This window comes from Haliotis cracherodii, unplaced genomic scaffold (genome assembly GCF_022045235.1).
Source record: "Haliotis cracherodii isolate W230 unplaced genomic scaffold, xgHalCrac1.p SCAF_5, whole genome shotgun sequence".
Lineage (NCBI taxonomy): Eukaryota > Metazoa > Mollusca > Gastropoda > Lepetellida > Haliotidae > Haliotis > Haliotis cracherodii.
The window spans coordinates 59,262,433-59,406,611 of record NW_027266308.1 but is presented as its reverse complement, the minus strand read 5'-3'; the positions used below and the strand labels follow the sequence as shown (position 1 = coordinate 59,406,611).

The following is a 144,179-nucleotide window of genomic DNA, read 5'->3' as shown; positions in this document are numbered from 1 at the left end:
TAAGAGTTGGTTATACTGTAGGTATATCTGAGGAGATTATGCCTTTTTGCAAGTGAACGTTGGACTTGCCTTTGCATGGCTTTGTGACGGGTGCCACCGGTAGGGCAGGATACGCACACCGTGAACACCTGGTATCATCACTATATAATATTGAATCACAAACATATGTTGATGATGTAGCCCTAATCGTTTGATTATGGAAAGGGTTTTTATTTCGATTTACTCGTAGATCCCATTTAATCACGTTTTTTCAAGCAATCAGATTGCAGCACACACACACACACACACTCACACACACACACACACACACACACACACACACACACACACACACACACACACACACACACACACACACACACACACACACACACACACACACACACACACACACACATCCACTTCTTCACATGTGTACGGACTGGGATACAGGCATGAAAGTCTTCTGAAGTATCGACATGTAAGCTCAAACAGATATTACGACATAAGGCGCTGTCCAATGTGAAATGTCTCCTGCACATATACCAAGTAAATGTGCTTTACTAGTATATAGCGATGCCATGCATCCCACAGTTCTGGAAATGCTATTAAGGGAGGTGTGGTAACGTAGTGGTTAAAGTGTTCTCTCGTCACGCCAAAGGTCCTGGTTCAATTCCCCCATAGGTACAAAGAGTGAAATCCATTTCTATTCCCATCGTGATGTAGCTACATTATTGATAAAAAAGCATAAAACAATACCCACTCACTCACTCTGATAATATTAACACATAGCCTGTATTATTACACATATATGTTTATTACACATTTCCTAAACCTATTTCGACCAGCCGTTTAGGCCTGTGTAAAACAGAATTACCTGCACCATACTTAAATTGTATGTATGCACTGATTCCTCTTTTGATGTGTGCGCATACCCAAATGCTTCTCATCCTATGTTTTAATGAAACAACGCACATCTTAGTGGCAGTTTCATGTTACACGATCGATGTAATCTGTTTAACCATAACTAGACATCTTGAGTCGTTGTCTTTCTAATAAAAGCAGATCTACGTCAACGTATTTCAGCCGAGATATTGATGAGAATGTCCTTCGTCACCTCTGTTACGCTACAATGGAATATGCTGTAAGTCACCAAAGCTATTGGGGTACAAATTGAATGCGTTTGCAATTTTTCAGTAAAGCGTATATAGCACTATGGTCTATAACTTGATTTAATGAATACTGCATATAGAAGGTATTGCAGTACTAAAGAATACCCCCTAGCTCTATTTTGAAACTATTGCAAAGAAATAAAATCGGCCCTACATGTAACTCTATATGCAAATACATACGCCTTAACTCGAAATTGTAGCTATTGCAACGCAAAAGAATACGCACAAACTCCTTATTGAAGATATTGAAGTGCCAAAGTATATATCAATGCTGTATATTGAAGCTATTGGAGTACACATAAGTTAAGATGCCTTTACTCCTTATTGGTGTTTTTACTACAAGGGAAGACCTTTAAGCTATTTTAGTGTAACAAAATCGCTTTAATGCATCACTGACGTCACTGGTGAAAACAGAATAGTCCTCATTACTTCTTTCAGTAAACGTCTGGAGTACCAATGAAGACATTTCAACTCTTAAATAAAGTCAAATTGCAGAATAAAAGATTTTTTGTTTGTTTGTTTGTTGTTTAACGCCGCACTAAGCAATATTCCAGCTATATGACGGCGGTCTGGACCGGAAAATCCAGTGATTGCCATCGTAAGCATCGATCCACGCAATTGGGATACGATGACATGCATCAACCAAGTCAGCGGGCCTTGACCACCCGATCCCGTAAATCGCCTCTTACGACAAGCATAGTCACCTTTTACGGCAAGGATGGGATGCTGAAGACCTATTCCATCTCGGATATTCACGGGTCCCTGGACGCTGTGAGCCAAACCTGTCCTTTTCACATCTTTAATATAACTTTAATCTTTACGTGATTATAATTTCAATTAATTAGCGCATGCCAACCAACTATTGTTTTACGATCTATTGCTTGTTTTTTTCAATGTTGGGCACTCTGGGTGATAACCAACTTATTGAAGCTATATTGCAGAACACAGGATGGAGCATTATCTCTTCACTGAAGCTGATGCAGAATACGATATAATGAGTTATATCTTATTAAGCTATATTGCAAACACGATGTGTATAAAGTGTTAATTCTTCATTGAAGCTATATTAATTGCAGAACAGAGAGAAAGTGTTTCTTTATTAGCTGTATTGCAGAACAAAGCTGATGCTTAAACTCTTCAACTGACTTATAGAATACTTTCTTCATGTCGGGCGGTTGGGTGGCCTAGTGGTTATAGCGTTCGCTCGTCACGCCGAAGATCCGGATTCGATTCCCGACATGGGTACAATGTGTGAAACCCATTTCTGGTGTCCCCCGCCGCGATCTTGGAGGAATATTGCTAAAAGCGGCGTAAAACCAAACTCACTCACTCACTTTCTTCATGTCACAGTACATTTGGAGACATAACAGTTGAACATGTAACGAATTAGACCTCATACTATTAGTATGTTTAGAAACAGTGTACGTATGTACAGAATGTTGCAGGAAACGAAGATTCAAACGAACTGGAGAGTGCCTTCAGTGTCACTTGTTTCAATTCAGAATTCAGTTTTCTATAGAAATGTCTCGAATAGCTTTTGTTCCAAGTGTAATATGATGAAGTACGTGATTGATCGCAATGAACAACCTCCTTTCTCAAGGGATGAGTGCATTGAACGTTGCCTCTGTAGTGGAGTTATTGCATTAGACACTGAAATTGTCTCCTACAAACGACCCATTGCCAAGCCATTAATGACTGGGCTGCTCTGTGTGCATTGTGATGATTAAACAAATTTGTATCCTCCCATCTGAATCAAATTGGAGTGGCAATTAAGCGGGAACACACAAAAAGGTAAATGACTTTCAGCGAAGCTGACTTTATCAAAATGTGATTAGTACGTTTTGAAACAAGCTGCTCGGTGGTCGTGTTCGGCAATTGATATTAATCGCATGAAAGATTTACGTTACTTAATACTCTTACCCTTCCTGATAAATCATCAACATGATAAAAATAATGATATTGTTCATTCTTATTAAAGTTGATGGACTAAAACCATATTCAAATGTTTTGAACAATGAGGCACCATCTATGCTAAACTACCTTTCTTCTTTGATAGGCATTTAGAAATTGGAGTACTAAGTAAGGATAAGAATTTATGGAGAGCGACGTTTCGGTGTAGGTTCTAACTTGCTTGATAACGGTATTAGAACCTACACCGAAACTTCGCTCTTAATTGTAATAAAGAAGTTGTTCATCCATAAATTCTTATCCTTACTTAAACTACCTTTGTTTTTGTTATCTTGAATAACTGACATAATGTTTAAAGAAACGTTGAACTCAATCACTCACTCACTCACTCACTCCAAAATAGCACACTTAAAATAGCATTACACACGCTCAAATTTGGTGTTTATGGCACCCTGAAGTTTTCCATTTCCTGTATTGAAACGGCCGTGTTGGAAACATACGCGATGGCCTCGCGATATACATCCAGTGTTATGACACACTATTTCGAACCCGGCTGAATGAATAACGCAGCCATTGGTTGCTACGTGTTTTCCTGCTGGCTAAGTTACTCATGTGAACGAGACACTCAGCACAGACTATCTTATGGCTGTGTGTGTGCACATGCTTCCTGGCCGGACGGAATTAAACATACTGGGGATCTATCCCTTGACGGTTTGGATGAATATGGTGAGTCCCTTCACATTCCTTATATTATGAAACAAACTTGGGCATCATATTGTGTCATGGCCTAAAACAGTGTATTATATATAGAATACGAAACGAGCTCCCGTGTAATAACAATTTAATGAAACGAGTGAATAGTTCTGGTATCTGACGAGCGAAGGCGATACCAGAACTATTCACGAGTATATCAAAAATTGGTTTTACACGGGAGCATGTTTAGTATTTTATTTATTACTTGCCATTTACAACTTTTTTAAAAAATTATACTGTCGTGCGTGAATAGGCTGACAGCTACACGATCAAAGGCATAATCCAATTGCGGTTAACAGAATAATACTTCAAACACGTCAAAAGTTGAAACGTATTAATTTAATATCATACAACGGTCCACGTTTAGATTTCAGGCGCCCGTTCCACAAAATTATTGTAGCGCTGAGGTTATCGCAACTCACATACTTTAATATAGATTTACGACTATCGTTGCGCTACAATACGATCGCCACGGGGAACGGAGCCCTGCACCTCAAAGTTTACAATCACGTCACAATACCTGATGACGTAATTTGTGGAACTTTGTTGCATGATCCATCTGCGAAACAATGTCATGTGACGTCAGCCTAGCAACAGGGTTGCTGGGGTCATCGGCATGCATAAGCTCCTTTCAGGGATCTATCATCCCGAAACGTAATGTCGTTGAGTAAGCCAAGGGATATTGAGAGCTTTCAATATTTGTTCGTGAAACTTGTTCCGACAGTACATAAGCATGTGGTATTACACAACATGTACTGCAGCTGTATGTTTATTAAACGGGTGATCTCTTCATGGGCAAGTAATAAAAATATATATTATACGGACATGCTGTATCTGTAGTAGCATGACTTGAAGGATAAAGAATGCTCAGTTTATACGATTTCTTGATTATCTATACATATGTCAAATACCTGACCTATTTGTGCAAACATATAGCGTATTAACCTGAAAAAGTTCATCATAGTTTATTGCATTTTGCCATATACAATAATCATTTTAAGACTTATTAATTTGACATCCTAATATTGAAACACAACAACCGAAATCTCGTGATTGTTCCATAGCCGGAGTTATTTGTTTACACTTTCTATTTCTTCCTCTGCTTCATCTGACATCACAAGAAATCAATATCATATGAACATTACACCAAAATTACATTCAGAATATACGAATGTAAAGAAAGAGTATAGATTTTTTCCATGTGTATATGTAAATAAAATAATTTGGTCTAATAATTAAAAGTTACTTATAGTAATGTAACTTTATGTATAATTACTGTATTTATTATTCGTCAATCTTTGTTAAATACATAGTTGCCTAGCAACTGTAACACGAACAATCACATCATTCGTCATGATCACTACGTTGCTTAGCTATTGCACTTGTTGTTCGACAGTCCACCTCTCCACCTGACAAGGCGATTATTTGGCGTCTGACACGTATGCGCGGGAGGTGTTTATAAGGTGTACACGGTGCCCCCTCTGGCAATCACTGCAGTCATTAATTGTCACTGAGTGGTTTATTCATCTGTCACATAACGAACTGTGTGTCGATTACGTAATAATATAGGAGCCTGTCGTGAGGGAAGGATTAACGTTCAGTGACCGCTGTATGGGGTCGTGCAATAGTTACACGGACTAACGCTCTGGTTATACATTGAAAACACTTAATCAGATACATCAAGCTTTGTGAACGTTCAAGGTTGACCATTTCTAATCTTATATATATATATATCGAGTTTAATGAAATTGGTTTAACACGGGAGCGAGTTTAGTATTTTATTTATTACTTGCCACTTATAACGCTTTTTAGAATTCAACTATTGAGTGTGAATAGGCTAACACCTACACGATCCACGTCATAATCCAATTGAGTTTAACAATATTTCAATATTTGTTCGTGAAACTTGTTCCGAGAGTATATAAGCACGCGTTTTGGTATTACACAATGTGTCATACAGCTGTATGTTTATTAAATGGGTGATCTCTTCACGGGCAAGTAATAAAATCTTTTAGATGCTTATTCATTACATACGTACACAATCATACGTCAAGATATATTTGTCACATATAATCTACATTAATGCTTAAGGCATGACATTATGGAGCGTATATTACGATATTTTGAATTTTCTGAAAAGAGAGATGCGCTAAATCCAGGAATAAAAGGTCGAAGATAGGACAAAATTGCACCCCCCCCCCCCACCCCCAACTGTGAAGACTTGGAGGAGGAAAATGTCAGAAATATTTGTATTTCCGGTTGTATGGACTAGTATGTTGCTTTTCAAGAATGTTCCCCATGGACTATACACAATGACTATTTCATCGTTGTTGAAATAAGCAGTCGTGTCTCCCATATTTGTTCTTAATTCAAGAAGTCAAAAGTTACGCCCCTTATGTGTACCAGAATCCTATGATCGTGGGCTCACATCCAACATTATGATTCTGTTGTTTGTCAGCATAATACTGATGGGTGTCACTTAACGTGTTGTTAATCACAAAACACATTTTGAATGTAGTGTTTCGAATATGCAGGCAAAAGTTACTCTGGGAGTCGGGATCCCATCCATGGCGCGTGGTGACTGAGATACCCACACCGACGAGTAAGTAAAGGTTAAAGTGACCTCTATCTCTGCTATCGCTCTCGTCTATTTCCTCTTTATAGGACTTCTGTCATGAGAGAATAGTTTCGCCTTGTTCGCCCACCAACGCCGACGAGAGATTGCTGCTATTATTGGAGACATATTTCCAATACGAAAATTGGGTTATTTCAAGTCGTTTTATTTATTTGCTGATATTACGGAAAGAGTCTATTTGTGGACAGACATTCCGAATCAGAAATGTAGGCTATTTCACTTCTTGTACATGCATGGTGTGTTTTGCGCTTTTTTGTTTGATGATGTCATGTGGAATGGGAAGAGACATTAATGGAGATACATTTCGAATAGGAAAAATGGATTATTGCACGCTTTGCGCATTCATATATGAATAAAAGGGATAAAACCATGTCTATGCTCACAAGAAATCTCCAAGTCGTATGATTCCCACTATGACACATATCCACGTGTTAATGAATGACTGTTAATTAATGATGATACCAGGTGCTCGCGAAAAGGTGAATTATTCTGCCTTACCGGTGGCACCCGTCACAAACACATGCAAAGGCTGTCGATACCCTAATTAGCCCCGCATTTGTCACCATTCGCCACTTTCCATACCCTGCAAGAAGACTCGTGCCCCCATCGATGAATGCTATGGTCGAAAATAGACAAACCAAACAGAAAGCACTTATGACTTCAAGTACTTCGGTCTAAGAAACACTCAGGATTTTTTTTATTATTATACGTGAATCATTACGCAACGAGTTAACAATTAGTTTAGCTATTCCCATTCAGACGGAGCCCAGTCGCACAAAATGGCTATGAGAGGGACACGAGTTGGCCCCAGACCACAACAGTGACATGACAACCCACCATAATTAATATCGGTTGTAGACTGTTCTGTTGCCACTTGTCACGTAAACCGCAAAGTATTGGCCTGGATCCACCATCTACATTTCGCAATAACCACTGTCAACAATGGCCACCGGAAGTTATGAGCCGAAACACACACAACGGCCTTGAACTTGGGGTCAAATCATGAGATGCTGGAGTCAATACCGTGTACAGATTGTGGATAAAACACATTTGGCAACAAAACACAATTTCTAATCTTTCATTTTAGCTATCACAAAAATTGGCACAGACTGAACAGTCCATTTTAAAAGGGTTCTATATTCTCCTTCTGTAACTGTGGTCTGAGGCCTGTTGCTATCAGGACTGTCCCGAAATAACACAAATTGGACAGAATGCTAACCTTGGTGAATTAACTTATGAATTGGTTGGTTGGTCTGTTGTTTTATGCCGCACTCAGCAATATTCCAGCTATATGACGGCGGTCGGTAAATAATCGAGTCTGGACCAGGCAATCCAGTGATTGTCATCGCTTGCTCTCCAGAGGGCTTTGATGACAGCATATGGATCCGTTAGAACAATGTAAACAAAAGATAGCTACGCAAATGGAAATAGATTATCACGTTTAAGGATACCTTCTCATGAAGGTTAACAATCCTATGATATTTATTCATCAAACTGCAAACTCGTCAAAAATAAAACGGATGTAAAACATATGCAATATTTTGAATGGACTGTGTCAGAAGAGGCAAATCGTCACATGGCGCTGGCCTCTAGGAGAGGTACCATGCTGGCTGCCGACAAGGGCAAGGGTAGGAGAGTGGCAATGTGGAAGAAGCGTGAGAATAAGTTGTCTTCATCGATGAAATTTATGGCAATAAATGCGACGATAGTAGTTATTTATCACAATACAGGCACGACATTATGATATTTGTATTCAAATACGTGGACGTTATCAATTATCATGCATGTCGTAATAATTTTGTCACCGACTCCTAGACAAAAATGAGAAGTCATGTGATAGGTGTGATGTTATCTGTGGTGTATTCCTGTGAAACACTAGAAGCGTTTCCGATTAATTATTTCAGACGAAACAGGGGGCACGAGTGGCCCAGTCTTCTAAGGCGCCGTTATCTGCAGTGCAGAGTTGCGTCATTTGGACACGCCTGAAACCTATGATGGAACCAATGTGGTAAACGTCTGAGACTTGCATCACTTCGGGCTTTCCTCCCTCATTAAGCTGATACGCCGTGATATAACTGGAATACTGTTAAAAGCGGCGTTAAACTCCAATTCACTCACTCACTCACTCAGACGGAGCAGCGTCAAATACTGACTTGGTCACCTTGGCTGTGTGGTCATCATTTTATGTTTTTGTGAAAATTATATTGACATTTTTTACATATTGTCGTGTTTGATAGACATGTCACATATTTCAGCATTTTACAATTTCCAGTTTTGATTTTACGTTATGTCATGTTTATGATTGTTTGTTGTTTAACGCTGCACTCAGGACTATTTCATCTATATGACGGTGGTCTGTAAAAATATAAATAATCGAGTCTGGTCCGGACGATTCAGTGATTGACATCATGAGCAGCGATCTTCGCAACTTGGATACGATGGCATGCGTCAATTAAAAGAATATTTTAAGCCGAAAATATTCACTATAGACTTTAGGGAATTCATAGTCATTCATAGAAATGTCTGCATAAAGCAGAGCCGACTATATCATGAGTTTGTGTTTATGAATCACTATCAAATAGTAATGATACCAGGTGTTCGCGAAAAGGTGAGCGTATCCTTACCCACCGGTGGCACCCTTCACAAACACATGCAAAGGCAAGTCAATTGTTCACCTAAAACACGGAAACATATGGCACAAGTCATTTTTGTCACTGTTGCCTCAAGTTTGGAAATGTCAACACGTCTACCATAACATATTTTGAAAACATGTTTTTTTATATAGTCTGCATGGAACAATAGATTCTTTCAGTCAGCAGAAACTTCTTTCAGACAAGGGTTTTGTAGCTTTTATTTACTAGCCTAATATAGCCACCCTCTTGTTTACAAAGAGAGTAACTGCATTGGGTGAAACTCCTTGTGCACCAACATAGAAATAATACAGATTTTCGTACAAGCGCAAACAAACCTGTTAAAGGGAAACAACTCCTGTTACCCTAACCGAGAATGACCACGTATAATGGCTCAGGCCTCATAGGTAACCGTTGTGACAGGGGAATGGCTGTGGGGTGTGAGTTCATGGCTTGTTGCAGGGCATAGTGAAACTTGGTATCTCTGTGGGCTGGCCTATCGGAAGCAGATTTATATCCGTTACAGGCGAAGGCACAAATGCGTATAAAATATGAACAGTGCATGTTTGTCCATGGGATTGCGGACCAAAATTTGTTGACACGAAATATACCGCCCACGGATAAATGCATAGACGGGGCCCATAAAGAGGAAACCCCACTTTATAAAACAAGGTTATAAAGTCAGATTTAGCGTAATGAGAAACTGGTTGGTCGAAATGGATAAACATTTCCAGGAACACTATGGTGAACTGCATTGCGTGCAATTGTATCAAATTGCTTTGTTTTTTTGCGGGACTCTTTTAGATGCGTTTCCGTCGACTCCTTTTTTGGATCCTGTTACTTGTAATAGATACCATTTCAAGTGTTTGTCATGTATGGCATCGACGCCGATCTATCGATCGTTCCTTTTCCACGCAACTCCGTTAGTCAAATAAGAGCAGGGTGTAGAATGTATTGTTTACAACCTGAATATATCATTGTAACGTCTTAATGGTAGTTTTGATCGCAAATGTATATTAGCTGATTGCGAGCTGTTATCTTTGCATAGTTGTCTGTCTTCGGGTATCCAAACTCTGAATCGAAATCTTATAATATCGAACAGTTTGAAATATGAAATTCAAATATTTTTTCTTGATGTTCGCTTTTTTGGCGTCCTTGCTGTTAACGTCTCTCATGAGATGGTGTACACACCATGACACATTGCAAGTATTATTGTGTTGAGTTACACTTAAGTTGTTTTTTATTTTCCCGAGTGTGATGACGGGAATATGTTAATCTAAACTGGTTTATTTCATATCATATCTTTCCAATGCAACGGCGCTGAAACGAAATCGCTTATCCAGCCCGGTTGTACTGTTATAAATGATGCTGGATGGATAACGCACCAACAACACCATCTTGTCGAAGAGAACACGTTGAATTATACATAATAAAATTCTATTCTCGTCGCAGGAACCAGGGCACATCGATTTTGTGAAATGATATTCTAAATAGGATCGCTGACATTCGCTCCCTGTATAAAGGGATAGCTCGGCCAGGTTTAAGAGATGTTACTGCAGATTATCGGAACAGGTCAACCGAAATAAAACCCTTCCAAGTGTGAAAGTCATTCTAATAAAATCAAATGACAACTTTGATGCGTTCACGTGTTGGATGTGTGCTGATGAAGATGGTTATGGTTTGTATTAAATATATGATAAAGCGAAAAAGGTATACAGTTGCAAAATAGTTATAGCCTTGAATATTTTCACCCTTTCTCACTTAGTGAACAAAGTGCATTGCCGGTTTCTGAAGTGTTCACGCAGCTAGTTATACCATTTGTAAAGTTTATAACATTTCGTTATAAATTATCTGTTGAGAAAGGTTGATGGATTAGATATATCCATGCTAAGTATATAGTAAGATCTAATGTCAGTTTGTTAAATATTACCCCGAGCACTAGTATTGTATTAGAATTACGATGTTTTGGTCATTATTTTGAAAACCACGAAGTAATATCATTGTTTAACAACAGATGCTGTTGATTGCTAGACTCTTAGGTACACACCACCATCCGTAAGGTCCATCCTCAATTTAAATTTGTATTTGTGTCACGCTTCATATATCATTGTGTGATATGAAGCAGTAATAAAATGATTTTGAGTTGAAATGGTTCATGATCAAGTACCGATAAACGAAGAACTTCTTAAGAGGTACAGGTGCATGTACCTTCGATACTGAATGTCTTTGGTTCCTTCATAACCCATAGCTACATAGATCCAGAAATATGTTCATTTTCTTTCATTTGATCACATCATTCAATATATATTACTTTGTGCAGTAGCATGATAACGTGTTCAGTAATTAGTTCCAATTGGGACGTTAGACATGTCCCAGTAACAGACTTTCGTGTTTCTAGGATACAAGAGCTATGAAATCACTACATCCTCATAATTCCCCTTATTTGTACTTGTAGTTAGGGCACGTCCCGCGTCGTATAGCTCATGACGAACAGATATCAGAAGCTGCGTGATTTATGGACGAGTAGTAGAATAAATAGTAGTAAAGAGAGTCGCGGTTATTAGGCTGGGGATTCAAAACGCTAGGTGTTCTTGTGTGGAGCTGTGAAATCAATGAAGCAATCAGTCGGCCACACAATGTCGACTTCATTCAAAAGACACACGACCTGAGAGCTGACTTTGTTCATTGTACAAGACCTTTGGGTACAGTCAGTACTTGGAATCAGAATGGTTGGTGGGCGTTGACTGTGATCAAGGAACGTCATCTGTCAACGTTAACATATGATAGGTTGCTGTAATGTTACATATATTATCTGTCTGCTTGCAGACATGTCATATAGGTTTAGCTGATCATATGCATATATACATGAGACACAAAGATAATTAGCGTTATCACAAGTTGCTGATAACAGTCACCAGGCAACGGCATGTATACAAAGTGCCTGCATGCGAGAAATGGATAGATAAAATATGTATGTATTCCGCTAAAACTGGTTATGCCTCTGGATGTAGACATTTCATATGTCAGGGTCATAGAATTCCTCTTGAAGCATCGAATGATTGATGGAAGGAAGATACTCATATTTTTTCAGCAGCATGAGTTTCAAATCATAAATGTAAAGTCTTTTCACTGAAGTGCGTAGTTGACCACGATGGATGTGGTGCATCAATGCCTTTTTTTGAATCGCAATTACCCGTGGGTCGACACCAGGGTAAGATTTTATTCCTATTGATAAGCCGGAACAGTGTTCGCACTTCGAACATATCATCAGTTAGTTAGAATCCGAGTCCTAAGACAAATACAAGGTTAACTGTGAGTGTCTGAGACATCTTTGCGTCTTGGGTTTGACCTGTGGGAACAGTGACGCCTCTACAAGGAAAGCAAAATAGTTCTGTGGTACCAATGTCCAAGCCTGTTAATAAATATGGCAATAAGGTCATTGAAAGAGGATGATACAGTGTGGTCTGGTCTAAGGGAGGTCATAGACACTAGCAGCTCGACAGCTGACACGTCATCGTCTCCCACATCCCTCGCTCATCACAATTGTAACAGAGCCAATATATTTACATGACATACATAATGTCACACACAGTAAACAGAGCCAATTTACGTCCTCCCCTAGAACGCTGTCGGTACATAAATGTAATATCATGTATTGATTTCTGTCAATCCTATAACCTCCATTGACGGATGAATGTAAAGCATGCTATGTGTCGCTGTATCCATTGCTATCTGATATCTGTATTTGCATGTATTGGTTCGATGTGATCGACACACTTTAGGCAAAGGTCAAAGTCTTGTTGTCTGGTTGTCAGGTGAGACAATATGTCAAGCAATGCATTATGGGATATATTTTCATTTGTGATATGAATACCATATAATATGTATCCTGTGCTGTGTAATTGGACGTCAATAACGAGGCAGGTTGACGTGCCATTGATCTGTACTATTTCTGTAAATATTATCAGCATTAGGTTGACCCTAATTGTTAATCCTCCTAAATTGTGTACTAACATTGATGTAGCAGACGCAGCAGCATGACAGCGAAGCATCTTAATCAGAGGTTACTGAATAATTCACTGTTAATCAGTATTTATTGAAATATTCGGACGTCATCCCATCAACGTTCACCCTGAGAGAGAAGGCAGAGTGTTCATCTTCGAGGCAATAGTTGTTTGATGTATGAACGTGGCCGGGGTGTTTGCCCTGGGCTGTGATGATGTATTCCAATAAAAACCGCATCAGTGCATTAACAGCGCATAAAAAGCGTTGATCATAAACCCACTAATCCGGTTATTGTTCCCATTTAAGCAAAACATATGGTATTTATATGGTAATTAATGTTTATTAATGGCGGAAATAGGGAAGCTCGCATTGGTCAATTAGTGATTTGTACTGAAAGGTTGTTGTTCTTTCTGTTTGGCTAAACGTCAAAGACACAAGAATTGTGTGGCGATATTTATATATATGTATTCTATGAGTGAGTGAGTTGTGTTTAACTGTCATTCTTTACTAAGGATTGACAGATATAATTTTTCTTGATGTGTTCCAAATTGAATTGAATTACCAAACAGACGCCACTATTTCCCCTATCCTGGTTCGACCCTATAATGTTTCTGGTTTTGTCAGCATCATGTCCGTGCTGATGGGTTTCACCGAAGTGGTAAACATCTGAGACCTGCATCACTTCGGGCTTTCCTCCCACATCAAACCGACATGTAACTTAAATACTGTTCACAGCGATGTTAACCCAAACTCTCTCATTCACTCATTCTATCTACGAGCAAATCTCTAACCCAAGATATTTTCTTTACCAAATACGCCTGTAGTACCTTTACCGCCATCTCCTGTTGCGCCCTGTAGGCATGCCAGAGAATTAATAATGATCCTGTGTACCAATTCCAGGTTCGTCCTGATTATGTTTGATGGTACACCTGTACAGGTGGCATGAAAGTGGTTAACGTCTAAGACCTTTATCACTTCACGTTTTCCTCCCACATGTTGCTGACATAAAAATAAAATGCTTTTAGAAGAAGCATTAAAACCAAACTCCCCCACCTTCATCGCCTATGAAACCTGGCCTGGATCAAAGGCTTGCTCGTGATGAAATATTAGAAAAACGCTTCCTGAAAACCTCTTAACTCAGAAACATTTTAGCTTAGCGATATTTTATGTCAGCTGTTACAAATCCCAAACACACAGTGTTGAAAAGAACGCTTCTTATTTATATAAACACATCTGAAAACTTTCATGTCAATATTTTAAGATTGCTGATTGCTTAAATCATGCCAATATAGTGGATTAAAAAGTGCCCTTATCATACACCATCCTTCACTCGAGGCAGGTATTATCCATACGTCATCGCAGCTCGTAAGTTATACGAAATGGACTATAGATTGTTTCACAAGATCAGGTCAACGTGTACAATATGAACCAGCCACTCTCATGACATTCAACAATGGAATGTATCAAACAGTGTATTCGAGCTACTCAAACACCAGCGTTCCGGCAACAACAGCCAGATGGAGTTGAGGCCTTTGCCAGATACTCCGGCGCAGACAAAGATAAAAGTAATTACAAGTATTACAAATTGAACACTGGTCTCCCCGAAGGCACTTGTCTTGTTTCAAGCATCTCATTATAAAAACTCTCCTGGCATAATCGTTACAACCCCTTTTATCTTATCGCTGGAAACAGGCGTCATGTGATAAAATAACTGAAATGGTTGAAATGTTATTGTTGCTAAAACAAACTAATATGGTTGGTTAAAGATAGGGTTTTTCCATGTTGCTGTCAGTGTTCATTTAATCATGGGATGCATCAATGATAAGAAGTGAAGATGAGGTGAAGCAGGGTTTATTGCTTTTATATAGCGACATGCATGCACGTGTGGATGTGTGTGCGGCTCCTTGTGCTTGTCTTGACTGATATCAGTATATGCGAGACTTGAGGATAAGTCATGCAGGCAGTAAGTGGGCATCCCCATGGGCACTAATTGTGCTCCCGTTCTTGCTGATCTGTTTCTTTATGCATATGAATCGGAATGTCTGTTCAGATGGCAAAATCAAAACAAGGGTCTCTGGCCAAGAAGTTTAACTTAAGCATCAGGTATATCGATGATCTGAAACGATCAATATTCCAGCAGCTCCAGCTTTTAGTGTCTACATATCCCAACTTTTCTTTAGCAATCGAGCTTTCTCTTTCTACGAAGACTGCAAAGAGCGTCATATAATAGTGTTGCTCAAAAGTTGTTTAATCAAGGTTACAACATTCAAGGTCTAAGTAAACCTCAGGAAATGTTTAATGGTGGACATGTGGAGGACATTTCCCGTGTTGTTTCGGGATGAACAATTGACTTTGCATGCTTTTGTGACGGGCTGAGCAATGAATACCCCATTCAGACACAGAATACTGACCTCGAGCCGACCAGTCCTTGGTTTATCCCTCATTATGGCAAGCAGGGTAACAACATGTACAATCTTTTTTGCGTCGTTTGGTATGACGTAGCCGGGAAACAAATCACCGACCATCCGCTCTTCGGGCAGACGGAGTAGTTTTTTAAGTAACACAGACAATTCACAACGTGTACAATCAGGTATACTGTACCGGGCGGTGCCGCACCTTGTTACATCTTCCAGAGTAACGAATTTACTGATGAATGATTCAGTCTTTATTACTGTGATGGACATTGACTACACCGTCATGTCGAATTGTGATGTGATAAACATACGGTTGTCTCGAACATCACATAACTCGAAGTATTAACGTAGATCCTTTAAACTTCGACATAACGGTGTTTGATTTCATATGTTTGAATTGAAGCTTCTGGACAAAAGGTTTCCGGACCAACGGCTCTCCAAAGAATTATACATTGGGCACTAATGTTACGAATATTTTTCGAATAGATTCTTACGACAGCTTGTCGATAACGATAACAGTGCAAAAACGAACATACTGACAGATAGAAACTTTAAAAACTGTAAAGAGAATGGTGGCGATGCATTTTCGTTGATGGAAAACCATTACAATAAATTGGAACTGAAAGCGTGCTGCATAATAGATACAATGTTTGTTTTATTCATGTGGAAAGCCAATTTTGGATATAAGGAATTCGATTTATATCCTGCTGCTATAAAAACATTGGAATACTCAGTCTGGCTTTTAAAATAATTACTTTATTGTTTAATTTTGGAACATACATTTTAATTATTACATTCCCTTAATGGGAAATTTAATGGTCAATGAAACAGGTATCTGCCTGTATCGGGTATAGTCATTAATATCTCAAACCAATCAGAACCAACTAATTCAAGATTTTGCACTCACAACCCACTGTAAAGTTTCTGTGAGGACACATGTGCAAAACGTGTTCCACATCGAACCATCCATCTGCCTTGTATCTGCTTCTTAATTCAATTTCTCAATTTCACCAAAATAGTAAACGTCCACGACCCGCGTCAGTTTGCGCCTTCCTCCCACATTGAGCTGATACGCCGTCAGATAAGTGTACCGCTGCTCCGAACAGTCGAGACCCCACTCTGAACGGTGTCGTGATACAACTGATGAAGTGGTTTAGATGTCGATTTAGGAACATTTCGTATACAGTTGTTTAAAGCCTAATTGGAAATTCATGAAGGCGTCCAATCAGAAATAAAGCATTGGAGACAGTTGCTTCGTATAATCTGGTTGGTCTTCGTTATTTATATTCGACTCGCCAGTGCAGGGACGTTAATCACCAGATGATCAGAAAGCGCACGGATAACTTTAAATTTCCAACAGTTATGCATGGCGGCGTTAATGTTATTGTGGGTACTGCGGATGTTGTACTGATTTCTGTTGTTGTTTGACCAGTTGTTAAGTTGACAAGGTCAACATTTACCGTAAATCCTTCATAAGCACCTGATGTTGCAACTGGCATTTTTACCAAGGCAGGCTCTTATTCAAGGCAGGCGTTTAAACGTGTGTGCTTATTCAATGCACACGTTTATTAAAGGATTGTGCTTGTGATTATACAAGGCGTGTGCCATTCAATGCATGCGTTTATTCAAGGCAGGCGTTTATAAATGTGCAGGGTGTTTGTTTACTTAATGTATTCGTTTATTCAAGGCAGGTGCTTATTCAAGGCAGGCGTTTCAACACGTGCAAGATGTGCTTATTCATGAGCAATGCATGCGTTTATTCAATGCTAGTGATTATGCAAGGCAGTCGTTAATACATGGCGTTTTTGTTCTTATTAAAGGCATGCGTTTATTCAGTTAGCAAGTTCTTGGCTTCAAGTTGAAAACCAGGAGGGACTTTGAATATACATAGGAAGGTTATACTTCCAAGTACGACCAGCTTTGAGGTTTCTCTGCTCTAAAGTAAAACATGCTTTGAGGTTTTACTTCTTACAGGTAAGACCTAAGATTTTACGTTGAATCATAAGTAATGCGTGGCGGCGTTAATGTTATTGTGGGTACTGCGGATGTTGTACTGATTTCTGTTGTTGTTTGACCAGTTGTTAAGTTGTCAAGGTCAACATTTACCCTAAATCCTTCATAAGCACATGATGTTGCAACTAGCGTTATTACCAAGGCATACACTTATGCAAGGCATGCGTTTAACCATGTGCAAGTTGTGTGCTTATTCAAGGCAGTCTTTTATACAAGGCGTGTGTAATATTCAAGGCATGCGTTTATTCAAAACATGTGTTTATACATGTGCAAGGTGTTTGCTTATTCAATGCATGCGTTTATTCAAGGCAGGTGCTTTTGCCAGGCAGTCGTTTGTACAAGGCGTGTAGTTAGGCACGCCACAAACCTGTGGTTGTGGGTTCGAATGGCGGTTCGACCCGACTGTGTCGGGTCATGGGATTGCTCATAGAATATAAAGGGGGCACGGGTGACCTAAGGCGCCGCGATTCGCTGTGCAGAGTTGCGTCCCTTGGGCACACCAGAAACCTATAATTGTGGGTTCGAATCCCGGTTTGCCCTAGGTTTGTCAGCACCATATCCGTTCTCGTGGGTTTCACCAAAGTGGTAAAAGTGGTACTGTCACTTTCCTCCCACAGTAAGGTGACACGTCGTGATATAGCTGGAATTCTGTTACAAACGGCGTAAAACCCAACTCACTCACTTGCACGTGACAGTGTGCATCATCAACCGGATAATGCACGTACAATGCACACGATGTCATTGCTGCACGTGCAATAAATTGTATAAGCGTTAGGAGAGTTCATTTTAAAACTTGGATTAGGCTATCAAATAAATACAACATATTTGTTTAATGCATGTACCAGTCAAAGCAGATATAGGTCTATACGTCGGTGCAAGACCTCGCATTTGGCCTTGGTAAAAGTTGTGGGGTTATTCTCCCTTTACCCCTTAACCAAACCTCAATTAACTCGATGTTTTATTGGAAAATCTTATTGGTTCCAGAAGAATCCACATTAGTACTTTGGCCCAATATTATCTCGAACTATAGGTCGATGAAGTCGAATAATAGAAGTGTAACAATTTCGAAATTTACAAGTGCATGTATTGTCATCCCCGACGAAATGCAAGAATTTAGACACGAGAATGTTTTTTATGTCACTCTGATGCGAATAAGGAAACACATAAGGCGTTGTGACGCAGAGGTAGCCCCGTGGGTAAAGCTTTAGTTCGTCACACCTTAAAACCGGGTTCGATTCCCCACATGGGTACAATATGTGAAGGTAATTTCTGGTGTTCCCCGCCGTGATATTTTAGGGCATATTCTCAGAAGCGGCGTTAAACTCACTCACTCACTCACTCACTCACTCAGGCGTTTTTTATTTTCATTTCACTCGACCAAAGGCACAAAATCCTGCGAAATCCACCAAATGTAATCCAATTGATAGAAATGGCAAGTATGTGGCATTTGTATAAGGTAGTTGTACCGGCTGAAGCACTTGGAGACGTACAAGATATTGTATTCACTATCTGATCATAAGTGACTATCTTTCATTAAATATATATGTTCTTGGCCTCCTATGTGTATCCTAATGGTGTTCTAGCTAGGCCTATGACCTTCCACTGACATTTTGTCGGAAAAGATATTGAATGCATTCAATCCGACACGCTTTTTGGTGTACAGAGAAAAGAAAACACGTTAAAAAGTATTTTTCCCTTTAAAGTTGTACGTGTATGTTCTTCATAATAAATGTTTTCTTATAATAGACAAGACAAAAAATAATGCTTCCAAACATTTCCCAGAAGACACTTACGAGTTCCTGGTGTCATTACGTCTGGGGTGACGGCCTTCCAGAGAACATACAGTTCTCTCCCCTTAATGACTTAATGTGAGCATACCAACAGTAGCCCGGAGGTTAATGCTTTCGCTCATACACCACCTGGTTCGATTCCTGACACGAGCACTCTATCTATCCTTCTTGGTGTAGCCTCTTTGAAATAACATCGGCGAAAACATTCCTTCAGCCATAGTGCGTACTATATGCATTAGAAATGCTCGTATTTGATCATGTAATGAATGCTTGAAGCGAGCGATTCATCAGTTCATTCATCAAGTGTTAAAGGAGTCATTGCGAACTTAACAAGCCTACCCTCGCCATCTAGAGGTCATGCTGGAGGTGAACGTGAGGTAATATCGCCCTTGGCCTCACACGCACCTGACATAAGCTTTCGCTCTCTCTGTATCAAACGGCAGTCCGCCTTTGTCGTGTAATGTGAAATTATCGATTCCGACCTTTATCATAATTATACTTGAGAGCTCGAGACACGACAAGCAGAATGGGCAAATACTTCAAGAGGATGCCTTCCATTTTCCACTAACTCTGCATGGGAGGCCTTGTAAATGTGTGTGTCATCGCATCCTTTAGTTTAAAACAGAACTGTCTTACAGAAGACTTATCGACCAGCCACAGGCTTTTGTAACGAAGTATTGCGTTAAAGTGTGAGCATATTGTTGTGCAATAAATTATCATTAAGATAATTGTGTGATGGGGAGACTGGGTTAGCAGGGGAGGCATGGCAAAGACATGTCTAAGATGGAAAGATAATGCCCAGTCGGAATCATTAGAGTGTGCTTGTAGTTTAACCCCGCACTCAGCAATGTACCAGCTTCGTGATGACAACCTGTAAATAACAGAGTATGGACCAGTGTTCACTGGAAGGAATAGGTGCCATTTTCTCCCCATGACACAAACTTTCATAACCTGAATTGAAGAAGGCTTATTTCTGTTCAAGCACATGTCCACGGTTGTTGGAACAGTTTCTTTTGAGAAATAACTTGTCGGATGAATGTAAGACTACAATATTTATTTGTAATGTCTCTTAAGCAAGCTTCTCCTACACCTGTATACAAATAACTGGTATGTGACCATACGAAATAGAAGTGAAAGGCGCGTGAAAGACTATTTTCGTGTTCAACAAGACATTATCGTAATTTCTGAAGCGGACATTCCTCTTTAGGTGTGTCTTGTTGGTCATTCAGAAAGTGGGGAGAGCAATCGATAAGCAGGGAAGTAGACTCGTAAAGGGAAAGGAGGTATTGATAAACCGTCACAGTCCCCAGCAGTGTGGACATCTAGCCTCGTAAACTGCTCAAGTAGCACCAGCTTTGCCGAGGCCGCAGTTGGTGAACAACTGGAACACTGAAACACTATTACTGTAACTGTACCATCGGTGTACCCAGCCTTGTAACACGAACAAGGAGAACATACTTCATGAGGCCGAGTTGGTGAACGGCAGACGTAAATGTAGCACTATAGAATTGTAACACTGTAGCACTGTAGCACTCCAGGATTGTAACTGTAACACTGACAATGTACACAAACTGGAACCATCCAACAAGAAACTGTCCGTGACAGCACATTAACGCTGATTCTCCACACCGCGTACCACGATAGTTAATACACATTGATCACATCAGCCATGTCGTACCTGTATACACCGACATTATTAGCAGTACGTTCAGACACTGTACCCTTACCATTGCCTTCATACGCTCACACAAACTAAATCACTCCACTGCTTAGATACATTGCATCGCTACCATCTATCATACACATTGCCTTTGAATTCCTCACATTAAGGATACCCACTGTATCCTTTCCAGTGACACATAGCATACACACATTGCATCCCCGGCAGTCACTACACACATTGCATCCCCGGCAGTCACTACACACATTGCATCCCCAGCAGTCACTACACACATTGCATCCCCAGCAGTCACTACACACATTGCATCCCCGGCAGACCCAACACACATTGCATCCCCAGCAGTCACTACACACATTGTATCCCTGGCAGTCACTACACACATTGTATCCCTGGCAGTCACTACACACATTGCATCCCTGGCAGTCACTACACACATTGTATCCCTGGCAGTCACTATACACATTGCATCCCCGGCAGTCACTACACACAATGCATTCCCATTAGTCACTACACACATTGCATCCCCAGCAGTCACTACACACATTGCATCCCCGGCAGTCACTACACACATTGTATCCCCAGCAGTCACTACACACATTGCATCCCCATCAGTCACTACACACATTGCATCCCCGGCAGTCACTACACCCAATGCATCCCCATTAGTCACTACACACATTGCATCCCCGGCAGTCACTACACACAATGCATCCCCATTAGTCACTACACACATTGCATCCCCATTAGTCACTACACACAATGCATCCCCATTAGTCACTACACACACTGAATCCCGGCAGTCACTACACACATCTCTAGCAGTCACTACACACATTGCATCCCCATCAGTCACTACACACACTGAATCCCGGCAGTCACTACACACATCTCTAGCAGTCATTACACACATTGCATCCCGATCAGTCACTACACACATTGCATCCCAAGAACAGGAATAAGCAAAAGTTTGCCAATGTTGGACCGATGCCATCAGGTGATCGAAAAACGGATAATCGCGTGATACGACAATATTAGTAAAAGTAACTTAAGGTGGCTGTCCTGTTTCAATTTAACTAACTCAGTTAGAGAATGATGAATAAAATCGATACGACTACATGTACATGTATATTGTATGTCCTCATTTGGTCTTGCATGGATCATTTTCGTGATCCCTGATAATCTCAGGTTGCAGACAAGGAGACTGCAATCTTAGAGTATATATATCAGGTCTTATGTAAGTTGTTCGTTTCCTAGCTCGCTGTAAATATGAAGCTTCCTGTACGCCAATCTTATACTCGTCTAGACACGAGAGAATAAGACACATAATGCCAGTGATATTCTCGCCAGGTCACGTCGACTTGGAATCTATCATTCTATATATTAGAATAGAGAAGCATTGTTGCACTGTAATGAAAATGAAATATTTACACATTCCCATCAATCAATGCTGTCATAAAAGAAATGCTGTGCAATGGATGATGTATATACTGACGCTAATAAATAAGGGAACGGTTACTTGGTGTGAGTGACGAAACCTATTCGAGTTTTTTCACCAATGTAAAAAACACTTCAAATGTTTTCTTTACAAAACGTGCTTTAGTTTGTGAATATGAATGATATCTTTTATTGAACAAATCATGAAACGTTTTCCCGCAACAAATTTTTAAAATAAGGATAATGCTCATAAATAATACACATCAAGTCCGATATGTCTCTTAAACCCAAATCAATTTTTGTACAGTTCAAAATGACACTGTAGAAGCGTTTAGTAATCTTACTTCCATTCGTCATCTTTTCTATCAATAATCCGAATGCTATTTCCCATCGCCAGCTACTTACTTTGGGAGATAGAACACTACGCTATATTGATATGTTCAGACAGTGATGTGATGTTTGCTCACCGTCCTTGTTTAGGCATACACACAGTCGTTAAGACATTCCCTCCTCGACCCGTATGCCTGTAACGTGTAGAATATGTTCGATCCCGTCCTTCTGCGTCGTCGACGCTCAATGCATTTCTCACTTAGTGCATCAATGCTAGTGTTCAGATGCTAGCAGTCTTAACATCGAGGTAGTAAATTGATTAATATCCCACTTAAGTGCGTTTTTGTTTAGACAAGCGTTCCATAACCTCAACATAAGCTGTTTAAGTTTTTTTTTGGTAGCGGCCTGCACGTTAATGCTAGAGTATCAAATGGCATATTACATCTACCGTCACGTGGATATCCATGTCAAGAACATCCGGTTCGCATCCGTAGCTTTGTCACCATTAAGAGGTAACGAGAAGGGTAACGAGCAAGACAGGGAGGGGGGCAGAGAAAGAGAGAAGAAATGAGAGAGGGAAAGACGATTCCAAAGTTCAAACAGAACAAATGTCTTTTCTTGTTCAAACCTTACGAAAATGAACAAGCGGAAGCAATAATGCAAAGAACCTGCACGCATGAAGTATATAAAAAGATACAGGTAGCACACAAAAAGGTCGAACATTACGTCTTTCCAGTCTCATCCGACGTGAGTGAAGGTCAAGGTCACAACAGTGTTGTCTTTTCTGTCGTTTTCCCAGCTGTATATATATATATATATATCAGAAATAAACGACGAATAGAATCCGACCTCGGAAATGTCGGACAAGTCCATTTTAAGTACAGGTAGGTTAAGTTTGGTATTTCCCGCATATTCGCACAATCCTCACGTCGATTACCTGTACCATTCCTGCTTATAGAGATTGCGATATCTCTCACAGTCCTGGATGCGATCATTCGGCCACTGCGTTTATCTGCGTAGCCCAGCTCAACTATGGGGAACAACTTACAATATTGTTTTAAGGTCCAGTTAATGGCGTCTGGGGAACGTGTTGGGTGGGACATAATGTTTAAGGTCCGCTTTGAGGCATCTTGGACATGTGTTGGGTAGGATATAATGTTTCGGTCCCAGCTTGAGGCATCTGGGACCATGTATTGGGTGGGATATAATGTTTCAGTTCCAGTTTGAGGCATCTGGGACATGTGTTTGGTAGGATATAATGTTTCAGGCCCAATTTGAGGCGTATAATGTTTCAGGCCTAGTTAGAGACATGTGAGGCACGTATTGGGTGGGATATAATGTTTCAGTCCAGTTTGTGACATATAATGTTTAAGTCCTATTAGAGACATCGGGGGCACGTGTCGTGTAGGATATAATGTTTCAGGCCCAATTAGAGACATCTGGGGCACGTATATATTGGGTGGGATATAATGTTTCAGGCCCAACTGGAGACATCTGGGGCACGTGTTGGGTGGGATATCATGTTTCAGACCCAGTTTCAGGCATCTGGGGCACGTGGCCCTGCTATCTCCGGAGGGAAACTTCATATTGACATGTCTCAAGTATCAGTGTCTGGATCAATGAGGCGTGGTGAACGTGCCCTAGAAATACAGCGTTTCTCTTAGCGCCCCACGCCATAGAGGTCGAAACGGCTGTTTTCATCTCTAACAGACAAATTTGTGGAGGAGTCGAGCTTATATTGATCAGCGCGTGTTCCACTAAGAAGGTGTTCGCATACAAATCCAGTCTGAACCTTGATACAGTTTATATCTGATTCGCTGCGAAAGGTTCTTGATGTTTTGCTATGGCTGCGTGTTTTTTCGCCGCACCAAAGAAATAATGACAAAGAGTGAACGTCAACAGTCTTTCGCGGTGCCTTTCATTTATTGTCTTTGAGTCTTCCTATCAATAGTATGCAAGAAAATGGGAGACGTGACGACGCTTACGTGATAAACTTTATCAATAAATGTACCATCAGCCCACACAGGCTACCAACGGTGTGACTAAGAATGTCTTCAGAGCTGTATTACGATACTGTATTTGTTGAATGAGTAAAGCGAAGCGACAGTGGGCGTTATGTAACATCCCCAACAATGTGGATTTTGTTTGTGGGGCATTTTTCTTTTTTATCTCAATGTTGGAAATACGTGATAGTCAGTATTTGTATGTAAATAATGTTGGATGAGGAGAGAGAGAGAGAGAGAGAGAGTGAGAGAGAGAGAGAGCGAGAGAGACAGAAAGACAGAGAGACAGAGACTCGCTTTGTGACTAATATATCATATGCTGGATTAAACATAAAAGTGACCGACAAAGACGTATAACGCAACTTAAAAAGCCTTAAAAATGATAGGTGAAAGCCTTGAATTTTAGTGATCCATATTTGTATAAACCTTGTCCAAGTTCCATTATCTCGGCAATATTCTTGCACATGATATGGTAAAACTAGAGTTCAACCATCTAGTTCCGTGTGTTCCGGACATTCATTCATTCATTCATTCAATCATTCATTCAATCATTACGGGGTGTGTGTGTGTGTGTGGGGGGGGGGGGGGAAATTTGAACACGAAAAATATTTGCAAATAATGATTCAACAAATAGGCTACACAAGACAACCCCGGCCCCACAAAAACCTACTTATTGCCCTGTGATGATGATATGGATAGATACGCTTTTTCCATCCTCGGTATATCATGTGTACATTGACATTTGCACTGTGATGCCTCTGTACTTCCAGGCACTATTATTCACGAGCAGTGTACATGTAACACAGCAAGAACTGGATTGAATCAGGCAAAAGTGCTCCAGCAGAACTTCCGTTATGCTTCAATCTCAGAAGGTGCATGCATTGTGATAAATGCATCCTTGCCATAAACATACCTTTACCTTATACCAAGGAATGATAGCTAATGATCAGATACGTATGGATAATAGCGGACATGGGACGTTCGTGCAATGGTTGTGTGGTTCCCATTAGTTCCTCCGCCTACGTACACGAATGTTCTCTAATGGTGTTTTCCGTCCGTCACGCATGTTAACATTTAACATACTGAGTGACTCGAGTGCATCAATATTTTTTAAAACTTTAACTAATCAATAAGTTAAAGAATCGAGTTAAGAACGCTGTTGTGAATGTTTTGAATGAACAATGAATAGCTTGTTGTTAATCAACGGTTTAAGGGATGTATTAAATAAACTGTTTGTGAATCTGATGAAACAGCACTTTAGAGAAATATTTTGGATCAAATATTTAATGAATTCATTTAGTGAATCAACGCCTCAGTGAATTACGTAAATAAACACTCCAGTAAATATAGTTTATATTTTGTGGGTAGTGAGACAGCGATTGAGGTTTTGGTAATCAACAGTTGAGTGAATCTATTGATTGAAGCATTAAGTGAATAGCATTAATCAACAGGTTAATGAATAAAGTGCATCGGCAGTTGTGTTAACCGGTACATGTATAAAATGGCATCGAGTTCATTCATGTTCGAGCAGAAAAATGTATGTGTTATATAGTAATAACAGCAGATATGATATAATTGTCCTAGCTTGGCTGTTCGTGAATAACAATCACCAAAAATGAAGTGTGTTTGAGTTTTGGTATTAATTGGTTTATTTGTTTACTATGGCAGTAGAAGAAACTAGAACTAGCACTAGCATGAATGTACAAATGTATGTACATAAACTATAAGACAATGTATGAACGTATTAGTAAAATCTTATCTGACATCATTTGAAACAAAGTCAAACACAAATGTAAGTTACAATGTGTTCCTTTTTACTAAAACCTATTGAATTAGGTGCACTGGGCATAATCCAAATCAGATACTTAACTGTGAGATAATGATATTCAATTCGAATTAATCTAAGCAAGACATGACCCCGTAACCGCTGCCCCGGTAGTGATGTATGGTGATGGGAGAGGCACACCGAACGGAGGCCGCTCAAGTCTCCTCACGGCTTGAGGCACTTCGCATTGATTTTCCAACCGAAGAAACAGTTCATTTCTTTCTTGAAAATCGAAAAGTTGGATAAGCTGCAGTCGTGGCTGTTGCCGACGACAATCGCCTAGTTTGCAATGAGTGAAGAGCCAGTAGGAGAGGCTCATTCATTTTATGCTTACTCTCATTCAGAAGGTGGTCCTCATTCAACATTCATTCAGCAAGTAGCTGCAGTCGTAGTTCACTGTGTTCGTTTTCTCAAATAGCAATTATCATTCAGCCTATTCTGATTCTCCATCAACAAGTAGTCGTCAATCAGCTTGTTATTATTTTCATTATCATACCCTCAACCGACGTCCCTATTCTCATTTGACAAGTGGTCATCATTCAACATGTTCTTTCTCTCATTCAGCAAGTGGTCATCATTCAACTTGTTCTTATATTTATTCGACAATGGCCATCCTTCAATATGTTCTTACTTTCATTCAGCAAGTGGTCATCAGTGAACATGTCTTATTTTTAATTCCAAAAGTGGTCATCATTCAATATGTTCCTACTTTCATTCAGCAAGTGACCATCATTCAACAGGTCTTATTTTCATTCAGCAAGTGGCAATCATTCTACATGCTCTTACTCTCATTCGAGAAGCGACAATCATTCTTCATGCTCTTACTCTCATTCGACAAGTGGTCATCATTCAATATACTCTTACTCTCATTCGACGAGTGGTCATCATTCTACATGCTCTTACACTTACTCGAGAAGTGGTCATCATTCTACATGCTCTTACTCTCATTCGACAAGTGGTCATCATTCATTCTACATGCTCTTACTCTCATTCGACAAGTGGTCATCATTCAACATGCTCTTACTCTCATTCGACGAGTGGTCATCATTCTACATGCTCTTACTCATTCGAGAAGTGGTCCTCAATCTACATGCTCTTACTCTCATTCGAGAAGTGGCAATTACTCTACATGATCTTACTCTCATTCGACAAGTGGTCATCATTCTACATGCTCTTACTCTCATTCGAGAAGTGGCAATTACTCTACATGCTCTTACTCTCATTCGACAAGTGGTCATCATTCTACATGCTCTTACTCTCATTCGACAAGTGGTCGTCATTCTACATGCCCTTACTCTCATTCGACGAGTGGTCATCATTCTACATGCTCTTACTCTCATTCGAGAAGTGGTCCTCAATCTACATGCTCTTACTCTCATTCGAGAAGCGGCAATTACTCTACATGCTCTTACTCTCATTCGACAAGTGGTCATCATTCTACATGCTCTTACTCTCATTGGACAAGTGGTCATCATTCTACATGCTCTTACTCTCATTCGACAAGTGGTCATCATTCATTCTATATGCTCTTACTCTTATTCGACAAGTGGTCATCTTTCAACATTATTTTACTCGAGTGGTCGAATCTTTCTATATGCTCATATTTTCATTTGACAAGTAGCCATCATTCAACATATTTTACTCTCATTCAGCATTCTCTCATTCAATACATACTCTTCTCGTTCTTCAAGTGGTCATCATTCAACAATGAATATGTTTGGTACTTCATAGAAGTAATAAATTGTATAACAACAAATCAATGATTTTACTGTGAATAGAATTTTTACTGCTCTTGTTGATACACGTCGCCCGATGATTATAATACGCCATAGAGATGCCGCGTTTGTATTTACACTGAAAACGTCCATGAACATTAAGAGCCGTGGTTTGGCAGAGCTTTCAAGTATATCATAATAAATGCTTTAAGAATCAACTCGTTTTCATATCTCCATATCTAAGAAACTAAGCTTTTTATCCAATATCGAACTGCTTTTGCATTCCCCAAAAGGAAACTAAAGTTTTTTAGTCGATTATGTACCAAATTAAACAAATGTTTTCCGATTATGTTGGTATCCTATTTTGACTTGTACCATATGTTCCCATGTTTTTTTCAGTTGAAGAATTGACTTGCCTTTGCATGTGTTTATGACAGGTGCCACCGTCGGGACAGGATACGCTCACTAGTATCATGATAGTGATTCATAAACACATGCTCATGATATAGTCGGAATTGTACAATCGACTCTGCTTTATGCAGAGATTTCTATTTGATATGGAAAGCATTACGGCTACAGAATGTCACAGTATGTTATTCGCTATGAACCTGCAATTGGTTGTAATATAGTGGCATGTATTATTCTAGCGCAAACACACGCGCTGTCATAATACTTTGACCATCATTGTTGTCCCAATATCCTGTTATTGATCCAATTGACAAAATGAAACAATAAATCACAAACATACCGTTATTTCAAATATCGTAATGTTTGCATTCTCTTTCAGGGTTCTCAGACATTAGGCCTTTCTAACAGCATATTATTACGAGTTTCAACCCTATTGAATATAAACATATGAGCACTATGTATTACTCTAAAAGCATTACGTAAACATCATGGCCTTCCGTCAACGTCTTAATTATTGGCTTTTGGTAGAGGATGGACCACAATTCAGAAATAAGTTTCAAAAATACAATCATTAATTTATATCAGTAAATTGTCAACGACTAGTAACTGTATGTGTATTTCGGAAATAAAACATGTCTCCCTTATATTCCAGGTATACTAAAACGGATTTACCTAAAAAGGACATTCATATCGGATTTAAATGCACATCTGAGCGACAAAACCATGTGGCACTTTGTAGCCTTGTTAAAGCAACATTTATCTGTCATGATGTCGACAGAAAGGTGTGTGGCATAGCGCGACATTGAGCGGGTGTACAGCGTGCTTTGTGTATGTGTGTGTGCTACTGGATCAATACCACAGTGATGGGCTGCCTCCAGTCACGCAGTGGCCCTCAGATCCAAAGAGAGGTTGCGTCGGCTCCAGACATGGCGGACGGCTTCTGCGATCCGGCTCCGCCTGCGCCTACGGATCCTAGGCTGCCGTTAAGCGCCCTCCAAGTCTTCAAGTTAAAGAAATCGTGGAAAGGCATCAAACGGTGTATGGAAGCCACAGGGGTTGAGATGTTCATAAGGTAGGTGTCTGTGCTAAATGTGTTGATGTTGTTGACTGCAATATGCTGTCACTATGCCAAAGTCTCTCTCATCGGGAGGCGCTTTAGACCGCACCTCATCAGCGCAAAGTCTTGCTTAATCCATCGTTAGACTTCTTACACTACTGTCTATCATTATTGTGCTGGGTATATATCCGCCACGGAATTATTTAGAAACATTGAACTGTGTGTATCTGTCTGACACGATACAGATGCTATCCTCCCCATTCTCAATGTTTTGATCCCCTGTGAGATATGGCAGTGAGATTGCTGTTTTAAATAAACCCCGGAATGATAGACTATGAGAAAGTTCAGCCAGCGATGAAGTGTTATAAATAACCTCTCTCTCTCTTCAATAGCTATGCTGGCCCCAGGTGTCGACCATATACAACCACCCACACTCCACGTAATTTGGTTTGATTCACATTATTAATGGACGCTGTGGCACTGTTAGTCTCCAGACATTAACCATTCTCTTTATGCGAAGTTCAAATCTCAAGTTGTGTCTGTGAATGCTGATGCGCTTGTATTTGCCGTGTGGCAATCGGTGTGTGGGATGTCAGTGGCTAGCATGAAGTCCACATTCCTATATCACAATAACAGACAGCTGGGATAACACCGGAGAGCCGCGTGGATTTAGACGTGGCCTCAACGTAAGGCGGCTCTGATGTGTCTTTGATCCACTCCGTCGCTGGTGTCCTCGTGGTTACAGCTTCTACAATCAGATAATTAATGCTTGCTTTTCATATCCGATACGAACAGAAATCAACACAGTAGGGTTGCTGCTCGCAAAACAGATGTTAATCGTGAGATTTCAACAGTCTGTAATTATCATCGTTTATATGCCTGTTCTTTCTGATAGGCTTCTCCTGAAATCAATCAATAATACCAACAGATGTCACCAGCGAAAACACAGAATTTCTAGCGTTGTAGACGGGCACCAGTGGTTATACCTATAGCAAAATGGCCACTGTTTATTGCAGGTCATGCTGTGGAAATCACATGTTGCTTCTGTGCTAAATTGAGTATTTAGCGCAACGTAGCTCCCACTGTTTGACATCGACTGGACGCTAAGATTACATTGTGGAAGGTGACATCTCCTGGATGACGTCATCAAATTAGTATTACATAATAGCCTATGTGATGACAATGTGTCTTCATTAGAGTGACGTAATAGTATGCTGGGCAAAAATTAGACGGTTGTTATACTCCAATATGGACGACGTACTTATAAATGTGAGGACTAGATTCATGGGATAATATTGATAGTTATCTGCTAAATCAATTATTTCAACCTTTCAATGAGAACATCCTTTGTGCTCAAAATGAAGTCAAACTGAATAAAATCATTGACATTTAAAAAATTCAAGAGTCCCCTAGATTAATCGGGCTTCTTTTCAATGTCAGGATCAATTTGAAATCCCTTCCAATTTCATGAGGTTATTATTGGCTGATTGAGTATTAGATTGGCCCATTGGTTCACGGGAAGGGTGATAACGCCTACAGCCCATGGGTTAGGATTGTTAATATTATGACAGCACTGAATATCACGGTAAATGTAATAGTAATAGTTTATAACTCCGGCCTTGATATTTATTGCTCTAACGCCTCGTCTCTGGGGCCGTACGTGCGATTAAGTAGGTTTATGCTTAACTCTACGAATGTAGCTAAAAAGACAGGTTTACTTATCTATTACGTAACATCCTCATAGAGGATGTACAAGAAGATGCATAGCCTACATATTCACATACGGAGAGTAAATATTTAGTTTACAGGTTAGTTTATGAAGTCGTCTAGAAGTTAACGTACACACACAACTGGGTGTGATTGCTAACACCTGATTTTTATAATCTATCAAAGCTTGAATTGTGAGTGTTTGGTTTTAAGAGTACTGAGACGTGCTTGGATCACAGAAATTTCGAATGACCGAACCAATTGGATTATGATTTTTTTGTGGAATTTCAGGGTCAAAATATTGTAGGTCACCAGTACCCCATTATTTAAAATTTGTATCTGACTATCGGACTGTGTTTAAAATGTCGAGACACAGATATCATAAACATGCATATGTACAATTCTACACAAATATGTGTCAACAGCGGCGAAAACTACTACTACTACTACTACTGCTACTGCTGCTACTACCACCACCACCACTACTACAACTACTACTGCTACTACTACTACCACCACTACTACTACCACCACCACCACCACCACCACGACTACTACTACCACCACCACTACTACTACTACTACTACTACTACTACCACCACCACTACTACTACTACTACTACCACCACCACTACTACTACTACCACCACCACTACTACTACTACCATCCCCCCACCACCACCACCACTACTACTACTACTACTACTACTACTACTACTACTACCACCACCACCACTACTACTACTACTACTACTACTCCATGGTACAGAGGTAGAGCGCCCGCAGAGCGGAAGATCCGCGATTCGACCCCCCTTCACGTCATAACAAAAGATTACAAACGAAAGTGTACTTTGAAAATCAAATGATCAGTAGTTAACACCTATACAGTGAAGTTAATTATCTGACGTCAAAATGTTATGTTTGATGTGTTAGCAAAACAATATGTTGATACAGTTATCTTCATTTCTCAATCAAAAGTGAAATTGTTCCACACCCTGGTCAGAATTACTTGATAACACACTTTCTGGTCCCGTTACTGAAACGGGTACACTAGATATATACAAATAGTTCCTGGCTATCATATTACATCTGATAATATCTGGCGCTTAATGTCAAGGAGCAGATACAGTGTAGTTTGCAAAGTTCAAACATCAAATATTCATTTACATCGTTACTCTTCCATTATTATCTTCAAAATACGTATGTACATTGTACATAACTTGGATTCTCAAGGTTTACGAGTACCCCAAGCTCGGACGAGACTAGTAGCATGCCATTTGGTTGGCGAAAAAGGTATTATCTGGCCTATTATTATTAGAGGCCTCAGTAAAGCTTTCAAAACGTTTTATGGTAGACATGTGGAGGACATTTCCCAATTTGACGCATCAGTGACAAAAATTATGTCCGGTGCAATTCTCTATTTTGACTTGTACCATATGTTCCCATGTTTCTTCAGGTGAACAATTTCCTTGCCTTTGCATGTGTTTGTGACTGGTGCCACCGTTTGGGCATGATACGCTCAGCTTTTCGCGTTACTATTTGATACCGATTCATAAACACATGCTCATAATATAGTCGGAATTGTACAATCGAATCTGTTTTATGCAGAGATTTCTATTGGGTATGGAAACGGTTTTGTCGCTATATTTATAAAATATTATACAATCAGAACAAACCTATCTCCCAGTCATTATCTGTGATTTTAGTGATTCGTACCCGAACAGTAGGAATCGTTCATTACTCTTCTGATCATTGGTTTCTTGGGTCCAGACTCGCTTCTAAATAGCCGCATGGATGTGATACAGCTTGGGGCTTCCTTAACAGATCTACACTTTCAATGGCAACTATTTCAGTCAGTCATAAACTAAACTACAAACTAAGAGACAGATAGTGCCCAAGGCATCTTGATTCAAATAAAACGCAATAGGCTCCTTGAGATTCTACAAGGCGTTATTATGAAACTGAATACGTAAGTAGTCTTAAAATAATCTGCTAGACAGTCGGGTAGGTGGAGGAAAATTTCATGCAGCCCGAAAAAAATGACCAGCCACAGGCAGCCGGGCAGGCTGTTATTTCGGACACTGATCACATCACAAGCCTGTCCGCACTTGGCTCATTATAGTAATTGCAATTTTTTTGAAACATACTGGAAACATGTTAAGAAATCAACGCAGAAGTTAGACTCTGAAATTCCTGTCCGTTTTGATCTGATTTATTATTACGCATAGTGTAGCCTAGAAGGGACGCTACCCTGTATTCCGATTTACGAGACAGAACTTCATGCATAGGGTACATACGCTGAAACGTAATGGCGTAAGTTACTGGTGATTAGTTACAATATAAGAAGCTGATTAGTGTCCTTGGCACATTCATGAGGTACAAGAAGACATTACTCTTTCTCACTCTGGGTAGAAAAGAGTTCATATGATTAAAACTATTTTCATGAAATCTAAGCTTGTTGGACACAGATGAGTAAGAGAAGGGGTAGGTAACATGGTGCCTGGGTGATTGTGTGTCATCTTGCCCGATTGGCTTGATCGTCGCGCATGCTTTCACAGCAAAGATATGATCATGGATAGGCAATTGCGATATCGCGGGAACAATAGGACATTCAACAACACTCACTCTCTCATGAAAGGAGTCCCCCACCACCCACCCCTCCACCACACCCCACTCCCCACACCCCGACACGTGCTCCCACAACAAGGTTTGACTGTAATTGGTTTTATTGGTGGTCTGTTTCTATCAATGTCAAGGGCGGTTTACAACTCCAGGCTGCTAGATTGTCAATGAATCGTAATATGATGGAACCACAGATGAGCTTCATAAAGTCGACTCTGCATGAGTCACCGCGGAAACAATCGTTAACCGCTGTCCATTTCACGAACCCCAGGACGAGATAATTCTATTAGAAGCTTTATGTCACTGTTAAACGGATAAAGGTAGGAATTGTTGTACGTGAAGTGATGTGTCCTTAAAAGTTTGTTTCATTTCTCATATATAAAAAAAGTGACCTACTTAAAAACAGTATTCAAACTAATTAAATATGCATAAACAATACATATATGTAAAATCATAATGTTCCTTTGTCTTTGTCTTACTTATACACATAAATGCAATCCTGGCAACAAGTTCATGTTGAGTGGAATTATTCCAAACACCATCGAGAGTCTGTCAAAGTGGCGCTTATACCCTAATAATAATGCTCCTGTTGCAGTCATGTTGCAGTGCCACGTCGTGATGGTATGCTTGTTCGTGACATCATGAACGTGGTTCATCAGAGTGTTTTACACTTCACGACTATAATCCGTTGCCTTTCAGTACCAGACACTAACTCATGAAGTTCAATTTCATCAAACTGGTGAATATCGACCATCTGAACCACGTCGGGCATTCCTCAAACAGAAAATTGTCCCTCGTAAAAAGTGGCGTAAAACCCCACTCCATCACTCAGGTGCATCAAGAAATCATAATCGTGAAACACGAAGTGTTGGAATGTAGTGTTCCTGTTTTTGTATTATACAAGAAGGGGACAAATGTTTGCTCTGAATATTTCGTGTGAAATGAATCAATACCCGATGGGCATTATATCCAAATGATTTCAAGTAATTTGTGGATTTCGATATTCTGATTCGACAGTTGCATACTTGGGCCTTTATGAATGTACATTACTCCAAAAGAAACCGGTTGGGTTTAAATGTCATTGGCACACACCATGAGGAGTTTCTTAATGGATTGTAATGTTGTACAAGGGGACTATTAGCGTTCGCTAATAAATGATATTCGACATATGCAACTTAGCTGTGTCAAACACCTGTTGCTCGTGTTATTAGGGTAATGTATTCAGGTTAACGCACTAAGTTAAATAGTATCATCGATTTAATATGGCAAAAAAGCTCTGATGAAATAGATTTTGCCAGGGCACATACAGAGAATTTACAGTCATGCAGAGGATTTTAAGTGTGATGGGTGTTTCAGTTTCACACTCTCACCCATGAGTGAGTGAGTATGTTTTTACGCCGCTTTTAGCAATATTCCAGCAATATCACGGCGGGGGACACCAGAAATGGGCTTCATACATTGTGCCCATGTCGGGAATCGAACCCGGGTCTTCGGCGTGACGAGCGAACGCTTTAACCACTAGGCTACCCGACAGCCCCCTCACCCATGAACAAGGGGTAAAATGGTTAAAGTGTAGCAACAATTATTAACGAGCCCATCCCCACCGCAACAAACCGACATACACGCATACCCACAAGCCTGTTCCCCTTCTAAACCGCCATCAACAAAATGATTATCGAGAAGTTGCTATTCTCACACATTTCTACATTGTATTCATTTTAGTCATTAAAACTACGCTGAATCACATCAGCAGGTCACCAGCCATGGCCATTGACGCAAATCGTGTCCTCAACACAAATCGACACTCTAATGCAACTATAATGCATTGTGTGAATGTTTTCTGTTACTAAAACTACTGTAATGAAAGAGTAATTGTCCTGCGTGAAAGACGATATGAACCTGATATCATTTATATGAAGGTGCTGTTGGTGGATAGTGTTATAGAATAGCATTTAGAGACTTGATACGCCATGTTACACTGTTGGACTACGGTTGTATTGAGTAACAATGAGGTCACCTTGTGACTTCACAATAGTCCTAATATCCGAAATTAATTTCACATCTGAAACACCTTACCGCGTCGTAAGATCCCCTCAGCTCACGTATTGACATATTGCATGCAATAACATTTTGCAGTGTCATTGTTTAAGGGGAATGGAAGATTCTCATTGAAGGTTTCATTTAGCTCGAGAAATTTCAAGGCCATCTAATTAAATTATGTATACATTTGTTGAATGAACCTTACAAATGTGAACGCTTTTGTTACTTTGTTCATAATTATCCCTTTGGCGAACATTTGAAACAATGACATCCATTCACTGATGCTACATTAGTAATTGTGTTAAGAGCTGACATTTTCGATGTTTTGTCAACTCAAAGCTGTCAACTATCTCGAGCAAAATATCTTTAAAATGCGAAGTGTTAGCAAGTGCAGCACTGCTGATGAATTCAGCGGCACCTGTAAGGCTTATAGAACTGGAGCTGTGTATTTGTTGATTATGCCGTGTAAATCTTTGCCATCACATCTTACAATATTCTTCTGGGTCAATTGGGCTCTAATCTTCACAGCTTAACTGGTTTGTGTACTAACTGTTGCACGCCGACATCAACCGCCATAATTAACTGCAGCCTGAGCAACAGCAGCAGCATACGTCAGTTCACTCGCTATAAATTAACCGTTCCGATAAGGTTGCTGTCCGTGATGTAGGTATATGCCGGGGGTGGACATCACTGTCACAGAGGAGTTGGAGAACTGCAGCTGTTTCCAAGGTGATCAATTAAGTTGCTTGCCGAGCTTACTTGTAGGGAAGACGATCTGAGTCCTCCATTCCACCTTCACATCTCTGGGACTCGATCAATACAATAAATTCTTGTTTCTAACGCATCGACGACCCTGCCTGCCCGTCTTATATGTACCGACGAGTCGGCAGATCCTGGTCCGACTCGGGATCAATATGGACGTGGTGGTCGAAGCTCTCCCGTTCTGCCTTGACATGCTGCAACAGTACAAGGCGCACATTGAAATTCATCCGGTTCACCTGCTGTCCTTTTTTCCTATTACACACTTCTATATTTGCTTATTAGATTGGAGCAACTCAATAACAAGAATTGGAAGTCATTCACGTATGTTACAGACCGTGTTTGATAGGCACTGAGTTATTTGGCTGAGTGACAGGCCGTGCCTCCGTCATTGTTCCATTTCAATCTCCTTCTCTCCTCGATTGCCATACATTGTGCCTGTTATCGATTAAGAACAGAACTTGGCCTCAACACATTGTCCTCACTTTGAGCGCTGGCAGATAGACGAAATGCAATATTTCCAAACAACAGGCGTTTTATTATGAAGATTATGTTGCACCAGCAGCCTTCCACTTGGCCCCTATTTGTATAATAAGTCTGCTGATTCAGCCATCGATAAGTTAATTCAGTACTCGCGTGGCCTATTTAAATCCACCAGAGCTAGGTCAGCTACAAAACAGATTTCCAAATTTATGCCTTGCATAATAATTTGATAAATTACACCGAAAATGGCTCCTGGTTCGAGGAAACTGGGCACGCGAACGCGAATGTCAAATTCACGGGTGAATTTCCCCATGAGCACATCCTTGAGGGACCGACATTCCTATGTTGCTTTGTTTCGTCTCATTTCGTTATTCATACCGATGTCTCGCATCATACGTACGGGGCTAATATCCTGGCAATGCATCGAATTATGTACTGAAGGTGTGTCAGCATCATGACAGACTGTCATGAATAACGTCAAATTGTTCTGTGGCAACGAATCAGATATGACAGTCAGCTTTAAGGACACGCCACACAAGACTGTCAATGAGTCACTCAGTTGCGAAGGTTCAAGATGGTAAGTCAAACGGATACACCACTTCAGGCTATCACGAGGTTCGCATCTGTCAGCGTCAGTCTGATAGTACATCAGTCACGTGTGTCTGAGTGAGTGAGCTTTACGCCGCTTTTAGCAATATACTCCGGAGGGACTCCGGAAATGGGCTTCACACATTGTACCCATGTAGGTAATCGAACCCTGGCCTTCGGCGTGACAAGCAAAGGCTTTAACTACTAGGCCACCTAACGTATCCTATAGTAAGTCAGTCACAACAATGCCTCACGTTATTATTATAATAAGGCAGTCACAAAAAGTGAGTCGCGTTATTCTGACAGTACATCAGTCACAACAATGCAAGACTCAGTGACATGAGTTATAAGCAGGAGATATCGGAATGCAAATAAATGTCCGTCAGTGATGTGACTTATGAGGCGTAAGCACAAGAATGCAAAAGTGTTTCCATCAGTGATATGGGTTATGAGGAGCAGGTATGAAATGCAACAATATCCATCGGTGACATGAGTTATAAGGCGCAGGTGTAGGAATGCAACACTGTGTCCTTCAGTGATATGTGGGTTATAAGCAGCAGATGTAGGAATGCAACACTGTGTCCATCTGTTATATATGGGTTATAAGCAGCAGATGTAGGAATGCAACACGGTGTCCTTCAGTGATATATGGGCTATAAGCAGCAGATGTAGGAATGCAACACGGTGTTCATTAGTGATATGTGGGTTATAAGCAGCAGATGTCGGAATGCAACACTGTGTCCTTCAGTGATATATGGGTTATAAGCAGCAGATGTCGGAATGCAACACCGTGTCCTTCAGTGATATATGGGCTATAAGTAGCAGATGTAGGAATGCAACACGGTGTCCTTCAGTGATATATGGGCTATAAGTAGCAGATGTAGGAATGCAACACGGTGTCCATTAGTGATATATGGGTAATAAGCAGCAGATGTCGGAATGCAACACTGTGTCCTTCAGTGATATATGGGTTATAAGCAGCAGATGTAGGAATGCAACACTGTGGCCTTCAGTGATATATTGGCTATAAGTAGCAGATGTAGGAATGCAACACGGTGTCCTTCAGTGATATATGGGCTATAAGTAGCAGATGTAGGAATGCAACACGGTGTCCATCAGTGATATATGGGCTATAAGCAGCAGATGTAGGAATGCAACACTGTGTCCATCAGTGATGTGAGTTATAAGGCGCAAGCACAAGAAAGCAACAGTGCATCCATCAGTGGTATGAGTTATAAGCAGCCGGTGTCGGAATGCAAAAAATATATTCATCAGTGATGTGAATTATGAGGAGCAGGTGTAGGAATGCAAGAGCATATGAGCAGATGTAGGAATGCAACAGTGTATCCATGCGTGATCTTGGTTATAAGGAGCAGATATAGGAATGCAGCAGTGTATTCATCAGTGGTATGTATCATAATAAACAACTGTAGGAATGCAACAGTGTATCCATGTGTGACCTGGGTTATAAGGAGCAGATGTAGGAATGCAACAGTGTATCCATGCGTGATCTGGGTTATAAAGATCTGAGTTATAAGGAGCAGATATTGGAATGTGTATTCATCAGTGGTACGTGTCATAATAAACAGCTGTAGGAATGCAACAGTGTATCCATGCGTGATCTGGGTTACAAGGAGCAGCTGTGGGAATACAACAGTGTGTTCAACACTGTGTTCAACAGTGTATTCATCAGTGGCATTTGTCATAATGAGCTGATGTATGAATGCAACAGTGTATCCATGCGTGATCTGGGTTATAAGGAACAGGTGGAGGAATGCAACAGTCTGTTCATGATGCTATAAAAGTGAAACAGCTGTGTCCAAAACACAGCATGATGGTGACACAGGCTGAGACTGTGAAGATGACTCTAAAACACCGCGTCGGACCATATCATCAAAATTAAAATGGAGCAGAAAGAAAATTCCGCTTGACAACAGCCATTGTAGGATGCAGCAGAATAGGTGTATACAGATAAAATTACGAAACGTGCAGCTCAGGTTGAATCACGGACTTGTATATAGGTCCGTGGTTGAATATGCTCGGCTTAGCACTATCACGTGTGTTGCCAGTGCGGCAGATGCCCTCCCAGCTGCTGTACGTGAAGCGCTGTGGATGAATGATCCTAATTGATTAACTCCCGAGGTAAAGGTCAGATCTTAACAGAGAAGCATCTTTACTCACTGGGGCAAGAAATCTGCACACTCGATACAGCCATTTATTAATCATAGAAGGACAAGAGTTAATTGGTGTGTTAAACCAAATCCATTAGTGAATCTTGCACGAGTTAGCAGTCACTTGAAACTCTTAGCACTAAGATGACGTCCATTCTCCTTGCACGTTACTTACATATCGTGCTTAGTAAAATGTATGATAGGTAGATAGTACACAGTACAGTTTGTGTTGAACTTTGATGTGTCGGAATTACGACTGTCTCGAAGTAAAAACTTGGTACCTACGTATTCATTCGTTATTCAGCATTGTGTAACCTCTGATGTGTCGAATTGGATGTGTCGAAGTTACGGTTGTCTCGAAGTCATTTTCCCAAATAATGTTGGAGTCATTAATTAATTTTCCCGTTGTTTGTTGCATTTGTTTCGTATTATTCATTCTTAATGCCAGTCGGTAATCGTATACCAGGTTAAATGTTCGGTTGTGTCGAACCTAGGATATCTTGGAGTATTTACGTAGCCCCTTGAACTTTGACACAACTGTGTTTGACTGTAATATAGCCTTTTCGCAAACTAAAGTATTGTCGCTACCGTGTTTGAAGTCATGATCACCATTTATGTGTGGGAAACCGTATATTGTGTGGCGTTTCAACTTGCATTTGCCTTTAGAATAATATGGTTATTCTGGAGGGCTATTGGCACATGTTTAAAAGCATTTCCGTGCAGCATTAGATCACACCCTGCTTTTATCACAAGTTATTAAGTTGGTAATGTCCTTAAAAAGGCATCGAGTTACTTTGCTATATTCCAGTACCGGATGAAACTCATTTCAAGTTGGAACCAAACGACGTGAGGGAATATCGATACGATGAATCCCTCTTGGTTAGACATGTAAAATGTGTTTTGTTTGTTAACTACATTTACCGGGTTTCATATTATACTACTCAACATTTAAAACGGATATTCTGAGTGTGGGACTTGGGTGTGTGTTACGCTGCTTGGAGGGGAGCGTTGAAATCTGTGTATCAATCTGTATAGTGTTAGCTATGCAAATGGGCCATATGTTTAATTTCATTTGAAGTTAACAAACATAAGTACACCAGTTACTCTCCTCGAGTAAGGTAACAGCACAGTTTCCCTCTTAAATGATGTGTAGTTCCCTGATTCCCTTTTCCTGTTTCATAATGCTAAAACTTACGTCTAGTACATCTCCTACGCGTAAATTATACAATCCATAGTCTATCCACACTCCACACTTATATCTTTGCTACATACCATTCCTTGTCAAATGGGGTCAGTCGGGTACAATGTGTGAAGCCCATTTTCCGGTGTCCCTGCGATGATATTGATGAAATATTGCTAAAAGCGGCGTAAAACCACACTCACGCACTCACTCTTTGTAAAATGTTTTAAGGGGGAAGCTCATATGCAGTAGATCTTTGAGGATATATAGATAGCTAGGCAATAAATCGAAAAGCAAATAAAGAACGTGTTTTATTACACGATAAAACATTGTTCTACCATTACGTCATTTCTGAAGATTCGAACATGCACTCGCATCTTGGACGACGTTATTTTTGGGAAGGAAGTGTCTAGTGAGTTCTTCCCCACAGATGTAGGTTGGGTTCGCAGGTTAACACAAAGGCCGACTAATCGCATTCCAAATTTGTTTGGATATGGAATCTGTACTGGGACAAAAGGTACAGATAATCGACTTGAAAATTGTGAGAATATCTGTGAAATACCAAACTTTACCCCACTGTTTATTAAATGGACTTATCCGACATTGCCAGCGAATATATATCGTTTTGTCGAGGTACATAAAACATTGTTAACTCGACGGTGTCCAGGACTCGAGTTACACAGGTTTCACTGTATAAGGAGGTACTGTTATAATGGACTACTTATAACGGCACCCCAAGTTCATTATGTCCCTAATGTTCTGTATTTGCAAGTATATAATATCTAACATATTGTAATAGCTATATAAACAGCTTAAACAATAATTAATTATGTTATTGCGATTTGTTATGCTTGTATAATATATAATGAAACATACGTATCACGCATTAGAAAAATTCATTTATAAAACGATCCACAAAATCAGATATTCCCTTTTGACATTATATGGAACCTCTCGGTTCAGCGGTAGTGAAACCCCTTAACTTAACACTGAAGTGTTGCTACGACAATAACAAATGCTGACTTCCGTCAAAAAGTAGGCTAATAGCTGGAATAGTTTGCAGTGCTCTAAAATGACTCCACAGATCAATCTGTTTACATGTGACAAACTTGCTTGTGTTGCACAATAGGAGCTACACACATGGTAGAGTTTCTCTCGTACCTTATCTGATTGACCCTTCCCAGTGATTTATTATCTGTCTACAGTTTTATGTACTAGATTTATCATGTGTTATGTTTTGCATGCAATACGTTGAGATTGCATTTGCCGTTAAGCAGACAGGGACGTCGATTTCTGAGAACTAGGCACATGGGACTCACCGATTACGTTTTATGGCACTGGGCACTGTGCAAACATTGGAATTGGAACACTCATTAACAACATAGAGCATGAGTTGATAAGGACACGCATAAATGGAAGTCCAATGCACAAGGCACGCAATCAGCCTTATTGCTTTGCGTTGCTATTACTTTGTCTGATCACATGCCCATAACTTATAAATTTCTACTAAATGATTTTTCGGAATCAAATATGCCCCCAAAGGTATAATTTGATATGACATTTTTCCTTATGTGTTCTCACATTCAAGAAACTTTTTACGTTTTCATATGTGCGAAGTAGTTCTCTCACAGGAATCATAATATTTATGTCATATATGCAGATTTGGGTTCGACGTGTGTTGAGTCCATCAATCTCCATCACTCCCTTGTATCAATTTGATTTCCCAAAATACTCGCAGACCCACGTCCCGACATTCACAAGCTGTTACTTGCACTCACAACATCCCCTTCACCTGAAACTCTACACCAGTAACTGCCCTCTCTATTGATCATCATGCCCACCACCCTCTCCTCTGGTGGTGCCCTGAAGCTGCGATTCTAACCTTATCTGAAGGCCAGGTCTTTCAGCTCTTTCTCTACTCCATTTATATGCCGTTGTTCTAATGGTGTGTGTGTTTCGCTTGGGGATAATGTGATTTCACACTTCATAGTCGTTATCAGATGAATCGGGGTCTTAAATCCTTGGTTTAATTCAGTTTCCATATCGCCATTGTGGACACGGAAGCTAGAAAATGCACACTGCCAATACTGATTTGAGTGTTCCAGTCAGTCAGTCAACAGGCATCAACTAATGCAATGAATATTCTTCAATGCATATCAAAAAGCGAAATATAATGAGTTGCTTCTCCACACTCAACACAGTCGAAATGAAATATGAAGGTTTTGTAGAAAAGACAATAACGATTTACACGTCACCCGAATCGCAGACAACAAGGAGTAGTTCAAATAGAGCAGCACACTGAGGTTTCTGGTTTCTGGGACAAGATGTCGATTGCGAGGAGCTTGCAGAATATGGGTTAATTCGCTTCATTTAGAGCCAACCCAATTTATCCAAAGTCTCGGTCTCCCAGAATCGAGTTCGATTTGCAAATCGCTCAAACTTTTAATGCTCTCGAATTGACGGGTCTATTTGATCGATAACTGACAAATACTGTACCAGGTTAAACCATGCAGTGTTTGCGTCAGGAAATGACTTGTCTGAAACAACACATTTGGGCCTAATTTAAAGGGTCAGCTAGGCACTTCTTGAAAGTTGAGTACGACGAACCTAGGATGTGTTCTATAGCAACTGGTAATCTCCCTGTAATGACATGGCTCTCGGGGGTCAAATTAAGCTAATCAACTCACTGAGCGTAAAGTCCAATCACTCATGGGCGTAGGCAAGTGTTTTACTGTTGGATTCACCATTCGCGTTCTTACTGGCATTCACTGTTTGTGTGTCGAAATGTCAATTTTCCTGTTATCTTCTCGTGATTTCTTTATGCGATGAGGCAGATACTGGCGCTCGTGTTATGTTGTGGTGATTATACGGTTATTCTACCCATACAGGTAAATGGTTCATCGTACTGGACACCGGCAGTGTGAGTTGCTTGACTATAATATGACATAAAACAGCAGAGCCCTCAGTCGTCTCATATTATGTCAATGACCCTGTGATATTTGTTCAGTAGTACTCACCTATTGGCTAATATACAACACGTGAGACTTTCTCCTGCAAACTGTAGGATGTCTGTGTGTACCCACAGTTTCAACTTTGAAGGACTAAGACCTGTGTGTCTGTGTGTGTGTCTCTGTGTGTGTGTGTGTGTGTGTGTGTGTGTCTGTGTGTGTGTGTGTGTGTGTGTGTCTGTCTGTCTGTGTGTGTGTCTTTGTGTGTGTCTGTGTGTCTGTGTGTGTGTGTGTGTCTGTGTGTGTGTGTCTCTGTGTGTGTTTGTGTGTGTGCGTGTGTCTCTGTGTGTGTGTGTGTCTGTCTGTGTGTGTCTGTCTGTGTGTGTGTCTGTGTGTGTCTGTGTGTGTGTGTCTGTGTGTCTGTGTGTGTCTGTCTGTGTGTGTGTCTGTGTGTGTGTCTCTGTGTGTGTGTGTGTCTGTGTGTGTGTTTGTGTCTGTGTGTGTGTGTTTGTGTGTGTGTGTGTCTCCCTCTGTGTGTGTGTGTGTGTTTGTGTGTGTGTGTGTGTGTGTGTGTGTGGCTGCTTATACTAGTCCGGACTGATGCCATTGATAGTGCTGGCCCACCATGCCGCAATTTAACATGAATACCCCACTCAGACACTGTATACAATGAACAGTTTCCAATGCCTTTGTACAACGACATCATGTCGAGCTCCAAAAAATCATTTTTGTATCTATGATATTAAATAAATATATCGACTTTATTAGGTACATTAAAGTTACTAAAATCTACCTGTGCGTTTCCCTTTTTGAAGAGTGTATAAATACAACTATCGCCGGCAGCGAGCATCGAGTATTTACATCCCTTAACATGTACTGGTAATCCAGGATAAGGTGAACCAACTCACAAAACGCGTTTGAGATGGTAGGCGGTGCACAGAATTTGTGCAAACATTTTTGGTTTGTTCCAGGTAGAGGGGGTGTATGCATGTTGTCCACGTGTAGGTCATGACGATGAAATTAACTACGCTCCCCCAGACACACGTGTTGCTCATAAGACTATTAAGAGGTCGGTGTGACAAGTCGATACCAGAATTCTTAGCCGAGACACGCATATGTCCATCGTTCTCCTTGTCGCGGACTTATCGCTATCCCTATCTCTTTGCAATGGTACGCGACAGTGGGGGGACCTCATACATAGTCATACGAGGTTAATTGTCAGGTTACATCTCAACTTATCCAGACTTACCAAATAGATCTCCGTACCCATGTCATGTCACGAAACGTTCTGTGCAGTGTAACTGCTTTATATTTAAGGAACAGGTTGTGAAAGCCTGATAGATAAACGGTCGTAGCTTGCCATGGGTGCTGAATGGGATATGTTGTCGTACATAATTGAAATGCGCCCTTTAATGGAAAATGTCAGCTGCAAGATCTATTCCACCACGGAACATCAATTATTTAAATGGTCTATTAAAACATAGATAGTCGCTCTCTCTCATAACATATTGAAGCATTTCTACAATATTCATATGGGTTGAACAAGAAAAGACATTTGGTCTAGTATAATTGATAATCGATATAACACAATTTATCTCGCATAATGTTTTTGTCTATAGTCTCTGGTTTCCGGTTTCCGGTTTCCGGTTTCTGGTCTCTCTCTCTCTCTCTCTCTCTCTCTCTCTCTCTCTCTCTCTCTCTCTCTCTCTCTCTCCCTCTCTCTCTCTCTCTCTCAAGTCTTCATGTCCTGCAGGGGAAGCAGTGTTTAATATTATGAAGAACAAAAAATCAATATTGATATCTAAATTAATGTAATACATGAGATATCCCCTGCCTTTACAGGTTGTTCAAGGCCAACGGTGACCTGAAACAGTTGTTCAGCAGTTTCCGTGATCTGACCAATGACGATGACCTTCGTGTTAATGAGAATCTAGAAAAACACGCAACGCTGGTGATGGGCATCTTTGACGAGGCCATCTCCAACGTGGACAACGTCGACTACACGTTAGATGTGCTACAGCGAGCAGGGAGAACACACACCAGGTTCCCGGGATTTCAGCCAGATCTATTCGTGGTACGTATACGTCATCTCTTGAATGATTGACATACATATATAACCTTTGTGGTTGGTTCTAACTACATAATCTGAGATGTATCAATAATAGATTGTTTGCCTCCCGCCTGATATGCCACGGAACACATATCATGTAGACCGGGGTCATGGGTGCCCTGTAATCTAAGGGGACATAATAATTGAATTATTCATTGAGCATCCCTTCGGCATGCCCGACACCTATGATCGAGGGTTCGCCTTGCTTCTGTTTCCCCATTTCTCCGAACCATACTCGTGCTCAATGGTTCCATCAAAATGGTATAATCCTAAGACCTACATCACGATTGACTTCCCTCCCACATCAAAATAACGCGCTGAGATATAATGTTCAAAGCAGCGTTAACCAAACCTACTTACTATCATGTAACAGGTAAAATTAAATAAAATATTTTCGAGAGAGATGATTTTCGGAAAACATCTTTTCCAAAATTGAATTGATAAAAATTTACGAAATGTCAGCATGCATTAAGAAGCCACTCGGGAATTGTCGTTTGATAATATTCTCACGATCATGTAAATTTAAGGAGTAGTCGTCAAGCGCGAAGGTTTTTCCTTTAACGCGTGTACACATTTAGGGTTTATATATCGCATAAATATACCACTATATACCTCTACCATTGCATCAGATACTGTTGATCTGTCCACAGAGTTAAGTGAGTCAGTGGTTGAGTGAGTTGGGTTTAAGGCCGCTTTGAACATTTTTCCAGTCATATCGCGGCGTGTCAGCTTAATGTGGGAGGAAAGCCCGAAGTGATGCAGGTTTCAGACGTTTACCACTTCGGTGAAACCCACGAGCACGACAGAGTTAAGAAAAGCTTTACTGTGGCCGTTCGAAGTACATGTATCTGTGCCCTCATATTCACATGCACTGGCTTAAAACGTCAATTTCCTATCTTGTCACAAAATATATGGACGCTACAAATCGCATAAGAAACACACTTTCGAGTCCTTTTGCTGTAATTAACGCAATTAGAAAAGCTTTCTTATTAATCAAACTTAAAAACAAAATGTTAATAGAGATAATATATGGAAATTCTGCTTTGTATATTTTTACACTAAATTTCTCATTTGTTCTACGCGTTCTGGCGCAACGTGTTTGACTCCTGTACTAACGCTCCAATAACGTGATAACTGTATGCAATATAGAATAACATTCTTGATGCATGTATATTATCTCTCATTTATATTGCTTTTAGTGGGTTTCAGTTTTTGTCGACATTATGCAGGATGATATTCATCGTTTAACCTTCATTAAAATTTTATGCTCTAAACCTTGAAACTAGGGGTAGTCAGATAGCCAGCGTCAGATTATGGGTGCAATAAAACAGCCACAGTAGCCGAAGTGTCATCCAAAAGGAATGCAAGAAGTGCTTCCAAGTATGGTGTTATGTGCCAAGTCCATTTAACAAGTTGTCACCTAAACCTTGTAAATTGATAAGTCGTTACTTCGGGGACAGCACCGAGACGCTAAACAGATTGTGTGCTTTTATCACTGTACGCTACACGTGGCAACCATTGGACTCTTAGGGTATCAGAGACATCAAGCCTTGTTGCACTGAAGGTCTTGTTTCAATGAAATTTGCCAGAAGTGTGAGCTCTACAAAACTCGCTGTTGCGTCGCACTGTTTTGTTACCATGACACAACCAAAATTATAAGGTGAGGTGAAATTGGGTTTAATGTGCCGTCCAAGATTATTGCACTTATATAGCGACGTGCATGCACGTGTATGTGTGTGTGGCTGCTTGTACTAGTCCGGACTGATGCCGATTTATAGTGCTAGCACACTGAGACACCATGCCGCAGTTTAACATGAATACCCCACTCAGACACAGTATACTGACTCCGAACCGACCAGTCCTCGTTTTCGCCCCTTAATGCCGAGCGCCAGACAGAGTAACAACAAGTACCACCTTTTAACGTCTTTTGGTATGACGCGGTCGGGGATCGAACCCCGGACCTTCCGCCCTCCGGGCGGACGCTCTACCATTAGACCACGGGGACGGTCCCAAAATTATAATATAACCATTAACTAATACTTATGCATATACCATGAGGATTCTAGAGTTCGTAACAATCAGGGTCGCACGGGTGACTCAATCAGCTAAGGTGCCTCGTTTCGCTATGAAGAGTTGCGTTCCTTGGGCACGCCAGAAATCTATGATTATGGGTTCGAATCCCGGTTTGCCCTGGTTATGTTTCTTGGTTTCTCAGCAACATACCGATGCACGTGGTAAACGCATGAGGCCTGCATCACTTCAGGTTGTCCTCCTACATCAAGCTGACAAGCCATGTTATAACTGAGATATTTTTCAAAGCGGCGTTAAACCCAACTCACTCATTCACACACTCAAAACCATTATTTTAAATATTATTTTTTGATTATTTTTAACTGATATATTATATACTTTAACTATCGTGTCGCCTTGTTTTGTTGTCATTGCATACAAACTCTACAAAACCTGTAACATGAACTAATACTTAAATAAATCGGTAGAATTCTGACACAGTACGATTTTGACTTATCACATGCATGTGTTTCTGGACCAGTATCAAATGGCGATGATACCAGGTGTTCGCGAAAAGGCGAGCTTACCCATCCCCTACGGTGGCACCTGTCGCACACGCATACCTAATTCAGAAGCTTGTCATACATCGGTGGTCATTTACCTCTTTGAACAAAGAGCAAACATGTCAATACACTGAGCAATCACTTGAACTCTTTCGACCTCAGGTGGCATGACCTTTGACCTATCAATAGGGCCTCGTTAAATGCGAGCCGTCAGTGGTAGTAGTGGATGATAACACAATTTGTGAGACCCCAGGATTGGGAGTATTTCAGCTAATGACCTTCTTGGTAAGTGCAGAAGAGCAAATCGTTAATATCCCCTGATGAACGTATACAACATACTTTACGTCTTAACCACAAGGTCAAGTGCCTAATGAACTAACAGCAGTTATTTATATCAGCAGTCACTGTTTCTGAAATATATGTATGCGCTTCTGATTTACAATTAGATATAATGCGTGGCTCAATTGCAATGCCATTCGAACAAAACCCAGTCTTCGGATGACTCAGTTAAAATGTTTCTTTACTAAGCTTTCAACATTTTATTCATTCGGCATATTCATAATACGCATGACGTTTGCACAGTGATCGCAAACACATTCAGTCTATAAAAGAATAGGTTTTTCCTTTCTTAAAGCTGTAAAACTGCGATATGTATGTACTATGTATCTTTAACTTTGATTTTGTTACGACAAAAAAAATTAAAAAAATTATCCCATGTTTTCCTCAGGCGAACAATTGACTTCCTTTGCACCGTTGGGGCAGGATACGCTCTACCCTTTTGCTAACACCTGGTATAATTTCTATTTGATCGTGATTCGTAAACACATGCTCATGATATCGTCGGAATCGTACAATCGACTCTGCTTTATGCAGAAATTTCTATTGAATACGGAAAGGGTTTTGTCGCTTTATTTACTGTTAGTTTTGAAACTTCCGCATTTCTGACTTTGCTGAAAAAGGTTATTGTCTTAGTCATGAACCGACCACCACGAACTGATTATGAACTAATCTCCAATTTCTATTTTCCAGTGGATGGAGCAACCGTTCTTGGAGGCAGTGAAACAGACTTTAGGGGACCGCTATACGGACAACATGGACGTTATTTACAAAATAACTATCAAGTTTATTTTAGACAATATGGTGAAAGGCAACAAGAATGCATTGTCTTGATGTGTGAGACATGTGTGTGAACGCGAGTCACCTCTCTGTTATCACCATACGTCCAATGCGTGGATGCATGCTCGGATACCTGAGATTGAGTGTACTCTTCATCCATTCTACATGAACTGAGGCCCTCAACCAAAGCCCTTTCTACCACAAAGGCCGGACCATATCTCAGTGGAGGAACGTTTATCTACTGTGGCATTCACACACAGTTCATTGAAATAGAAGTATGTGTGTATTTTCTAGCAACGCTTGCCCAGTTTACAAGAAGGACGGAAGGATATCAAATGCGCCACATCTTCCCTTGACCTGTATGGCGTCTTTCCAAAACACATTTGTTTCAAAATACAAAAGTCCTTTTGTGGGGAGATGACAAATGAGTGACTGCGTTGTTTAAACTCTGCTGTTTTGTGTGTAATTTATGTTGTTAATGTGCGCTGTAATGCCGATCACACGTGTAGGCAGTTTCCTCTGGATGAGTATCTCTACAGCTCTGCCTACTGGTTTCGTAACCTGGGGCTATCCCCGTCTTAGATCCAGGCACTGAAAAGTAAATACACTGGGAATGTGAATTGATCACCAACAACAATCACACCCTCTGCACGCCTTTATCGTAGGAAATATTCCACGTCAGTTGTCTAATGGAATCAATATCCAAGTGTATCCGGAGAACAGGAACATGTACAGAAACCTGTATTCCTGATAGGAATCTCAGAATGTTTATGTTGTTGGTATTACCGTATTGCAGAAGCGAACTGCTGACTGAAAGGGTATACAGTGTATTTATTACATGTTTGTACTGTAGTCATCTTATATATTTGGGTAAACATTCTTAGCATTTGATTAACGTCTCAAAAGGTAGTTGGAATCGAATACCGTTCTCACAGAAGAATATTGATAATGTCACAAGGGTTGCTACTGTTAGGCTTGTCTCTAATTGGAAACAGGAACAATGTTTGAAGATACTGCAAAACATTAACACTTTTTATCGTGGTTGATTGAAACACCAAACTCCACCAAATTGTGATAAAAGGGAAAGAAATCACCTCCAAACAAAACTGCATTTTAAATCCTCATAATCGTTAAACAAGAAAAAAGTCATTTTCATTTTCATTAACAATTTTTCAAATAAATAACTTTCCAATTTGGTTTGAAACTGATTAACTACTTGAAGATGTTTCCTTCTTATTTACATCGTAAACCAATAATATATTAAAAGTGTGGCATGTCAGTCAAGTGTAGGTACAGCTGGTGCAAGACATTTATTGTTTCCGGTTATTTAGATTCAAGTTTCCCTTTTATCTTTCCACGAAGCCTGTTTAAAATAACCATGAAACGATGTCATCTTACTGGGAAATACATCATACATTTCTTTGCAAGTCGTGTTATATAAGTGGGACATTCTTGAAGATATGATATAACCTCAGCGTATTTTATATGTTTCGGAAATAGCGAAACAGGGTTTGCTCTATATTTACACACATTCAAAATAACACGTGCACCTTAGAGTACGATGCGAAAAATTAACAGATTCTTTACAGTTTTACAGCAAGATTTGCAATTGCTACTAATCACACGGGGCAGATTCATATTTTCAAACAACATTCAACTAACACATTGAACTTAATCTACTCAACTGGTTTGACATCAAAAGAGCAAATACACCGCTTGGAGTCCACCGACTGGTAACCCCTGTCGCATACCATTTAACGTTTTGGTTTCCAAATTCAGATTGATTTTGACAAAGTGTTGTTGGAAAAAATCAGGCCACACCCGAGAGCTTGATAACTTCATCAATAAGAATCAAAGGCCATTCGGCCAATTGGTGTTTGTCTCGGCTAAATTTAGTTAATATGCATGAACCATTTCTGAGCGCAGGTCAACAAATATACCAGCCAAGATAAAGGAGGCCACAGAGCAGGCGAAAATTGGTTATGAAGCTAGTTTCCAGGAAACTTCATCAAACATATTAACCAAATTCTAGTCGGATTGTATACAACGAGAGGCTCTCCAAATTGATAAATTATAACTGGGTCTTAGGTCAGATATCGATGACTTCTTAACGTTAGGCATGCACTCGAAAGGATGTCTTGTTTGTGTAACAAATGTCTACCATGGTCAAAGGTCACATTATTGATGATTAGTGTCAGACATGGATTTTTCACTGAGCTAATTTTGACTTTACAGGCCCGATTTGGCTCGGACATATTTATCAATCTTGACTTGAAATTAGCTGTTCTCAAGGTTATGTATAGTGTAATACCGTAAAAGTCCTAAATGAAAACAGTTAATCCTCATAAGAAACTATCCATTAATATAACAGTATAAGCTGACGATTGTTTCAAACGTCGTTTCCAAATGACATTGTCATCACAGAATGGTAGTGCCTAGGTTAGACCTAGGATTTCTTAGTTCTAATGAGTCCATTAGTTGTGTAGCAATAGCACATCTACGATCGCTTTCTTGATTACGGCAGTTACCTGTTAATATATAATGCTTCAATGCTTCAATTCGACACATGTAAACATACTCATACAATAATACAGTAACATCGACCATAATATAACAAGAAACGCCATGATTGTGGTACTGAGTTTGGTAATGTGATCTATGGATTCTATAATTATTAACAAACAAATCTTCCTTAAAGGCATAAAAATGAGTGGAAAGAATTATTCGTTTTTCAGCATGAAAGATGCTAAGCTATTGAATGATGAATAGCCGCCATAGAATATCCTTTAATGTATGAATAGATAATGATAAATCACAATGTGTTATATATTAAGGACTTTTACACGATAGCGTCGACATTGTCATATTAAACTGAATATAGTTAATTAACGAAACAAAGATATATATATATATATATATATGTAACACAACACAATACAACACAATATATTACACCAACCGACAAATTAACGTTCATTGCATAAGACAAATTCAGAAAATATATCTTTTGCCAAAAGCCAGCATGCCAGATAGTTACCACGGTTCACGTGATTCGTTAATATTTATATCTGCCAATCACCAATTGATTACACTGAAAACACGGAGACTCAGTAATTGGTATATCAATGTCTCTTGATGACCTCTTGGCACCATCGGTCCACAGACATCATTAAACTCATGAAGGGGTCGCATCGCTAGACGATCGTAACTCCCATATTTTAACGTAGACTTTCGACAGTCGTAGCGATACGATCGTTTTGTGGAACGGGGCACTGTACCATAGGAATAAGGAATAACTGACCAACCATTGTTGGTTGTTAAAGTGTTCCTTCTCTATCTTTCTAGCAGCACATTGTATCATTTATTCCGAAAGTGGTCGAGTCCTCTTCTGCGCCTTACGCTGAGGATGAAGCTGAAAGTGTGTCCACTTGTTTAATCCTAAGATTCCGAGGGAGCTCACTGAATAGATTCATGTTGTCACCCTTTCAGCAAAATTGCAGTGTGAATACCAGTGAGTTTTCTAAACACTGAGATTCAATGAGTGTTAAAATGACTAGCATAGCTTCGTGTTGTCATCTGTTTTACATACTTATTTTTTATTTTCATAAGTTGCTGACGTAGACTTACTGGTACAGATGCTATTATAGAGTGATTTCTCTCATGTTTCATATGATAGTTTGTAAATTAACAGAAGCAGTACACCGTTACTCCTTGAGTGAGTTTCTACAATCTTCAACGCCAATATTATATTACATGTACATAACTTCAAGGAAAAATGAAAAGAGGTAGGTTTTTCAGATTGTCGTATTTGCTGTGCTGAATAAAAAGGTATTTCATGGAAAGACATCGCGGAACAAAGAAACTGACGCCATAGTTGTAAGGTATTACGTTATCAAAGGATGCTCGACCTGTCTCGTTCATAAGTTGCAGCATGTAGTTTCAGAATATGTATGCATAGAGCTATGTTAACATGTATTCCGTATTACATTGATAATTCCAGATATTGGAAATATAGATTTATGAATATTTCCATTTCAGTATCAAACTGCTGCCATCCATTCTCATATTGTATTGGCAAATCATATGTTGATATATATGTTAGATAGACATTTTGTAAACAATAATAATCAGTTGACACGTTGAGATTATGAATCAAAGACTTCAAATATATGGAGAAATGTAGCACCACTTTATTCAGTTTTTTTTGTCAATTTAACTAAGAGAATGCTTTCATAGACCAGATAATTGCGTTTTATCCCAGTGGCATTATATCAGATGATTAATCTTTTCAAAGGCGTTTAAGTTAATGACAACAAATAATTGTAGCATAACAACATGTTTATTGATAACTAATATATATATATATATATATATTTATATATATATGAGTAATAGTAATGGCGAGAGAACCCGCCGGTCGTGTATTTATAGAACAGTGGGAATAACAAATGCAAGGTGACAATATAGGATACATGGCTGTAGAGAAGGGATGACGTCATCAATGACGTAATCACTCGCTTCCAGCACCAAGTGTTGTACATATGACATGTACATGCGTCACTGTGACTGTACATAGCTCTTTATGACGTATGAATAAATCGATACAGTTGTTACAGCAATGTCTCATTGTACTTTGTCAAAGATTAGAAATAGATATCTTCAGAGTATCGAGATACAAATAAAGGCACAAACCACAAAAAACAGCTTGCTATATTTGGTTTCGCTGCCCTGTACACGTCCTTCCATCTGTTGTGCCAATGAAAACGATTCCCCATTCGAATGTATTGATTATTGAAATAACTTGGAACTTATTCCCATGAACACATGAAAACAGGTGTTATTAATTATTATATTACATATTGAAATCGTCCCCCATTTCATTTGAGCTACGACATACGCACTGAAACAAATATTGTACATGTATGCGACAAGACCTTTTTAAAATACATTTACCATTAAGGGAAACTTTGAAATATTGTCATGATTATACTGTGTTTATGTGAATAACAAGTTTTTCCTGACGTGCAAGGTTTGGTCTAATGACATGTTTAAGAACAGAAGTATGTCTCAAATGGAATATGCCGATTTTTCGAAATTTGGGGGAAGATGAGCAAGTTTGTGACCAAAGTGGGAGTCGAAAACGTTTTTATATAATTTCTTTTTTTCTACATGTCCGAGAATCTCAACTTGGGTCAAAGACTCCGAAAACCGTAATACCTCTACCTTTTTGTCACAGCTAGGTATTGTATCTATATTTAGCGATGTTTTAAGTAAAAAGCAACAACTTGTTCTTATTCATATGAACACATTCAATAATGATGCAATGGTCAAATTATGATTGTTCAGATTATTCAATAACGTTTTACACCTGCAAGGGTTGATAGTATACAATCGGCCCTCTTATACGAAGACAGAAACTGTTGGTGTGAAATCAACAGGTTTCCATTTCCATTCAAACCTTAAAAAACACATCCTTTTAACGACCTACAGTGAAGACATTCCTTGTCAGTGAAGAATCCACCTCAATAGTTGAAGGCAAGCTGAAACGTATCTTTGGATAAAGAACACTTGTTGCAATATCAGGTCTTAGTTCCGCTCTAGTTCTTGGCTACAAATGACCATACTAAACAGTTTTATAAGGGTAATCATACATGTTAGAAATTATAATGTGTTATATCTGTAGAACATATGACTCACTAGTTAGTTATTGAGAGTTTTAAATAGTCACATGTTCATAATGACAACAAGACGTCTTACACATTCAAACTGGCAATGAAGAGTCATTCATTTACTTCAACCTTCCCTAATTTCTCTGACATGCACAGTTATATCAAAATGCACATTATGGTATACATCATATTATTTTACAATGCACATATCTCGAACAGCTCTATCGGACAGCACAAGTAAGTTAATAGAAATCATAGAGACAATATGCATAGAATCTAAATATCCCTGAAGTTGCACAATTACAAAGTCGAGCAATTTACACCACGGACACCTACAACATATAAGTAGATGCCTATGGAATTACCAAACCAATGTTTCAACGCGTCGATAAAAGGTCTAATGTGATAACGTACAGGATGAACTAACAATTGCTTGTAATTCCAGCCACGTGATCAGAGGAGTGTAAATGAAAATGTCCCCCATCAATTGATATATGCCTTATCATTGGCAACTACATCCAGAGCATGCATATCAAGACACATTTCAGTAGTGGGTGCGTTGTGTTTAACGCCGCTTTTAACAGTATTCCAGTTATATCACCGAGTGACAGCTTAATGTTGGAGGAGATGCAGGTCTTAGACTTTTACCACTTCGGTGAAACCCATGGGCACGGGTATGGTGCTGACAAACCTAGAAACATAATCGGATCGAACAGGGATTCCAACCCACAATCATAGGTTTCTGGCGTGCCCAAGGGACGCAACTCTGCACAGCGAATCGCGGCGCCTTAGACGACTGGGCCACCCGTGCCCCCAATATTACAGTAATTACGGATTTCAGTTGGTACATATTCTGACAAACGTTCTGCATGAATGAAAATATTGCAGAGAGTGTTTTGTAGAATTGGCATGATTCCGACTAGGAGTCACCAAAGAGGGCATCTAGTATCACAATTAACATACATGTATAGTTCACTTGCTCTGTTTGAGTCTTTTAAGAAGTACTCAATTAATACATATCTGAAGCCCTAAAAAATTTGTAACTGAAGCTGTATGAGCATTTAAGTAGTTATCTTCATTGATCATGTCTGATTTTTTTTCTGGTCGCCAATTATGTCAAGTTTCAGAAAGGAGATAAACGAAACATCGTTGTATCTAGTTCCCCTGGAAACTGAATGTTAAGCGAGATACGCCTTTCTCTTTCACTAACTGCAGGAAAACAGTATAAAGGTTTAGGTAATTCTCATCATATATCATATATATAATGTGGCATTTAAAATGTTGAGAACATAAGAAACATTGAATTCAATCGTTAAACAATCTCTGCATGAAATGATGGATACCTGAAATTTTGTATTATTATTATTTGTGTTAATTTAGAATCTAGAATGTTGAAAGAAAGTTTACACCCTACCACAACGTGTTTTACTTATAAACATACACGCAGTAAATGGTGATGCTTATATCCTCACCATGTCTTTTACTAGTTATTAGCTCGTATTTCCATGGTTCATTGCTGTAAGTATACTCGACTTGCACACGTGTTCGTTTCCGTGTTTCCAAACATCATCTTCACTTTGGGATGTAGTGTTAAACTCTCGTGTCCTGGTAGATGCATATTGCTTTACTGTATCCTGTCGATAACCTCGAGATTTCAAATGACAAATCCCTTATGCAGGATAGGTTATCAACGTCCGTTAAGCACATAGTACAGGCATATTCGGTCCATTACTCCTGGCCTTCGGTTGCATACCATAATATGACAATGTCACAGCTTGCGGAATACTTTGGAGCGTTGTCGTTAACAACTCCGCGTGAGCCGAGGGTAGGTAGCGGATGATTTCTGGAACTACGGAAAATCTGTGGAAGTCACCGACACTCTTCAAACATATTTTGCCTTGCATCGTAATTGAGTTGGTCTGTAATTAGAAGAATTATCTGAGAACATCTTGTCACGGTTCTGACTCCACTAAAACAGGTGGCACACTGTTGTTGTCTTTATGTTCCTCTGTGAAACCGTCAGTAAGTGCCTGTAGAATGAACGTGATGGCAATTTTGTATATAGTCTCCATGTTGTCTGTATAGCGATCCCCAAGGGTTATCTTCACTGCTTCCAAGAATGGTGACCTCATAGTCTGAAAAAGAATAACACATAGTGTAAAAGCGCGAATGATATTGAAGGATAGGGGCAATCGTTTTGTGTACCTGCAGCAAGCTAGCCAGACATCAAATTGACATATAATAATATCAAAATAAATGATTATGTCGTTTTTGCGAGGCAAGGCAAGTATACGCAAGTCAAAACCCAGACACACGGCTGATCAAACGCTCATGATATTGATTTGCAAAACAAACGTCCGTTGCAAGATCACCGGCCACAGAAATCAGTTGTATTATTCATTATAAACATTGGTGTTTGTTAATAATTAAGTAAATGTGTTTTGCCGTGTTGAACCTGACTTCCGATCCATTGAGTTTCCTCTTACGACCAAATAAATAACTTGGAACCAATTCTGTCTTGGAATACCCAATAGAAAGGCGAAAGACAGAGATTCGCCATATGTGAGACACGTTCCGGAATTACATACCCCGAGGGGATTCCGGGCTAGAATCGGTCCCCACTTTCCAATGCTGGTCGTATGAGGCGACTTAATGGACCTAGTGATCAGGCTCGGTTGGTTGATAACGCCCCAACGTAAGCCGATGGCACGGGTGCGTGCCCATTATATCAATCACTTGGTTGCCTGATCCAGACCTATAACAGGCCGCCATCCTATAGCTAGAACATTGTAGTGCGGCATTCGACAACAAATTATGCCAGAAAAACACACTATTTTCAGGTGACATAAACATTGCAGTAGTACTGTAAGTATCCCTGGGAATCAATACACATTTATGTATTATAATAACCAAAATGAGTTCAAATACAACGATCAACATCCATTGGAAAAAGAAATGTATTGCGATCACAGAAAAGTGTATTGAGTGAAGCCAGTGTTCATTTGTTCAACCTAGACAATCACGTTTTGAACTATAGACGAGGCGTTCCCTGTTAGACCTTACAAAACAGTGCATGACGCAACCCTCCCGAAGAAAGAGCTTAAGAAGAATCAGACAATTACAGTCGCTACGCAATGACAGACACATATGGTGCAGGGATGTAAAGTATCACCACGCTATTTTTTCTATGTAATAATTGTATCGTGGCCTGCAATGCAATTGTCCTCATGACGTATCAGATCAATTCATCGCAGGTGATAAATTAGATGGCACATCTTCAGAGTGAACTCTATTGTTGTCATATAAGATGCTGAAAACGTGTATCACTTCTAAGATATGTATCATATCAACAGAGTTTCAGAATACGCAATATATTATAATCCCTGCACAGCAGGATCATATGGTGTTATGATGAAGCATGTGTCTCGGCTGTGCAATCGATCGTGGGCAGTTCGGAGGAGAAGCTTCATGACACATGCCTGTAGAGTCGAATGATGTGGCGGTATGGCTTTGAATCAATATGGGAATGCATCGTTGTAAAGAATGAATGCTTACAATCCCAATATTAAAATAACCACATCAAAGACAAATACTTTTGACTTTCTATGGAACGGAGGAAAATTAATAGCTCAAAGAGAGACTCCCACCAGATTGTCATCAATGCCACACTATTACGTCAATACCTATTACCATAATGTGCGGTGGGCCATCGTCCCGTGGAGCAGAATAAGAGGTGTTTCTTAGTGTAAAGAGAAAAAAACCTTCAGGCTTTCTTAAGCGAAGATCAGATGATTGGAAATACATTTGATTCTAGTATTTGAAGAGCCATATTCGAAATTATTCGTCATCAACAATAGAGAAAAAACGCAAGGTACGAAATTAACCTTTCTTGGCACCTGGATTGTGCATCTATTGAAAATGATAATACAGAGACAAAAATCGGAATGCTTTTCTAAAATATTAGCAGTATCTGATCAAAGATCAAAGCAACATTTCGACAAAATACATTGCCATTGTATAGATACAAGACTGTGCAGGACCCACATGAGAGGACACAATTATTATTATCGGGGATTAAGAGCTGGCATTTGAAGCAGATGGCGCAAATGGCCACGGGAGACATGTTTGGTGCTAGCTGGTGTCATCACAGAAATCCATGTGAGACGCTGATGATCACTATTTTGCTATGCAGTTTTGTTCGTGGAAGTAATTATACCCCACGCAGGCGTGGGAGTTACAGGAAAACCGACGGCAACAGCACTGGTGTGAAAGCTTCACTGTTGTCATTGGGTTCCTAATGCTGCAGGGGCTGTGTGGTAGTCTCGTGGGTTCGATTCCGTGTTGGGGTGACACCGGGATATTGCCAAAAACATCGAAAACCAATAAAGCTGCACCGACACTGTTCTACCAGTTTCGTATTTGATTCCGTAAGAAAAGCTCGACCTGGACACGGTAAGCAAAACACCAATGTCCAGATGTTATCTGTCTGTCTGTCTGTCTGTCTGTCTGTACTCCAGATCACTCGAAGTAATTCAATATACTCCAGATCACACATGCTGATTCAATATAGCTGTTGCAGGACTTCGACACCGCCACTGTACTGATTGAGGTCGACACTGTATGTTTTTTCATTGGTTCTTTTCGTTTGAATGACAACCACTCGTCTCAGCCGCCTTATTATTTGCCTTATTAGTCTGCATTTAGACACGGCAACGAATAGGCCAAATACATACCTATGCTTGAGGTTAGCTATTGCTATGAAGAATATGAAGAATCAGACCAACATCGATTAAGTATCCCACCATAGCATTGCGCGACTGTAGGTACATAGACTTAGATACAACATGGATAAAAGGAATGTAAGTCAGTCAGACGAGTAACATGGGGACTGTAGATTAGGTGAGGATTATTTAAGGTCCCGATATCCATTATATCACGGTTTATGAGTGAGTGAGTGAGTTGGGTTTAATGCCGCTTTGAACAGTATTCCAGTTATATCGCGGCGTGTCAGCTTAATGTGGGAGGAAAGCCCGAAGTCGTACAGGTCTCAGACGTTTACCACATAGGTGAAACACCCGTGCAAGGTTAAGGTGATGACAAACCTAGAAACAAAATCGGGACGAACCCGAAGTCCATAACCAAACAACAATCAAAGGCTTCTGGCGTGTCCAAGGGCGCAGCTGCTGGGATACAGAGGTATCAATATATACATATATATATATATATATATATATATATATATATATATATATATATATATATATATATATATATATATATATATATATATATACATACATACATATATACATACATATATATATATATATATATATATATATATATATATATATATATATATATATATATATATATATATATATATGATTAAAAAGGGTGAAATACACATGCACACATACTTTGGTTGTGTACAAGCATCAATGTAAACGTCGGTGTTCTCATAAATAAGTGTTTTTGTCTTTGCAGAACAAAACGCATTGCACATCAACCAACCACTGCAAACATGAATCACAGAAACTGATTATGACAGAGGGTGTTTGAGAACTGGAGCATCATTCTTAACACATCATCCTGAAAATATCGAAATAACAGTGGTCAAGTTTTCAGGTCAGATGAAAGCAAACACAACGTAACTTTGATCCGTTATTCTGATTGCCTTTATAGCTTGCTGGAGCTATCGCGGACCGAGACAAGAGGTCGTCATCTTCGGGGAGACCAATTACCGAATGGTGTGGATCAGGTGCAGGAAGACATGCTAGTGATAATCATGTTGCATTAGTAATGAGATGTCATAAGGGTGTCAGCTGATCCTGTTCCACATTGTCACTTGATTGGTACCATTTGTGATTACTCGCATTGACATCTGCATGCTCTGTGGACGTGATGCATACAAATCAGTATCGCTATATTCGCAGTTTTCTAAATTTAATATGACTGATAGTGAATGTATGTATACAGTATCTTATTTCTTTATAATTTACGGGGCGGTCGGGTAGCCTAGTGGTTAAAGCGTTCGCTCGTCACGTCGAAGACCCGGGTTCGATTCCCGACATGTGTACAATGTGTGAAGCCCATTTCTGGTGTCCCCCGCCGTGATATTGCTGGAATATTGCTACACGCGGCGTAAAACCATACTCACTCACTTTATAATTTACCTATTGAAGAATTCTTTAATTCTGGAGTCATTTGAAGTAGTATTGTGCTTTGATGTCAAACATTCGAAATTATTTAAATTTCTTTATAACGGCCAACATGCACACACAATCAGATTATTGAAAGATTTCACGTGGGTGACTCAGCTCTTAATGCATTTGGCTTCATTGTAATTCTGGATAAATACACCTTGTTTATATTTCAGTAATCGTGTTTGATTTGTAGTTCATCCTCATAAATCATCTCGTCCCGGCCCTACACTATCAATAACCAAACTGCGCTGTACATGTGTACAGCCCATTGATCTGCAAGATCTAACGTCGGCAGTTCCACACAACCAGGATGAAGGACCTAGAGTGGCCATTACAATGCGAACGAGTGGTCACTCATTACTAAAACCACGACTCATGCTTGACCCCCGCTCGTGGGACATGACCACCAAAATGACCACTGATCAATGCAAGGGAAACCTATCCCCAATTAACGCGGGATAGCGATTTCCAGGCCCGAAATAATGGCATTTTCGGACAGGCCAGATCGTCTTTCAAGGCGAGAACAGATACTACGATCCCTAATGCAGTTATTTCACGATCAGCTCCCTCTTTATTACCATGGCGAAACACGAATATCAATACCTCGAGTGGTAGTTGCTGTTTTGATCAGCTCGTCATATACTTCACTGTCGGGAAGAGGATTTCGAAAGAAGGCCAAAGGCTACTTGAAAACACTGCCGGAGGAAATTGGTACCTTTAACACGTAAATGTCCTTTATCTTTGACAATGGAGCTTATATAAATCATTAATAAGAAGTTAGAAATCAATACAGGTAAGACGGCCATCGGGTATATTCTGCTAACATTGTACATAGTTAGGGACCTACTATTTGATAATATGGGGTGGGTAGGGGTTAGTGGTGCTGAGATTTATTTTGAAAATATTCTTTATTCCAGAAAATGCTGTGAAAATATATCAGGTTTTGCAAAGAAAACAATTATTCATAAGCTAACCTGAAAAGAAATTGTGTATGGGTTTGGTATGGCTAAAAAGATAAATATTTTTATATTTGCAGTCAGTGTGTGCATTTGGCATTAGGACCCATGGATATTATTACGTCCTGTTTAGGTTACGCCTGTTGTTCTGGATGCGTACTATGCACATCAGGTCTGTTCCCGACAGTGATAACTTGAGGGAAATTACTAACGTGTGAGGGTGGTATCTGTAGAGAATTATAGTAAGTGTGAACACATAGCGTTGCACTATGCAAACCATTTCACAATTGCATCAGCCTAACTCGCGCCAACAAACATGCACAAGGCTTGACACTGCAACCAAGGGACGTAATTCTTCAAAACTTGGGAAATATTATTAACAAAGCACAAAGCAAAGAGTTGATCAAATATAATTCTTTGTGCAATACATAAAACATATGAGGTATTCAGAAATGTCGAGGGAGATATAGATAAAGGTGGCTATTTCAAATCTGACATATGTAACAGAACTTCCGTACCATTGGAATTGACGGAAGCGCACTAAAATCATTCATCAATAGCCAGTGTGAGGACATTTATTTGCACTCATTTGACACAGCATTCCTTATCCGTACAACAAATGTAATCATGTTGGAGTCTTTGATTTGGCATATAAAAATTGGAAGATCGTTTTCAGAGCAACTTCTTGCTCCTTCATCAGCACACACGATGATGGAGCAGGAAGAAGCTATGAAACGTGACAAAGAATAAAAGAAGTTGCTATCCATAAAAAAGTATCATGTATTCAAGTCATGAGGGACACAAAACTATTTTTATCAAACAAGTGATGCTTGATTGATATGACGTGCATGACAAAGGTTTCAATCGATATAAAGCATCATTTGCGTGATAAGGTGTTAGAATGTTCACTGATAACGTCGCAGCAAGTGTAACAACAAACGTCAAGACCAGTGAATAACCAGTCTCGATTACCCTCTGAAACAGATTCCATATGGAATAAAAGGCAAAATAGCGGTGACAAATTTATGAATGTCAACAGAAAAGGGTAGGCATGTCCTGCCATACCGACAGCAGTCATCACTCCCACAAAGTGCACAAAAAGCAAACCTGTGTTGCCTGACATCTCCCAGCTATACTCCCGCTACATTACGAAGAATTCTAACGAGAAATTGTACTTGCTCAGCTGCATTGAATACAAACACGTACAGTAGATGTCCGTATTGACGTCATGTATCGCATTGTGAGTCGCCTACGTATACGCACCGAGGAGCGAAATGTATAAATGTTCCATGAAAAATGGGCGGTCGAGTAGCCTAGTGGTTAAAGCGTTCGTTCGTCCTGCTGAAGACCCGGGTTCGATTCCCGAGATGGATACAATGAGTGAAGCCCATTTCTGGAGTCCCTCACCGTGATATTGCTGGATTATTGCTACAAGCGGCGTAAAACCAACTTCACTCACTCACTACAAATAAAATATGTATGATTTACGGACGGTGCATTTAGGGGATGTTGTTGCGTTATATACACGATGGTTGTGGGAGTGGTGGGACATATTTTTTCCGACGTATAGAGAATCAAATTAAATTGACTTAATAACAGCATGTGTGTTTACCGTCAAACACCGCTCTGTCAAACTTGAGTAAGTGAGTATGGTTTTACACAGCTATATTCCAGCAATATCACGGCAGGGCACACCAGAAATGGGCTTCACACATTGTACCCATGTCGGGAATCGAACCCGGGTATTCGGCGTGACGAGCGAACGCTTTAACCACTAGGCTACCCGACCGCCCCTCTGTCAAACTTGAAGGGACCTACGTAAGTAATGGTTATCCGAGGTCTGACACAACCGAAAAATGAACTTAGCATATCTGCATGAAAAAAGAATAACACCATGTGAGAACTATCTCATTTAAATACATCATGAAATTTAGCTTCCGAAGAAAAGCCTCCTTAATCCCTACCGACATCTATCATCCATATTGAAAATATGTTTAGTCGAGGGATACCAAACCCTTGGGTAATTTGCGATTTAGTTTTAGAACCATGCACAATTTGTTCCGAACTATACAGTATCCAATTAAATGAACCTAATCAAACAGCATGTGTTTACATGTAATTCAATGAAAAAAGTTATTTTTTCCAACTTTAGAAAAACTTATGATTATCAATTACTGGACATTTTCTGTAATGGTTGTCTGTAACCAAATGGCGACGCAACATGAAAGTTCAGAAGTTCCTGAAATCAATTCTGTTTTAATGATTTTACCTCGAGATGTTTTACATACCTGACTCAGATGGTAGAAATAACTATAATTTAGCAAACTATGACTCATGATGTTTAACGATTGTGCAGGTTTTGGTATTGCTCATTTGGAGTCTGCAAAACATCAAAATATAAAAGTACAGTCTTATTAAGATCAGACATGTCATTACGTGGAGTACCATACGGTTGGAATACTATTACAGAGCCAGCGGTTATGAAACAAAATCATTTTGTGCAAGCATCATATTGATCTAGACAGTGCCTTTGATAAACAGCAGGGCAAAAGAATGTATACACCAGTGTTTGATGAAACAAGCCAGAAATGGTTTTTTGATGATGATGTAATTGATACGGGAATACAAGTTATGTTTTGTTTTGAGGATATGTGTTTCGGCAACTGTTTTCAGCCTGGTAACGTTTTGTTAATGTTTGTAATAACTATTTTGGGGTCACATCAAATTTTTAAGCATACACTTTCTTTTGCCAAGCAATTTATATCACCAATATCAAGAGTGCCCCGAGGGAAATGAAAAGAACCGGATATACAAATGATTGTTATTGCATTTCTTGCGAGCCTGTCAATGGGGAATCTTCATCGTCTGCAGTTGCTTCTAGACCTGTAGAATTGAAAACGTAGGTCGGTACGTTCTCGGATGTATTGTCATCTATTACATACATTGCATGACGCCGATCTCGCGACCAAGGACAGTTCTTATGATAAACGTGGATGTAAATTAGTTGTATTGTGCAGCGTAGACGGGCATATAGTTATGCACTGTGCTACATGTACAGTGAATCACTTGTTCGTAGTGCACCCACGGTTACACAATGCTACCGGTAAGGATTGAACCTTTTAGGCCAACTAAGAAAAGGCTTCTACTTGAAGCTGATAACTACAGCGTGTAGAACGTTCTGGAATTAGCAACGTCGCGGCGCCAGAACATCTTCACAACCAGGCACATACTCAGCAAGTCAATCAGCTGTCATGACATTGATGGTCAGTTCCAATAATGGCCGCAGCTGCACGTAAACATCCTTCGTGGACGTCTTGTCTTCACATACGCCTCCTAGTGTGCAAATAGCTCCTGGTCCCTGGACATCAATATCAAGATGAACCTTGAGGTCCGTTCACGTACATCAGACACCATCAGTATGAGTGTGTTTCCAAAGATGTTTGAAATTACCTCATACAGTTTGATTAAACCAACACATTTATCATTGGAAATAGGTGTGAGCAGGTCGTGATGAAATGTCATCAGGTCATCGAAGAAGTTACAAGATAATTAAAGTTTTCAGAAAGAGTTCTTTTCAGCGAATTTAATATCGGCACACTATTTCTGTTTGGGTTTTTGCACCGGCATGTCAATCGCTGGCAATCATAAATCTTCTTAGCTTCCCTGTTGAATTTTATTAGACGCATTACCATCAGACGTTGTACGTGATGTATTTCTGCAATTGCCCATGACACAGAAGGGCTTCTTTTATGGGACTTATGGGACATCGACTGTTGACTGGTTGACTAATTTTATTTGAGAATGTGAGTGAGTGAGTGAGTGCACATGGTCCAGTTGGAGAACGTGCCATACTACGTCCATCAAATTCTTTGCCATTTCATCCATTTTTTACAGAATTCTGGGGACCTATTCGACCATTTCCACGAGTGACATACAAATACGCATGTTAAATATCTTGTCTTAACGACGATAATTATATTTTCGATAATGTCCCAACGTCATACATTATTGACAGGTCACTACCATGTCTGACTGCGTCTACAGAACAATCTACTGGCAACTTCTTGAAGATCGAATCAATATACATCTCATCATGCCCACATAGATATCACTCGTATTGTTTGATCAACATGGCCTTGGCGTAGGCTCGGCCCTGAAAAAGGTTGTAAGCGATCATTCTTCGCAAAAAGGCGAATATTGTCCCTACCAATCGGCAATCACACTGGTCTAATAACACTGTGGTTAGAGCTTTGACTCTTCACGCCTAAGACCTGGGTTCGATTCCAAACATTGGTACAATGTTTTAAGCCCACACTTAGTGTTACAGATCGTAATGCAAATGGCCACAGTTTCGTCCATTTTGTTTCTGGTGAGTAGCAGACTGTCTGTAATCAGCATTAATTTACAGGCCGGTACAAAAATACTGTATTCTTTTTATATCTCTTTCGAAAGGACATCAATTTTCCGCCGATGATAAATTGGGATGAGAAGTTCGGTATTCGCTCGTTGATTTTTACTGGGTAGTATTTACATTAACGATTGATGAGCATTATGACCAGACGACAAGACAAATTCTCTCCTGTGAAATATTTACGTTAAAGGGTCCATCTACCAGCTAGCTGTAGTAATCATTGCACAGGACGTAGTCGGGGGCACGAATGGTCAGTCGTCGAAGGCTCTGCACTTCGCTGTGCAGAGGTGTGTCCCTTGGGCACGAAAAAAACCTATGATTGTGGGTTCGATTCCCTGTTCGCCCTGATTATGTTTCTTGGTCTGTCAGCACCATGCGCGTACTGGTGGGTTTCACCTATATGGTAGACGCCAGAGACCAACTTCACTCGGGGCTAGTGGACGTTCATGCATATATATATATATATATGTATATGTATATGTATGTGTGTGTGTGTGTGTGTGTGTGTGTGTGTGTGTGTGTGTGTGTGTGTGTGTGTGTGTGTGTGTGCGTGTGTGGCTGCTTTAATTAGCCTGAACTAATGACAATTTCATAGGTGTAGCCCCGTGAGATACCATGCCGCATTTTAACATGATCATCAATACCTCACTCAGGCACAGTATACCGACTCTGAGAGGACAAGTCCTTGTTTTACCCCCTTAATACCGAGCAGGGTACCAACATGTACCATCTTTTAACGTCTCTCCGGGCAGAAGCTCTAACCACTAGACCCTGGAAGCGATCCGGAATCCTGTTAAAAGGGACATTAAACCCAACTCACTCACTCATGATATGGTGGGGATCGTACATCTAGATTTAGCAGATTTCGTTTGTTTGGAAAAGGGTTTGTTGCCTTTACTCCAGCGCACTGAGCAACGTTCACATAAATATCACCACGTACTCTAATCAGGATAGTAACATTTTGCCACCATACCCGGTTCAGGTTTACAACATCGATAGAAGTGTTATCTGTTGTTTTCTTGAATCTAAGGAGCAAGGGAGTCATCTTCAACACAGAAACATCTGGAAGCCAGTGACCTTTCCACGTAGGGAATAGAGCATGTACACGTGCTTCCAGTGATATTACGAAAGGCTGGTCGGAATTTGCCGAGCAGCAGCAAAGCAAATGAATTTCACAAGAATACAGGGCCAGAGAATATTCAGTCTCCAATATCCACCGAAACAGATTCCATAGGGTATAAGAGGCAAACAAGTGATAAAAATTAGACGAGGGAACAAAAGCAGTATGAAAACACACGAACATACTGTGTATTATTAATAGGACTTCGGTGCTTTTAATTCTGTAAAATGTTCTTTGATGACGAGGAGCCCTTTTGTGTGAATATATTGAGCTGGTTGTGCAATTGCGCCAGTCATGCCGCCTTATTCCTTCATCAATGAAACCCAATTCACAGTTTATTTGAAGCTTTACCAAATCAAATTTTGAACCAACCCTATTATCTAATAACAAACATGCTCAACAAGGGAAATACGTTTTAAGGAGGCATTACATTCGAATCGGCAGTCGCTCAGTCGGTAGAAACGTTTACTGGCTGTGTAAACCGATTACAAGGAGAAAATAGTATTCCGAGAAGGTTTCACAATTCAAGACAGCTCGCAGGGCCAAGAATGTTGAACATGTGCCAAGGGTTTCCGAGCATTTCACACTATAAGCTTGTGTTGCAAAGTGGATGCTTAGCTTGACGTAACGTCATAAATCTGATGACGTCATCAGTTATCCTTCATTCATGTTTTATTTTATGAATGGAATAACTAACCTGTCTTAATTGCTGTTGGGAACCTGATCTCCCTATGGAACAAATTCTTCGTAGAGATGTTACAAAGTGGGTTATTTTGAACCTCGTGATTAACGTTCTAGCTTTCAGATGTGATTGTGTATAAATGGGATCGGTTAGGTTGGGTATGGTTGGGTTAGGTGGGGTGGGGTGGCAATAGCGCATAGGTTGTAGATTTCTGAGCTGGTGTTGCAAAAAGCAAAAACAGACGAGGCACTGTTGCACTAGGTGACCTTGGAGCCACGACTATTGTAAATAAAAGCGACAAAAATCAATTCCATTAATAAGAAATACCTGCCTAAAGCAGATTCGCGTGTACAATTCTGATCATACCATGAGCATGCGACCAAGAATCACTATCCAATAGTGATGATACCAGACAGACAAGGTTAAAATATTTGCTTTTCGATCGTCTTTAATAGAAATAAATTACCTTGGATTTTTCCCCTTCTTTGGTCACTCTCGAAAAAAGAAAACTCACGTCAATCGTTTGCATTAAATATTCTAACATGAGGCCATTTTATTACTCTGTGAGCATTTGGAATAGCCATATAAACCCTATATTCATTTTATGAGAATTCGCCTGAGACTGGTGGGACCACGGAATTGTCATATAAATCCTTTGCACATCTTCCGAAATCTTTTCAGCATCACATGAGTTCAGTCACTCCTCATAACCATTTCCTCGGAATCCTTATAACATTTATCACTCACGAAGGACAGGCATCACAGCACGATGGAATGGACAAGGTTATTGGTGATGTATCGATAGTGACTGCACGATAATCGGTAATCAGCTTTTTTAAACTGACTTATGACCCAACGCACCATCACCAATTCCTAAATAGGAATTCTCGGCTATTCAGATAACGACAGACAACGTCATTTGCAATTCTCTGGATTGTTCGTTATTCTAGCACCTCGAAGGTTTTCAAACAACTGTGGCGCCTAAAAGTTATTCTGTGGTCATGTTAAACGGAGAAGGACCATTCCCCTCTAACCTTCTCATGTCTAAACCATCGGTCACCGACAGAAGGAAGAAATATTTCGCTCTTCGGCGTCACTAACTGCTATTCTGGGACAAATTTAATCAACACATTTTCAAAGCATGTTTCAACGTCAAAACCTGGCGCTGACCAGGAGACGGTCCTGTTTTGTGAGTCGAAATGGTCACAAATCAGTAACAGAAGCCCTATGTGTCTCAGGAAACTGTGTTTTTTGCAATGGCTGCACTTCTGTTTGTGTGACATGTGACGAGTTTCTTAGAAGCTTGGAACACTTGGCAACCAGCTAACGCATTCACCTATCAAACGACACCGGGCAACCACAACACAGTTCGTTATATCTGAAGCATGTGACTTTAATGGTATTGAAATGTATTATCAACCTTGCAGCACTATATATTTGGGTGATGCTTAGCCGAGTATTAAAAACGAATGTAGCTATTATAGATATTTCAACTCACAAGAAGCTATGATGCTTTTGACTTCTTCTACTAACCTACGGGAATAAAACATTGATAAACATTCGTTCTACAATATAGATTGGCAATAGATGAATGTCAAGGTTTTGGTATTAAGGTGATTATCATCACGCCGCACAACCAGACTCGATGCTTCATTGAGGTACAGTGTGTGAAGCGATTTGTTGTATCGGTTGTCATTATAAGGCTTAAGTACTGCTAAACGCGGTAACAAACATCCCCTCTCGCTGGGTCAAACAAATCAGACAAATGGTGTCATTATATGTTTGTTACCCAAAATCAACACGATACAAGTTACCGTACATGTACAACAAAATACATTGTACAAAAACTATCCCAATCACCCACTTTGATAAATACCTTACATAATTCGATGGATCTCATGATCACATCCATAATAACGTGGGTCTAGTATTAGAAACAGGTACGACAAAACTGCTAGTATGTGAAAATAATGACACACCAGTTTCTCATCGCATTTTTAATCAGCGTCAGACACATTGTAGGGTTTTTGCAATACCCCAAAGACATGCAAATTCGCTGTGTGCATTTAAGCAGATACACTTAATGGACGTTACTTGCTAAACTATGGTGTTAACCTAACTAGTAGGAATCCCTTCGGCTGAGTCTGATCGCCGACTGAGATAACACATATCCCTCGGCAGCTGCCTTTTTCCTGGAAATCGAGTTATGTTGGTAGCATCTTATATGTTTCATTTCACCCTATGTCTAGCAGATATGGCTGTGTCAGATTTAGCGCTGCAGGGATATGGTAAACTGTCATGAGTGAAAAAACCCATCTAGTCTAAGAAGCGTTTGTCTACCGTTGTTAGAAATACCATGCCTCGCAAATGCTTGAGACATTCAACCTTTAAAAACCTTCTTGTTTCGATATTATTTGTGCAGGATACAATTTTTAAACTTCATTATCCAAACATATAATATTGCAACAGCATGTGCACCTTATGCGAGGTTACCATTATTAACTAATTTAGCGCTAAGGGAACTGGGTATACTGAGGAGCGTGAAAGAAGCCTTCTAGGCAAGAGCATCTGTTTACCGTTGGTTATAAATATCATGCAATATCGCAGATTCCTTTACATTTATATGGCGTGCTATTTCAACTGAAAATGTTAAAACTTCATTTGTCAAACATATAATTGCACCATCATGTTCAACGAAGGGGTCTTAATTATTATCAATAAAATACTTGCCTTCTATACGTCCTTTATGCTCGTTTAATGTCAGAATCTGAGAAATGGCTGGCCTTTGAAAATCAACTAATTACTCTAACCCGGCAAATTTACAGAGCGTACACATTCATCACCAAGGTTTGAGCCCCCTTAGCGCGATCAAGTATGTTTGCTTGACCTAGATATTGCCTTAACCTCCGGGTTGTCGCTGCATTACTCCTATTATCAAATCCTGGAACCGAGAAATTGGTTCGAAATCGGTCACGAAAATCAATTCTTGAACAGTAGATGGAACGAAGGAGTACTAAGTCTCAATGAAGCCACATCAATGTTGGCAATGGAAACATATACAATGAGGGATGACGGTATACATAATCCAGCTGGAAGCTTGATTTGTTATTCAGTGTTATACAAACTATCAAAGTCTGTTTTCATAATAATTGGAAAATGTTATGACAGCTTGCGAATAAACGTAAAATATGTATTCTTTCTCAGCATCCCTTTCCTGAAGTAAATGTATCTCACCGTGTATCTACGCGTGACATCATGTAATGGGCGAACATCATCTTTTTTTTACAACGCAAGAGCATCTCAACCTGCATATAAATCGCTCAGATTACTCATGAGGTCTTCCTGTTTGCTTTATGGTTTCAAAACTATCAGAACATACGCCCCAAGTCCCACTTGTAGGTTTCAGTAAATGTGATGATGCAGATAGTGCTATAACATCGGGTGTTTACAAAGCGACGTGTGGCTTCCTGCAAATGTGTTTACACGTCATGAAATGGTTAACCGCTCTGTTAAACTGAAAACATTATACGCAGGCATGGATAACAGGCGAAACAGAGTATATTGATAACAACAAGGGCGATAAAATTCTCTCCCAGTGGTATTAACGTGTATAACACAGAAGCCATCGAGGTAGGAAAGCACCGCAAAGGAGATTCTAAACTGAACCTGATAGATGACTGCTTCGAGTTCACAGCTCTGGTCGACAGATGTATTGCCAGTCGTTGACATGAATGAAGGAATATGACAATATCCCCTTGATAGAATAGTCATTACTAATACTCTTTCCTAGACGATTGCAAACTATTGTAACTTTATCATCTGGCAAGGGGACAAGGGTGGCCGAGTCGTCCAAGGCGCTGCATTTTGCTGTGCAGAATTGCGTCCCTTGGGCAGTCAGAAACAAGTGATCTATGGTTCGAATTCAGGTTCGCCCCGATTGTGTTTCTATGTTTGTCAGCACCAAAGAGGTAAACGTCTGAGACATGCATCCTTTTGCGCTTTCCTCCCATATACAGCTGTCAGCGTGATATAACTGGAATACTGTTGAAAGCTGTGTTAAACCTCTCTTCTTCAAAACGAATCGAATTAATAGAACTAGAACTAAGAACTGGAACTAAGACGAATATATAAAACACATTGCATATTGAATTCTTCAATGATTGGCATTTCGTCTTATCGGTATTTACAGCATCTTTTGAATGATGAGTACTAGATGGGATAATTAGAAGAATAACCTTCGGATTACTTACCCAAAATATCTCTGATCTAAATCCTCTAAATCTTCTGTGGGACTCTCCTGTCTTTAGTAAGACCTCTGTGACGTAGCTGTAGTTATCTATACGAGAAAAGGCGTCATCCAGCGTTGTCATGACGAGAGTTGCATGGTGCTCTAGAGCCTCGTTTTCCCGCAGGTCATCCTCAGCCTCAAGGAATTTAAAGCTTGTGAACAATGCCTTGAGTTCAGCGTTGGTTTTAAACAACCTGCGATGCAAAACAGTTCATGAGGGCACACATGTATGCAGAAAAGTATCACGGAAAGCAGAAAGTGTCAAATAGACATTACAGCAATAAAAATCTGTAATATAATACGAGCGGCAAAATTCAAAAGAAATAAAGACGGAACACATTGTTGTGAAGGATATATATCAAATATACATGCACTTGACATATGGTAGATTCTATACATGCACAACCGTGTTGCTGTAACGTTCTTCCATTAAATTAATTATTTTAACTGGTATGGATTTGGTGGAAGAATTGTACAACACACACATTTCTTATATAATGATGAAGGCAATCACTTTCAATTATATTTCATGTAACCTTTGGGTTAAACAATATCTGCTATGAAAAAGGGAATGATATCAAATGTATTAACGTCGTTTGAGTGTAAGAACAGCCTGTGGCATTGAATGAGGACTTAACTCCCAATTCCCTTAAGCATCAGTGTATTTGCATTCAACAAGAATAAAACCTTTTAAATATTTAAGATCCAGAGGCGATAGTAGTTTCCATTCGACCTGTCAGTAATCTTCGTATAAATACAAACGTCGATCATTCATAGAGATATATCTTCTTGCTGAACACAAAAGGCATTATCACCAAATCAATGGCTGGATGCATCGAACCAGCGTAATTTGAACGGTTGTAATTATTGGCATGTTATCCCGAACCATTGCTTAATGACACCACTGACAAAAGCAAAGATGATGGTAACCTTTTGTTCACGCTTCATGAAGGACAGATTTGATGCAATATGATATTCAAACCATGTCTGTATTATTTAATTATTGATACCAAACGTCGCGATGATGATAAACATTTTGGTCATGTCGAACGATATCCGATATACCACAACCACCCAAAAGAAGTAGATTAGATATGATGACTTTTGTATACCAGTAACATGTATCAGGCTCAGTGATAATAATACACCCAGTGAGGTTTAAATCACTGACATTATATCGTTGTGAAATTTCTTTTTTCTCCGTGTTTTGTCCGTTCGCTTTCCCTGAACGACGCAGATTTTAACTATTATCTTACCTCGTTGCTAGGTTACAAGCGTGGCAGCAACATCGTTCATCGTTATCAGTTATAAAAGACTATTAATATTTTATTAAGTATTGGTATCAAGTTCGTATGGTTGTGCGCTGTATGGTTGTGCGCACAAGCTATGAGCAAATTCTTGTAGCAAAAGGTTTTGTTTCACGCTGACCACATTTTACCTAACGTGACTATTATTTCAAATCTACTTGGCGGTTTTCCGCTACATATTTGCACTGTAAATGACAATCTAACCCCGGGGGTGTCAGTGTTCTTGTTTCCAAATGATTCTCCAGATTTTATTGGTTTCTCATGTCCCAATGGTGAAGTACATTGTAATTTGTGGTCGAGGGTGTTGAACATTGAACCATTAGTCACAGTTGTGCTCAGAGAAGGAAAGTACAAGCCCATCACCAAGACAAGAATTTTTCACTTCTGATGAATCAGTGTAACTAGACCTTGCGTAGGTCATGACAGTACTCTCTGATCGTGTCTTCTCATTAACACCATATAGTAAATCTTCCTATCAAATCTATTAATCGATTTGTTTTATAGCCAGATGTATGTATTTCATTTCATTTGTGGTTCGTCTGTTTTATTCTCAAAATTATATTTTTGATCAATGTTCATGGCCTTCTAAGTGCTTTAAAATGCGTAATTATATTGACTTTGTTTTCACATTACATAAGCATCACATTTAATAAAAATAAGAAGGTTCACAACCTTTTTCTTCTTTCAAATATGCATCAATAATGTGGAAAGGTAGAAATGCTACCCTGGAAATAATGATTGTTTTATCGGTAGAGGACCAATGTAATTGCAGTGTGTTAGGGCGGTCTGACGTCGCTTCCATTCCTATCACTGCAGGGTACATGGGACTTGTGAATCAATTTTATATCGCATTTTGAAAATGTTTATAGTACTCTTGATAGAACGCTTGAATAGATTAATTTTATAGTTACTCAGTTGTCCATAATGTCTTGAAATTACATGCTGTGGTGTATAAGCAGGACCAATTTCATTATTATTGCCTACGCGTCGAATGTTCCGTATTCGAACAGTATTGTGAAATCAAGGACCTGTGTTCCCTCGCCCGTTTCAATATGCCGATAATGGCAGTTAGGAAGCAGCCCACGCTTCAAAATTTGTCCAGTGACAATATGTGCTTGGTGAAAAGAGTCTGCAAATGATCTCGTTGGCAACCCAGTGTCGAGATGGACACCAGATCGATCCACAATAATTGGGTATATTTCTCTTCAGGCGACATAAACGTTAGGAACATCTCAGCAGTCGATGTCTTGGACTGGGACAAGCCTTACTGATATTGCAAAGAGCCCTTGTGTTTTCCCCAGTGTTATCAACGCGTAATCGGTTTAGGGACATCAGTGGTGCCGTTGATGGAATCAATTTGGAAAAACAGAAACTTCGTGTCTCGTACTGTAACACCTTAAGTGTCAAGCGTCATTGTAAAATGCTTCGTTCAATGTCGAGTTATGTCAGGGCAGCATGACTTGCATAAGAAAAATATGTTACGTCGCGATCATCTGGAATCAGCACCATTTGATAGTGCTTAATAAAAACATGCTTTTAATCATGCAATGGATTTCTGATGATTTTGGAAATGGATTGGTCGCTTTATTTAACACACTGTAGCTTGAACCAATATGTACATTCATGTATCGGTAATACGTGTTAAGAATGTGGTTAAGCAATGCACATATACATGTATAAACATGCCAATTCCTGGTCATTATCGACCGGGGTAGAATAGATCTTCAGCAACCTATGCTTGCCGTAAAAGGCGACTAACGGGATCGGGTGGTCAGGGGCTCGCTGACTTCGTTGATGCATGTCATCGATCCCAATTGCGTAGATCGATGGTCATGAAGTCAATCACTGGATTTTCTGGTCCTGATTCGATTATTTACAGACCGCCGTCGTATAGTCGGAATATTGCTGAGTGCGGCGTAAAACAACCAACCAACCAACCAACCTGGTCATTATCGGTCGTCTTTTTTATTGTCAGTGTTTATGCCGATCATGATTATCCTACAGAATTTACGACGTGCAGTAAGCGACATTGGGCAAGTGATTAACCGTTTTATCAGTTCCATTGGAAACATTTAAATGATAACTCACCCCCGTCCTCTTCCGTAGTAGAATATGAACGAGAGGTGTCTGAAACGGTAAGTTTTTCTGTAATGGATACAGTACTGTCCATGCTTACAGGCTGCATTTGGACCAAATACTCAACCAGGCAGCATATTTGTGCAGGCATCAAAGTGACTAGGTATTCTCTGTCGGATACCGCGCTGTCATAAAAATCTTCAACTCCACCAGCTATCCATGCGGACATGGCTTCCAAATTGTTGTTTTTTATGGGACGATGCTCCTTTCTTTTCAGATAGGAAGTGGGTAGGTGAAGTACAATACTGAGATGACTCACTATCAGGAAGACCTTCAACTGCCACCACAAATCAGAATGTATCACATTACCAATACAGTACGCATGAGATAGTTGAGAACATTCAGAGGAATTAACAGGGCATGACAAAGGTTTCAGCACTCTAGCTTCTACGGTTCATGGTCAAAAACTCTCCAGATCCATCATCTCCCGTAGGAATTTACCTCATTTTGAAGCAGACCCAGTGTTGAGTGATGTGTAACTATAGATGAGTCTTGGGCTCACTACTATCAGCCAGAAACCAAACAACGGTCAAAGCAGTGGAAACATCTAACGTATTCTGCTGTGAAGAAGGCAAATATCTTCGGTTTTCAGGGATTTCAAAGGAATCCTTCTGTTGCACTACCTCCCGAAAGGCCAGATCATTAATGATAAATATTATGCAAATCTGCTTTCGCAACTGCGTGAGAATATCAAAGTTAAACGTCGTGAAAAGATGATTAAAGGCCGGTTGTTCTACCAGAACAAAAGTTTGTTGGATATTTATTTCAATTTTTGGATATGCTCCACAATCACCAGATTTAGCAGCGTTAGATTTCCACCTCTTTCCGAAATTGAATAGAAACATTCTCTGGCAAGCATTATTTCTGCTGTAGGGGATTTGCTACACCACCAGCAGGAAGCATTCTACACCAGTGGGATCCAGCCACTTCATGATCGCTGGCAGAAACATGTCATCCTCCAAGGGGTTATGTTGAAAAATAATTAGCATCCGACTCACTCTATTAAATGTACTAAAGATTTATTTGTATAGTTTGTTTACGTATTTGGTTTACTGTCGGGCAATATTCCAACACCTCCCAAACTCATTAAAACCAGATCTTAGTTCTCGTCACCGCTAAACAAAGATCTGAGGACATCCCATTACGGGCCACATCAGACCGACCTGGCGTACTGGTAATATGTAAAAACACAGAAAATATCAACTAACTGTTTGCTTGGCATGCTAGAAGTTGGCAAAATAAGTAAGGAAAAACGTACAACTTTATGGATAACAAATTCTGGTTTATTGCATATAGCGACGTTTCGATGTAGATTCCTCAAGCTTGATAACCGTGTAAGTATCTACATCGACACGTCGCTGAAAGCATAAACCGGAAGTTGTTTACCATAAAGTTGTACGTTAGTTCTTACAGAAAATATCATATTGCGAAAGCGCCAACAATTTGTGAACGCACTGACTCTATTTGAAAATATACTTTGAGTACGTTCTGACAATATATTGAAACACGGACAAATGATAAGGAAACAGCACTAGCGCTATTGACATGAAGGTTGCAACGCTGACATTTGAACCTCAGAGCGCTCACATAATCAGCATTAAAAGTAAAACGAATAACGTAAGTGACGTTTCCCTCTGAACCTACTGGATGCACTTACCGTCCTTCTGCACTACCTCAAGGCAATCCACATGACAACAAAGAAACACGCATCGTAACACAAACGTTAATTAAAACTGAGGTTGTTTATGCCCGCAATCAATGGGACTATAGACTGGAATGGACGTAGAATGAACTAAACCAAATCATAATCAATCAAGGAACTAAACCAAGGTAAAATCAATAGAGGAACTAAATCAAGTCAAATCAATAGAAGAACTAACACGGGGAAAAACAATTGCGAAAGGAACGGTTTCTCTTTTGTTTAATATGTTACATCACGAAACGTGCATTTTGTGGACATTTTATTTAACATCAAAACATAAAATAATTCTGGTGTCAGGTTTGTCTGTGGATGCTTCGGTAAATGTTCTTTATGGAATGAGTGATCGTTATTCAGCACCTTTACGAGTTCACATGGTAAGTAGTGAATGAGATGGATGCAGCACAAATGTAAACATCCATTTATATATTTATAGTAATCACTCAATATGCCCTGATCGAGTATAAATAAAATGCATCTGAAATGTATCTGAACAGGACATGTCTTCACGAAACATACATGTGTCATTGACAATATATTGCAAACATGTTTAGTACTGTTACACGACTATACATGTACATGTTACCGATATGCTAGAAGCCATGATTTAAGGGGTGTTTGTCTATTAGAAGCATAGATGTGTGAGTGAGTTTTTATATATTAGAGAAATTTTAGTTATAATATTATCACGACCGGTCAACTTATGTGAGAAGGAACACAAAAGAGATGCGGGTCGTTGACTTTTATCACTTTGCTGAAATCCATGAGTAAGAGTACATATTTGATCCTGGAAGGCCAATGTCCACATTATGGGAAATAAATGATTTGAGCGGATCCTGACACGATCAACAGAGAATTGCGGCGCCTTTGGACACGGAGCTACCCATGTCTCAAATAAAAATATGAAGATAGATAAATTCATTACATAGATAAATTCATTACGTCTTAACAATGAAAACAGAATTACAAATTAATAACGAGACATTAAACTACAATATCCGTGAATAATTGATCATGCTTTTAATTATGTGGGTGTCGTCTCTTCCAGTACAACCGATCCTCTGTTCTTATCTCAAATTCGCCTTGGTTATAAATCTTGTTTTTTCTGCACGTGGATTTCGCTGCATTGAAAAACGTCTACGATCATGACCTGCGTCACTGTCAGACCACCGCAGCGATGTAGCTGCAATAATGCTGATTTCAAATCACCACACATTCATACAAATAGTTTATTTTTATTGTATAAAAAGTGCAATAGCATGCTTGCACGTCAGCTATCATGAAAGGTAGACGAAAATAGTGTTTTTATCATTTACCTCCATTTACTATCGGTCAAATCGATCTATTTTTTTATAATTACTCATCCAAACACACGATTACAGCAGTTTTCATATGTAGTGACACATTCTGTTTGCAAACATCAGAGCATTTACTTAAAATCTGTCTTTATACTATCAGATATTACTGGGTGGCAAATGGATGAAACACGTTTCTTTTTCTTTTACCTTGTTTTGTTTGTTTTTTATTGTTGTTGTTTGTTTTGTTTGTTTGATTTTTGGTTGTTGTTGTTTGGTGTTTTTTTTTTGGGGGGGGTGGGTGCGCGGGGGGATTAGTTATACATGTTTAATTAGCTGGTAACGTTATATTGCAGCAATTTTTTTTAGTATAAGATGCATTGAGATGTCTTCACGTCTGTATTTATGTGATAGGAACTCACTTAGAGATGATTTCACCAAAAAGGTATATATCGTAGAAATAACGTTTATAGGATCACAGTACGTTTTCCGATAACTAATATTGAATGTTTATTACACATCCGTTTGAATACTATCTAAAGTTGTGACAACATTTACTTTAATGCAAAGCAAAGCAGGAAAAACCCCATCTGAATGCACAATCTTTCGGATATGGGTATTGATGTAAACCTCATACATATATACCCACAGACGCCGCGCAAACTAGTGAACCAGTACGAAACTCCCGCTATTCATCGGACGTTAACAAAATAGTGCACCGGCACTTTGTCTATTTGTGTTGGCAGGAAAGCATTATCAAACAACGATTCATCGACTTTAAGAAACACACACGTTTCAGCAAGCGCTCGTGTACATCATCAGGATTCAATATCAGCTTGTGTCTGCTGTGGTTGGTTTATTTTGCCTATCCCCCGTGTGAAATGAAGGTAAACGATAGGTCAGGTGAACAACCTTTCCGTGGCGTATCGTCAGACAACACGTTTGCGGTCACAATTCCCCGTCGTTCTATTGCCATGCAGCTACCTTTACAAAATGTACATCCAGATTTACATTACCTCTCAGCATTAAGAAATATAAAGTTAAATGTTAAATCATTAAAGTGAAACCTTATCGTTTAGCACAGTGGGCAGTCGGGTGGTTAAAGCGTTCCCTCGTTACGCCAAAGACCCGGGTTCGATTCCTGACATGGCTACAATGTGTGAAGCCCATTTCTGGTGTCCCCCGTCGTGATATTGCTGGAATATTGCTAAAAGCGGTGTAAACCCATACTCACTCACTCACTCGTTTAACACAGTTGGCGCTGTCGAACAATCAGGGACCGCCTCCGTGGTCTAGTGGCCCGGATTGCGGAAGGTCCGGGGTTCGATCCCTACTCGCGTTATACCAAAAAACGTTAAAAGATGGTACTTGTTGTTACGCTGTCTGGCGCTCGACATTAAGGGGCTTAAACAAGGACTGGTCGGCTCGGAGTCAGTATACTGTGTCTGAGTGGTGTATTCATGTTCAACTGCGGCATGGTATCTCAGTGGGGTAGCACTATTAATCGGCATCTGTCCGGAATACACACGTCATGCGCGTCGCTATATATGTGCAATGATACTGGACGCGACGTAAATCCCATTTTCACCTCACCTGACACAACAAGGGTCACAGCTTGACCCGTCCGTCCTTTGTGACGTTGTCTGTCATCTGTAATTAAGGCTTGCTGAATGGCGCCCCAAGCAACATGTCGCCTGTCGTGCAATTTAATCATAGCTTTATTATAGATAGATAAGCAGAAATGTCAATCAGGTAAAGTCAATTTATTCATGTCCATTCCAATGAAATTGTATGATATTCTTTGCTTATATTGTCCAATCAGAGTGCGATAGGTCCACATTCACTGGCATGTGTAAAACTATACACTAGTAACTGTACTGATACAAGAATGAGACACGGCCGGAGCGACAGTCGACTCACGGGACTCGGGACATACAGTCCCGGGACCCCAGGTCACACTCTTGGTCGACGCCTACCAGTGTCCGGTAATAAAGGCTCTACATACAATAAGACATGTTCGATCCCATATGGTCAGTATGTTACCTGTCCCGTGAAGATCCGGGGTAGAATAGGTCTTCAGTAACCCATGCTTGCCGTAAAAGGCGACTATGCTTGTCGTAAGAGGCGACTAACGGGATCGGGGGGTCAGGCTCGCTGACTTAATTGATGCTCGTCATCGTATCCCAATTGCGTAGATCGATGCTCATGATGTTAATGACTGGATTGTCTGGTCCAGACTCGATTATTTACAGACCGCCGTCATATAGCTCGCATATTGCTGAGTGCGGTGGTAAACAACAAACAAAAGTATGTTACCTTGTTACATCATTACTTGCCTAACTATACTTAGGATACGTACGTGGCAGAAGTAACACTTTCATGGATTGATGTAAGGTTTATTTTAGAGGCCGTACTACCTGAGATTACATCATAGTGAAACTGGTCATTTTACTTATTTACTGTCGAAATGGACCAGTACATGTGCATATATTCAGCTGGAAGTAACGAGGTGTCAGTGGATATGCATGTACGGAGCAGTGGGGTATCCGATTGGTTAACGGGTTCCTTTCACAATGCACACGTTCCTTACCACCTGGATACAACACTTGACGCCTTATGTTGGTGTTCCTCCAAGGGACATTCCTCACACGTAGCTAAAAGCAGCGTAATGCCATACTCACACACTCTCATAATGGTGCTAAATATTTGAAAATCCATACACTGATAAAAAGTTATGCTATTCTAAAATTAACCTCAAAGTCAGTTTCGTTTGAAAAGCATGTTCTATTTAATAATAAACACTTGTCTCTTGGAAATAATTCCATTCTTTGGGGGGTAGACTTTGTTGAATACCAAGTTTGAATAATATCGAGTATGTACGAGTAGCTGAGAATGCTAATTTCAATCGTCACGATGTTTCCTCTTTTGTCGTTCACTAAAGACTCAACAAGGATGTTATGTGTGTCAATAGACTTGCACAAGCCTCTAAGGCAATGGGTATGAGTTTATTCTAAAAATTCTAGATTATATAAATAATAAAAATTAGACTGTCCCCATAAAAGATTGACGTCCTTGTGCACTGTCCGCTTTTCTGGACTTGCCCATATTAAATGGTGCTATACACCTATGGATTTATCCTTCAGTAGAGCCTTGGGTGAAGGCTAGTATGTCAAGGACGTTGTCTGTAACTTTAACCACCACTCGGGATGGCATCAGTAAATACATCAACATCAACAACACGGTCATGTGCGTCGGTGATGTCATCGCTTCTGTTAACAGCGGCTGAACGACTGCTTCAATATTGGAAGATGGTGCGTGTCACGTTGATGACTTTCCTGGATAGTGGAAAGATCACTTACACTAATAAACCTATTGATTTCATGGAGTATTTTCGTTACAGACAAATGGTAATCTGGTCATACAAAAGTACAGATGGTTTTGTGTACTAACATCGGCCAAGTGTTCTGTTTACGATCAGCCTAAACATCTTCTTAGAATTGTGTTCTACACTACATTGTTAATGTAAGTGTACATGTATCTCTCGGCTGATTACAATGTTAAACCTGTCACCGAAGTGTCTAACACCATATTTTCTTCTGTAACAATATTTTTGGATATCCAGTAAGTTTTCGTCCAGAAAGCTGAAATGATATTGCTAATGACAAAGCACACAGACCTAAATCAGGAAATGATGATTATCCCAACGGGATTGTTCAACATGAAAAGGTGTGACTTGTGTTTTGCGATATTGTGCTTTCCTGCAGCAACAAAGGCAGAGTTGCAATTATCTGTATTGAAAATTTTGACAATTACACTTTAAAATGTGTTCATCATTAACGTGTATCCGCACCTGTTTTCATTTGAAGTGAGATTTTTAATCAATTAACAAATGAATATTTTTTGTTTCGATCAAGGTTTAGAGGGTTTTCTGTATTCAATTCTATCCACATGAGCGAGCATACGCACAGCGCGACCGGTAAGATGATTAAAACACAGTGCTCTAATGATCACCGTGAACATATATGGACGACCCGTGAGGATCCGGGGTAGCAATACACATATACATGTATAAAATATGCCAATTCCTGGTCATTATCGACCGGGGTAGAATAGGTCTTCAGCAACCCATGCTTGCCGTAAAAGGTGACTATGCTTGTCGTAAGAGGCGGCTAATGGGTGGTCAGTCTTGACTTGGCTGATGCATGTCATCTTATCCCAATTGCGTGGATTGATGCGAATTATGTGAACCACTTGATTGTCTGGTCCAGACTCGATTATTTACAGACCACCGTCATATAGTTTGAATATTGCCATGTGCGGCGTCAAACAACAAACAAAAAAACAAACATATATGGATATGGTCTGATAAATCCTCATCCAGCTAGCCTTCATTCCTATACCGTCTGAAGACCGCCTCCGTGGCCTAGTGGTAGAGCGTCCGCCCGGAGAGCGGAAGGTCCGGGGTTCGATCCCCAGCCGCGTCATAACAAAAGACGTTTAAAGATGGAACTTGTTGTTACCCTGTCTGGCGCTCGGCATGAAGGGGCTAAAACAAGGACTGGTCGGCTAGGAGTCAGTATACTGTCTGAGAGGGGTATTCATGTTAAAATGCGGCATGGCATCTCAGTGGGCTAGCACTATAAATCGGCTTCAGTCCGGACTAGTACAAGCAGCCACACACACACACACACACACACACACACACACACACACACACACACGGGCATGCACGTCGCTATATAAATGCAATAATCTTGGACGTTAAACCCAATTTCACCTCACCTCACCTCCTATACCGTCTGATTTGGGCATCTGAACCAGGAAGAAACGTTTTACGAGTGACGTCATATTGTTCTTATGGCTGAGTGAGATATATAGACGTGTAAGGGAAATATATGTATATATATTATGTAGATACTATAACAAAGCGACAAAACCTTTCCAAAATCATAAGAAATCTCTATTGGTGACCATGGGGAAGCCTTCTTTTTTCTTGTTCCTAAATGCCACATATTTGTTATCTATCAGGAGCTCCAGCTATAATGTTTTCTCAGTAAAATTCAGACATTTTCGACAAATCAGTGGTCACCACTTGATGTGACAAATGCGTCATGAATCAAGGTATGAGTGAGTGAGTGGGTATGGTTTTACGCCGCTTTTAGCAATGTTCCAGCAATATCACGGCGGTGCACACCAGAAATGGGCTTTACACACATTTTGCCCATGTCGGGAATCGAACCCGGGTTTTGCGTGACAAGCGAACGCTTTAATCACTAGGCTACCCGATCGCCCCCAATCAAGGTATGACATTTGTCGTGTGGGACAGTGGATACAAAGCTGACACTTAAATGTTTTGACATACTTGTTCTTGGTTCTTTTTGAGATTGCAAACATTCAAGCAAGTACGTACTTTTTGAGAATCCACGTGGTCTTAATTCCGTTTGTCTCAAATGCTTTATGCGAATTAAAGAAAGTTCTTCCTTATCTCTGTTAAGGGTGAAGGCTTACCACTGAGACAGAAATTGGGTGCTACGCCTGCTGGACGATTCAATACATCTTCGTTGTACGTATATTTATTGAGCTTAGGCATACAGTACAACAATTGGAATGGACATGTCTTCAGGATTGAGTGAGTTTGGTATTACGCCGCTTTTAGGAATATTCCAGCAATATCACGGCGGGGAACACCAGAAATGGGCTTCACACATTGTACCCATGTCGTGAATCGAACCCGCGTCTTCAGCGTGACGAGCGAACGCTTTAACCACTAGGCTACCCGACCGCCCCTTCAGGATTGAAGACGAGCCAAATGTTGATGAGTGGTTCGGACAGAATTCTTCCTTGGTGATTATTCAAGCTACACATGCATAGGTGACAACAGTGGATGTGTTCCTTTTGTCAAGTTACATATTCAGACAATTAATGTAGAATTGATTACATACAATGATTGTTCTTTGAGGCATTGTCAGTGGGAATTCGAAGAAAGTATTAACTTTTCTTGTAGGGCATCTTGACTTTGGATGCCAGCTGGCTGGTCAGAATTGGTGTATTCCGTTTTATCTATTTTAGTTTCTGGTGTTTGTTGTTCAATATGGAACAGCGCATATGCTGCTCATATGGAGAAAACCTGGTGTCTTTAACAATATACGTGTGCATATTGTTCGGAGAAGTATGTTTCGTGTGATGCAACATTTCTTTATTGGAAGTGTGAATGATTGAGTCCCACTTTGAACTATATGTCATCAATGTCACGATGTGTCAGTTATGTCTTAGGGTGTTTCACGGGTCACCACTTTTGGTGAAACCCACGAGCACTGGTTTGATGCTGAAAGAACACAGATCATAGCTGGGACGATCTAATTCGTAACCTTGTTCTCCAGATCCTGGCAAGGTTAAGGTATATAACTTTGCACGGTAAATAGCAATGACTCAAACCGCTGGGTTATCCGTGCCCACCACACATTATGAGAAGTCCCATCCTTTAATTTTGTAATATTGTTTGTTTCATGTAGGATATTGTTGTCATTCTGAAATGTGTCGCATGTGATTCTCCATAATTGATGAGTTTATACCAGCAACATGGCCAAGCTGCGTGCATGTTCCTCGAATGAAGGACTCAATCTTATTTAACAAATGAGTAGTGACAGAGCGAACACCTACAGTGTCATTTGAAAAATGAAAGTTGATTAATGGATTCTTTCCCTGTCGATTTCTTGCTGGAGTGAACTTGACTCACTCTGACTCTCCATTAGCCATTTTAATATAAAACCGATACAGTTGTAGTTCTAATGCGCGTCATGTATAAATACAATCTGCAACAAAGGATCGATGGATGGTTATATGATATAAACCGCCTGATAAAAGAAACTATACACTTGAAATTTGGATTAGACCCAAAAGTTACATAACGTTATGAAAACGTTACTAGGCCGAAAACAGATGCCATCTACCCAAAACACAAAATTTGGCATATGCTTTAAAGCTCACTTCCATTTTCATCTGTTTTTTTCTTCTTAAAACACGTGTACATATATTGATTGATTGACAATGTTAAACAAACGTCAAAATGTCGTACTCTTTGGCTACGGGGATTGATTGACTGCAATCACGTCAAAAAACGTGCTTTAAAAGTGACGTCATAGAACGTTTCGATCGAGTTACGTCTTTGCATTTATGACCATACACAAAGTCATTATGTAGGTCACGAAGTCATTTAACGTGCCTCACAAAAGAAAGTAAAAAGTCGAAAATTGGACATGGTAAAAAACAACAAACGTCATCAAACCAGGGCTGCAAACAGTCGCCGAAACACTGCAAGCATTCACCCCAGAACTCCATCCAATAAACATTTCTTGTTTGTTTCACCACAAACAAGGGTGTCGACTTTCTTTGCTCGACAGTTTATGTGCATATTATCTTGATGATAATGAGTTTATAGATACACGTCAATAAACACTGAATGCACTGCAATGAACAATGTCATAAGGTACTGCTTGTTGCTACGTCTAACAGACAGAGGGATAAACATAAGACCGGAAGTGTTAAACTCTCAGCACATAACTCAATCCTATATACCTGTCCATGTCATCATTGTGTATACAATGGTAAACAGCGTGACAGGTGCCAGTAGAACAAGGGCCATCTTGTTGTTGATAGTCATTATGTGTTGAGCATAAAACCGATATTTACAAACATAAAACCAAGGTTGATTTACTTCAAAAAGTGTCTGTGTGATGAATATACAGTTTTACCTTTCACACGTATCCTGGTTCATGATAAACAAGGAAACACTGACACTAAACCTGTTTACTAGCCTCAAGTTGGGATATTGATATCAGTAAGTATATGCAACATGGAAAGGAACAAAACAGTTCAATGTTAAGTTGATTTAAAATGAAATTTCAGTATGTATGTATGATGTTATACGTTATATTGTTATTCCGCACATTTAAGACGGGGTATTTGCTGTAACAGACTGACGGATTTGATCTAGGAACTAATCCAGAATACATGTACAATGTATGCCCGGCTCTGACAAGCTTAGTGGACATTTGACGTATGACAATGTGCCATTGAGTACGATTTGATCCCCCTGGCTTTTGCTGGTAACCAATCGATGATTTATCCCAGCTGGTCACTTAAACTGACATTTGGTCAGCGGTCATCAGTACTGGGAGAATACTATTAATTAGAACAACATAACCTATTTATCCAGCTGAGACTCTTAATCAAAATGACAAATGCAGAAGTTTGCAAGCTTCTTCACCAAGCCACTGTCCCATCAATTACACCTGCCAATGAGACACGGCTCTCGCTTGTGCTCATTAATCTAAGCCCAATAATGGGTACCCACCGAGTTCTCCGCCGTATAAAAAAGGGGCTTCAAATAACGTCATGAGGATTGGTGGGGCTAAATAAGGAGCATTAACGTGCTACTTTAGCTCTGACTCAGATAACCTTATGTTGCAAAGGTATTTAGTCTTTAAGTCAATTGACTGCTTATCGGGCCAAACATTTGATACTCGGGGAGGTGAGATTTTCTTTTAAGACAACACGTTTTCCTCAGGTTTTACCCTAAAGAATATGGTATTCGCAAGACATGGTTGCTGTTTCGTTAAATTATGTATTTTGGGTCGAAACAAACTTTTTGGCTCATCCTTTCAAGACAAAAAATAATGTATGTCTTGAAGCTTTGACTGAATATATAGTCTGTCTGACACAGGCCAGGAACCACAAAAAATTAAATGGTTTGTCTCTTACAGAAAGTTTCTTGGAGTGAAGGCTTTTGAAAAACGTAAAACACAGAAAACCTCAGACAGGTTTTATTTTTCGCCAGAAATATTTATATATTCAGAAACGTTCATCTAATCACGACAGAAATTGAGTTAACTGGTATGCCAAAAGTGCGTAATAAATGTATTGTATTTCAGATGATATCAATTAATGAATATATGTGTTTTACAACATCCCAATATACATATATAGTACATCACGAGGAAGCTTTATAGTCATGAGGTAGTTTGTAAAATGACAATGCCGTTATATGATATTTTATATGACACGATTGTCACAATGCAGGTAATAATGGAAATCAGAAGATTCAATTAAGTTCCTGCAGCTTGAAGCGATGGCAGCATCGAGAATTGGTTTACCGCGTGAATGTTTTTGAGACATCTCTATCTAAAGTCACATGGGCATGAGCAATTGTAATGATCAATATAGTCAACATTTGCCCATGAATTGAACCCCATTAGTTGCAGAAATCGATCTATGCGGGAAAGGATGTTATCATGTCATAGACCACCACGGCCCGTCTGGGGCAACTGATTGGTTACCTCAAAGCCTAAATGAGCCCTATACGCTGTTAAGTTTAAGCGCCGAGCGTGATAGTGTTTCATGATACATGCACTGATTTAAACAGAAGTCAAAGAAGGTTGCTTGACGTTCAAAGTTACCTACCTATTTATATCACTAATGTAATTCTACCGGTTCATTAATTACGAATCCCACGGTTACCTTTGACTTTCCTTTATGTGAAACGGAATCGGGACCAGCGTTCTTTTGAGAGGAAATTATCTGTCTTGTTCAAAGTAGTTGGTATCTAATGTCTGATCTTGAGAAAGTACGATGACTTCTAGCCAAATGGCCTTTGGCAGAGTGTAAAATGAAATGATTTTATCTGAGTAAATGAGTCTGCTGTTGGAATCAAATTGTCACTTCTATTTAATTCGGTTAAACCGCAGTGCCTTTGGCGCTTCAGTTCAGGAGTTCGTTAGTTGAATACAAGGTTGATCAAAGCGATGTATTTCAGGGTAAATATTTAAATTTAGGCCCTGACTGAAGACGTCTTCTCCACATATTGCTCGATGACTGTACCTGATATGAGAAAAAAAATGTTTGAAGTGTTTAAGAATGCGGCTATGTTTAACTTCTTTGTTATCCAATACAGCTCTTTCCATTTCAAACTACCTTCCTCTGAGACTGATTCAAATTCAAAGGAAGCATTAATTGGTTCAAAGACGCAGGGAATGTTCTAGTATTTAACTATCCGTATTACAGCGTTTATTGAAGGTGTTGGATTTACATCATGCAATGTATTGTTTTGTAGATGTGTCCACTATAGTGCTACTTAAAGACGTGTACAAAGGTATCAATGCTTGTCAAAAAACGAGACCAAGTAAAACTCCGCTTTAAACACCCAAGCGTTTATGAATGCTGCTATGTTTTACTTCTTGGTTATCCAATACAGCTCTTTCCATTTCAAACTACCTTCGTCTGAGATTGATTCAAATTCAAAGGAAGCATTAATTGGTTAAAAGACGCAAGGCATGTTCTAGTATTTAATTATCAGTCACTGAAACGTTTATTGAAGGTGCTGGATTTACAACTTGCAATGTATTACTGTGTAGATGTGTCCACAATAATGCTACTTAAAGACGTGTACAATTTTATCAATGCTTGTCATAAAACGAGGCAGGTGCAATGTTGGACCTTTTTTAACCAAGTAATAATTTCCGGTGACGGTATCGCCTAGTCATTATTTTCGACCTCACTGATACCTTCCTATTTCCTCCAGCACAAGGGGGGAGGAAAATAATCGCGTTGATGAGCAGATCATTTGCACATGTTGCTTACGGATAGTTCCACCGTGTACTCTCCCATGGAGGTGTTTCTGCATCCACTGATAACTGAACGTTGGTTACCTTAGGTATATGCATGTTAATATATCGTTATCAATGAAGAAGAACAAGCAGTATGTTCAAGCTAATTTGGCATTTCGGTAACAACATGTGTTGCAATGATAACAAATTCTAACATACGTCAGTGAGATAGTATGATCAAACGCGATTTGGGAAAGGGGTATGCTGGTAAAAAAAATCAACATTGGACAGCAGTTTCCCTTCATTGTGCCCATCTAGTAGCTGGAGCGCCTGCCAGGAGAGCGGAAGTTGGGTGGTAAGATGTCCCGTCCGCGTTATACTAAAAGACGTTAGGCGATGGTAATTGTTGTTACCCTGCCTGCCTTTTAAGGGCATAGAACAAGGACTGGTCGACTCGGAGTCAGTATGCTGTGTCTGAGTGGGGTATCCATGTAAAACCGCGGCATGGTATTTCAGACTATAAAACCGCAATATAAGTCGCGTACAATCAGCACACGTCGTTATCAAAGTGCACGTTGAACGCGACATTAACCCATTTCCACACGTCACCTTCTCTTTGAACTCAGTGCCTGTACCAGTGGTAGTACAGTGGTGAAAGCCCCCGCAATTCTCGAGTTTCAATCTGAACTTTGCTTCGAGTATGACCCTTCATTGCTTATCACAATAACGCAGGTTTCACCAAATCATTTACGAAATGCCCCGTGAAGATTCCGGGATAGAATAGGTCTTCAGCAACTCATGCTTGCCGTAAAAGGTGACTATGCTTGTCGTAAAAGGCGACTTACGGGATCGGGTGGTCAAACTCGCTGGCTTGGTTGATGCATGTCATCGATCCCAATTGCGCGGTACGTTGCTCATTATATCAATCACTGAATTGTCTGGTGCAGACTCGATTATTTACAGACAGTCGTCATATAGCTGGAATATTGCTGAGTGCGGCGTTAAACAACAAACCAACCAAACCGTTTACGAAATGACCCACTTTGGCTGGCACGAAATTATATATAATCCTAAATACAATTAACTCACCACTCACTCCGATATAATCGAGCATGCGTGTCATCACAAAAACCTTAGGAACACATATGTAATTTAATATTTGTGGTATCGATCTTCCTTTCCCTCATATTCATAACACAAGTGTCGATACCAAGCGACACAACGTGAGAGCTGAAAACAGGCTTCACGCAGTTCCATCAGAAGTATTTGATTCATATCAAGGGGATCCCCATGTGGAAGGCTGCAGAGAAGCATTGTGACGGGCGTTTTATCCTGCTATTGACAAAGCATGGAATTAGCAGCCTTGTCACGTTCAGTTGTAAATCGACACCAGAATCCATCAGTAACAAAACATGATCAAAACATATTTTCATGAAACTGAAATGTAATGTACTGTCAACAATCTGGTATTAATGGCGAGTGTCCTCAGTACAATTACTCGCATTCAGTTAAATAAATGATGACACGTACAGGGCAATCGACGATGAACTCGCTAACTGTCGATTCTGACTCAATATAGACACTGTCAGCATTGCATCGTCACAACAACAGCACGATATCTCATTTATGTATGGTGGTAATTAAGTTTGGTACCAGTGTCGTATTATTGACAAAGAACAATGTCCCCTTTTTAAAAACAAATTGATCAAATATTTGCTTCAGTTATTTTTCTAATTTCTCATTTGCATAAGGGGCGCATGTTGATTGGCGCCAAACTGAGGAACACAATAGCTATATCACGGAGGCCTGTAAATATAATTACACCAAACGAAAGCGACAACCCATTTCCATTATCATATGAAATGAATCCAATATATCATGAGCATGTGAATCACTATTACATAGTGATGACACCAGGTGTTCGCGACAAGGTGAGCGTATTCTGTCCCACCGTCACAAACACGTGCAACGGTAAGTCAATTATTCACCTTAAAAACACGCCTGAACACATAATAAAAAAGAGATTTGCATCGGACATAATTTTTGTCACTGATGAGTCAGATTTTGAGATTTCCTCCATGGGCCTACTTCAAAAATCTTTTGAATGTTTTGCTAATGCCTTGAATGCTGTAACCCTGATAACAACTTCTTATGTTGTATAATACTCTTTGAAACCTTTGTTGAAAAATCATGCCCAATCAAAAGTTGTGAAATGTAGACACCCAAGGCTAGAGCTGCTGATGCCTGGACCAGACAAACCAGTGACTCGATGCATGAACAACTAGTCACGCAATCTGGAACAATGACATGCAGTCAGCAAATGAAATCACAGAGTCTGATGTATTCAATACATAGAGGTTATCACGCGAGTGTGTTTGGGGATGGTAAATATCCTGCATTTGGAATAAACATTGTATTTAGCGAGCCTTGGCGAGCTAAATACATAGTGTTTATTCCTAATACAGGATATTTACCATCCCCAAACACACAAGCGTGATAACCTCTTTATCATATAATGTCATTCTTTAATTCTGTGCTTCAAAATCGCTTTCCCTCACTCACAAACATTACCGAAACATTGCGAGTTTTCCTCGAATGCGCGCATTAATATTTATTACGTCACAGGGATAGTGATGTGTCAGTCGGACAGTGACCGTAGCCAATATAGTTCCGACTAAAATCTGTTTTTTATACAGTGGCGAAGCAACATATACGCAAAGCAACAATGGTTTTTACTTGCATTCCATCAGTCTGTCCGCTAGAGTAACTGCCCTTTTTCAAAGGGAAGCTACTCTAACCCTAGTTTATGAGACTTCATGGCCACGTTCAGACGTTGTTGACAGTCGGCCTGTCCAGTCAAAACGTTAAGAAGTGCAATCAGATGTACACACAGCGACAAAAAGAAACAAGGTTACAATTCAAACATATTTCGACCAAATCCAACTATTTTAATTTGTGGAGGTTTCCAGCCGCAGAGGACTACAAGCACAGATATGGCTATTGATCCCGCTTGGCTAGGCTTCGTACCCTCGCAAAATTGTTTCGAAATTTATATCTCCAAAGTTGCCTAAACTTATAAAATGCCTTAGCCACGTCACAGCGAGACACTGATTTTAAGTATATCAGACTGTTCATTTGATAATGATAAAAGTTATCTCTGTAGTTTATCCAGATTCCCGATGGTTAATTCTGATTCGATTGCCGAATGACGAGGGCGACGCCATGTTTGTTTATAAACAGTGAAAGTAGTCCTACTTGACCTTTGATATTTGCATCTCTATCCGCATATGACCCCAACGGATATCGTTTTTATCCGTTGGCTTTATCCTGCCGAGAAACCTACCCATTATATGATAAAGTTACATTCCCTGACCACCCACTCCTAACTAGTGGGGTTTTAAGACAGGCATGAGGCGCCGCGAGTCGCTGTGCAGAGTTGCGTCCCCTGAGCACGCCGGAAACCTATGATTGTGGGTTCGAATCCCGGTTCAGCGCTATACCCGTGCGGTTCAGCGCTATACCCGTGCTTGTGGGTTTCACCGAAGTGGCAAACGCCTGAGACCTGCATCAGTTCAGGCTCCCCCCCCCCCCCCCCCAACACACACACACACACACACACATTAAGCTGACACGCCTAGGTGGAATACTGTTAAAAGTGGCGTTAAATTCAACTCACTCACTCACTCACTCACCAAGACAGGCATGAAATACTCTTTTCATATGCATAGGATCATTTATTCTTAATATATAGATGCCATAGTGTTTGGACTCTATGTGAAAGAGAGACCAATTCCGAGGTGATTGATTTCTCCTAAAGCTTTGACGTGTGTAATCTACCATGTAAAGTATAGATTTAATATCGATGACTTCGGAATAATTGTTTATATTTTGATGAGTGTTTCTTTCCCTCATTTTTTGAAAGAATGTTTACTTGCCAAGTCATTGCCTGTCTTCATCGCTTTTGTAACAATGTGTCACTGTACTTTTGACAACGAACATTAAGAAGCATGAATATATGTTCTTCATCTAATATACCATCACGAATGCCTATTTCTTGGTACATCTGACTGTCAAACTGTCGGGTTTTACAAAGGAGGTCATTGCGCGAGTCCCCGATGACTTTCTCATATTGGAATTACAGCTGGACGTGGTTGCCACTGATTGATCCCGCCTCTCTCCACTCTGAGTTGCTGGGACAGCCAGGGCCAAGGAGTGAACCTGATATCCTATAGGTCGGAATCAATACCTTTTAGGAATCACTGTGGGATTAAAGGAAGCTCGAGCTCTACCACTTACCTACAATTGCCTTGGCTAGAATGCACAACTAGTAGAAACACCCGCCCCTTCAAATCGGCTTACTGACCCCGATCCAGTCACACATATTGCGTTAGATTTTGTTGCATTTTTTATATAACCTTTTCACATTTGGACGTGGTATCCATGATTCCCGCTAGATTAAGCTACAAAAAGTTGTTCGTCGGAATCGAAGTGACGAATATCTTACAGCGTATTTGTGACGGCGATTTTAACATGATGGTTAAGTAGGAATATGTAGTTACATAATTGCCTCGTTGGAAATAAAGCGTTCCTATCAAGGTTTAGCAAGGCATATGAACCCTGAATGCATATGAGTGAGTGAGTATGATTTAACGCCGCTTTGAGCAATATTCCAGCAATATCACGGCGGGGGACACCAGAAATGGGATTCACACATTGTACCCATGTCGGAAATCGAACCCGGGTCTTGGGCGTGACGATCGAACGCTCTAACCACTAGGCTACCCGACCGCCCTTGAATGCATATGAATAGTTTATGTGTAATACAGCCAGGCAAATGCATACACAATTATACATACATCAAGCGGCCGTAACCTTGACGTTTTAGCTCTATTATGATTTGTGTTGCCGTTGGTTACCCACCTCAAACCCTAATATCAGAGGAACAAGTACCAGTAATCAATATTTGGTGGCCTAGGTCACCAGCGGTAGTTCAGTATACATGGGTGTGTATGACGGATATTAAACCACTGAGTCTTTTCACGTTAGTGATTCACTGGAACATTTGACAACATTCTAGACGGAGGTCTAGATTTATCTTTTGTGCTTCACTTATGCTTCATTGTATTTGTGGATTTTTTGTAGGGTGTTTTGTTTGAGGTTTAACGCCGACATATTCAAGCTATATGACGGCGGTCTGTGATTGACATCATGAGCATGGATCTACGCAGAAACCCTATTCGAACCCGGATCTTCTAGGGGTCTAACTCATGCAGAATATGAGTGAAGAAACACACGTTTAAGAGACACCTTCACCCACATTCCACAGATTTATGCTCCTCAAAGAGGCAAAAAGGTTACAGGAATCGTGCCAAAAGATGCAACGGTTAATGGAAAACAGGAAAATGTGTCCATTTGAAAAACAATAGCTCTGGGGTTCCAAGCTGTACACATAAAAACCTTGGAGTTCTCGGGATTTGTTTGTTAACCGATCCACTGCCTGTAATTCTTTTACTTTTGCGCTTGAGCTAAGAATAGAAAACACTTCAGTACACTTTACATTAGTGCAGAACGGAAAATACATGAACGTATATGCAGATGATACCATAAAATACCATAAATATAATATACAACATTCGGAAAATGTGGGCGATCCTTCCGTTGTCTCGTGACTCTTACATTCTCAACATGAAAGGAAACAATCCATGACCAAGAATATGGAGTAGCCCTGGTTGATGTAGGCTTTAACTATGAACAGTATTCCAGCAATATGACAGCAGTTAGTTGTTAATGTGGCAGGGAAGCCCAAAGTGGCCTAGGTCTTTGACGTTTCAGTGACAAATTAGACGCATCAGTGACAAGAATGATGTGCGGTGCAATTGCCTAGTTTGACCTGTACCATACTTGTATATGTTCCCATGTTTTTTGCAGGTGAGCCATTGACTTGCCTTTACATGTGTTTGTGACCGATCGCACCGAGGCCCGATAATTCACAAGTAAACCCGATTATTGTGTCTCACTTGTATGAATTACGAAGTCATATTCTGAGTTCATGATTGAGTTTACGTTTGTTTTGGTCTGAAAGGTGAAGAACTGTTTCTCTTTACGTGGCATTTGTTTGTGGTTCTTTAGAACAGAAATGCACAATTTACCACTGATTAATAACATTTTCTCATCAAATGGATGTATGATGGAGTTAAATTCTGCTTTTACCCTAAACGTGAAGTACTGTTTTTATTTTCGTGGCATTTGTTTGTGGTTATTTACCAAAGAAATACACAATGACCACTGATTAATAAACGTTTTCTCAACAAATGGATGAATGATTGAGACAGACTCACGCGTGTGCCCTGTAAATGGTAATATTCAAGAATTAATCTGAAAAAAACCAACCACGAAGCCGGTATTCCTCCTGCATCAAAGATCTCTATTTCCTGCCAGTGTCTCCTTTTTCTCGTTTAACATCTACAAGTGGCAGTTACGACCACAATGAGACGGCAATCATCGAAGACGTGTCATTGTTTAGAGTGAAATGTTATCCGTACGTGGGAAATGAACATGAAGATGGTCACTGATGAGGGCAATTACATGTAGATGCACACCCTGGCTCTGACACCATGTCTTCTAGCTCTGGTAGACAAACGCAGGGAAACATGGTGCGTGGTATGACGACATAATATGAGACAACTATAATGGACATCAAGTCCAGCTCATATGAATCAAGTCAGTTGGTGCAAGGGCGGCTCAATGTTTTCCCTCTTCGCTCTGTAATATATTCTCAGATAGCAAGTACGCGTGCAGAAAAAACAGAGTGAGTTCTGTCTAAAGTGAGATAAATTACACACCACTTTAAGAAGGAAGCATACATTTATCCTAAATATGTTTGCACAGCATTTAGATGTTAAAAAACATAAATATATTCTCGTATCTTTTTCATACACGTAGGCATTATGTGGCATGACTTAACCTTTTGTGTGGTACATTGGTAGTTGGTTTGTGCTAGTTTGTGCACCCCGTACCCACTTTCTCCCCATTGCCTCGTTCCAATGAGGGATCTTATGACAAACTTAACTTCAGCACTAGACCTACGATGGACCTAAGATTGTTCCTTCGTTAAGATGGTAGCCGGACAAGACCCAGTTGCACAAAGCGATACGAACATTGCGACTTTGTGAACTTCAACGTTTTAACATACACGGTCGACGGTTGCAGTTAAGCATACGTATTTTTGAGCGGTCTGGTACCATCAAGCGATCTCTGATCAGCCGTGCCGCCATGACCTCTTGTGAAAAGGCTCCTGTCTGAAGGTCAGTCGTGAACTAAAAAGAACTGTCTGATTAAATTGCGAACGTAGGTCTAGGTCATGTATAACGCCTACTTGTTATAGATTACAATATCTTCTCCGACCCAGATTACATAGCATTCGTGCGTGTTTGCATAATATACAGTGAATCCGAAATCAGTTGTACATTCACCGTGGACACTAGTCATCGCGTTGGGGTTTCAATGCCTTAATCTCATTTGCTTTATGTTTCGCGATTCAAAGGATACTTTCTACACGCGATTTCCATATTATCACCCAGTCTTCTGTGACAACAGGTCATATAAACCAATATGGGTAATACTTTCTGGAATAAGATGGTTTCAAAGACTTTGTTCTACTTTTTTACACTTTGAGGATGATGGTTCCACTTACACAAAGCGATCGTTGCGCATCCCGTGTAAACAAAGGATTACAATAGCAGTTGCGGTCCAAGCGAAAACACCCACTTAAACGTCAATGATTGCTAGCAATATTGCAAAATGTTTACCCTGGGGAATTAAGACAAACTGAGCTCTTGCACACCAGTGATCAAGGGTGTGAATAGCGGTTTAGAGCGTTGGCCATGAAGAACGTCAACAGCCTAAGTCTGCCAAGTGCTATCATTTCGTCTGTGTTCATATTAACGTATTCGTCATCCCATTGTGACCATAGTATATGCAGGACAAAGAACTATGGAATCCTAGGATTGCTGTGAAATGCTGGAACAAAAACAAACGTATTTTCCACTCTATCTCCCCACTTTGTATTCAGTCCTACTTGATATATTCGGTTTGCATGGATGTGTACGACTTGTAATTCCAAAGCAATGATGAGTGTCATGACAATGCAGTGTCATTTCAATCCAAACCATCCGCCTCCATCGTGAAGTGGATACAGCATCCATGTGATGAGCAGAAGGTTGGTGTTTCTGTCCTCCGACCGAGTCATACGGAAAAACGTTGAAAACTTATACTTGCTGTTAGCTTTAAGGGAACTGAACCAGGACTAGCAGGCTCGGAGTCAGTATAATAGGTTTGGTATCCATGTTAAACTGCGGCATGGTATCTCAGTGATCTTGTTCAATAAAACTGGCAGAAGTCTGAACCAGAACGTGCTTGTGCTGGTTCAGACCTCTGATAGTTTTATAGCCACCCACAGGTGCAAGTGCAAGTAAAATACTCTTGAATGCTCAATAATACCCCATTTAACTTCAGCTCAATCCATAAACCTTTTTAAAACAAAAGTGATCAGTACAAATCTTGGCTCCCAATTCGTGTCTATTGTACTGATCTCTTAAACACGATTCGCTGTTGTTGGAATGTGAATGGGGTTGGCAACTCGTGGTAACACGAATTCTAAATAATACCTTGTGATTAGACACATACAATGCATACACTTACAGTATATTTTCAGCTGTGTCAGATCGTGTATCGAGTTATCGACGGATAGGTCGACATGCATAGAACTAATTGCATTGATAAACATACATGAATGAAGAAGGCGTTTGTTTGCTATGTGATAAATCGAACAAACAACAAAGAAAAATTAATGTGCTCGGGTCATTTGAGTTCGACCAGAAAGAGTCCAATCAGACACAAATCATATCAGTTCTACATTAAGGATAGTTTGATCATTCTTTGATGCCGTGTGCTTACTCGTCTGTACAGACCAGGAAGCACAGGCAGATACTGGTTACCATTTTGAGCAGTGTAAAATAACAAACTGTTCTTGCATATTTATCCCCAATGTATATTTATTTCCATGGGAACATGTAGAAATGATATCAAAGATACGATATTTTGTTTCCCTACTGCGTTGTAATCTATGTAGAAAAACAAACTAAACCGGCTAATGGATTGTTGAAAGTGATTGCTAGCACAACGTCAGCATGCAAGACGTATCATAGAAAGATTGGCAAAAAGCACTCACTTTCAACTAGAAGCTTGCAAATCAATGAACAATAATCCACTGGTTTGTTTGAATTACTGATCAAGGGGAACGTGTTAACGACATTTCTTAGCCTGGATCCTTCTTTCTGGAAGCATCGCGTGGAGCGATTCCGACCTCAACAGAACGAGGAACTACAAGGCGCCATCATCAACCTGAAGCATACACCCAATCAACGACGCCATCGCATCATTCTCTTAGATAACCTCTTAATGATACAGTCTTTCTGAGCACATTTTATGAGAGTTTTTAACAGAACGTCCTCTATATTATGTCCACTTGAGCTTCTTTCCTCACATCTAGTCGCCTCTACTCACAAGCGCATTTAATTATATCAAACTGACTTGCGAGTCGCCGTGTTTAGAAACGAAATCATTGGCACTGCAATTTCCCAAAGTTAGCCTGAGTAGTTGTTCAATTTTGAGATTTCAAGTCAATGCATTCACAGGCGATTTGACGGAGCCACGCGAGGCAGTTTTTACATGTCAGAGCCCGTCAATCAGGATTGCGTTAACCTCACCGACGCACGAGGTAGTTGACAAAGGCTTATAGAATCAACACACGTCCTTGAGAAACGCTTTCATTCATATTTTATTCAGCATAGTGGTTTTCGTTTCTAGTGTTCATTTGCATCGAAGCTGTGCCACACTTAGTCTAAAATTTAGTTTGTCAACACGTGTGTCACTATCACTCAAAATTAAATTCACTGCTAGCTGTACACAAGGATTTGGGGATGAGTGATGTTATATACTACAGCATATTGCTAAATTAAATCCAAGTTGGCTTCAACGGACAAGCAATGGGTAGGGTGCATTTGTTATGTGAGAGCTGTTCTTCCCATGCTGTTGCCCGTCAGGTATTAGGGAACATATGTCCAGTCGTGTATAGTACATGTATATGCATAATCGTCTCACAATTCAGAGGAGAGTTGCTGATATTTATCATCCAAAACTACATGATCGTGGATTCGCCCTGGTTGTGATTCTTTGCCTTCCAGCATCATACCAGCATAAGACCTTCAGTTCGGATTTTCCTCCTATATTCGACTCATATAAGTTTCCAAGACGATTTAAACTCAATTCATTTTGACCACCCAATACCCATTTCGAAAAAGTACTGACAACACATTTACACATTTTATTTTAAAATATAAAATATATTCATTAAATAATAAATAATTCTCTTGTATGATAACTATTTTTAGCAAACAGCTATAGGGGTAAAATGTTGACTATTTGACATACAAACTCGGATTGTGCTTGAAAAAGACATGGCGTGATATTTCTGAACCATTTCCTATACGATCATATTGCCCTGGATAACATTTGTAGACACAGTTCCTACGCTAGTTAGTTTCCACACATGTGCATGACATGCACGTTCAATAAAATGAATGTCAAATTGTAAACGTCCACCAGCGACGTTTTATTGTAATCACAAAAAATATCGTTGGTTTAACATTGACTCCAAAATATCAACTGGCTGTTTACGTGTACAGCTGATGTAAATGTGAAAATAAATGTGTTATGAAAGAGACGATATCGATGGTTCAATGAGCTAAACAAACAGACGTTATGCACTTGCCTATACAATGAATCACGAGAGACTTTGTGCTTATTAGCTTCTGCAAAATATTTTAAACATGAATAATAATTAATAAAAATAATAGACGTTCCTGTGCTTCTTCGTAGTAAATAATCATGCGATAATTAAAGGAATGTCATTTTAACAAGAACACGCGATAAATGGGAACATGTATTACCGAAAAGGTAATGTTAGGGGACTGACTACATACTGATTATAGTACAACTACTTTTGTATGTACTTAATAGGCTCACTTCAAACAAACCCGGAGGCACGTGTGGCCAAATCCTCTAAGGGGCATGAATTCGCTGTGCAGAGTTGCGTCCCCTTGGCACGCCAGGAACCTATGATTGGGGTTCGATTCCCGGTTCGCCCCGATTACGTTTCTAGGTTTGTCTGCACTATATTCGTGCAGATATTCACCAAAGTGGTAAACACCTGAGGCCCGCATCCCTTCGGGCTTTCCTTCCACATTAAGCTGACACGCCCTGATATAACTGGAATACTGTTCAAAGAGGCGTTAAGCCAAGCAGACTCACTCACACTCGAACTCAGTTTATCTCCTTTTGGTAAGATCCTATTATTTTGTTCAAAAGTTAGTGCAGGTAAAACACGATGATAATTTCAAACAAATCCAATTCACCTGACCGCGATTCACACGAATGACAATCGGGTCCATGTAATATTTAACATTATCCGTTCTCAAAGGATCAAATCACCTACTGGGATAATCCGGAGCAGGGAACCTTACGTGCAGTTGTGGTGTTTGACGTCATGAACGTAATGTAATTAGAAAAAATACCCGTCTATTTTGAACCCATTGGTATTTGCTAAATAATTCATATCCAAGGACAAGGTCACGTACTGCGGTCCCTCATGCGTTCTTCAGCATATGCTAGGTGCAGTTATTTCTGTAATGAACTGTTTCAAGCAGGAGGCACATATGAACAAATAACAAGACTTTGTACTTGGGGTAATTTTATAATTAGCAATCGATGACGTTGCCAATCTAGAACAAAGGAAATATCGTGATTTTGTAACTACTTCGATAGAGCATTCATCATTAATCAGCATCCGAAGCCGTGTGGTGAATCATATCTGAGAATTTTTACTGTGGCTGAACAACACAAATATAAAAACTGGACATTTATCTTTGTTTGACGTGAAATGTCTTTGTGTTATTGTCATGTGTTTTTCTGTTCAGCTCGTAATATAATTAACTTAACAGAATTGGTCATTATGCAAGCTAGAGAGAACATTCTAGTGACATTTTGTTGCTCGTCTTTGAAATGCATTTAGAAGTGATACGGGTAAGGAACAGAATATATGGCTGTCAACTTCTTTATTTTGAGGAACACAACGTTTCGGAGTATATGCTTACTCCTTCCAACAGGTGAATGTTGTCATTACCTGTACATATATATGCTGTCTGCCTCATGGAATTCATTCACCTGATGAAGGAGTAGAAGATACACTGAAACGTTGTGTCCCTCATATTAAAGAAGTTGACATCCACATATTCTCATATATATCCTTATAAGTCAAAGTCAAAGTCAAGTCAAAGTCAAAGACGTTTATTGTATCAAAGGCCATCGGCCCATATACAAGTTCAGATGAATACAGTGGGTGAGAATTTACAGATTGGGAGATTCAACAAAATTTATAAAAATATAACATTCATTTAACAATCGGTGATAATCATGAGGACTTTCTAGGGTAACGTAATTAAAATTCTGAATTTCCACTCAACATGTTATTTCGTAGGTCCATCCCATGTTTTACAAATAAAGACAGTTTAAACATTACGTCGGCATGATTCGATGACAAAATAGAAACAAACGCTATTCTACTCGTCTGATAAGAAACATTCTGGTATATATTTAGTACGTAGTTCTGCATAATAAGGACATTCAAAGGTAAAATGTATTTCGTCTTCTATAGCAGAGTTACAGAATGGTCAAATTCTTTGTATTCTTTTAAGTGATATATTCCGTCCATAATTAATCATAAGTTTTGACAAGCCAAGTCTGTATTTAATATATACATTTCTTAGGTGACTATTTGTTAAAACTGATAGATATTTTTCTGGCTCTAATAAAGTCTTAAATGTCACGATCAGTTGTAACATGCTTTCTTATACAATGCATGTTTTAATGTCTGAGAAAGCGATTGTCGCGTGACCTTCACCTAATAAACATATGATTCTCATGCTGAACCAGAATATCGCTGAAGGAAGCTAGATTATATAATCGAGCGTTTTTCCTGAATTCGATGATTACCTAAAACATTTATACGAACGATAAATGCAAATTGAAACCAAAAGAAATTCATGCATGCATAATCGGGATAAGGTGCTTATCACAGCTGTAAGATCACTTAACGTTTATTCCACATCATTTTTTGCTATTTATTTTAACTGGCTTGATCCTGCTAATTGTATTCAATTTTGTGTCCTGTCGTTACTAGTCGTGAATGACTTAGGTAAGTGGCAAGTCGAGTGTAAGGCTTGTCGTGAGAAGCGAAAAAAAAGGTCTGTTGGTTTGGTAAGGTGTCTTTACAGAATGAATGTCTTCATTCCTCATTAGCATGTGTCTTTTGCGGTTTTGTCACTTGTCTAACTGAACGTGTACAGGCAATCGTAGCCTTGCTCCACGGCTGTACTGAAAGATTGTTTGATAGGCATTAATTAGAAATTGACAAAATAGACACAATTTATGGATAGCAACTTCTTTAGTATTGTAAAGGCGACGTTTCAAGCAAGACAACGGTATAAGGATCCATACCGAAACGTCGCATTTACAGTATTAGAGATGTTAAATCATGTTATCCATAAATTGTGTCTACTTTGTCATGGATGTGTAGTTATTTTAGATATGTGTACCGTAAGGAATCATGTCTCTTTTAGGGACAACTTGTTCTTATTATTTACATGATCTATTAATTATGATTAAACTAATAATTATTGCCTTAGAGACCTGTGCAAGTCTAAGGCCGCTATGCCAGAGCTTAAAGACTGCTGCTAGAAGTGTAAACATTTACTAGCCTTGGTCCAGAGCTCCAAAACTGAAAGATACGTCCATGTATGTGTAGTAATTCTATCTAATTAATAGGCAAGTCTACATATGTAGACAGTAATAATCCAGTCTCTTATAGGGACAACCTGTTCTTATTATTAACATAATCTAGGAATTATGATTTAACCTAATAATTATTGCCTTAGAGACTTGTGAAAGTCTAAACATTCACTCGCTATAGTATTTGCTTTTTTCAAGTTGAAACAGAAAACGTCTGGAATGGTGAAGACTTCTAAAAAAGTGTTTCTTTCGTCAAATCGATGTCTTTTCAGTAAGACATCACAAAAACAGGAATCTTTCATGAAAAACTAAACCACAAACAGTTGTTATTTATACCTTCATAAGACAGACGTAGTCTGATAAGTGGCTCGTATTTCGTCCATCCCACCTCCAGCAGATACAAACTTAGTTAACTCTGGAAGCACTCCAAACTCCAGTAAGAAGATTTGAAGGAAATTGTCAACTGGTTTACATCAAACGAACGCCTAACAGATTCACAGGAAAAAACAGTCACCCAAAACCGCGAAATGAAAAGACAGGGTGCCTGCTGCACAACAAAACATCTAACTCTCCCTACCAGGGAACGTTACATTGATGTCTGCTCTGTAAGTTTCTTCCGTAGGGCCGATTTGTACTGACAGCGTCGACAAATTGGTACGTGATAGCTCCCCTGGAATGTAGCAGGAACTCCACCATTGCATTCCTCTCAATCATTTATCATCACGTTTTGCCAATTTTCTTTTAAACTTTCCAATTTACACGTTAAAAGTACCAGTTGATCTATATCATGTGGAATGTCATCGTGACTTTCCAACAATGGGCATGATTGATGGATACTTTCAACAGTTCCTGCAAATCTATAGATTTCTCATCATAATATTTCCGCACACACCGTATCAATACACTTATAAATAGTGTCATTGTCGACTAAAACCCACTTAGTTCTATTATAATGTGATCTATTGACAATGATTGGCTAAGCCATATTTAAAAAAAGCAGTTTATGACAAGATTTGGCGATACAATGTATTTGTTGTTCAAAAGTAGAAATACATGTATCTTGGTTCCCTAAGTGGGTGCAATGGCTTGAATAATTGTACTTTACTGATATAGATTCATCGTTGCATTTGATTGATGAATCTTGTCAAATACGACAATGTGATATTTTTCACGCAAGAAACCTATGATTGTGGGTTCGATTATTGTTCTAGATTGTGATCAGCACCATGCCCGTGCTTGTGAATTTCAGTTGTAAACGCCTAAGATCTGTATCACTTCGGGCTTTCCTCCCACATTTAGCTGACACGCCGTGATGCAACTTGAATGCTGTTCAAAACGGCGTTAAATCCAACTTACTAACTTACTCATAAACCAACATTGCCTGAATGTTTTGAGGTTTGATCAAATGTCTCAGGTCTGCTGAGATCGTTAGTGAGTTTTTTTAAGTTGAACGATATTTCAGTTATATCATGGCGTGCCATATTGCTAAGTGTGAATATTTGCAAGTTACGTAGAGTCTGAGGATATGTGAATGTTGTCTGAAGCCGCATTACTAAACCACATAATCTAGTCTGGACCAGACAGACCAGTTGTCCAAGCGCGGTTACAGATATTTTTTGTGGAGTAATGCGTTTTATGATCAGAAGTTTACGTGAAGGTACTTTTGTGTTCCTCTTCACTTGTTCTCTAGGGACGCGGGGCATCCTTGTGGTTAAAGCGTTCGCTCGTCACGCCGAAGGCCCGGGTTGTACCCACTTGAGTATACAGTAACCTATTTCTGGTCCATTTCTGGTCCATTTCCGTCGTAATATTACTGAAATTTTGATAAAACAGCATAAAATCCATCTTCCGAAGGCAAGAGAGTTAACCGACTTTAAAATTCCAGTTTTAATAGTCAGTTAACTCCCTTGCCTCGGGAACATGCATAAGACCATACTAAGTCACTGACTGGATTCTCACTGGATGTCTGCGCGTGAGAGTTGGGAGGGACATGGGTCCACTTGCGACCATCCACGTTCGAGACTTTCCTCTCGGTTCAAAACAGAACTGGTACGCTGGAGCCTATTTTAACCCGTGTTCCCAAGGGATACACATACACATGTTAACATAAAACTGATAAAGAATATTCAAGATTTAGTCAAACTAAGCGATGTATATATTATTTGTTCCTCTATTCCCATAAATACAAGTTTATTGCTCGGATAGATCAATATTTTTTTCTTCTATTGGACATGATTGATAATAATACCTTTGATGCGTCAAGTGAAACAACTGTATGTTCCTCTCTTAAATATCAAATCAGATTGCCCAAAAAATTCAGATTTCCAATTAGAATAAATTCAGAGATGCCCGTTTTACGATTACACAGCGTCTAAAAGCAGCCATGAAAATGAGTGTGAAAGAGGCTTAATTATTTAGCCTGAGAAGAACATAAATCGTTTTAAGTACATTTGTGTGGCCAAATCTTCAGTTTTTGCGAATTTTATGGAAGTGATTGTCGATTTGAAAATAATGCGATGCTGACAGCTTGTATCTCAATCTACACGTGTTACACGCCGAGATATTTTCAGAGATAATTTGCAAATTGCTATGATGAAATCTACTTCGACCACGTCGTAGCTTTCCCGACAGAGCTGTATTACTCCATCTAACAATAGGCTTGCGGTTGCTGTATTTTGGGCACGGAATCGAAATGAAATCAAGAGGAAGAAAGTCGTCACTATTTCATTGATTTTTAACGCAGCCTTACTACTGACTTTCAGACATGGGTTGAGGATGATGAGTTATTCTTGTGGTAAATCGTCTATTATCCTGCTTTTACCAACGAGGGAAAGAACACTAATGTTAATGTTATCGCAGGTTGAACTTAACGTTTGAAAGTTAACGTTTTACCCAGGAAGTACCCCAAAGAATTATTGATATTATAGCAAACGTAAATATCACAATGGTAAATCTCACTTTCAGTTCCAACATAAATGTAACACTTTGGCGTCATATAACACAAGGGGGCACACGGGGCCCATTCGTCTTCGCGGTGAAGAGTTGCGTCTCGTGGGTTCGTATGATGGTTCACCCTGATTATGTTTCTAGGTCTTTCAGCACTAGTACACCCTTGCTCCTTGGTTTTCGATAATGTGGTAAACGTCTTAGACCGGAATCTCTTCGGGCTTCCCTCAAACATTAAGCTGACACGGCGTCGTATAACTGAATTACTGTTCAAAACGGCGTCAAAACTAACTCACTCACTCATTCGAATAAAACAAAGTGATTATACAACATTGACAAGAATACAATAAGGTAGAGACCAGCTAACCTTAAGCTTTTTAACATATTTGCCACAACCCTGTCCCATCTTTGTCACCCATCCTGAAAGCAGGAATAGAGACGTTACAGAGTATGGTAAGTAGTACGTGGAAACACACACAGGAGCCCGCAAGTCTGCGAGGCAGGTGCCAACGACGAAGTTTGAACAGTAATGGGAATCAAGGAGGTCCAATCTTTAATCTATCAACCAGACTGTATTTCAGACCAATTTGAAATATCACCCTCACTGCTGTCTCCGCAAGCCCGTCAAGTAATGGTGCACAATGCCAGTGAGATTCCCATATACTCATGCTGATAATTCTCCAGTTTGGCATTCTGTCTATTTCCAGAGGAGTAATGGTATGTCCATGTTCTGAAATCGGTGCACGTATAAAATTCGGGATTGGTAAATTTCGTGTCTTGTGCAATTAAGATTATCTTATCCTGTTCGTGTTTAAGGCAGAGACATGTCTTTTGGTATTATTTTGATAACACGATTGTCCTGTAGGTATACTTAAGGATGTGTAATTATCGCAACAAAGCCGATATTTGCCGTCTTCAGACTATATCCCGCGCTTTCATGAAGCGCCCAAAGCAGTGTGACCTGTTAATCAGATCGGAGATTACATTTTGATTTTGCTAACATGTGTTTCGATTACCGTAGACGGCCAATGAACCCCAAAGCTATCGATCGTTTCGCGAGTATTTCAGACAGATAAACCAATTGTTGTGAACAAACACTATAGCTTGCCTCAATCAGACCACGGAGAGTTCAAACAGTCCAATTTTAGCCCGTAGTTGTATAACCATAATTCTTTCAATCTTATTGACAGATTATCCAGAAATTACCACTAGAAGCTTTATAATTTATCTTTTACGTTTCGTCTTTGGCGCGTTGTTTTTCTGCCGGAGAAATAAAGTCAAAATAAAGTCAGTCAATAATTTCACCTTATCATCATAAAAGCTGTGCAACAAGAGTAAGCGTTAAGTTGCCCCTAGCAACGGTGCCTATATTTGATTTTGAGATTGGTATGTGTAGCAACCTTGTTCAACTGTATCTTATATCTGTCTTTTTTAAAGCTATCCATTTCATCTAAGCTGCAGGAGGGATGAGAGACATCACTGTTAATGATAGGGAATTGTGTTGCATTGTCAGTGATTGATTTCATGAGGCGTTAGGTTAATTAAAACCAACCAAGAACACGTCCCTGTCTGATACCGAATCTACCATGTCTTTGCATCGCGTAGATTAAGTGTAACATTTAACCAGTGGGCACTCACTGAAAGGAAATTACTATCGCTTTCTAGCAGATATGACGCATTACTGTTTGTAATACACGTACTTCAGGGAACTGGAAAATTGGCGTTTATGGACAAACACGTACGTGTCAATATCCATGATAAGGCATTAAAAGTGCCTGTTTTGCAGAATGTTTGAGATAGAAGCTGTATCTAAAGCCAGACAGTATTCCCTTGGGTACACCACTCGCAATAACATTCATAGCTGGAAATGTTGGAATTCATCCATTGAAACGCTGTACACTCTTCTTCTGTCGGGTTAAATGATAGCTCCAGCTGCTTTTGTAACGAATTAAATCCGACTTCAATAGTGGTGATAAAGAGACACAGTTCGCGTTAAAGCGGAGAGAACGAGCTGTCATTACATGTAAGCACTTGTAGGAAAACTTTGTAACGAGCTTTCAAAGTGTCTGTAACGCCAGGTCAGCCCTGGGTTGAATACTGGATCGATCAGTCCATTTCTGGATAGGCCTGACAAGTCATTGGACTTTGTTTTAATGATGCTCGTATTTCAGCCACGACAGTATTGATTCTTGTCGAGTGGGACAATTGGCACTAGATTCTTCGCTGATAAAGCGTTAGTCGAAATACACCCTCCACGTTATCAATGGTCGTTTCTTGATCGACCAATCACAAACCATCCGTGATTGAGTTATTATAGCTTTTTTGTAAACATGGTATCTTGATTAAGGTTGATATAAACAGTGCAACAAGGGCCACCGAGAAAGGTAATACACTTATACACTTAACGTTTAATCCATCTCCACTTATGCAAATATAAAATGCTTAGAGAAATTGGGCTAACATAAATAATCCTTACAACTAAAAGACACGCACAGAAAACAGCATAATCACACTTTAAGAGTACACTGAAAATACGTATAAGTCTACTAGTTCATATCTGTGTAGTCTAACATTGTACCACTCTTGCCCCAATGTTTATGTAGACGTTGTAAAGCCAAATTGGCATGCACAAATTGTCCTCATCTTCAGGATCATGAGATCACAACCATTTCGCATGGACAGACGTTCTGGACATCGAAGAAGATTAAGGAGACCAGTTCCTTACCAGTTTGACATATTATTAATGAATGGCTAATATGAAGGCAAATATGTATGGAAGATTGACAGAGATAATGTTTGTACCATAATGGTATTGACAATGGATGGTCTGCTGATTGCCGTATGCTGACAAATGTGTTTGCTGAAGTGTTAGAGAAGGTCAAGGAGCATCTGAAACCTAGTGCCAAGAGGGTAAGAGAACCAACACCAGTAGAGAAATGGTTTGGCATCACAAAATACGGGTTGGCATCCACAGCGGAATACAGACACCTTGTTGATGTTGGCAAAACTAGTCTTCGATGGTATCCATAAAAAACTCACGGACGACTACGAGTCCTTGCCACGTGGTGAAGGTTTGACAGAGGTCATCAGTTTTTATAGAAAAAATAAACTTTTCAAAACGTGCCGGTGCAACGGACGGGACTCGTTTCCTTATAACTGGTACTGCACTTGCGTCATTCTGCTATCCGTTCGCATATACTATGTACAGACATGGCAAAACTATACATGTTTAAATTTACATTTGCACAACCTATTGACCATGACTTGATGTAAATTTAATTCTGGAGCAACTTTGCACACATGTGTACTCGTAATTGCCTTCGCATGACAAAAATACACATGTCTGTATATTTTACATTCGTATGCATATTTGCTTTGGTATGCAAAAAAGGCAATATTATTATGGAAGTTCCCCTTCGATAGAAATATATACGTCAACGCCAGGAAAAAAATAGCCTCGATTATCTGCAGACAATTTTGGCGTATAAGGCAAAGTAGAGATGATATATGAATGGATCGCTGATAATAGGTGTTCGCTATTAAGGGAATAATGTCCAGTCCCTGGCATCGTCATTCACACAATTTGCATAGCAGTACAGCAGTATCTTGCCATGTGACCTCGGCCTGCAAACAAACCAGACCTCACCAACATATTTTAACATTGCCAATATGCTCTTGCATAACTCCTAAAGTGACACATGTCTTAAACATTTAAAACTTTGGTAAAAACCAGACGCACGAGAACCTGGTGTTGACATCCCTGTGATAGCCCCGTGAGTTGTCTGACAGCTGGGGCACCCGAGAAAGGACACAAATGTCACACATATGTGTGTCAATGAATGTGGCTACAATAATCAGATATTATTTCCCTGTTTTTCTAGTGTTAATATCTGAATAATATTTATCTGGCGTAGTACATATATATGCCTGTTAATTCAAACAGATAGGCATACAGTGCATCGATGGATGGATTGATTTGGCATTGATTGGTTGATTGGTAGGTTGTATGGCTGATTTTAGATAGACAGATGATGGATTGGCAGATGGATGATTTATGTATAAATGTCATATTTGATATGGAACACAATTTGGGATAACACTCGAATTATGACAGAAACATAAAGTATTTTGGCAAGGATGCAGACAAGGGTTTAAATTTAGTATGATGTACTTTTATAAACCCTTGGTATTTATTGTCCTTTTATTTTCATTAATACGTGTGTCACATATATTGACATATTTTTCGTTCCTTTTGTGGCTTTCATCAATTCCGCAAATGCAGTTTATTGAAAATACAACGATCCTGTACAAACAAACAGTGTCTCAAAATGGTATATTCAATGAAATTGGGTAACTGCTATAACTGTTTTATATCTGTGGTTTACTGACACATGCTCACACAAAACCGTATGCATTGTTTGATCAGGGCGTTGTATCGAAGTAAGGTAAAAGAGTGATTGAGATTGGTGGTGCAGGTCATAGACGAATACGATTTTGGCGAGACGCACGGGTATGGTGCTTGCTGTCAAACAAGGAAAATGATCTGGGATACGTACCAACAATCAAAGGATTATGGCATGCCTCGTGGATGCACCTAGCACAACAAAGGTATCGTTCATCCTTGTACATGCTTTAATCGGATGCAAACAGTCCTTGGCTTTTCCTAAGTGCAACAATTTGACATAGTTAATCAGTGTAAATGGATCACATACAATTGTTAAAATATCAAACAAATATTATGAGTAAATAGACTATCCTGCAAAAAGGAACCAATTAGTTTCTCCTTAAATTATGAATAACAATAGCAATCAATATGTTAATAGTGCCGATCTTTCACACTGACATTAGCGAGACAGTTTTCACGACAATTACGAGACAGGTTTATCTCTTTAGTACTAATTATAGGTGGTGTGTCACGACACTGACAGTTGTGTCGCTTCTGTGATGCTGGGAAACGTAACATGAGAAGTAAGGCTATCACGCTTACATCCGATTGGATGCGTCCTTATATTTCAAATATTTTATCTCCAATACGAACAAACTCTATCTGTGCGAGCAAGTTAAGGTGCCTTATGACTGATGTATGTACTCCATGGGCGAACTCTTGGACAAATTAGACTAACATCAGTTGGGATCCCGTTTCACGATTACAAATTGCCCTTTAACCATTTGGTTTGACAATCTTAACTATAATATAACTCGTACAGGAATAGGTTCAACCTCATTGTTTTAATGCTGTACATTCGTCTGGTTTAACGACGTCTCATCAGTTTATCTCCTCACTAGCACTCTGACCGGCAGCCTACAATACATGGATGTCTACATGCAACTCTCATCTCCTTGAACTCAACGCTACCACTAAATTGGAATTCGTGTTATTGGTCACGAAAAAGTATCTGCACCCAAACGCCCACAACTTACGTAGTGCGGAAACATTCCTGCACGTCCCTGCACTTTCTTATAGCTCCGTGGTACCATACGGTTGTTGTGTGGTGTACACGGTAGGTTTCTTGATATTATTGCTTGTGTGGTAAGGGTAAAGCCATATTTGTGCTTTATCATGTTGGTCACAGAATATAACTGCTTTTGTCGTGTAGGCCATTGGATATCACTGATTGTGTCGTGTAGGTCATTGGGTATCACTGCTTGTGTCGTGTGTTCCAATGGATATCACTGCTTGTGTCTTGTCGGTCATTGGAAATCACTGCTTGTGTCTTGTAGGTCAGTGGATATCACTGCTTGTGTCGTGTAGGTCATTGGATATCACTGCTTGTGTCGTGTAGGTCATTGGATATCACTGCTTGTGTCGTGTAGGTCATTGGATATCATTGCCCGTGCCCTGTATTTTATTAATATCACTTTTTGTGTCCTGTAGGTCATTGGATATCATTGCTTGTTCCGTGTATTTCATTGGATATCATTGCTTGTGTCCTGTATTTCATCGATATCCCTGCTTGTGTCGTGTAGGTCATTGGAAATCACTGCTTGTGTCTTGTAGGTCATTGGATATCACTGCTTTTGTCTTGTAGGTCATTGGATATCACTGCTTGTGTCATGTAGGTCGTCGATATCCCTGCTTGTGTCGTGTAGGTCATTGGATATCATTGCCCGTTTCCTGTATTTTATTAATATCACTTTTTGTGCATTGTAGGTCATTGGATATCATTGCTTGTTCCGTATATTTCATTGGATATCATTGCTTGTGTCCTGTATTTCATCGATATCCCTGCTTGTGCCGTGTAGGTCATTGGATATCACTGCTTGTGTCGTGTAGGTCATTGGATATAACTGCTTGTGTTGTGTAGGTCATTGGATATCACTGCTTGTGTCGTGTAGGTCATCGATATCCCTGCTTGTGTTGTGTAGGTCATTGGATATCCCTGCTTGTGCCGTGTAGGTCATTGGATATAACTGCTTGTGCAGTGTAGGTCATTGGATATCACTGCTTTTGCCGTGTAGGTCATTGGATATAACTGCTTGTGTCGTGTAGGTCATTGGATATAACTGCTTGTGTCGTGTAGGTCATTGGATTTAACTGCTTGTGCCGTGTAGGTCATTGGATATCACTGCTTGTGTCGTGTAGGCCATTGTATATCACTGCTTTAGCAGTGTAGGTTGTTTGGATATCACTGATTGAGTCGTGTATGCCATTGATATTCATTCATAAACACGGGCATATAATATAGTCGGAATCGTACAACGGACATTTTATGATTATGGAAATGTTTTTCCTCGCTTTTACTTACTGGAATTTACTGATGTGCCGTGTAGGTCAATGCATAGTGTTGCTTCTGTAATTATCTGTGTTGCTTGTATTATGCAGGCCGACTTATGGTGCTGCTGATCAGCTTGTATACTGTGGTACAATGCTACTTGTTTCACAAAGACCAGTGAATAGTGTTGCTTGTGTCGTTCAGGTCAATGCATGATGCTGTTTGTGTAATGCAGATCAATGTAAAATGTTGCTTGTCTTCTGTTGGCCAATGTCGTGGAGGTCAACGAATAGTGTTCCTTCTAGCCTGTAGACCAGAGTCCCTGTCATCAAGTAGGTCGATACATAATGCCACTTGTAGTTTGTGAATAGTGTTGTCTCTATAACAAAGATCAATGTGCCGTGTTGTATGTAGCCTGTATAACGGCGTTACTGGTATTTTGTAGGCCAAGGTATAGTGTACCCTGAAAACAGTAGGTCAATGTATATGTGCTCTGCTTGTGTCGTGTTCAGCTGACGTGCTTGTGTCCGGCAGGGCAATGTGCAAATGGCTTGCTTGTGTCTTGAAATCAGTGTATAGCTGACTTGCGTGTGTCATGTAGGTCAATGTACAGCTGACTTGCGTGTGTCATGTAGGTCAATGTACAGCTGACTTGTGTGTCATGTAGGTCAAAGTACAGCTGACTTGCGTGTGTCATGTAGGTCAATGTTCAGCTGACTTGTGTGTGTCATGTAGGTCAATTTACAGCTGACTTGCTTTTGCCGTGTAGGTCAATGTACAGCTGACTTGCTTGTGTCATGTAGGTCAATGTACAGCTGACATGCGTGTGTCCTGTAGGTCAATATACAGCTGACTTGCTTGTGTCCTGTAGGTCAATGTACAGTTGACTTGCTTGTGTCGTGTAGGCCAGTGTACAGCTCACTTGTGTGCGTCGTGTAGGTCAATGCATGGCTGACTTGCTTGTGTCGTGTAGGCCAATGCACAGCTCACTTGTATGCGTCGTGTAGGTCAATGCATAGCTGACGTGCGTGTGTCCGGTGGGGCAATGTGCAAATGGCTTGTTTGTGTCTTGAAGTTAGTGTATAGCTGACTTGCGTGTGTCCGGTAGGTCAATGTATAGCTGACTTGCGTGTGTCATGTAGGTCAATGTACAGCTGACTTGCGTGTGTCATGTAGGTCAATATACAGCTGACTTGCTTGTGTCATGTAGGTCAATGTACAGCTGACTTGCTTGTGTCGTGTAGGCCAGTGTACAGCTCACTTGTGTGCGTCGTGTAGGTCAATGCATGGCTGACTTGCTTGTGTCGTGTAGGCCAGTGTGCAGCTCACTTGTGTGCGTCGTGTAGGTCAATGCATGGCTGACTTGCTTGTGTCGTGTAGGCCAATGCACAGCTCACTTGTGTGCGTCGTGTAGGTCAATGCATGGCTGACTTGCGTGTGTCCTGTAGGCCAGTGTACAGCTCACTTGTGTGCGTCGTGTAGGTCAATATACAGCTGACTTGCGTGTGTACTGTAGGTCAATGTACAGCTGACTTGCTTGTGTCATGTAGGTCAATGTACAGCTGACTTGCTTGTGTCATGTAGGTCAATGCATAGTTACCTACTTGTGTCGTGTAGGTCAATATGTAGCTTACTTGCTTTTTTGTCGTGTAGATCAACGTACAGTTGCCCTGCGTGTTTTGTGTCATGTAGGTCAATTTACAGCTGACTTGCTTTTGCCGTGTAGGTCAATGTACAGCTGACTTACGTGTGTAATGTAGGTCAATGTACAGCTGACTTGCGTGTGTACTGTAGGTCAATATACAGCTGACTTGCTTGTGTCATGTAGGTCAATGCATAGTTACCTACTTGTGACGTGTAGGTCAATATGTAGCTTACTTGCTTTTTTGTCGTGTAGATCAACGTACAGTTGCCCTGCGTGTTTTGTGTCATGTAGGTCAATGTACAGCTGACTTGCGTGTGTCATGTAGGTCAATGTACAGCTGACTTGCGTGTGTACTGTAGGTCAATGTACAGCTGACTTGCGTGTGTCATGTAGGTCAATATACAGCTGACTTGCTTGTGTCCTGTAGGTCAATGCATGGCTGACTTGCTTGTGTCGTGTAGGCCAGTGTACAGCTCACTTGTGTGCGTCGTGTAGGTCAATGCATGGCTGACTTGCTTGTGTCGTGTAGGCCAGTGTGCAGCTCACTTGTGTGCGTCGTGTAGGTCAATGCATGGCTGACTTGCGTGTGTCCTGTAGGCCAGTGTACAGCTGACTTGTGTGCGTCGTGTAGGTCAATATACAGCTGACTTGCGTGTGTACTGTAGGTCAATGTACAGCTGACTTGCTTGTGTCGTGTAGGCCAGTGTACAGCTCACTTGTGTGCGTCGTGTAGGTCAATGCATGGCTGACTTGCTTGTGTCGTGTAGGCCAGTGTACAGCTCACTTGTGTGCGTCGTGTAGGTCAATGCATGGCTGACTTGCTTGTGTCGTGTAGGTCAATGTACAGCTGACTTGCTTGTGTCATGTAGGTCAATGCATAGTTACCTACTTGTGTCGTGTAGGTCAATATGTAGCTTACTTGCTTTTTTGTCGTGTAGATCAACGTACAGTTGCCCTGCGTGTTTTGTGTCATGTAGGTCAATTTACAGCTGATTTGCGTGTGTCATGTAGGTCAATGTACAGCTGACTTGCGTGTGTACTGTAGGTCTATGTACAGCTGACTTGTGTGTGTCCTGTAGGTCAATGTACAGCTGACTCGCTTGTGTCGTGTAGGTGAATGCAAAGCTCATTTGCTTGTGTCGTGTAGGCAATGTACAGCTGACTTGCGTGTGTCGAGTAGGTCAATGTACAGCTGACTTGCGTGTGTCATGTAGGTCAATGTACAGCTGACTTGCGTGTGTACTGTAGGTCTATGTACAGCTGACTTGTGTGTGTCCTGTAGGTCAATGTACAGCTGACTCGCTTGTGTCGTGTAGGTGAATGCAAAGCTCATTTGCTTGTGTCGTGTAGGCAATGTACAGCTGACTTGCGTGTGTCGAGTAGGTCAATGTACAGCTGACTTGCGTGTGTCGTGTAGGTCAATGTACAGCTGACTTACTTGTGCCCTGTAGGCAATGTACAAATGGCTTGCTTCTGTCGTGTAGGTTATTGTGTGGCTAACTTGCGTGTGTCATGTAGGTCAATGCATAGTGTACTGGATGCACGTTCAGTTGATGATTCCGTTCAGTGGACGGTGACAAAAGTCCACCAGCATGACCATACCAGCCATACCACAATGACGATATGATGGATTAATGAGACGTGCATATTGGAGACCTGGGGGCTCGGGTTTCCGTCTTTAATCTGGACATTAGTGTCAGTGGTGTAGACATCCGTGCCCTTGCCGTTGCTATTGATCCTGCAATGCCCCACTGTCAACAGCAGACCAGTTGTGTACCACGTACCCAACCCGCCCCTACTCTGAAGATTACCAAACCTCGTGTCCATTCTCTCATTAATTACTTTACCCTGCTGTCCACCGAAACTAAAGCTAACAAATTCTTAGAACGGATGGTGTTTATTTTGTCCTTTGGAATTAAAATGCTAAGTGAATAATAGCCTTTGCCATTAGATCGTTCCATGTGTTAAGAGAAGTCTTGGAGGTTCAACATTTTACTTGCATCTTCCTTCCATTATTCCCTATGTTATCACGTTAGGTGACACTCGTCCTATCATCGCTTGATGCTAAATCATTTCGTAAGATTTGAACAGCTCAGCTGCTTTGTGTAAATCAATAACGAACGTTACAGCGGTGCTTGGTGTAATGAAACGAAACCCTTTGAGGTAGTTGACCTTGTATACATCATATACACCTGGTACAGGGTTAAACACCGCTTCTTATATCCCGACCTTTCATTTACATATGACATTGATCTAATCTTAAACAATTTATCAGGTGCCAGGAAAATGATAGCAAATTGAAGGAGCACTGTGCTTTGTTCTAGATGGGCACGGGTGGCCCAGTCGTATTAGGCTCTGCAATAGCTCTGCAGAGTTGTGTCCCTTCGGCTCGTTAGAAACCTATGGTTGTGGGTTCGAATCTCTGTTCGCCCCGATGAAGTTTGAGTGGTAAACGCCTTCGGTGTTTCCTCCCACATTAAGCTGATACACCGTAACTGGAATACAGTTAAAAGCGGCGTTAAAGCCGATTCACTCAATTACCCTCGATGGACACAGAGACTGGTTCACACAAGCTGATATGAATAAGCTGAAGCAGGTCCAGCAATCGCCAGGGCACACAAATAACTATTACCAAAGGACAATGACAAAACGTGTTACACGATAATCGATATCAGTTTCTGCATTTCAATACATGCATGTCACGCTGTGAACAAACAAATATAACACGTTTGTGTTTGTTTACAGTGTGACATATTCATAATGAATATAAAAAAAGTCTTAAAAGGATTATTTTAGAATATAAGATAGCTACGCGATAAATCACAAAGAAGAACGGAGAATGAAGTGTGATTCATTTCACGATAAAACATTTGTCGTTTATCTCTCAATAATAAACGCCTTAAAATGACTCTATTAAATCAAAATACATAGTACGCGGTGCTTAACATTTGTCGAGGAGTACATATTCTTTTATCTCAGCACAAATTCAGTTTTAAGAAGCGTGTCAGTCACAGGAAGATCAGCAGTGTATGGAGCATTTTGCTACCATTCTCATACCGCCTCCACGAGTTCAGTAAATTGCGGTACTGCCGTGTGGACTAATCATAACATATTGAACCATAACTGCTTTATTGGTCTCATTTCCCGTTCTGGTTCCAAAGTCATAACTGAACTTGGATCATAACGAACTGAAGCGAGATTTATAAATCAGCCAGGATCATGACTGAGCTTGGATCAAAGTTGGGATCAACATCTGTGGAACTGACTTGGACTTTTTCAAGATGAAGAAGGGAATCGCTTAATTATGGCACCAAATTCGGACGGGTGAGTGAGAGAGTTTATGATTCAACGCCGCTTGAACAGTATTCCACTTACATCACGGCGTGTCAGCTTAATGTGGGAGGCAGGCCCGAGGTGATGCAGGTCTCAGACGTTTACCATTTCGGTGAAACCCACGAGCACGGGAATGGTGCTGACAAACCTGGAAACACAGCCGGGTCGAACCGAGATTCGAGCCAACAATCCTAGGTTTCTGACCAAGGGACACACAGATTCTACTAAACATGCCTGTATAATGAGATTTACTTCGAACGTAAACGACACCGGGCCTTACTGTTTTACGTTTCGTTTATATTTATTTGTTTTTGAACTTCAAAGGTAGGAGTAACCATTTGGTTCAAGCGCTGATTCTACACGCCGGAGACCATGTTTTTCTTTCCCAGCATGGGGACATTGTGTTAATCACATTTTTTACGTCCCCTGTCATGATATAGCTGGAATATTGATATAAGCGAAGTGTACCATGCTCATCCCCTCACTTTATAAAGATGTAATTGCCTCCCAGGTATTGTGTAGGAAATGTTGATTCCGATGCTACCCCACAACTCCAGCTTACAAAAGTGTTCAATGGATAGGCAACAAAACGTATCGCCTAATTCAAAGCACACAATCGATAGTTGCCAACGTTAGCCTGTTGAGAAAAATATCCGTTCCATAAATTCCCGCAGTGCCTTGAGAATATTTCAACATAAGCATACAGTAAGTGTGTGATCTGGTCTTTAACACCGCTTTGAACAGTAATTCAGTTGATCACGACATGTCAGCTTCCACTTGATGTGGGAGGAGGCCCACATGGACACGGTTCTCAGGCGGTAACCATGTTAGTGAAACCCGGGAGGATCTACCGCTGAAAGATCAAAGATGATATTTTTGGGGGAATATGGAACTCGATCCTGCGATTAACGGATTCTGACACGACCAAGGGATGCAATTCTGCAATTCACAATTTAGATCGATATTTCAAGTGAAGGGAACCATCAAGTCCAGTCATAGTAAATCAGTAATATATCAATAAAGCATTTTGAAATCTTAAAACGATACATATAGATTTATGTAAATGCGCAACAATAAAGAAATATAATAGTATAATGAAAAATCTATAAATATATCTATAAAAATATTCACAATTTAACACTTCGATCATAAATAAAGGTAAGGAAAAGCAGAAAAAAATATGTTTATGTCAGGTATGAGCGAGTGAAGAATGCCGCCTCTTCAGTTATAAAATGGCCACTTCATGTCATGTCAAAAATAAACAGTTTGCTTTGATATCAGAATGCAGTCAGTCCATGACGCGGGGTGGCGCTGCCACAGTAACATTTCAGTCATAGGTGAGGCATGAATGACACAGTCGTATAAAGCGTCAGAATTCAGGTTACTTCCCTCCAGAATGGCACTAGAATCCAGGTTGGTGGTTAAAAAATCCGGTTTCGCCCTGGTCATTAGTGTTGGTTTAATCAGCCCAACGGCCGTGAGTTTTACAAATGTTGTCAACATCTGTGACCAGCTTTACATAACTGAAATAATGACTGGGACAGTAGGGCAGCCTTGTGGTTAAAGCGTTGGCTCGTCACGCCGAAGACCCGGGTTCGATTCCTCACATGGGTGTCATGTGTGAAGCCCATTTCCGGTGTCCCACGCCATGATATTGCTAAAAGCAGCGTAAAACCAAACTCTCTCACCGAAACACTGACTGAGTGTTCGAAGGGGCGTTAAACTCACTCATTGATATATCACAAGATGGTTTGTAGGTTTGAGAAACGCTTAAGGTCAAGTAGGTCGTGATATTAATCAGCAATGATATACCATGTGTAAGAATTCTGGCGACTTGTGGATTCGAACCCATGGCAAATTGTCCTGAAAGCTGCTTTACACAAGGACACGTAGCACATCAGACCACTCAACCAAATATAGCCCTCCATATAACACTGATGAAATATTGTGGACAATGTGACTCCATCTTTCGTGAATTGAATTCAGTTTTGAATATTTACAGCAATAGAAATACTTTCAGCCAGAGACACATACTATTCATAACATATACGTATTCAAAACATCAACGATGTATAAACCAGATGTTGCCATAGATAAAGAAACGTATTGAAACATTGCAAAATTAATGTAATGTAAGTGAATTGTTTACGTGGTCATTGTTCTATGGAATAAGCAATTGTTTTAAAGGCAATACGAAATTCCTTTTTCATGTATTTGTGTTATACAGATATATGCAAGAGAGAGAATTATTAATCTATGTCGGCATTCGGAAAAGTAATACTGTATTGAACATGATCCAAATTTGTAGCTCACCTGATGAACATCTCGACGCCTGTCTGTTCCATATTGCGTTTAATCCCTTTCCACGACTGTTTCAACTTAAACACCTGTCTCTGGTCAAGAGGAAGACGTGGATCGGTGGCAACTGCCGTGGTAAACTCCGTTTCACAGTTGTCCGTTTGATCTGTCTTATCATCCCCCGTGTGTTGCGGTTTGGCCTGCCTGCACCCCATGTCTGATGACAAGTCAAGAGAGGTTGGCACTGCATATAACCCAATCCTTTAATGAAGCGAGATGTCACCGAATACCGCCCATCATTAGTGATCGCGACGTCTCAAACACAAGGAAGGATTCCGATAAACAGATACAGTCACGTAGAAGGCCTCATACCATAGTACGTTCCGTTGTGTAGCTAATGCCGTGAGTACATATGAGAGAAGACTGAGAGAAGTCCTTCAGCTGATGTAGTCAGTCTTTTATACCCAGTCTGTGGAGCTCGCACCGCGAGACGCTAGGCAGCACTGTATTGATGAGCGGAGTGCAGTAAGCGGTGTGGCACGCCCGTTCCTGCAGGAAAGGTTCAGATGTGCCGCCGTTACAGTTATCACAACCTACACGCGGATTTAATTATTAAAGTACATCTCACACTGTCGAAGCCTTGTACCAATCGCTACTCATAATGCGAACGTGCTCCCGTCATCACTTTCTTGTGTAGAGCAAACCAGTATGGGGAAGCCAGGGAAACATAACTTATATAAGGAAGTCATCAGATTTGACTTTCACAGCGCTGTCCTTGTTCGATGTTTTACGATACAAAATGTGTTTATATTTATCAAGAACTGGTTAAGGCTATCACATTTCCTTCAGTCGGGGTACTATGTTAATGAAGTTACTGTTTCATTCGAATAGTAGATGGGGTATCAAATGGCAAAACTAAATGAATCATTTATGGATAATTCAGCTAGGTCTGGATGTAGTCACAAGTAGCAGTTGGTTTAGAATGCTGGGTAGTCTCTGTCCCGACCAAAGAGAATAACATTGAAAAATAAGTCCAACTCAAGTCTAGAATGATTTGGCAAGTCTAGATTGCATCGCCCTGAAATAAACGATTGTTCTGGGCTCCAATTGAATTTGGGATTTTTGTCGTTTATAGAATATATTTTTAAATAAGATAACTTTATTCCTGGGCGAGTTCACACAATATCTCAACGCTAAACGAAGCCTAGTGGTTAAAGCGTTCGCTCGTCATGCCAAAGGCCCGGGTTCGATTCCCCACATGGGTACAATGTGTGAAGCCCATAATTTCTGGCGTCATCCCTTCCCCCGCCGTGATATTGCTGGAATATTGCTAAAAGCGGAGTAAAACAATACTCGCTCACTTACCCAAAGCTAAACGGATCACGCCAGGGCCTACCTGGCCTGTCCTGCTATTGTTCGGATTCAGTAGAAATGCTTCAGGGCTAAAGAGTCACTGACAATAGATTCATAAACAACATGTGGGACAAATATTGTCGGCTACTGTATAATTACATGTGCAGTCATGGCTACGGCTCTGGCCAAATACAATGCCCACACAACGTGGGCAGCAACTAAGGTAGCAGTCACAGCTGTCCCAGCAAATTATAAAAAAAACACCCTAGCTTAGCACGTTTTACTTGAATCATTTATGGATGATCAGTAGATAGATCGATTGCATTAGATTATATAATGTGTAGTACACCTTGGTGGTAACTTTCAGGGTTATTAAGGATCCATTAGGAATTGAAACTCTATGTGCCGCATTACAGTGGATTAATAGGAGTGAGGAGACGATTTATCTTCTCATTCATGTGTTTGGCTCGTTGTCATGATTGTGCACTTGAAGTATCATGGTTACAGTGATCCCTCATTAAAGGGGCATTCACATGCTATTAATGGAAGAATAAACACTAAGTTGAATAATCCGACCCATTAGGTACACATCACCGACACTTAGATATGAATTATATTAGTTTTAAATGCACTTTCATGAACATTTTACAAAGTATATTAATATTCAATCTGAACGTTTCGAAGGCGTTGTAATTCACAGTATAATATAACACAAACTATACACATGACGACCCGTGAAGATACGGGGTAGAATCGGTCTTCAGCAACCCATGCTTGCCGTAAGAGGCGACTAACGGGACCGGGTGGTCAGACTCGCTGACTTGATTAATGTATGTCATCGTATCCCAATTGCGTAGATCGATCCTCATGTATCAATCACCGGATTGTCTGGTCCAGACTCAATTATTTACAGACCACTGGAATAATGATGTAACGCTTTCCGCATGCTTTAGGGTGAGGATTTGGCGCAATATAAAATCAAGAAAACTGAATTTCTACGCCGTCCTCGATTTCATGGGTGACACCTGCTTGTACCACAATTAAGGCGAGTTGTGTATTTTCGCTTGTCTAGCGTACATTCTATGCATGTATATGATGATAACTATTCACTGTTAATATATATTTCCATTATTCCCGAACCAAACAATAAAAATAACCATTATTAGAGCTGAAATGACGAATTCCGCTATCGAATGCGTCGAGAATAATACATAACGCTACAACGGAAACGTGTCTGGTAGACTTAATTAATCTATATGATATATTCAGACCAAACCATCCGTGTATAGATTGCTTGGCTGAAACTCGGTACATGTAGTTGTCAATACAACCCATTGGATTGAAAGCTATCAATTCCGGCATATTAACCAATCATTCTCATTACAATGATGACACCAGGTGTTCCTAACATTGTTGAAATGTCCTGCCTTATAACTAGTACATGTGTCTGTCAACATACAAGCTAATCATGCATAAGTAAAAACTTCGATACCTCATTATCTCGATGTAACTTGATCCCGGTAGAGTAAGTGAGTATGGTTTAACGTCGCTTTTAGCAATATTCCAGCAAAATCAAGACAGGGAACACAAGGAATTGGTACACCTAGTAGAACCCTCTAATATATACATCACGTCGCTATAAAGGTGCAATAATCTTGGACGCGACGTTAAACCAAATTTCACCTCACCTAATATATACATCGACGTTCTGTTTGTCTTTAACTACGGGTAACACAAGATAGGCAATGGTCTTGTGAAAGTCTAGTTCATTATGGTAAAGAGAAGTCCGTTTTTTCATCAAGGGCTAAGATCTCCGTCACGTTTCAGTTGATTAGGACCGGCGGTTAGATAGCCTACTGGTTAAAGCGTTCTCCCGTCACACCGAAGACCGGGGTTTGATTCTCCAGCGTGTGGAGCCAATTGGTGGTATTCGTCACCGTGATACACTTGGAGCCCACAGCGTATTCCCGTACTCATGAGCTTTCAACTGAGACAAGAAACGAGTAATTGACTAATGCTTGCGTTTTAAATTGTTATTTTTTAGAATATATTTACAGATCGCATAAATAGAACTACATATGTGTGACGTGTTTGTACAAATGCAGTAGAATTATTGTCCTTTAGAAACAGTACATGTACACTGTGTAGCGACACATTTAGCGGTGCACTGGGGCGACATGAATAGTGATTGAATCGATGAATTCTATTACACTGGCACGGGAGAGTGCAATTAAGCATTTTTGATTACACAGAATAGAAACGGAATACATCAAAACAAAATATGAACATGTTTGCCATCATAGACAGACTAAGTAATACTATCATTCTGAGTATCATTCAAACCGAGTAAAGTACCTTAGTGTAGCCAAAATACACCAATATATGTACAGAATTTTGGTTACTGCATCCTTGTTCCAAAGATGGTTCCCCAGTCTGTATCTTGCTTAAACTTATAATTGGTCAATTATTCGTAATGAGTCAACACATCCAAAACGCATCACTACAGTCGTTGTTCTTATTTTAGGTCTTAATGAAGCTTATATAACGTTGTCAAGATATGTATGTACCAAGAGACTCTTGCAAGCAATGTTATCACCTATACGCTGTAAACGTGTCTAAAATGTTTTCGGAGTGGCTCTCACACCCACTTCTGTTGCAGCCTCAGGTACATCGGCCTCTTTGACAGGACAAGGGGATGCACGTGTGACAGTCGAATCATCGCATCTTTCTGCGCCGCCTCATCCGAATAATTGTCAATTTGATGGTGATGTATCGCGAAAGCCATCTTCTTTCCGATAGATCAATAGTCAATTAAGGACATAAAAGACAGAGTCCGCCCTTAGTTGTAAATTTGAATAATTGTTTGAAATAGCCGCATGCGGTCGATTATTAATGCGAGTGATTATATTCTGTCAATATCATCATCTGTGTCCTTCCTCTCATGAAAAGCCACATGCATTGGTTCAGCGGAGCAGCGCTTTGTCTAGTGGTAAGTATTGATCGCAAGGTATATAGCTGTACTTTGTTTGAGCATGTACGTCTCTTCTGCCTCCATCCCTTCTGATTGGCCTTGCTCCCTTCTACAAATCAATAGCCATGATATATTTTACACTGGCGTGGAGTAAAATGTACAACCCAGTAAGTACTGACAGGACCATCCAAAAATAAACTATATTACTAGGATTGATCGATTCTGTCTGAAAATACGAAGGCAAAAATCCATTGACAAATGTACCAGAGGAGGAAAAGTCATGACAATAGGGATGGGTGTTCCATGCGTCAAATGAACATGCTGGTATGCCGCCTGAGAACATCTATTTTTATGAAGGATATTTCAGTCATCTACATGTATATTAAAAACGTCAACCCTAAGAAATAATAATAAGCTTCGAATGTCGGTCGAGACAAATTCCATGGGGAGTAATTAGGAAAATAGTCATGAAAATTATTTTAATGATTTCCAGAAAAGAAGACACCAGGCTAAAGGTGTATTACAGTATGTTCTGCTCTAGCTGTTGGACAAAGGTCTGTTTTCAAAAGTAAGTGTTGGTGGGCAGGAGGTGTGAAAACTCACGGAAATTGTCCAGAAGTCATGTTTCAATGGCATAATGACAAGAATCTACTCATGTTTGAAAGCAGGAGTCCCACGAGAGGTCAGCCGCCTGCATTATATGTTGTATAACAGCCTCAAGTCTGTTATGAAATAACCGCTACGGTTTTAGAAGGTGCCTGTTGCAGATAATTGCCATTCGACAATGGGTAATTAAATATTCATTTGGGATGAGATACACTATACACGCCATTAACATGAACTACTTACTAAGATCTGATTCGTGTTGTAAGCTGCCGTGTTTATCAGATAATGGCTTAATGTTTACGAAACCTGCCTCCGTGGTCTAGAGGATAGAACGTTCAGGAAACGGAAGGTCGGTGATTGGACCCCTTGGTCGCGCCATACAAGAAGACGTTATCCATGTTAAACAGCACTTGTACCTCAATGGGATAGAAAAATAAAATCGGCATTTATCAGGACTAGTACAAGCAGACCCACATACACGTACTTGCAGGTCGCTATACAAGTGCAGTAATCGTAAACGCGACATTAAACCCCATTCACCATACCTCACCTCATGTTTGCCCCCCGTGTGATCTGAAACGTTGTTCCACAGTAGTTATTCTTCCGTTACACTGAACAAAAAGCAGCCGTACCATCTGCGTCAGTTCAGACTGTTTAAATTTTCAATTGCAACAAAGTTTATTCATTGTGTTATTAACACGAATCATAAATATTTATAGTAATTCCTTTTATCGTGACTGGCAATGCTGTTTTGATGCGGTTGCTGAGTTCCATAGTCTGAATGATGCTATAGAATACGAATACCAGTTTGTTCGCATCTGTCCATTTTATCAAAGTCATCGTTAGGCATACCTAGCTCCATGTAACAATCTCCAAATATATTTAAGTTTATTAAAGTAATATTGTCCATAAATATTAATTTAATAATGTCCGTAACTTATAATATATATTTCATGTAATGATGGTAAGACCTGATAAGACATGTGACATGAACAATTATTAATATGCCTGTAGAACTTTCCACATCGATTTGTACCATATACATGTAGCATTTCGGTATTGCTACAATAAAGACATGAATGAAGTTGTTTATATGATGTCATATGTGTTAATAAAGGAATACCCGGAAACCAATGCTTGTCGTGACCAATTGTGATGGGGTTGAATTATAACTTGGTCAATGCATGTCATTGCATCCCAAAACACTGATCAATGTTCGTGATGTCACTCACTGGATTGTGTGTTCAGGTTCGATTATGTACAGACCGCCGTCATGTAGCTGGAATATTACCGAGTGCGGCGTTAAACAAAAGAAAGAAAGAATACCTTGTGTATTGTATTCCTTGTGATATGTGCCACTCTTGCCGTGAGTAAACATCAGATGTCAGATATGCATTTAATGGATCAAGACCCACGAAGATACGTGGTAGAATAGGTCTTCAGCAACCCATGCTTGCCGTAAAAGGCGACTATGCTTGTCGTAAGAGGTGACTAACGGGATCGGGTGGTCAGGCTAGCTGACTTGGTTGATGCATGTCATCGTATCCCAAGTGCGTGGATCGATGCTCATGATGTCACTCACTGGATTGTCAGGTCCAGACTCGATTAGTGACGGACCGCCGTCATATAGCTGTAATATTGCTGAGTGCGGCGTTAAACAACAAACAAACAAATTTAATGGATCAAAGATGGTCAAGTGCCAAATAGTCGAGCCTGGAATGTTCCACGGTAAAAGGTTCTTTCGTCCAGCGTGGTTAAATAAGTGCTATAAGATGGAACACCAAATGATGAAATCCTGTCAAGAGGTCAAATGCAAGCCCCTCTATGTCAAACAATTTGAAATAATGAATTAGATTCCGTGCAAGAAAGATATCGTTTCGATGTGCACTTGCCACTCAATGGCACGCTTGTCAGTCATTGGATTAAACGGTTACATGATTGACATTTGACAGTGAAATAGCTCGCTGTTATGTTGTATACAATCTCGTGTCATCGTGTTACCAAAACATATACTCTTGTAATTTATATTCAACGAATGAACAATCACGCGGAGCTGATGTGTAGCCGAAACCATCGGTTGTGTTATATAATGTGTGGCAGTTGAAAGTGTTTTTCACGTTGGTTTTAAATCTTGCGGCCTATTCACGAAGCTGCCTTTGCCCTGGGTTAAAGTTAATGGATCTTAAACTTATAAGTTAACGACAAAAACGGTGACAGGGTCGAACCTGTCTTAGAAGCTTGCGACAGGTACACTCTCAGCCAAAAGACGTCATGTTAAAGAAAACAGTAATTCGACATTATAGGTCTATTGTTTCATTTCTGGCCACAAACTCGAGTGTTTTCCACTTTCACTTTCAACACAGAAACAGATCAAAGAAAACACCGGTGATACATCGTATGTATGTATGTATGTATGTATGTATGTATGTATGTATGTATGTATGTATGTATGTGTGTATGTGTGTGTGTGTGTGTGTGTGTGTGTGTGTGTGTGTGTGTGTGTGTGTGTGTGTGTGTGTGTGTGTGTGTGTGTGTGTGTGTGTGTGTGTGTATGTATGTATGTATGTATGTATGTATGTATTTATTTAAGATGCTCAAAAGGCATGCACAAATAACCCTTTTCGATAAGAATATTTTATCAACTGGCATCGTGTCCAAAGGCTTTTTACTTGTCCGTGTGATCGTTCACGATCCCTGGGATAGGATAGTTATCGCACGCTGCCGTCTGAAATAATAGCGTGCCAATATCCGTTGAATCATTTCAATGTGGAGCTAGACTAGTTGTTGTTTGAGTTGTACATTGTTGTTTCATAGGTTAAGCAGTGCACGGCTATCGTCCTAGCTTTGGTTACAAATCATTTCGGTAGCAGGTGTGTTTTTAAACCGAATGAACTGAACATCGTACAATGTGAGATTCTGTATTTATTGCAACAATACGTCACACTTGCGACATTTTCGCTACGTCCCGCACCTGCGACGTGACTAATGCAACGCTCACTGAAAGTAAAATCGTTTTGCGACATGTCGCGATCATTGCTATTTAATTTTTACCTTCGGCATTATACTTTCAGATTGTTACTATATATCAATCTCCAATGCTTGCTATATCTATCTATAAGGGGCAACAGCTTTACGATAATATCCTTCATTGATCAAGTGTACATACATGTAACAATAACATGGCAACAACATCAATTGTTTATCTTTAAACCTTATATAAAATTTAATTTAAAAAATATATATTTCAATCTGGGAAATTACCTGAAAATCGATGATTAGAAAAACAGCTTATTTTACCTCATTCACAAAAGAGCTCTCTGTCTTAGCTAAGATTTGTGTTGTAGGATGTTGTAAAATACCTCTTATGGCAGTCATAATCGTAGTCGTAAGTCACTAAGATTTGTCTCACCTAAGACCGTTTCGTGAATGGGCCGCCTGGTCGGCCAATCTCACGGGACATATTTTACGAGAGTGTTGCACCACAAATCGAGATTGATATTCCAAGATCGTGACTTATAAGGTTCCTACTATGTTCGTGGTGATGTGGTTTCGGTTCAACTATGTGTACACGGCAGACCCATGTTGAGACGCGTGGCCGTTCAAAGAGGACTTTGTTCAGCCAGTCTAAGATGGACTTATACGAGAGAGCATTGCGCCACAGATCGAGATTGTTATTCCCTGATAGAGAATTATGACTTCCCCGCTGTGTTCTTGGTGATTCACGAGATTTAGGTTCAACTTGAAAACAAGTTAGGATGGTATGTAGACAACAAACCCGTCTGCGCGCTGTGTTATAACGTGCGGAAGTTAAACAATAGGCATCATCTCTCAATATAATTAGATTGTTTGGATCAATCTCATTAAAATCATATCTTAGTTCTCGCTATCGCTAAACATTGATCCGAGGACATCCCATTACGGGTCACGTCAGAACGACCTTTCATCCGACCAATCAAAGCGTCGCTTACCAGATCATGAACGTGACAGTCGGAATGTGTTTTCTGATTTGATTTAAACATATTTTATTGCGGAAAACCAAAGGGATTAGACACAAGTGACACACTTACGAGGCCTTCTCCTATATACATTTCATTACATTGTGGTATGTGAATTCTGTGGTGCAGAATAAATGTACAGTGCATAGGAATTACAAGTAATGAGACAATATAATAACACACATATTCATATATATACAGTATTACACACAAACACATATACCTACATACACTCACTCATACATCTACATGTACATATATACATATGATGAATTTACATTTTTGGTATACAATGGTATATGATATATTTATAAAATAAAACAGTAGTTAATATACTACATATAATAGACATTTTAAATTTATGTGAAGGGTGGGAAATCTAAAATGTAACCAAGCTGTGATAGTTACAGGGAATGCTATTGTTTTACATCAAAATCAGAGTGTTGAAACAACCATGTATTATATGTGCCAATCACTTGTGTTTTCTAGTCATGCAACCTCGAAAAAGTTAACACGGGGTATTCCGAATGACAGTTACGGCCTATACGACTTATTCCGACAAAATTATCGCCTCTCTCTCGCTTCCGTGGGGTAAACATTTGAACGGAGGAGGCATTGCACAGTACGTGGGGAGCACTGTCATACAATCTCAACCATATATTAGACATTCCGGAATGTTCGTTTGATCAGATTTCAAAATTTTAATCGAGAACTGTGTCAACATATTTTTCAAGCGCAGTCTGAAATGGAAGTCGCCAGGTTGAAACGAGTGCCATAAAGCTCGAGAAAGTTGCTTTCTAATTGGCTGATGTCGACTTCTTGTTAGTTGTTTCAGTGGTCGGTCAAAGTTCTCGAAAGGTCGTTCTGACGTGACCCGTAATGGGATGTCCTCAGATCTTTGTTTAGCAGCAGATCTAAGCCTTTTGTCATTGTCAACTGATCGTTTGAAGAAATATAGGTATACAGGTATATATGTGGGTAAATTAAAGGTAGATACAGAGTTTGTTAATACTGAACACAGTGTGTTAGATATGCGAACGTGGTGATGAGTGAATATAGTTTTACGCCACTGTCAGCGATGTCTATTCAAACAATATATGGATATAATATAGTCTCCATACTTGTGTCGATTTTTTAGTAAATGGATACAAAAAGTGCGCATCTACATATTCTCACAATTTCTCATGCGCAGCAACATTCCATTGATGACGTCATACAGCGCAATGACATCACACAACAAGGTTACAATGCAGTAACGTCATATGTGGAAGCAATACGCGACCTGTCGTATAATGCTACCTGCTTCACTTGTATGGTATACTACGACGAATATCTGACGATCTGCCTTTTTATGCCAGTATTCTCACCTTTTTATCTTCATATGTTTGCTGTTTAACGCCGCAATAATCCAGCTATATGACGGGGTCTGTAAATAATCGTGTCTGAATCTACAATCCAGTGATTGATATCATGAGCATCGATCCACGCAACTGGGATACGATGACATGCATCAACCAAGTGAGCGATCTTGACCACCCGGTCCCATCAATCGCCTCTTACGACAAGTATAGTCGCCTTTAATGGCAAGCATGGGTTGCTGAAGACATATTCTAACCCGGATCTTCACGGGCCTGCTTCACATTCATGTTTATGTTACCACATCAGAGGTTGTTGACAAAAATGATCACGTTCTCATTTAGTTAATAGTTATGTGTCAGCATCCAGACTTAAGGAGAGCTTAAAACATGAAACGTCAACACCAGAAATTAACCATTTTCGATTATCTGTCAAAACACATTAAAGGCAAAATAGTGGTTAAAAGTATATGAATCTGTCATTGAAAATCAGTGAGGACGCCATGTGTTCCCGTAAAGGATAAGCATGTCCTGTTCTTAGGGTAGCGCGCACAGCTCACACAATTATACTGCTCACAAACAACGAGTTGCATATGTGTATAGTCAGTAACGGCTCGTTGAGCGATATCACCTCTCCGTTCTTGACTGTTTGCCCACGCAAACATTGGAGAAACGTTCCCGACATCAAACAGCAGTTTGCTCTCAGGCAGCAATTAGATCTCGCCTGATGTTATAGTTTTATTGATATAATCTGTAAATGTAAATTCCATCATTATTACGAGGACGTCCAGAACATATCACAAGGAACCTCATATAATATATAACGTGTAAATCGACACAAGGAAGCCGTTAAATCTTCAATGTTAACTAGTTGTCATTTTCACAGGTTATATTGTACCCACAGTACTTAATCAAATACGTTTTGATAAACTCTGTAGCTTAATCTGCACATGGCATTTATACTGTACCTGAAGGCTGGAAACCTGCCGCAAAACATTTCTTGAAATAATTATATATTTTTTAATCTCATGATCAGACATTATGCTTGGCCCATGTTGGTTGCAGATATAAGATTGAAGTAGACAAGGGGGGCTGATGTGGAGTTTATGTGATCAAACCAATTGCCGAACTAGATTACATTCTGTTAGATGCCAGAATGTCATTTACAAAGTAATCAAATGTTACAAATATTATATGTGGAATGACACTTTCTAACTAAAGTACAGATTCTAGTGCTTTTTGTTGGGGTTAGATATTTGACTTTGTGTGCAGGCGATTAGGTGCCTCACTCTGCCAGTGTGGGTTCGAATCTCGGCATACTGGTACTCGCTGATTTCTTTGTAAAACTCTAAGACATATATATTTAAGTGGCATTTAATAGCTGTAGTAATCGAGTTGACGTATTGATTTCAATGTATGTATTATTTTAAAGAGACGTTTCGGTACATGTACAAATGATAGTACCTTTGTTATTGACAAGTAAATACTCATCAACTGGATTGGACATACGCACAGTTGGGATTACATACCCTTAGTGGAATTATAGTAGCGATTAAATATACTTATATAAAAGCACTCTTCCAACAATATCACGGCGTGGACACCAGTTTCATACCAAAACGTTGCATTGAAAGAATATGAAGATTAAATCATTAGTCAACTCTATCGTCCGTCTGAGACCTGCATCTCTTTGGGCTTCCCTCCCACATTATGCTGACAAGTACTTGTTAATAAAGAGGAGAGAAAGAGTGGTTATAAATGCAAAGACGTAAGTCATTTCAGCAAACCCTCTGCTATTATGGACAGGGTTGATTATGAGTACAACGTGCTGTGTTAAGAACAGCTCACTGGATTTAAGTGTGGCTTGCAGTCCAGGAAACAATTCCGAATTTCATTTTAATGCAATCTTGATCGGTGTTTGTGTACTGACATCACACAACAGCCGTTTTTATATTTGTATCTACACGTGCATTATCAGAACAATAAAGAGCGATAAGTTCTAATTTGCAATAGACAAGACTAATTTGCAATCTTAGCAGGTGTGAAAAGGGTAAATCAAACGCCACTTTATATGACTGCCAGCTCTGGTTTTATTATTCGAATCAGTCTGGAAATGGCACATAATCCTCATGCTATGTTGCCCCAACCCTTATTTCAAAGCTTAATCACAGACAGGTTTTATTATTCGAATCAATCTGGAAATGGCAAATTATCCTCATGCGATGTTTTCCCCCAAACCTTATTTCAACGCTTAATCACAGACATCACATCATGTACCCTAACCTCTCTGTACAATGTTATTGATGGGGTCATCCAGTTGTGTCAAGCCCCTTTCTGCTTCACATAGGTTGATCACGTTCATTGAAGCCCATTTCTGGTGTCCCCCGCCGTGATATTGCTGGAATATTGCTAAAAGCGGCGTAAAACCAAACTCACTCACTCAATACATCAGATTTATCGATTGACATATATATATTTAAATGATCACGTCCATTTTAATTCGCGTTTTACTTAAACCACGTTTAAAAACATGAATACTGACAATGTGAAAAATAAACAATCATAAAAATAGCGAACTCTTTGGCTTTGTGAAGTGATTGAATGCAATCATGTCAAAACGTCTCATAAAAGTGAGGTCATAAAACGTTTCGATCGACTTACGTCTTTGCATTTATAACCACTCGCTACTACGCTATGTAAATCCTGATTTCATATAGATTATGTCTCAATAGAATGGTCCAAATCCTCTGCAAACATTTCAGTGCATGACGTTATTTTATTGAACAGGGATGTTTCTTTACATTGAAATATCAACGTCATAATTGAAATGAAGCAATACTAGTGTTTTTATACAATGATTCAGAAAAAATATTGGTATTGACTCATATCTCAATCTCATGTCTTTTCATGTCAATTATGTCAACATTAGAAGTCCCTATTCTTTAATCGACTAGTGTTTGTTTTATTCGATATCAAAATGCAGTCTGGTAAATAATCGTTATGTATCTGGATTGATGCAAACACTTCCTTGCCTTTCTTATCTTGTTGTTTCAGGAGACTCAAGCAACGACGACATAATAATTATGTTATTGAACGATGTTTGTGGAATGACTTTCACCATCATTAAATGCTTATTTGGATGACACTCAGTACGTCTGTATGAATGCCGTTAAGGCTTACATGAATGCTCACTTGAACACGAGGGAGTGTGAACTCAGAAGCCATCACTGATAGCGTGCTATTTTGATTCATTTACAGCTTCCTGTTGGGGAGGTTGCCTCTGTTACTTTCACGTAAAATCGCACAAAACATGATTAAAAATTTCACACCACTGTTTTATTTTCAATACAATTTTGTTCTGTCAGCATGCGAGATTAAATTGTGACACACCAGTCGTAAATAAATGGCATCGCTTGTATGATTTAGTTTTTAAATTATTCTTTTTACACAATTTTGTTCTGTCAGCATGTAAGATTAAATTGTGCCACAACAGTCGTAAAGAAATGGCATCGCGTGTATGATTTAGTTTTTAAATTAGTTCACAACTTTGACGGTTTATTTATTTACGTTCATCAAAACATTTACCAGCATGTTTGGATTACAGATGTCCTTCTCGTGCAGCCATGACATTGCTTTTCCAGTGGCCATTCTTGGTTAGAATGTGTCCCCAGCAACCTAGAAGTATGCTTGACGAGGCGAGTAAGTGGATCGGGTAGTCAGGCTCGGTTTTTGTATAGATTGTTGATTGTGTAAATTTCGGACCTCAGTCGATTGTAATTTAGCTGGCTTTTTGCCGAGTGCGGCATTAAACTACAAACAATCAACTAAAGAAAGTTAAGACGATTCAGATATTACGGTACAGTTAGGGGAATACTGTGCAGGGAAGGTCATGAACGGAGATATATTCCTGCCTCAATCGACATCGGGTTATAAGTGAGTGTCAAGTTACACGTTGGTGTATAAGAGACATGTTCCTGGATTGACATCGGGATATCGAGATCAGTGTCACGTTACACGTTGGTGTATAAGAGACATGTTCCTGGATTGACATCGGGATATCGAGATCAGTGTCACGTTACACGTTGGTGTATAAGAGACATGTTCCTGGATTGACATCGGGATATCGAGATCAGTGTCACGTTACACGTTGGTGTATAAGAGACATGTTCCTGGATTGACATCGGGATATCCATATCAGTGTCACGTTACACGTTGGTGTATAAGAGAGATGTTCCTGGCGTGATCTCCATCGGGATATCCAGATCAGTGTCACGTTTCACGTTGGTGTATAAGAGACATGTTCCTGGCGTGATCTCCATCGGGATATCTAGATGAGTGTCAAGTTACGCTTTGGTGTATAAGAGATATGTTCCTGGTTTGAAATTGGGTTATCTGGATCAGTGTCAAGTTACACGTTGGTATATAAGCGATATGTTCCTGGCTTGATCTCAATCGGGTTATCTAAATCAGCGTCAATTTTCACGTTCATTGAGAGGAGACATGTTCCGTGCTTGATTTGCAAAGGGTTCTACAAACCAGTGTCCAATTACACGTAATGTGTGTATTGATATCGGTGTGTATGACAACCCCAGCCACAGCATCTAGTGGAACAAAATCACAACCTCAAGGACTTCAAATTCAGAAACTCCAAGACGCAATTCACATCAAAAGACTACAATCATCAATCAACCGTGATCAAGGCTATTACATACCTCCTATTTACTGTCAGCTCAATCAGTCGTAATCCTCTTGTTTAAACTACTGGCTTCACCCTCCATGATTTTTTACCTTATATCACCTCATTGTGTACATAACAGGCTTCTCCACTCCATTGTAACCACATCCCTCAACTGTATAAGGTGTATAAACACTACCACACACTTGTATACATGCTCGTCCATACTCTGTTCATCCCTTGAAACGTCGCCCCTAATTTTAAGAAAGAAGTTCATCCATACATACTATCCTTACATAGTTTGGGTCTGAAAATCAAAGAACAAACTAGCGCTGAATATTTATTCTTATGCTGAATTAATTGTCAGCTTTCTGTATGACACATTTCTGTTGGTGGCGCGATTCGCTGACTACAAGATGTGTTGGTCAATCACCTTGCATTCCTACAAGCACAGTAGACTACTTGCTTGTGTTATTATAGCGTGTTGTATATGATTGTTATCAGTCAAAATTAAACGTGCAGCCTCTACAACGTGGGGGGTTTTGCCGCTTCTTTCCCGAACACGTGGCTTGTATTGGCGAACGGACAAATGTGAAAAAAGATCACACTGTCACACTTAATTATTTGATAGCCATAATCATTAAACGTATACATTTATACAGGCTGTTTCGTGAAAGTGAAACATCAAAAAAGCCTAAAAGCTTATCCTGAAATACTGAAAGGCACAAAGCTCTCGCTAATCGGCGACCCGCACACCATAATCGCCATATACATGTGAATGTAGGCCCTGTCTACCACTGCTAACTGCATGTTGCCGTTACACTACGTACTGATATGTTGATCACATGGGCAAGGCTGTAAACTCAATGATAATGTCTCCGACAGAAAACAAGGAACCATCGTGATAATGCACGTTGTGGGCGATAAGATGTGAATGACCATAGCCTATATTGACAGATAGCGTGATATACATCAATTAGTCAGCACTAATACCCTATAATAAACGGGCACTTCACTTTCATTTGATGGATGTCATATTGTTACTTATGTCAGATTTGTAATGTGTTCAGATATAAATCAATAGCGTCCCTGAATGTCATATTTGATTAATTCCACAGGCTGTGAACAGCTGGTTCTTGTAATGCACTGTATTGAGCGTTATCTTCTATCTGGTTCAAGGTCAGATTGGCAATGTTGATCCTGGCCTTGGAAAAATGCCTTCACGCACTATTCGCATAATGTTTATTTAAATGGCACCTTGTATACGGCGCAGCTGGAGCTTCCATTATGGTAATCTGATGTTCATGTAGCGTTGTGCTGTTATACTACAACACTTTAGATACAGGTGATGTGCTTTGTCCTACCACAATCGTGCACCAAACCACACACACACACACACACACACACACACACACACACACACACACACACACACACACACACACACACACACACACACACGACGTCTTTTGTCTGATAGTGTACCTGTCGTAAGTTTCTAAGACAGGTCCGATCCTGTCATCGTTTTTGTCTTTTTAGCGACGTTCATGTGTGTGTGTGGCTGCTTGTACTAATCCGGACTGATGCCCAGTGAGATACCATGCCGCAGTTTAACATGAATACCCCACTCAAACACAGTATACTGACTCTGAGCCGACCAGTCCTTGTTTTAGCCCCTTAATGCCGAGCGTCAGACAGGGTAACAACAAGTACCATCTTTTTACGTCTTTTGGTATGACACGGCCGGAGATCGAACCCCGGACCTTCCGCTCTCCGGGCGGACGCTCTACCACTGGACCACGGAGGCGGTCTGTCATTCAAAGAATAGGAATTACACAATGGGCTTCCGGTGAGTTATCACTGCTGGGGTCAAGAGTTCTACCCACTCACCTCCTCCGCATACCAATCAGTGAAACTTGTTTCAATATTTTATTGCCTTTGAACTTCCTTCACGCCAGTAAACATATAAACTGTTTGATGTTTTAAGGAAAACACTGTTTATGGTTTTTACGGTAGTGCTCTCCTCAGTGCTAATAAGCGGTGCTATTTGACTGGATTAAGGTAAGGTTGGATTAAGGAAGGATATGTATCATTCCACTGGGGATGGGTAGGGGGGAGTCAGTCAGATTTGGCTTGTGGTCAGTAGTCGTATAAATGTGGAGACGCATAAATTTCCAGATTTACAATATATTATGATTAAACAGCCGACTACAAGAAGTAAATTGTGATTACACAGCCGACTACAAGAAGTACATTATGATTAAACAGCCGACTACAAGAACATTATGATTAAACAGCCGACTACAAGAAGTATACATTGTGATTAAACAGCCGACTACAAGAAGTATACATTGTGATTACACAGCCGACTACAAGAAGTATACATTGTGATTACACAGCCGACTACAAGAAGAATACATTCACTGCTGATTAAACAGCCGACTACAAGAAGTACATTATGATTAAACAGCCGACTACAAGAACATTATGATTAAACGACCGATTACAAGAAGTATACATTGTGATTAAACAGCCGACTACAAGAAGTATACATTGTGATTACACAGCCGACTACAAGAAGTATACATTGTGATTAGGCAGCCGACTACAAGAAGAATACATTCACTGCTGATTAAACAGCCGACTACAAGAAATACATTATGATTAAACAGCCGACTACAAGAACATTATGATTAAACGGCCGACTACAAGAAGTATACATTGTGATTAAACAGCCGACTACAAGAAGTACATTTTGATTAAACCGCCGACCACAAGAAGTACATTTTGATTAAAGGGACGACTATAAGAAGTACATCATGATTAAACCGCCGACTACAAGAAGTACATTTTGATTAAACCGCCGACCACAGGAAGTACATTTTGATTAAACAGTCGACTATGAGAAGTGCATTAGGATTATACCGCCGACTACAAGTAAATTGTGATTAAACAGCCGACTATAAGAAGTATACAATGTGATTAAACCGCCGACTACTAGTTAGTACATTATGATTAATCTGTGAAACATGCCATGACAGATTGTGCATCACCATACCCTGGCTTGCTGTTTGTGCTGTCATCATCCCGTCTGTCAGACAAAGGTTCGATCTATGTACATACTGCCTTTATACGTGTAGCTTGAATATATTGAAGCGGCGTAAGCAAAATTTAATCACTTACAACAGCACCACGCCAGGTGAAACTTCGCTATTGTATGTCTTTCTAAAGGAAGAGTGTCAATGAGAGAAGAACATGCTTCATGGTGTGAGTTCCCCGGCATAGTCTTTGTCCAAGAAAACAGACAGTGATTAGATCGTATTTGGAAAACAAAAGCTCGTGATTCGATTAGTAGTACATGTTACTCGTTCTTCTTCACTGGCTCATGTCTGACAACACGAATGCTGGTGGCTGTCTGTTATTATTTTGGATGGACCACAGAGGTATCAGTTATAAAAGCTTCAGGGTACACTATGTCATTTTCGTTACATGAAGGGGCGGTCGGGTAGCCTAGTGGTTAAAGCGTTCGCTCGTCACGCCGAAGACCCGGGTTCGATTCCCGACATGGGTACAATCTACCATTTCTGGTGTCCGTGATATTGCTGGAATATTGCTTAAAGTGGCGTAAAACCATACTCACTCACTCACTCGTTACATGAAACAAAACAATACCAGATAGATTTAAATCTTGTAACAAATGTTATATTCGGGATAAAACCTCCTTAGTAAAGTACATATTCTAGTATGTTTTTAGGTTCAGCACCAAATCGCCAGCACACAAAAGTCAGCGATCTAACCCACTCAGCCAAAAAGTGGAATCTTGTAGTTTGGATTTTAAGGTCAGGCAGTATGTCTTAATTATGACCAGAAAAACGTTGAAAATGATATTGGTAAACTGTGGGTGTACCAATCAGCCCTACCTCACACCTCTCCTACAGCATACAATACAAAACAGAATTGTTGATCACTGTACATTACCAAAATATTTCATGGTCACTGCAAATGTTAAAATGCAATGATTGTCAATCCCGACATTCGAAAATTAATGTCCGTCCACAAACACTAGTCTGATCGATAAATATATATAAGTTAGTATGAGCTATGCAAATATATACATGCAGTACGTGACAAAGAGATATTGTAAGATCTCCTCTTACTGAATTTATTCACACGGCCCTTCATAATTACATGGTAAATTCACACAATGGCGTCTACACTCTTCATCCGAAGACTTTTATCGACCATATTCTAAGTCAGTGTGTTTGTTCTTATGAAAGCCAATGAATTAACATTAAAAACAGTTCAAGGGTGCAGCTGTCAAGTCAGTTTCAGAGCTAGGATTCCTTGGTATCGATATTGACCTCGGCCTAATAACGTACACATTATTGTCAGTATTGATATTCTTCACAAACATGTCACTTAAACTAAGTAATTAAGCTTCAGTTTATCTCTACCTTGGCCTAAAGAATATTTAAGTATTTAAGTTTAGTGATGACGTGTCATCTTAATGCAGGAGGAAATCCCGAAGTAACGCAGACGTGTAGTGCTTATTTTGCGCAATCGTATATGCTATTGACATACCAAGAATTATAATCGCGGTGAGCCAGTTTGTCCGGGAATATGCATACAACTCAAGATGGAAAACATATTCAATAAACGTATTGAATGGTTGTAAGCCCTAGGACACAATAATGTTGTAGAAGACCGAACCCGGATAGTGATTTTGCAAAACTACGCTCTTACTACTGGGCTGCTGGACTGCATGGCCAGTACTAAAGGTTACCCGCAACCAAATGTTTCCCACGAGCTTGTACAGTAACGCTATATTTGTTTTTATAAAAACTAAGCATGCAACAGCTATTACATGTATATGTGTGCACAGTCTGGCCTTAAAACAGCAATAAAAACAAAAACATTGACAAGCTAAGCCAGCTCCTTTTCCGAGTACAGGAAGCTAAACTCACCACCCCCAGTTTAGCACCAAATGTCACTGGCTTAGTCTGTAGTCACATTCAGCATAAGTCATAATGTTAAGAAAGACAGTACTAAATATAGAAACACATGGCCAGTTTTAATTACTGCATGGATGTAAATTTGAAAAACATAAAAACTTGCACAAAACTATTCAATCTGCACTGAAAACTGGTTGTTGAACGACTGATTCTGAGTTGGTGTAGTAGAACGTGTTATATGCTGACATCACAAACGTTGTAGGATAGGACTGTTACTATTCTGCATTGCTCTGTTCCCTCCATTAGGATGACATTGCTCTTTCCTGAGATAAAACTGTAAATTGATTAAGTTCCCTAGGACTAGATAGAACTGTAATATTATGCATTGCTCTGATACCTCTATTAGGTAAAAGACAAGGATGACATTGTCTTCTCCTGAAATGAAACTGTAAGTTATCGTTTATTCGTCCGATGTATGGAATGGTAAGGACGTTTAATAGCGATCGATATGTTCTGACTGATCCAGACGAAGAGTTTGTAATAACCAGCAACGAAAACCTTCGAGTTTTTTATTTAAATTATCATGAATTGTACATTAAGAAGAGGACAGCTGGACATTGTACTTACATTAACACATGTTTTGGAGGGGGAAATTACTTTGTCGACTTGTGTTTGTCTCTTTCGTGAGTATTTGAGTACGTTTTCAAATTCATACAAAGTACATGCCGTTCATATGCCATGATATGAAGATTAATGTTACATAATCTTTCACCATCCAGTGTTAATAAAAGATATATTACTAGTTTACATAATAGCAACATACAGTATCCACTGACACCAAAAATAAAGTAAAAATAATATGTTAAAGATGTGAAATTGCCCATTGGATGCACTGTAAAATGTGTTTGGGTATTAAACACAAAATTCATCTATACACATGACAGTGATCTGATTTCGGTTTATGCATAATCTACCATTATGTTAATTAAGTAATCAAAGTTGATGGACATTGTTGTCAGCTCCCTTACATAGTATTAATTATATCACAGAAGTTTAGATATGATTTTAGTTTCAAAATCACATCAAATCCTAAGAGATCTATATGATAAAATTACTTGTGCAATAATATATGTTTTTAACATAGAAATATAATTGTAACTAGTTTTCTACAAAGAAAATATTTCAATCGTTTTCAAATATGTTCTTGTTAAAGAATGCTTTCAATATTTCAACAATTCTTTGAATTCAACTACTTAAATTGAGTCTGCCAAGACTCAGCATACTACTACCAAATAATAGGTCATATAATCACAGGTGACTTCGCCATTGTTGAACATAGCAACCTTCGTCAGTTATTCAAATATGGAACAGTCTCACAATTTTAAAATCATTATGGACGCATATACCAAAGAATCGGCCAAAAAAGAAGAGGAACCTTCTGGATGTCTTTCAGCCTGGGTTAAATCATTGCGCTATGTTGTCATTGGTAAACCGATAGAATTTGCAGGAACTGATTCTGTTCCACCCATCTATCATAAAAAAGTATGACTGTCCTACATGAAACGTTTGCAGTTGTTCCCACTGACAAGGCCTCACATTACATAAACATTACATGTAAACATTACTGCATTAATTGTTTGATCAAAAAGCTTGATATAAGTGACATAGAAGGGATGTCATATATGTCCAGTGTGCTAACTGAGGAAGAAATCTGCCCAAACCATGCATCAGTACTGACAACTTTTGTCTTGACTCTTAAACCTGAAGACATGTACATTCCTTTTTGTACTGGATTCCAAAGCCCCATAAAAATCTGCATATCCGAGATATATTGCTGGGTCCATCAAATGTACCATCAAATCCCTGTCTCAATGATTAACCACAATCCATAATACAACCAAGGAAAGAATTTCTTTATATTCACAGAAAGCATTCGAGACAAGTGAAATCAATACCATGTGGATTCTCAAAACCTCAAAGGATTTTTGCTTGCCTTTTTACAATATAAGAAAAGTTCAATATTGTCTAAATATTTGATTTTTTCAATTTTGTACCCCACTATCCCACATGACAAACGAACGGGAAAAACTTCCCTCCTTCATCCATGGCGCTTCTGTTACAAAACTTTGTGACCATAGATACAGTTACATATCTATTTTAATCGCGATATGGCTGCAATATTGCCGATGCGATGTAAAATTTAACTCACTCACTACATATCTATTTTATCAGAGGTTTGGGACAATTTGTCCAAAATGAAAGCTAATACCATCTAAGGTTTACTGAGAAAACAATATGTGAACTGCCGTACGTCCTCAAAGATAACATCGATGTGAAATAGATAGGCAGCAGCCATCCCCATGGGCACGAATTGTGCTGTTCTGTTTCTAGTGACGTCGCCCACCTACCCCCCACCCCCACCCCCATCCATCCCTCCTCCTCACCCCCTTCCTCCTCACAAGAATACCCACAAGACTGCGTGACAAGAGGAGTGACTTCAACTTTCCAAAATTCAAAGTTTCCTTTAAGTTGAGCAATATTCCAGCAGCTCCAGCCTTTGGTGTCTACATTTCACAACTTTTGAGATACAATCGATCGCGCTCTTTCGAAGAAGTTTTCAAAGAGCGTCATACGAGTCATGTTCATACGACCAATGTTACTACATTCAAAGCCTCAGCAAAACCTTCGAAAGTTGATATGGTAGACATGTGGATTACATTTCCAAATTTGAAGCATCAGTGACAAAAAAAGGATGTCCGATGCAATTCCCCATTTTGACTGGTAACTTACCTTTGCATGTTTATTTGTTGTTTAACACCGCACGCAGCAAGATTCCAGCAACATGACATTGGTCTGTAAAAATCGAGTATTGACCAGACAATACAGCGTTTACACAATGAACATTGATCTATGCAATTGGGGCACAATATCATGCATAAACCAAGTCACCAAGCCTGACCACCCGATCCCGTTAGTCGCCTCTTACGACAAGCATGGGTTTCTGATGACCTA

General features: G+C 39.9%; 2 protein-coding genes across 2 annotated transcripts; one reads left to right on the top strand and one right to left on the bottom strand.

Moving 5' to 3' along the window:
- Positions 1 to 29,411: 29,411 nt before the first annotated feature.
- LOC139442124 (globin-5-like) lies at positions 29,412 to 54,685 on the top strand. Its single transcript, XM_071222927.1, has 3 exons — positions 29,412 to 29,767; positions 46,094 to 46,325; positions 49,964 to 54,685. The coding sequence occupies exons 1-3, from the start codon at positions 29,526 to 29,528 to the stop codon at positions 50,102 to 50,104; spliced, it is 615 nt and encodes a 204-aa protein (XP_071079028.1). The 5' UTR covers positions 29,412 to 29,525; the 3' UTR covers positions 50,105 to 54,685.
- Positions 54,686 to 57,584: 2,899 nt separating this feature from the next.
- LOC139442125 (neuroglobin-like) lies at positions 57,585 to 121,764 on the bottom strand. Its single transcript, XM_071222928.1, has 3 exons — positions 121,276 to 121,764; positions 73,345 to 73,576; positions 57,585 to 57,854 (listed from the first exon to the last, which is right to left on the bottom strand). Exons 1-3 carry the CDS (start codon positions 121,473 to 121,475, stop codon positions 57,672 to 57,674), a joined length of 615 nt encoding a protein of 204 aa, XP_071079029.1. The 5' UTR covers positions 121,476 to 121,764; the 3' UTR covers positions 57,585 to 57,671.
- Between the last annotated feature and the right edge of the window lie 22,415 nt (positions 121,765 to 144,179).

Coding starts and splice junctions, on each gene's coding strand:
- LOC139442124 (XM_071222927.1), top strand. CDS start 29,526: ATGTGTGTGTGCTACTGGATCAATACCACAGTGATGGGCTGCCTCCAG. Junction 29,768..46,093: donor GGGGTTGAGATGTTCATAAG/GTAGGTGTCTGT, acceptor CTGCCTTTACAG/GTTGTTCAAGGCCAACGGTG. Junction 46,326..49,963: donor TTCAGCCAGATCTATTCGTG/GTACGTATACGT, acceptor TCTATTTTCCAG/TGGATGGAGCAACCGTTCTT.
- LOC139442125 (XM_071222928.1), bottom strand. CDS start 121,475: ATGGGGTGCAGGCAGGCCAAACCGCAACACACGGGGGATGATAAGACA. Junction 73,577..121,275: donor GGCGTCGAGATGTTCATCAG/GTGAGCTACAAA, acceptor TTTGCATCGCAG/GTTGTTTAAAACCAACGCTG. Junction 57,855..73,344: donor TTAGATCAGAGATATTTTGG/GTAAGTAATCCG, acceptor ATTCTTTTTCAG/ACTATGAGGTCACCATTCTT.